This window comes from Eleutherodactylus coqui, chromosome 13 (assembly GCF_035609145.1).
Source record: "Eleutherodactylus coqui strain aEleCoq1 chromosome 13, aEleCoq1.hap1, whole genome shotgun sequence".
NCBI lineage: Eukaryota > Metazoa > Chordata > Amphibia > Anura > Eleutherodactylidae > Eleutherodactylus > Eleutherodactylus coqui.
The window spans coordinates 45,993,611-46,137,789 of record NC_089849.1 but is presented as its reverse complement, the minus strand read 5'-3'; the positions used below and the strand labels follow the sequence as shown (position 1 = coordinate 46,137,789).

Genomic DNA, 144,179 nt, shown 5'->3' with positions numbered 1-144,179 from the left:
GAAGTGAGACCCCTAGTGGCCAGCACTTTAGAGCCTTTTTTTAATGCAGAAATATCATTTGAGGTAAAGTGATTTGCACTTTGAACAAACCTTTGCCTATATGATAACTTTCAAAAGTGCAGTGATCAATTAATGACATGGCTGAATATCTGATATGTTCTACGTACTTGTGAGCGGAGCTGTGATGCCTGTTACTTCTGCATATTCCCCTTTTGCGACTAACTTGTAATTATCTGCCCCCAGGTCTGATAACCTTGGCTGAGCTCCACCAGCAGGTCCGGAAGGGAAGAGGGAAGCTGGCTCAGGATGTCAGTCAGTGAGTAACCTTCACATGCAGCAGAGTCACTGGGAATGGACATTGGTTTCATTGTTGCATAAGAAAAGTTTTCGCCTCCCTATAGATTCCTCCCACTATTGTCTATTTATCACACTGAAGGGTTAATTATCCTTAAATAAAACATGGTATCATAGGGGTTCTCCAGGACTTTACTATTGATGATCTCTCCTCAGGATAGGTCACCAATAGTTGTCTGCCACTCTGCATCCCCAACGATCAGCTGTTTGCTGGGCTGCAGTCAGTGCAGACACGGTGGTAGAAGATAAGGCTGTCCAAATTGCAGTATCCTCGTGTGGTGATGCATTTAATTCAATGGGAGCTGTGCCTGCACAAAAGGCCCCTGTAATACGGACAGCGGTTTCTGCTTCCAGCGCGGTCTGCACCTATGGCATCAGCAGGATCCCGAGCGGACGGACACCTGTAGATAACCTACTACTGGTTGGCCGACCCTGAGAATATATCATAAATGGTAAAGGTCCCGAAAAACTACTTTAATAGTTATTAATACATAAAGCAGTCACCACAAGAGGTTTGTTATTGAAGATGTCTCTATGGCTGGACACACACGGCAGGACTGCATGAGGTTTTACCACAAATTGGCTCAGTTTTGCAATGCGATTTTCTAGCTGTGTGGTTTTTACATGTGAAACGCAACAAGTTCCACCTCTGAAAATGCCACAGACAATAACTTTGGTGCAAAACTGCGCCAGAACCTGTGCACACGGCACGCTACCACTAAGGCCGCCTGCAGACGGCCGGGTCGGATCCCGCTGCGGGAATTCTCGCAGCGGGACCCGACCCGAGGCCCTGCAGGGACCAGCATGGCACTCGCCTGCTTCCACGGCTCCAGCTCTTTGATGTGCCAGCCAGCCGGCGCAGAGCGGAGCCAGCGGCTGGGGAGTGACATTTCTGTGCGGGGCTCTGTGAGCCCCGCACAGAAATAGAGCGTGTCGCGATTTGTTTCCCACACGGACAAATCGCGCCCGTCTGCCTAGGATTGCGTTTCCTATCGCAGCTTCCACGGGCAGAAATTCTGCGGGAATTTCCGCTTGTGTGCAGGGGGCCTAAGTGTGAACCCAGCATTAGTTTGCTTTCTTAGCATGCAACTGATCAGCAGGCGATATGAATTAAAGGGATTTTCCAAGGTAATAAAAAGAGAAAAAAAAGGGCAAAGAAAGGAAATGTGATGAAATAACAAAACTATTCCTCACTTGTTAGATCCCCACTGCTGCTCCTCACCCATCTTTGTTTACTTGGCATTGATGTGCAGGTATATCCACATGTTCGCTGCAGCCAGACACTGGCCTCGGTGGTCTTATGTCAAACAGGCTGAGGTCAGTGATTGGCTGCAGCAGTTACATTCGGTATACAGTCACATCGTCGCTGCAGCCAAGTAAGCGAAGACTAGTGGGGTACGCTGGGGTGGCGGCGGATTTAATAGCTGAAGAATAGTTATTCTGTTATTTCAACACATTTCTCGCTCAGGCCAGTCTTACATAAAATCGATCCATGTACATGCTTTGTGATGGGATCATTCCACCTGTTCTTCTATACTTGGCTTCACAGAGAACATTTCTTGTTTCAGGGACGATATCATCAGAGCAATTAAAAAATTAAAAGTCCTCGGTAGCGGTTTCGGTATCATCCCAGTGGGCGGAAGTTACCTCGTGCAGTCAGTTCCTGCTGAGCTGAACATGGATCACACAGTGGTCTTACAGCTGGCGGAGGTCAGTAAGGTTATGTCATCCTTTACTGGACATGAAAGGCCGCAGTCAGTGGTTTATAGAGATCTCAGACATGTACTATAGTTGATATTTAGGTCCAGACATAAGATAGAGAGAATTATACACTCTGGTATCTCGCTGTCATTTCTAAATACACTCCCTTCATTTCTGAGCTACTCTTCTATCTGTATCACTAGTGTCTGTAAGACATGTAAGATGATTAACTGCACTTTATAAAACCTTTTTAACCTGTCCAAGTGCTAAGACTCCCACTGATTGCTGTAACAAGAGGACTGCAGCACTCGCCCGAGAACTGCGCCCTTCAGCTGCTGCCCTCTCGGCAGCTGAAGAGGAACGCAAAGATGTCTTTCGAAGTCCGTGCATCTGCCTTCAGCTGCAGAAAGGAGCTGACAGGCAGCGAAGACATCCAAAGGGACACAGCGATCAGTTCAATGCTGTGCTCCTTCATTTCAGCGATCAGGTGGGGGTGTTAGCACCCGGGCTTCCATTGATCAAAACTTTTGACCTGTTGCCCTGATACATCAAAAGTTTTGAAATAGTACAGTTACTCTTTTAGGGTTTTCAGTCAAATTATGTATTTAGGAGATGGCTACAAGATGCAGTGCAATAAAAGACATCATCCCTGCACCAAAGATCACCCTGCACTGATGTCTGCAGTTAAAGGGGTCGCTCCACAAATATTAATTCACCCTGTTAGGTCATGCTCCTGTTTGAAGATAGTGCTGCTTACATACGTGTTATAGCATCTCCTGTTGTGTGAGGGCTTCATTCCCATTGAAACTTAATTTGAGCACTTCCACATATGACTCCTGGTGTGGGTGCTGGAAGTGTAATAGGAGGCTCCAGGATTAGTTGATTCCAATTTAAAACTTACGTTTGGCATCATGGGGTGTTGGTTCTACTGACTTACACTACAGCTACGTACTGCAGAATTTCTCCTGGAGGTAGTAAGACTTGCTTCCCACCTGTATCTCATAGGGAGTGTAAAGGAACCCAGAAGCAGGAAGAAGGGAAAGCTTTCCTTTGTCCAATTTCCCAGGGTGACACTGTGCAATAAGGTGCTTTTTCTATGATTAAATGAGTTCATTGCTTTTTTCTTTCTTGCAGAAGAAGGGCTATGTAACAGTCAGTGAAATTAAATCCGGTTTGAACTGGGAGAAAGAAAGAGCTAAACACGTCCTGGTGAGTGTTCTCTCTTCTGGAGGTGTACGGCACAGCTATACCCAGTCCGTGTGCCAGCTACAAGTTGGTGGTAGATGTGTGCTAGAATTTACTCGTATTATATAATTATATTAAATGTTTTGTGCTGCGGGAGTCCTCACCCCCTTTGCTAAGCTCAACCCACTTTTACAAAAGTTTCAAGTGCACCCCAAAAATGGAACTCAGAAATGAGCCGTGCACCTGAATTTGCAAGTTTTTACACAAGAAAATTGGCGTAAGTTTGTAGATAAATTTCACCCATGGTACCTTATCTGCCCTCAGGTCCGTTCCAATCTTTCCTTAAAGGTGGTTTCCAGGACTAAGATATTGATAACCTCAACGTATCAATATCACATTGGTGTGGGTCTGCTGATCAGGTATCTGAAAAGGGCCATGGTGCATCGGTGAGCGTCTTGGCCACTTCATTGCATAGCAGGCACAGCTAGAGTCTCAAGCAAACCCCATCGATTTGATATCGTTGACTGATCTGAAGGATAGGTCTTCAATATCTTAACCCGTTCCAATCCAATTTGTATCCTGTTTTTCCTAAGGGCGGAACTTATTCTTTTTCTGCCGTTATACAACGGCGCTATCTGCTGGCTAAAGCCAGTACTGCATGAGGTGACACATTGGATAGGCTCCGACAGCAGAGAGACTGGCAATATATAGTAAGAGAACCCCGACGGATGTCTTCCAACATCAGGGCTGTACAGCCTTAAATCATAATGTCTTCAGAGGTCAGACAGTGGAATGGAAAGGGTTAATCCTGGAAAACCAAGCTGAAGACCTAAGTAATACGAATTAGACTATTTGCTGGAAATGTGTTGCCCGACGGCCCTATATAAAAATGGTGCAGCTGTTCTAAAACCAATCTATGCCCAGGCATTTAGCTAATGAGGTGGATTGGCACTGTACCAGCAACCAATGGAGGGGGTGTTGCAGTTTGACCGCAGTCATCTTCTGAGAGAGTTGTGAAGGTTCTGTCATGAATCCATTTATACCTTTTTATAAAAGATGATTTGTCACTTTTTACTATTGATGACGCATTTTTTTCATAGGTCATCAATAGCAGATCATCATGTCGCTGTCATCAGTGGTCAGCACTGGAAGTGTAAGAGACTGCTTCACTCCTATTGAAATGAATAGAAGCCCTTTATTACACTTCTTGCCCTGACCATCGATGCAGAGGTGCTGCAGGATCAGTTGATCGGCAGCGATCCCGAGCAGTGGACCCCCCACCAACCTGCTGTTGATCAGCAATCATAGAAGACCAAAAAAAGTGACAAAAAACCCTTTAATGTATATACTCAAAATGTAAAACTACTAAATACATATGAGAGATGCTGAGTAATTTCTCTCCCCCTCCAGGAGCATTTACTAAAGGAAGGCCTGGCTTGGATTGACTCACAAGCAGCGGGGGAGCCCCAATACTGGCTACCAGCACTCTTTTCTGAACTTTATTCTCACCAGATTACCCCTGAAGAGAGCAGCGTGGGGGCTGTCTGACAACTGTCGCTGATCACCGAACTCTACTACCTCAGACTCGCCTGTCTACTAAAAAGATGCCTCTGAGGGAAAGTTGTTTTCTGCTGGGTGTAGCTGACCTGGTTTGCAGAAGGTAGATCATCTCTTACCTATATCTTGGCACTTCTGTCTCCCATTCATATCATGACTATCTGCAGTTTCCTCCCAGACGGTGATTAAGATGTACGGTGGCCAGCTGATTGGCAGAGTTTGTCTAGCTCATCTCTGCAACCAGTATTGTACATATGCAGAGTATTTAATACTCCCTCCTATGTTTTTGAGGCTTCATGAGTACCCAGCAATGTATGCAATCCAACATGGGAGGACGGGACTAAAGCAGACATGATCCTAAAGAGCTTGGATGAAGAGCAATGATGTATCATTGTAATATACTTTATATCAATAAAATCTTGGAATATTTAAAGTATACCTAAGTTTACCAAGTCTTCTAAAATAGACCAGGTTCTCCTTACCCTCTCATTTACTGTCACTTACACCCTGTTTCATGTCTGTAAGTTCTGATTTTCTGGTGGTCTTCCTTTCTCCTGTTTTCAGGCAGGGGAGCAAGCCTAGCATTCTGCCAGTAGTTCACTGTCCTGCACTTCCTTGCCCTGACTTCCCATACTGTACTGCACAGTCTGTGGTCCAAGGGGCGGGGTTGTATTATCTGAATGCCCACCTCTCACCTTTCCCAAGACGATTCGGGCATTCTGGCGAAAGGGTTATCAAAGCTAATATAGAGTGTGTACACCCATACCCTAGCAGAGGTAAGAGATTGTGGAGATAGATAGCAGTGGCTGCAGATCTATCAGCCTGCAGCCTCCTGAGTTCATGGGAGCACTTTTGTGAAGATAGCTCCTCCCCCCCTTGTCAAGGAATATCCCCTGCGTCCTTGTTACTACAGACGCTCTGTAGCTAACTATAAACAGTGGATTGCAGAGAAAGGAGACCTCCTAGTTGCAGCCACTTCAAATATGATTTATAGCAGCAAAGCAACATTTTTAACACAAGTATATTATAGAAATCATGGGACAAGCCTAAGCTCGTAGATGAGTATAAGTTGTCTGAGAGGTGTTAGTGCTCCTTTAAGATGTCGGGTGCGATGTGTACTGTGGGCAGGATGGTGAAAAATATATATATTCCTTAATAGAGCTATTACTTTGTTTTTTAATATTTTACAAATACCGGTCCTGCAGGGGGACAGCCATCTCTATCAGACTCGTGTTAGGATTTGTTACTAGGTCCTGTAAATACTGCAACATTGGAGCAAACTCTACTGACGCCCCTTGGAAAGGGCAGGTGAGGAAATAATCCGACTCCACTCCAGATTCAGACAGGAATTTCTTTATTTGATTTATAGAAGATTCAGGTTTGCCAAATAAATCGTTACTGTACTTAATCCACCTACCTGTAACAGACTCCTCTGACACGACGCAATGAACACACGATAACAGAAGCAAGCAGTGTTCTTGACTAGCATGTGTTTAACGAATGGAGGTGGGAAATTCATTCCTTGACCAATCAGAGCTTGTAAGCACCTCTAGAATAGCATTCTCAATAAGTAAACTTTAATGGATCCTTTTATCAGACACAAATAAGCATTTTAGAACATGCAATGTCAGCAGGACGTAGATGAGGCCCTAGTATTTCCTTATACAACAGTGCGAGATCACTGCTTGCTGTCATTCAATAGGTTGCTTTACTTGTAGGGGGTAAAAACCTAGTCCTAGTCTTGTGCAGGACAGAAGGGCGCAGCTCTAAGACCACCCTCACACAGGCTTTCCACAGTGACCAAGTCCTTACATAAATCATGCAAATTTGGCCACGGTTTTTACAAGATCTGCTGCGGATCTTAACCCTTGTTTTGCAAGAGTTGAAAGCCTCAGTATAAATATACAAGCCGAGGATGCAGTTTGGAATTTTTTTCTGCTCGGTGAAAATTTTAAGAAATAGCGACATGGCTTGTACTGGAAATGCTATATGTGAAGCTGCCCTAAGGCCTCATGTCCACGGGCTTAAAATCTGCAGCACTTCTCCCACACAGTGGATCCGCGCCCCATAGGGATGCATTGGACACCCACCGGTAGTTAAATACCTGTGGATGTCATTTTTCCCGTCAGGCGCGGAGCCGTGTGCGGGGAAAAAAAAAATGGACATGCTCCATTTTCGTGCGGGTCTCCCGCAGGCTTCTATGAAAGACGCCCGGATGCGCGGGAGACCCGTACCAGAATTAAACTCACCTGCTCCGGACGATGCGGTTCTTCCCTTCTTCGCGGGCCGGATCTTTCTTCGGCCCGGCGCGCCGAGCACATCCGCTGGGCCGAAGAAAGGAGCAGGTGAGTTTATTCTGATTTTTAGGCCTCATGTCCGCGGGGCAGCAGGGACCCGCTACGGATTCTACATGAAGAATCTGCAGCAGGCCTGATTGTCCCCCGTCGACATGAGGCCTAAGGGAATGTACAGGTGGTGAATTTATTGCGGACTGTCAGCAGCAACAGAAGCAAATCTTACCACCTTAATTAAAAAAGTGAAATCAACAGCAAGTTTGAAACATTTGTTGGAGGTCTGCCGTGGAAAATCCGCAACCAATCCAGCATATACGCTTACACCCTGAACGTATGTACCTTGGAGGCACAAACTTTGCGCAGCAGCAAAAACCACGCCAAATGGTGCAGATAGAAATGCCACGGATTACATCCTTTACATGGCAGTGAGTTATACAAATGAGTGATGAAATAATCCCCAACAGCAGCACCTCTTAGAAGTTAGATAGCCTCAGTCAATATCTGACCTTATAAAGGCTAGGGATCTAATCCTAACCAGAGGGTGGTGGTTGGCTGGGTGAGAGGCCATCAGTGTTAATGGGGGGTGCTGTGCAGGATTATTCAAATCACTCATTGCATGGCCTATAAGACTCACTCGTGTTCTCCACAAGGAGACAAAGAAATTTACTTCCTGTACTCATACTGCAAATGCTGAACTCTGAACAGATGATCCCCGGCATATATTGATATACTGTAGATTTAAAATTGGCCCCGCTGAAACTTTGCAGTGAAAACTTGCAGCATTTATACCCTCATGGGGTCGCATCCATAGGTATACGAGCTGCAGCTTTTATCCTGTTTATTGCTATTCTAATCTACAGAAAGACTTGACACCCTACAGGTCAGTGTAGGTATGGAAAATAACCACACCATGCAGATGAGGATTTAAAAAGTGATCCTGGAGAAACAAAGATGGCCGCACCGCTTCTCTGTCTACCTGATGCACACTGTACAAGCATCAGTTGGCTAAAGGCACCTTTACACGGGGCGATCATCCAAATAGTCGCTTGAAGCAGTGAATTTTGGCAATAGTTTTCCCTCATACGCACAGCCAGCGACAGGATACAGAGCAAGAAATTGCAGTCGCTTCGTTCAGCTCACTTCAATCTTTAAACGACTGCCTGTTTGCAGTGAATCAAGGCGGCCGACCACAAGAGATCTCCACTGAACGACTATCACTCCTGTGTTAAGGCATAGGAGTGAGTCATTGGGACTTCTTAAGGACCAGATACTTTTTAGTGATTATACCCAGGTGGTGGTTTTACTGTCCTATGTTTTTTCCCCCCACCCACTACAAAAATAATTTTCGCTGCGTTTTTTCCCCCGTGACAGAGGGCTATTAAATTTTTTTCCCCCCCCCAAAAAAAGGCATAAAAAAAATTATAGGTTTATTTTTAAAATTAGTATATTAGAGTACAGGAATGGGTTCCTCATTTTGTTTGATATACAAGTTGAATAATCTCGGGTTACACGGTGCATATGGCTATAGTTTTGGTGGGTGTCAGGAGGGGGTCATTTTCACTGATATATATATTTTAATTTTATGCTGTCATTTTTTTCTTTATTTTTGTAACTTTTTTGTACCATCGATGTCCCCCATGACATTATACAATACCTCTGGGGGTCATTCACATTGGTTTTTTTTTTTCTATTTAATTCACACTTTAAGTGTAGCTGGGGCATCCATAGCCCCCTGTAGTGACATCAGTCATTAACAGAGCTGATCGAGGTCTGCTAGGACCCTGCAGCTCTGCTGTGCCAAGAGGGCACCCTGGCGGTCACAATTGTCAGGTTGCATAGTGGAACGAACACTTCCGCTTACATTTTTTTAGTACATAGCGCTCAGAGTCCTCGACTATGTCTGACAGCCAGGGACCTGAACTGCTCCTGCTGGATTGCAGGAGGAGAGGCTTTAATCCCATGCTGTATATTTTGCTATTTGACAGGATTAAATCCCAGGAGCAAGTGCTGTAAATTTACGGTGCCTAGTCATTAAGGCAATTGCACACTGCTCTAACTGGCCAGCACTGCCGATGTGGGCGCTACTGGCCAAACAAAGCAGCGTTTAGCACCTTATACTAATACACAGAGTACATGTGCGGCCATCTTGGTTTCTCCAGGCGCAGCGAATACATCTCATATGTATTTAGTGTAAATGGAAGCAACGCTCCTGTCCAGCCAGCACACAACTAGAGCGGTCTTGTACTCCCTGAAGCTTCCCGTTGTAGGACAGCAAGCAAAAGTCATGGAAACAGAGGGACCGATGAAATGGAAATGGGGATTCTGTAACTCTTCATTACACCAATGTATTTGCAGAAACACTTTGCTCTCCTTTAGCTTTAAACCAGATAACGGTACTGTTGGCATAATGATTATTATGCTGTGATTAACCAGATTACTCTACAAGGAGAGATCTGATGGTAAATACACCCCGACTGCAGCATTCTAGCCGCTTGTATGGATCTGCTGCTCTAAATGCAGCCTTGCTGGACACTTGGCCACTCTTATAAGGCTGCACAATGTCACATAATGCCAGCACATTAGGCTTCCAACAGCAGCACTTGGGCATGAGTTGTTGTAGTTGCTACTAATGCCAAGATGCAGTAAGGATGTGTTCACACATCGCTGATTTGGTGCAGATCTGCAGCTGATTCCACCCATTCAACTGAATACCAATGGAAGGGGTGAAATCTGCTGCAGAGCTGCAGCAAATCAGTGATGTGCGACGCACCCTAAAGCGCAACCCACGCTGCAGCGGGGTGACAGAATACAGGCCGGGGCTGATACATACAATTTTTTCCCAGTATTTATAAGATGGATTCTGTACACGGGAACTGCACCAATCTATACCTTGCATCGACCACACTGTGAATAAGGCTTACATGGATTACTCATTTGTCCATTTCAATCTGTACACCCCTTTACACAGTTCGGGTCAGTAGACCCACAGTCGGGCCGGGAAACTCATCCGTAACATGGGTACAAAGCTGCGCCCCTTATCACTTTTGCGTGAAAGCGGCCTTACGGCAGAAGGAACTAACCTCGACATCGCCTGTGAGCCCTATAATGCGGTTTATGGGGCTAAAAGGTGATGACGGGTTCCCTTTACTGCTTTATCTCCCCACCTCCTTGGGGAATAGTGACATAGAAGCATTGTTACTAGTGATGAGCGAGCATACTCGCTAAGGGCAATTGCTCAAGCGAGCATTGCCCTTAGCGAGTACCTGCCCGCTCGATAGAAAAGGTTCGGGTGCCGGCGGCGGGCAGGGAGCTGCGGGGGAAGGCGGGAAGGAACGGAGGGGAGATCTCCACTCCCCCGCGCTGGCACCCGAACCTTTTCTCTCGAGCGGGCAGGTACTCGCTAAGGGCAATGCTCGCTCGAGCAATTGCCCTTAGAGAATATGCTCGCTCATCTCTAGTTGTTACCTATGAATGTACTTGTGCAGAACACATTCAGATGATAAGTGTGAAAGCAGGGCAAAAATAGACATGTGCAACTCCTTAAACCACTGTCAAAGTGAATGGGTCGATTTAACGGGATTGTCCAGAGAAGCATCTTTACCCAGATCCAGGGGGGCCGGCTCAAAGTCATGTGATACAGATACTCCTCCCCCTTTCCTGGGATCGGTGACATCTTATGCAGAGATAGAGAAAGTATTCTAGCTCAGTTAGGCCGGCTCCACACAGGCGAGAAAAATCGCATAAGATTCGTGCGTTGCAAGATACACAAATGTCACACGGATATGAACCCCATTCTTTCTGAAAGCCGTAGCAGAGGATCACTACTTTGCCGGATTGATGTAAGGTGCGTTTTGAGAGAAAACCGCCTTGCTTCCACAGGGAAAATGTATGTTGGCGAGCACAAAATTCACAGCTCGATATCACGCTCAATCATGTGAAGTTAGCCTTACTGTCAGAGGTCACCGACCCCATCAAGGTGGAAGAAGATCTATACCCCTCGACCTGTGTCGGAACCGGAGCAGAAGTGGAGTCGCCAGCACCACTGGATTTGGGCAAGTATGGTGATCCGGACAACAATTTTACAGCGGTTTAACTTCTCATATATCTTAACAGTCAGGTTTTATGATCTATACAAAGCCCAGACAGAGCCAAGTAATGAAATGTTGACCACCTATAGTCACCACGAGGCTGTGTAAACTACGGCATACCAGTTTATTATGGAGGTCAATGCACACACGGTATGCAGTAAAACCCTAAGCTCCGCAAGCGATATCAGCAGTTAATATATAGTATATCCTTTAAAAAAGGTTTTCCAGGCTTTTTTTATTGATTATCTATCCTCAGGACAATAATTACTCGTAGATCAGCTAGGGACCACCACTTGGAACGCCGCTGTCACTGGCAAAACACAGGGTACAGAGCCGAAGCAGACAACTCAGACCCCCATGTAGTGGCCAATGCTGGTAACTGCAGGCGCAGCTCTTTCTGGTTTTACCGGGAAGGACGCCTGCAATTACCAGTACTGGCCACTACATGGGGGTCTGAGCTGTCTGCTTCCGCTGCATAGCCTGTGTTTTGCTACTAACAGCAGGCACCTAAACAGACGATTGGCCGGGGTACAGAGCGGCAGACCCCCAACTGCCTGTCCGCAGGATAGGTCATCAATAAAAAAAAATAGCCCAGAAAACCCCTCTTTAATTCTGTAGCTATGGAGGGGTAGTGGAGCTTGGTATTCGAGAAACGGAGTCCCAATTATTAGGAGGAAGTTACTCGGCCTGATTTTCGGTGACTGTTTAGATTTTTATAAGTGTTTACTGGTGGACATTCACTTTAAGGAGGTAGCTATGGTTCTAAATTCCGCATAAACTTTGCTACTTTTAATAGTTCGTTCATTTCTTAAAGGGACTAAATTACTGATGACCCATCCTAAGGATAGCGCATCAATATCAAACCAGTGAGCGCCGCAGCCGCTTCAGTGTATACCAGGCGCAGCTATACAGTGTACAGAGCTGCTCGATCCTATTCAACCTAATGAGGCTGAGCTGCTCGCAGACCATGTGACCAATGAATGTGACATCACAGGCCGGAGAAGTGGCTGCAGCACTCAAACAGCAGACCACTGTTAACCTATTCTCAGGATAAGCCATCAGTATATCCAATCTTCGTGCCAGAAACCCCTATAAGGGAGCGTTCACACGTTGCCGATTTGTTGCAGATCTGCAGCCCATTTCACCCCTTCAATTTGAATTTGATTGCAAGGGTAAAATCTGCAACAAATCATTGACAGGTGATGCACCCTAAAGGTAGATCTGATCCTCCGCAGACAGCCATGTGTAGACCACTCACTAGGCACTTGACTTCTAATGCGATCTGTCACAAGAGTGAGCGTCCACCTTTATAATGGTTTAATCACTGATCCGTTTAACGATCTGCGAGAATGACACTGGAAATGTTTTTCTGTTGTAGAAAGACTTGGCGCTCGATAGAAACCGCGCAGGACCTCATTTCACTCCGGAAACGCGGCAATTACAAAGCTCTGGATTCTCCGACACAAGTCAAAAAAAGTTGACATAAGCTGATTGGGGCGTTGATGTGAGCACCAGCTTCTCTAAGGCTTTTCTAGGTGTCTATGGCTCTATTCACATCTCGGCAGTGCCAGGATTTTGTAATTGACCGTTTAGGTCACACTATTGTTGGTGAATTACGAGTGGTCACAAAGATCTGTGGAAATGAACAGTCTTATCCGTCGCACACAGATGTGAATGGGCCATAATAAATTCTGTAAGGTTTTTGTTTTTTTTTGTAGTAAAGTAACACAATCATTCACATTTCAAACCTGGATTTACAGCAATTACAAAAAAAACATAAAAGTAATAAAATAAAAAAAAGGGTACATAGAACTTTGCTTTACTCTTGTAGGAAACCTACAACAGATAGAAGGACTCAACCCAACAGATAAAAAGACAAGGTGCTGGTTTTGAGGGGATGAAAACGTAAAAGAAGAAGACAATGGTTCATGGCGTCTGTCATGTGGTTAATCCTGTGGCTGGGCAAGGCTTGGCTTGTCTGGAATTGAACTCTTTGGCTTGTCTGGGCGGTAAATGACAATTTCACAAAGAACATACGGATTAGTAAAGGTGCTGCCTTCACGTCTGTTCCAGGCTCCGTTAGTCCAAGCCTTATTCTGCGTTACCTATAAACTGACCGCAGGTTGCCTTTCCTTAACGCTGGCAGAGAGATCGGCTGACTCTGCCCCCAAACAGCCGCCAAAAGCATAAGTGGCTTTGTGCTCAACAAAGTCGTAATATCCAGCATCACAGCTAGAGTCTGATGTGACGACACTCAATCCTCTACGTCTTACATTCCCATACCTTATGGGTTTGAACTTCCTTGTGTGTCCATGTCTGTCTCCGAAGAGCTGGAGTCTGAGTCTATGTCCACAGTCTCACGCCGGTGTTTTTCTCGCACTCTCTGATGGATAAGTTGAAGACGACTGAGAAGAGACTGGTAGTCAAAGTGTCCTCGCTTTTCACCGAATGGGTCCTATAAGCACAGCAAAACCTATGTCAGCTGCCACCAACCCAACCCAAGACATGAGCAATAACAGGTTTTCAGAGTCTCATCCCAAGAATTAAGAATGTTTTCGAATCCCATACAACTTCTTAAGCCATTACTGATGCCAAGACACACTTTTACAGTAACAAGCCTTAAGCTATGCTTAATGCAAGTACTGCATGGGTATCTCAGGGGCTGGGTTACTAACACTTAGTCCTGGAACATCTGGAAATACTTATTAGGAAAAAAAATATATAAATATAAAAAAAAGTTTATTGTTATGGGACGCATTTGCCTATAAACAATATTTTTCACCGGACAACCCCTTAAAATAAAACCAATCCTGTGATCAGGTAGTTCACAGTTGGGTCAAAACTGCCAGAAACGACATCGGGCCACAACACAATGTAATATCATTGTAATCCGGTTATCATTTATTAGTACCATATTTTTTGGACTATATGGCACACTTCTTAGCAAAAAATAATCTTGCTAGAAAGTATGTGCATCTTATAGTCCACATTCAGGAGGGTCCAGCAGTGCTGGACCTCCCTGACAGCTTCCTTCCTGATCGGAAACAGTTGGTAAAGCACAACGCCAGATCACTAAAGACTCTGCAGCTGCAAACTTTTCTCTCACTGATCAGCGCTGGGCATGAGAGGGTCCAAGTCAGCTTCTGGAGGCACCTGTGGGAAGGAAACACTGACCTCCCAGCCTCTGCATCCACCGGAGAAGGCAGAAGGGAGAGAGATGGAAGACATTTGTGGACCTTTATGACATCATAGTCATGATACCAAACAGCAGGAGGATGCAGGCTGGGGGCTCCAGGAGGCAGCAGGGTAAAGGCCCTTTTACATGGGAGGAGTGTCGGGCGCTTCCATCCCAACGATGATTGCTCCTCTGCTTTTAACACAGGTGCAATCACCGCTTGGCAGAGAGGGCTGAGGATTGCTCTGGCCCACACGTCTCCATTCACAGTAAACAGGTAGACGTTCATAGACGAACAACTGCCTGTTTATACAGGACAATGCAGCAGTAGACCAACAATCATTTTATGGTCTGCATGAAAGATCCAATCAGCGATTTATCGCCGATCGTTTTTTTAATGCACAATTGTTTCAGGGCGATTGCTGGTCATTGTGCAGTGGGTTTTTGGCTTGGCTAGTGAGAGGCCTGTGATGTGGGGCAGGAAGGGAATGGTTTCTCCTTAGGGAGAGCATCATTGTTACAAAGCTTGTTAAAATATTTGACATGGGCTTGGTGGCACTGTAGAGGCATTGTTCCACCTCCCATTTGCATATTTCCTAGAGGAGCATGAATGGTCTTACGACTTCTCAGACCTTACAGTGGCTCTCCCTAAGGAGAAATGATACGCTTCCTGACCCAATTGGTAGGAAATATTTTTTCTATTATTTTTGGTCGTGTAAACCAGGAACGAGTCTTATAGTCTAAAAAAGGTTAAAAAACAAAACACATGAAGTATAGCTAGATAGGACGGATATATGCTACTACACACACACAGCAAGTGGCAAAACTGTTGTAATGTGTGGAGTGATTGGGATACATTAGGATTCGATGGGGAACTCTCTCCTCCACCAGATGTTTCTCGGCTTCAGCCTCTCGCATTACCATTATTCACGGACACATGAAGTCACCCACAGACTCACCTGCATGCTCTGTCCCTGTAAGTGAAATCTATCCTTGCAAACCACTTCATAAAAGTCGTAGTACTCCAAGAAGGATTTTTCCATTACACTCCTGCAAAGAAAGATAAAGTCGCTGACATAAGACTGTTCTCTTGCTGTGACATTGCATTAAGCTGCTCATTAAAGGGTTGTGCCAAAAACATCCAAAAATTAGAGGAACCAGCTGACTTTAGTACCCCCTCTTGTCAGACCAAACACTACCATTAAACGGAACAGCCAGCTCCAAGGAGTAGAATAAAACGCAGAATATACTTTATTTAAGCCACATAGGCCCCATTACAGAATCCATTCAGATGACAGGCCGATGTGTTTCAAGCGCCCGCAGCGCACAGATGCCATGGTCAAGAACATTGCGGGTGCTTGAAACGCTTTGATCTTACATCTGAATGGATTCTGTAACACTTTAATGGGGGCCTATGTGGCTTAAATGAAAAGTTTATTCAACATTTTATGCTACTCCTTGGAACTGGACATTTAAGTTTAATGGTTGTGCCAAGAACACAACCCCTTTTAGGTATATGAAGTACTCAGGGTGGCACAAACTGTCTCATGCAGCTACAATGCAAAAAAAAGGGAAATACATCCGAAAACTGCAGCGCAAGCGCGCCCAAAGTTATGAAACCTATTCCAGTAGGATGAAGTTATTCTGCATCTATGGAAAAGATCTAGCCGATTGCTGGAGTCCGACCACTGGGACCCCCACTGATCCTGAGAAGGGCAGTCCGCTTGGTTCCCAAATGAAGAGAGCTGAGGCCGTGCATGCGCACCGCTGTTTTATTCGTTTTCAGCGACGGTACCAGAAATTGCCGAGCTCTAGTACTTGGCATTCCTCCAGTGCAGTCACTGAAAAAACCTGAATGGCAGCGGGCATGCACGACCTCCGCTTTATTCATTTGGTGGATTGACTAAACCTGGTGAACGTGCATATAGCATTCAGGTGTCCTTGCAAAAATGAAAGCAGAGCTATAAACAAACCTCTCCACCATTACAATAAATCTCCCCATTCTCAGAATTGTTGATACTTGGTAGATAAAATAACATTGATATTGCAACGTGGCAGTTATTTATGGGGTAAATGTGTATAGATATGTCCAGTGATGGCCCCCATTAACCTTAAATGACAGCCGGATGATCCATCTTCATCCGACAGCAGTTTTCCCTGGCACTCCTCATATACATATTATATATATATATATATATATATATATATATATATATATATATATATATATATATATATATACATATACATATTTTATATATATATATATATATATATACACACACGTTTGGCTCGGCCGAACGTCCATGTATTTAGGGAGTTAAATTGCAGCCAGACACCTCTAGCGTCCGCTTAAAATCCGCTGAAATTCAATAACGCTAATCCACCCGCCCCAACATCTGTCAGGGAGAAGTTGAGCCCCTCCAAATGTATTATGGCTAATGGACACATCCACAAGCGTAAAACACTCCATGCATTACGCAGCGTTTTAACACCATGTGACCCGGCTATCACTGCATATGGCAGCAATTCTGCACTGCGCATGACAGTTCATCGCACACACACTAATACGCAAGGTGACTAGTTTTGGTTTCGTTTTTTTAATGCCCCGCTCTGTCTCATAGTGGTGTTGCATATTAAACGTTGCACATACACAATGTATTGCGTGTGTACAGCGTTTAATATGCAACCTATTGAGAACAACAGAGCAGTAATGCGCGGTAAAATAGAACAGGCTTCATTATTTTTCACATGCCTATTACACACAATGTATATACTCAAATGTGAATGGATCAATGAAAATCAATGTACTTTCATAGACTCCAGTCACCGCATATTTCATGCATGTAAAAAGTGGTGTATTTATGCTTGTGTGAATGAGCCCTTAGACAGTCGAATAAAGCCTAATGTGTATGGAGGCCTTTAGAACAGACCGCCTCCAATTCACCCGATAGGGGACACTTGGGCTACGGTAACACAACAGAATCCACGTTGGATTTTTCCCCACATGGATTCCACCTCAATAACAGTAGCAGATATCCGCAACTGAGCCACGGATTCTGACACAGCTATGCGCTTCTATGGCAATGGGTTTGCTGGATCACTGACTTCCCGCTGAGTGCAAGCGCTTTGCATAGAATGTGAAGCACTGAGCGAAAAGCCAGCAGTGATCTGCCTATCTCAACACACTGCACGAGCGCCAACAACCCAGCGGTGACACCGGCGCTCGTTCAGCCGTTTAGACAACTGTTGTCTTGTCTAAAAGGGCCAGAACTGTGTCTCCCTACAGGAGGTGCTGCCGATAACATCAGTGAACGTATGTACATTGTCTTCCAGGACCGCCTGTAAGAACTCGTTCATCACCCACCGTAAGGCCTCAGGACACTGGCACTTCCCCTCCAGCATTTCACATACTGCCACCCTTATAGTCTCGTGGCGAATGCACTCATTGTAGTTCTTGCTGTCTCCTGAATGTCTTTCCTAAGGATAAGCACAGGATAAATATTACTAGCAGAGTCCAGAACAGTCACCTAAAGAACTAGATCCAAGGGATAGGAGAAAATCCAATACCTGCTCGAATCCCGGCTCATTGTGATAAGGGTTCTCAGTCATCAGGGACTGGATAGAGATGAGCACTGAAGACAAGCTCTGAGCGGGACTCCATGCAGGTCCTGTCCACGTACTGGCAGAAGAAAACAAATGGTATTGGTAAGTATGACGGGCTAATGATCATTCTGGGACTTCGCTCTCTATCTACAGTATTAGGCACACCCCGGGGAATCGGAGGAAAGCCCCAGCACAGTTATTCACAAAGGTTCCTTACCCAAGAATACTCAGACAGACTTTGCCGTTGCGATAGAAATTGGGGTTAAACCTCACAGTATTGTTGCCTGTCGTCATCAGTTTAACACGAGGGGGGTGAATTGGATAATCTGGAGGACACCGGAATAAGAATAGGAAGAAGCCGCCTTCATAAGGGGTATCAAACGGACCAGTGATTAGTGCGTGGATCTGCAAGACAAGAGTACGGAAACCATTAACGAGGATGAAGCAGAATGTCAGACATCCGACACCTTTATGGCAATAATTACCTCCCCACTAACAAGTATGGGGTGTCCTGACTGTGCCCCAATGCCTGCCTTCAGGGGAAGATGGGGAAGGGCGACAAGTACTTCACTTTCTGATGAGAGTCCGTGAACTAGACCCCAGCCAATCACTAGCATGAAGGGGCATGAACGGACCATCTTAGGCCTTTAGGCACTGTACATATTTGTATTTCGGCTGCAGTTGTATTTACTTCAATGACAATGTGCAACTCTGGGACCCCCACCTATCTGCAGAGTAGGGTCCAATGATTTCCAATTGGCACAACTCAATGGACAAAGCCAAGCAAGTTTTAGCATTTCAAGAAACATTTATGGCACATGTATATTTATATATTTTTTGTATTACAGGAGAATTGGTAAAAATGTGTGAATTTCATGGTTTCTCTTAATTCTGAAACATATTTTGTGGTTTATTTTTTATGATGTTCAATGAAGACCAGAAATGTTATGGTAAAAGGTGCGGCAAACATGTGTATATTAGAAGTAGCCAGAGAAACGATTTCTGACTAAATCTGTTAGCCATTCATTTTTTGCATTTCTATTTTTTCCCTTTTTCTTATCCTTGATTTCTGTAACTGTGGCACGGGGCATTATATCATTACATCAGCCTGGGGTAGGGCACAGTAACCTCCGCCCTGACGTGTAGAACTGACAGGACAGTTTGTGTACTTGGCATTACCACAGACTGTCAGGTCTCAAAGAAATTCTCTTATGTCATCGTAGGGGGAACCCTTTGCTTTTACTGTTAAATGGCAGAAGTCAATTAGACCGAAATCTTGCGTTTCATCCACTAACACCAATCAGACCTTGGATATGAGATTTACATATGTGGAACAAATCACTTATTGGAGAATTAAAGAAAAATCAGAATTTTTCACTGTAAATATCAGTCCTGAGTGCCGTGAATTATTTGTCTGGGACAGTACGGACTTCTAGTCATCCTCCACCTGCATCGTGATCATTTCAGATGGTCTGCAGAACTTAAGATTGCTCAGTCACATGTCAGAGACTAGGGCCTCCTTCACAAGGGCGACAAAGTCGTGTGATTCTGTCACGTTGCTACAATGCTACAAATTGCATGTATGTGAATGAAGGCCATGCTTTCCTATGGGTTTATTCACACAAGCAATATTTTGTAGCATGCAGCAACCAGACACAAAAACCTCGCGACTTGTGAGGTTTTGTAGCCCATGTTTCCCTATGGAGCCTTCCTCTCTGTTGCATCGCATGAAAATGTGATTTTTGTGCGATGTGATGCAACTGACAGTAGGAAATCCCACTGTCAAAGCCAAATCTAAGCCCTAGCTGCAGGGGAAAAATAAAAAAAATCACATCACCTTAGAAGCGCTCTCCGCCGCAGCTTCTCCCCGGGTCCCAACACTGTTTCTCCCCCTCATCTTCTGGAAGGGGATTAAAAAATCCCCACCTCCTGGAAGCGCTGGCTGTGATTGGCTGACGCTTAGCCAATCACAGCCAGTGCTCGATGAATGGCAGTGATTGAACCAATCCTGGCCAGAAGATGAAAAAGAGATACAGTGCCAGGACCCGGGGAGAAGCTGGGGTGGCGCTGCGGACAGCGTGGGAGAGGTGATGTATACTCTTTTTTTATTTTTTTCTTCAGCTACAGCTTATTTTCAGGGTAGGGTCATATTTCAACACCATTTCCCCCTAAAAATCCTTGCATGTGATGCAACAAAGTCACACGACTTTGTAGTGCTACAAAATCACGGTACTGCCGTGAGAAGACGCAGCGATATCGCACAGACCAGCGATGCGATATCGCTGCAATTTTCTCGCGACTATGCCGTGTCGCCCGTGTGAGGGAGGCCTTTCTGTTTCAGCAAGATGCTACAAAACTTTAGAAGGGTTTTCTCACATTAATAGCAATAGCACGTCACTAGGACACGCCATCACTTCCTGATTGTTGGATTAGCAGCACCCTTAAAAGAAAGGTCACCCCACACTTACCTGAATGGGGTTGTATTGCAGTGCCCTGCACAGTAAGTGGTCGTGATCGCCCCAGAGCAGGAACTAGTAAGTATGCTGCGTCATTCTCTAATGATGGCAAGATGAGGATACCCCTTGAAAAAATCCTGTTCATACAGTTTTTAAGCAGTTTTCTGAAAGATAAACGTCTGTTTCTCCAATGTAGCGAGAGAATGCCTACTGCTGAACTATCACCTATAGATGCAAGTGACCCGTATCATGTACAACGGCAACGGTAAGGTACCATACAATGTACATGAAGCCAGAGAACAGACGAGCCAATATACAGAATACCACATAAAACAACTGGTTTAAGCCCTTGTGGCAGAGAAGCCACTGTAACGGCATGTTTGAGACACCGTATTTTAGGAAAAGGGTCAGTAGGGAAGGGGGTTCTCTGCCTTGGAGCTGGCTCATTATGCATCACCTGATAGGGTTTATTAAGAAGAGGTGCGAGTCTCTCAGTGGTGGTTCCCAGCCTGAAGAGAGAAAGGCGACAGTTGTACAGTAGTGATCATCTCGCATAACAGGGTAGCAGACGCACCCTGCGCTGGTTTATTTTTGTGATGTTTTGGGCGCCAGGCCTGATGGTAAAGAGGAATTATATCTTTAGTAAGAGGCCAGCTGGTCAGGATTTGTGTTTGATGTAAAGGGCTGAAGAAATATTTGTTGTGAAGCAATAAAGTTGGCTGAAGCCAGACTGAAAGAACAACTTCAGTGTTGAAGAGAATTTACTCCATGTGCAAACATCTTATGTTGGAAAACGGCAATCCTGAGGAGGGACGCCTCCCCCAGATAACACTCTATACAAGAGGGAGCCGTAAGCCATCTAGATACAGAATGGCCAAGACAGAAGACACCATGTGTACCTTTGTCATGTCATGGGGATCCGGCACCACAAACATCCCAGGAGGAGGCTCTTTGTAAATGGACATAATATCCCTGAGGAGAGAGAAGAAGAAATATCAGAACACTGGAAGAGAGAGGCGCACAGACAATAAACACATATCCATAGCAAGCTTATCAGCCCTTTCCCTGCTCAATATGGCGTCCTCATCTGGTGAAGCAGGAGTCGGAGGTCAGCATTAACCTGATCGAGGAGGAACCCAGAGGTGAGCCCCCCTCACCCCCCCATAAGGCATTTTTGGGATATCCTATGAATGTTGAGAAAAAAACCCTTTAAGGCCAAATGCCCCCGGTCAGATTATCACTGCAAAAATTGCGATCATACACCCACCGCGATTACTGCAGCAATGTTCGTCCATAGACATGCTGTGTAAAACGATTCTCCCCTGTCCACGAGCGGAAATCAGCTGCGATTTGTGCTTGCAAGGAGGAATCGCAGCATGTTCTAATTTGCGTGGAAAAACGCACAGACGGCTTCCATTGCAGTCAATGGAAGCCGTCCGTCCTGCGATACTCTGCACTGTGGGCGCAGCAGAAGTATTACGGGAATCTGCGTCATACCCCAGTGCTGGTGCGTCATGTGCGCCGGCCGACACTCTCGGGACGGATCCGGACAGGTCTCTGGGGGGCCCCAGGTCTGATTCAGCTGCGAGATTTCACAGGCGGAATCCGACCCGGCCGTGGCCCTGACCCTAATGTAACCTGAAAGTAAAGCTGTTCCAATCAGACAACGGGAAGAACAACAAGGTGGAAGGGAAATTCTTCAACATGATTCATCTGGAAATCACCCATGTAGTCATTCCAGCGAGACACTTTATAAAGTAAGCTGGCAGTTTTACAGAGTTGGATGGCGCGGCAACATGGGAAAGGCGAGAGCCCCACTGATCAGACATCAGCTCCAGGGCTAGTACGGCTACTTTTGTTATTTAAACAGATTGGACACCCCTTTAAGCTGGGAGTCATTTACGCTTCTTAAAGGGGTACTTTCAGTTAGCAGAATTTTTTTACCTGTTTCACCTATTGGATAGGTAAAAACTGATCGATCACAGGGACTCTCCCAGATCGCTAGAGCGGTGGTCCTGACGGTCCCTGAATGAAGGAAAGTGGTGGCCACACATGCCTGCTTCTGCTTCATTAGTTTCAATGGGACTGCTAGAGGGGAGGGTCCCGGCAATCTGTCAGTTCCCACCTATCCTAGTGGATGGGTGAAAACTTGATGAAAAAAAACCCCAAACCTTCAACTAAGCGGCTATACCCCTTTAATTAGGGCTGTCTGTCCACGGGCGTTGTGGTATCCCGCGGCGGATCTCCGCCTGGGAGCAGGAGCCGGCAGATTGATTTCTGCCGTTAGTCTATCCGACAAATAGGCTGACCGGGGAGAATCGCGGCAATTCACAGCATGCTGCAATTTGCCGGCCGCGAGCGGAGAATCGCAGTGATTCTCCGCTCGTGGACAGGGGGGCGTCAGTTTCCATAGCAATGCTATGGAAAGCGTGCATTGCAGTCCCCGTGGCCGGATTATTGCCGCAGGGAACGCAATTCAATAACGCCCGTGGACAGGCAGCCTAAGGCTTTCAAAAGAAACTTTTTTCTGCACAGGTCAGATGCGGCTCCGTCAGGCCTTCTATCACATCTTATTCTGGTACGTTATTCAGACCAGGAGGGACAACAGAAAGGAGATGGAAAAAGAGGTCAAAACACAAACAGTTTGGCGCACATCAGGTGTTATAATTTGTTGGGGTATCTGCATTTCTCCCATTAAAGGGATTGTCTGGTTACCGGACAACATCCCTTTAATAAGCCCATCTGTGGTAATATAATAAGGAGGGCTATACTTACCTCTCCTCCTGCCTCCAGCGTTGCAGTCCGGCTGTGGTCTTGGCGCTTGTTGTGACATCGGCAGTCACCGTAAGTCAGGTGACTGCTGCAGCCAATCAGAGGATGCAGAGTCACCGCTCTTTTTCCTGGCATCAGCGCTCACATCCTGAGTGCCAGTACGCCAGGAGTTTGGGATTGTGACGCTGGTGCCTCTCATTGGTTGCAGCAGTCATCTGACTTCTGGTGACGGCCGCTGTCACACGCTGGGACCACAGCCGGGCTGCAGCGCTGGATGTAGGGGGAGGGGTAAGTATGGCACTGTTTACTAATTTACTACAAACAGGCCTATTAAAGGGATGTTGTCCGGTAACCAGAAAATCCCTTTAAGTCACCCCCACTGTGCCAGCTGCTGCCTGCTCCGTGATCACAGAATGACGCCCAACCACAGAGGAAGCTGAAGCTTCTCGCCAGACGACTTTCAGATTCAGTTATGAAATAGAAAGTACGAAACTTGGAAAAGTAAAAGGTATATACAATACAGAGCCGGCGAGTAACACGTGTGTAGTGTCCGAAGTACAGGTATATACAATACAGAGCCGGCGAGTAACACGTGTGTAGCGTCCGAAGTACATGTATATACAATACAGAGCCGGCGAGTAACACGTGTGTAGCGTCCGAAGTACATGTATATACAATACAGAGCCGGCGAGTAACACGTGTGTAGTGCCCGAAGTACATGTAAATACAATACAGAGCCGGCGAGTAACACGTGTGTAGTGTCCGAAGTACAGGTATATCCGCTACGGAGCCGGCGAGTAACACGTGTGTAGTGCCCGAAGTACATGTATATGCGATACGGAGCCGGCGAGTAACACGTGTGTAGTGCCCGAAGTACATGTATATGCGATACGGAGCCGGCGAGTAACACATGTGTAGTGTCCGAAGTACATGTATATGCGATACGGAGCCGGCGAGTAACACGTGTGTAGCGTCCGAAGTACAGGTATATGCGATACAGAGCCGGTGAGTAACACGTGTGTAGTGTCCGAAGACCCGGGACATAGCACAAGTTTCAGCCAGTGAAGTCCAGGGGCCGAGACCCCCACCACTTGTTGTAACACAGGGTGGACGTGTCTCGGGGAGCGCCGCATCCTTCTAGCAGTTTGCCTTCACTCCGCTGATTCTCAAAGCAAACAGAGCGGCGTACAGACTGCTGTGCCATCGTACATCACTGACCCCGCCTCTCCGAGGGTCAGCCACGGGGAAGGGCGCACGGCTACCCCTTCATTTCATCAACAGATGAGTATCTCAGCGCCAGGACCCCCAGCCCAGCGGAGCCCCCAGAAACGTCACCTGAAACTACAGAGGTTGGCATCAGTCTCCATAAGGTCGGTCTCACATGAACAAGTCGAATTCCATATGTGGGAGCCGCAGCAGAATCCGGCTGTGACCGCAGCCGGCGACCCTGCGTACCTTCGCTTCCTGTATTGCGGGTGACCGCAGCCGGCGACCCTGCGTACCTTCGCTTCCTGTATTGCGGGTGACCGCCGCCGGCGACCCTGCGTACCTTCGCTTCCTGTATTGCGGGTGACCGCGGCCGGCGACCCTGCGTACCTTCGCTCCCTGTATTGCGGGTGACCGCGGCCGGCGACCCTGCGTACCTTCGCTCCCTGTATTGCGGGTGACCGCGGCCGGCGACCCTGCGTACCTTCGCTCCCTGTATTGCGGGTGACCGCGGCCGGCGACCCTGCGTACCTTCGCTCCCTGTATTGCGGGTGACCGCGGCCGGCGACCCTGCGTACCTTCGCTCCCTGTATTGCGGGTGACCGCGGCCGGCGACCCTGCGTACCTTCGCTCCCTGTATTGCGGGTGACCGCGGCCGGCGACCCTGCGTACCTTCGCTCCCTGTATTGCGGGTGACCGCGGCCGGCGACCCTGCGTAACTTCGCCTCCTGTATTGCGGGTGACTGCGGCCGGCGACCCTGCGTACCTTCGCTTCCTGCATTGCAGGTGACCTACCTTCGCTTCCTGTATTGGGGGTGACCGCGGCCGGCGACCCTGCGTACCTTCGCTTCCTGTATTGCGGGTGACCGCGGCCGGCGACCCTGCGTACCTTCGCTTCCTGTATTGCGGGTGACCGCGGCCGGCGACCCTGCGTACCTTCGCTTCCTGTATTGCGGGTGACCGCGGCCGGCGACCCTGCGTACCTTCGCTTCCTGTATTGCGGGTGACCGCGGCCGGCGACCCTGCGTACCTTCGCTTCCTGTATTGCGGGTGACCGCGGCCGGCGACCCTGCGTACCTTCGCTTCCTGTATTGCGGGTGACCGCGGCCGGCGACCCTGCGTACCTTCGCTTCCTGTATTGCGGGTGACCGCGGCCGGCGACCCTGCGTACCTTCGCTCCCTGTATTGCGGGTGACCGCCGCCGGCGACCCTGCGTACCTTCGCTTCCTGTATTGCGGGTGACCGCGGCCGGCGACCCTGCGTACCTTCGCTTCCTGTATTGCGGGTGACCGCGGCCGGCGACCCTGCGTACCTTCGCTTCCTGTATTGCGGGTGACCGCGGCCGGCGACCCTGCGTACCTTCGCTTCCTGTATTGCGGGTGACCGCGGTCGGCGACCCTGCGTACCTTCGCTTCCTGTATTGCGGGTGACCGCGGCCGGCGACCCTGCGTACCTTCGCTTCCTGTATTGCGGGTGACCGCGGCCGGCGACCCTGCGTACCTTCGCTTCCTGTATTGCGGGTGACCGCGGCCGGCGACCCTGCGTACCTTCGCTTCCTGTATTGCGGGTGACCGCGGCCGCTCGCCGCTCGCTATGCACGGTACAAATTTTAATGTACTTTTTTTTAAATTTGTTTTTTCCGCGCCGTCACCAAGCGATGCCGCAGGCACCCGCAGCCGGTCTGCACGGTCAGAGAATCGGACATGCAGCAATCTCTCAAACTCGGATTATTGGCGTGAATGAACCCAATGGAATGAAGGGGCTCCTCTCCATCTCGGACTGAACTCGCACGGGAATATCGCCTTACCGCGCTTTTATATGTTGCGCTATCAAAAAAAGCGTGATAGAATTACCGCAGTCATCCCATGTGACGGACGTGCGGGAAGCCGATAGGAAAAAAAAAAAAAACACATTACGAAAAAAAAAAGGAAACTTTTTTCTGACGAACGAAGCTGCAGTTAGAGGTCGGTGCGCCCCAACACTTCCGGTCCGCGTGCCGACAGTGGTGTAATAGTTACATCAGAAGCCCACTGATCCCTATAGCGAGGATCTGCTGCCCCCTATAGGAATGCCTCAGCACGTCCACTAGCGCTCCATTCATCTTGTGATTGGTGGGGTATCGGCAGTTGGACCTGCACTGATCATGTGAGCAGCTCTGGCCAATCACAGAGAAGCAATCATGCACTGGTAGTCTAACGCTGGCAATGCACTGTGGGTAATCGGGTAGTCTAACGATTGTGTCCGCCATGAGAATGGGGCCGTGAACCGGCAGAACGGAGAAGGGAAGCTGCAGGTCATTACACCCCTCCACCTCTCCGGCACAACTCTGCCCCAAAACTTCGGGGCCGCCTTAGAGGGATTTTCAGGGGGATAAAAACATTTTTAATTGCCCAGAGATATTAAAAACAAGCCCCCCCCCCCCCCCTCCTCCTTCCTGTAGGGGCCCTAGTAATCCCAGCACAGCCCCCTCCCTGGCAGGGGCCCCAGTAATCCCACCTCCCAGCACAGCCCCCCTGCCTCTCACCGCTTGATCCGCAGCACACACTGCGCTGACGCCCTCTCGTTGTCCCAGTCAGCACTGGCCGTCGGGTCCCACACGGATGAGGTGGCCAGGTGTGACGTCCCGGGGGGCTGCAGGCCGCTGAGGTGGGGGACCATCCCTCCTCCGACCGCTCCCTGGAGGATGATCGCCTCAGCCGCCGGACTCTCCGCCATTCCTTTTCACTCTGGCTTCCGGGACTCCGGAGCAGCGAGATGAAAGGACAGAGAGACTTTCACTGCCATAGAAACGCCGACCAGACAAATCTGTTTACTTCCGCCGGAAACTGGGCCATAGAGTCTGCGTGCGGCTAGAGTGACGTGTTTACTGTTAGGGAAGGGCAGGCGCTGACTTCCGGCGGAAGTCACAGAGATAGAGTGTGTGTTTTGTGTCGCTTCTTGGACGGTAAGTGGCCATTTTGTTGGTTGTGATAATGTAGGAAAGCCTGGCACAGAGTCATGTGATTATATGTTTAGTAGTTGGCCATTATTCTGCATTAATACAACCTATGAGATGGAGAGAGAGGATCCATGTTTTGTGATTAGTACTATATACAGTATTTAGTATATACCATATTCTTCCCATTAAGTCTGACACAAGAAGCTGCCGGCTGTAACCTGTTTTTATTTTTTTAGAGTCATATGAGGGATTGTTTTTTAAGGAGAATGAGTTGTAGTTACTCATTGGTACCATTTGGGGGTACATATTAATTAAAGAGGTTTGCTAAGGGAATGCTGTTGATGACATATTCTCCGGATAGATAATGAGTAGTTGATCAGCTGGGGTCTTTTGCTCAGTACTCCGGCCAATCAGCTGCTCGTGCGCACACAACACATAGGGTTGGCGCCGACCACCGTGGAGTGGCAGGCGCTGGTAATTACAGGCGCAACTCCCATTGATTGGATTTTTTTATTATTGTATAACCAATTTTTAAAGGGCCACTCCAGTGAAAACACATTTTTCCATCCCTGGCCCCTTCACCTGATTGCCTATCACACTGAAGGTCTGTGTATTGCAGTCACTTCCATGCAGTGCAACATCCTGTCCGATACATATCAGAGACCATTTTCATACTGATATTTCTGCTCTCATTTTCACACCAGCACAGCACAGCATTAGCAATTTATGCCTGCTGGGTGGACAATTTAATTATCAATACCTTCTATAGTTTTCTAAATAAGCTACAGATCATAAGTGTACAGTCAGAATTAGCTGTGATCTCCTCTACTATAGCTGTGTGACAGCAGCTGTGTGATTGTTTCGGTAGAAACATAGAATCGTAGCATTGAAAGGAACCTCCAGGGCCACCCTGTCCAACTCCCTGCTCAATGCAGGACCAACCATACCATCCAAGACAGATGTTTGTCCAGCCTCTGCCTGAAAACTTCCATTGAAGGAGAACTCACCACCTACCGTGGCAACCTGTTCCACTCATTGATCACCTTCACTGTCAGAAAGCCCAGTGTCACCTGGAAGAAGGAACTGAGGGGAAACTGATCAAAGCTGCCAACGACACAAAGCTAAGAGGAATAACTAAGACTACAGAAGAGAGAAAGAAGATTCAAAAAGATCTGGACAAGCGTGAACAGTGGGCGGTGACTAACAGAATGGTATTTAACAAGGAGAAATGCAAAGTCCTACATCTGGGCAAGAAAAATGAAGAAAAGCACATATAGAATGTGAGGAATTCACATGTGAAAAAGACTTGGGTATACTAATAAATCATAGACTGAACATGAGTCAACAATGTGATGCAGCAGCCAAAAAGGCAAACACAATTCTGGGATGTATTAAAGGGGTTGTCCCGCGCCAAAACGGGTTGTTTTTTTTTCAACAGCCCCCCCGTTCGGCGCGAGACAAACCTGATGCAGGGACCTAAAAAAAAATCCACATAGCGCTTACCTGAATCCCCGCGCTCCGGTGACTTCTTACTTACCGGTTGAAGATGGCCGCCGGGATCTTCTCCCTCGGTGGACCGCAGCTCTTCTGTGCGGTCCATTGCCGATTCCAGCCTCCTGATTGGCTGGAATCGGCACGTGACGGGGCGGAGCTACACGGAGCCGCTCTCCGGCACGAGCAGCCCCATTGAGAAAAGAAGAAGACCGGACTGCGCAAGCGCGTCTAATCGGGCGATTAGACGCTGAAAATTAGACGGCACCATGGAGACGAGGACGCTAGCAACGGAACAGGTAAGTGAAAAATTTCTGATAACTTCTGTATGGCTCATAATTAATGCACAATGTACATTACAAAGTGCATTAATATGGCCATACAGAAGTGCTTAACCCCACTTGATTTCGCGAGACAACCCCTTTAAGTGAAGTAAACCATTAGAGGAATTGACTGATTTTCCTCTGATCGGCCAAGCAAGTTAGCTTGGTTCATACCATTCTCTGGCCTCAGCTGAAAGTACTGCAGTGGAAGCTTCTGTGTCCATAATGCTGGGCCTCACGAAGGTTGCCGGTGGAGTTCACCACTCTTCAGGTAAGTCATATTCGGGCTTAATCATAGACTGAGGTTGGAGCATTGTTTCTTGGGAACGAGTATCCTCCTGGAATTGACAGGGCTTCAGCATGTTTTGGTGTAAGATTTAAGGATGTGATTGTTGCCAGCAAGAGAAACCAAGGAATCTTGTAGATCTAATACCTTTTCATGGCTAACAAAAATCCATGATATTAATGCGAGCTTCCAAAGCAACCGAGGGTTCTCCTTCAGGCTTAAATGAAATAAATCCGAAGAAGCATGCATATTTATACCCACATACTTATGACAAGGCACAGATATGGATGTGATTAATTCGCACTTAACAAATACCACAACAGAAATACAAACATACTTAAATAGTCACTGATAAAGATGTGAAGGTTTTATGGTCCCTGAATTAGTGTTAGGGGTCACCAGGCCAGCAGTGTTATCGGTGCTATAGATGTTTTATACTTCCCAATCACACACGAACCCTCTTGAACAATTTAACCCATTGATGAAAGTGTCAAAAGTTGTTTTAAATTTATATTCCCAAATTCTTCTATGGCTTTGTGACTTGAAATAGCCTTTAAAGGGGTTGTCCCGCGCCGAAACGGGTTTTTGTTTTTTTTTAACCCCCCCCCCCCGTTCGGCGCGAGACAACCCCGATGCAGGGGTTAAAAAAACAACCCGCACAGCGCTTACCTGAATCCCGGCGGTCCGGCGTCTTCATACTTACCTGCTGAAGATGGCCGCCGGGATCCTCTGTCTCCGTGGACCGCAGGGCTTCTGTGCGGTCCATTGCCGATTCCAGCCTCCTGATTGGCTGGAATCGGCACGTGACGGGGCGGAGCTACACGGAGCTACACGGAGCCCCATTGAGAAGATAAGAAGACCCGGACTGCGCAAGCGCGGCTAATTTGGCCATCGGAGGGCGAAAATTAGTCGGCTCCATGGGAACGAGGACGCTAGCAACGGAGCAGGTAAGTATAAAACTTTTTATAACTTCTGTATGGCTCATAATTAATGCACAATGTACATTACAAAGTGCATTATTATGGCCATACAGAAGTGTATAGACCCACTTGCTGCCGCGGGACAACCCCTTTAAGTATAATAACTTTCATGTGTTCTATGTTGTGTCTGTGACTAGAAAAGTGCTTGTCCACAGGTAATTCTGTCTTTTTCTGTTTAATTGTGTGGCGATGAGACCTCATCCTGGCTTTAAGTTTCTCCAACATAAAGGGCCCCAACAGGACATTCACATGTTCCATGTCTGATGATATGTATCTTATTCCGTGCAGTGAATGTCCCCAGGATCTAATAGTCCTGCTGTGTGTTGCAGGGATAATTTCCATTTTGTGTGTCCGGGGACAATGGACTCTGTCTGTTGAGTTGGAGCAGATCTAGTTGTATCTGATGGCCTGGCTGTAATTGATCTACTTTTTGATGTGTTTAGGGTGGAAACTGTCCCATCCGAGGTATGTGCGCCAATCAATTGGTTTCCAGTATAGGAGTAGCGGTGACGGCATATATGGTGCAAATAAAAAATTTTCTTTATTCCTCCAAACGTTAAAAGATGCAACGTTTCAACTGCAGAGAGTCTTTCTCAAGTACTTGAGAAAGACTCTCTGCAGTTGAAACATTGCATCTCAAGTACTTGAGAAAGACTCTCTGCCGTCGAAAGTTGCAGCTCTTAATGTTTGGAGGAATAAAGAACATTTTTTATTTGCACCATATATGCTGTCACCGCTACTTCATTACCTGCTTGATGAAGAGGGTCTTTTTGTATCAGACCTCTTTGTCAAAGGAGAAATAATTGTGTGTGAGGATGAATCTCGTGAGTTGTAGCACGGATTCAGGGGCAACTCCATTGGCCTCAAGGTGTGCCTGGCAGGCGGTCAATCCATCTTTGTGTGGAATGTTGGAATATAAAGGATCCCACATCCATGGTGGCCACAATAGCACCATTGAGGAGGGGACCTATGGTTGATAGTTTGTTCAGTAGGCCCGTGGTGTCTTGCAAGTAGCTGGTTGTGTTTCTCTCCAGTGGTTTGAATACACCTTCTATCCATCCTGAGATTTCTTCAGTAAGGATTCCCACACCTGAGACTATTGGCCTCCCTGGGTCGCCAGCTTTGTGTAGTTTTGGAAGCATGTAGAATGTTATAACCCTGGGGTTCTCTGGTATTAAGTCGAAAAGATTTGTGGAACCCACAGTAGGCTTCTGACAATGCTTCTCAATTCCCTCACATATTTTTGAGTCGGGTCTTGATCCATTTTGGTGTAGTATCTGATGTCTGTCAGCTGTCTGTCTGCTTCTTTCTTGTAGTCTGATGTGTTCATGAGGACTATAGCACCACCTTCATCTGCAGGATTCATGGTGATTTCCTTGTTGCTCTTAAGTGCATAGATGGCCCTTCTTTCCTGCATATTGATGTTCAATGCTTCACACAGGTTCATAAAGGAACACACGGTTCAGTACTCTATAAGGCGTTACTTCCCATCTCTCGTTTAAGATTCCCATCTCTTGCTCAAGATTCAGTTCAACAATTTCTCTTCCGTCTCATCCAAAAAGCAGCATGTACGGGGTGTAATCTGTGGTATTCTGGACGTGATTGTTGTAAGCCCACACAAACTCTGGGAGATATTCAGGCTGATCTCATTTTATCATCCTCCATGGTGCAGAGCATTTGTAGCAAAGTTCTGTTAAAGCATTCACACGCTCCATTCCCCTGTTGATGGTATGGGGTAGTCTGGGATGTCTCAATGCCATACAGCTAATACAGCTCTTCTATGACTTTCCCCTGAAAACGGGCCCCTTGGTTTGAGTGGATACATTTTGGACACCCATACACACAGATGAGGTCTTGATAGATCACACGGGCAGCAAATTCAGCGGTCTGGTCATGGGTGGAAGTCATAACCAAACAGTACTGATGTCCACTCACTGACTGCCCAATAAGTATGTAGTTTATCATCAAGATTTTGAGAGGCTCTTTTGTCTGGATGGTTTGCACAAGGGCACACTGTTCCAGACTTTTGGTTACTTTACACTTCTGACAACATCCTCAACAGTCTTTTCAAATTGTGGGCAATACACAAAGCATTGCAGCCACTGAAACGACTTTTTGAACCCAAAGTGAGTTCCCTGCTCATGTGCTTCTCGAGCAGGTGTCCTTCACTAACTTTCCAGGTCCTGGATCTTCACTCTGGACCTTGTTCCACTCAGCATTCATTTTTCCTAATACTGCCATCGATGGTTGGACTTCTACTCTTGACTGGGCCGCTACTGTAGAAGGGAACTTCTGAAATTTGGGTGTCTTTAGCCTCTAATTGGTCATCCACTTCGCCCAGAAGGACTTCAAGCTTAACTCATGACAACGCATCCGCATTTGTGTTCTCTGTCTTCGACCACTATTGGATAGTAAAATTATACTTCACCATCCAGGCCACCCAACACTGTTCCAGTCCTCCCAGTTTAGCTCTGTGCAGATGTGCTAGCGGGTTGTTGTCAGTCTTGACTTGTATCTTGGCCTCAATTAAGTACTCAACAAATTTTTCTGTTATAGCCCAGACTAAGGCAAGCAGCTCTAATTTAAAGGAGATGTAATTATTGGAATTGCGCTCTGAGTCCCATAGGGATCGGCTAGTGTCAGCAATTACTCTTTCATGTCCGTCTTATATGTACACTAGAACTGCTCCTAGACCGTAGAGGCTGCTGGTGGTATACAGTATCAATATCAGCGTATGCCAGGATAGGAACAGTTTTCAGAGCTTCCTTCAACGCTCAGAATGCTTTTACTTGAGCTTTGCCCCATGAGATGGATCAATTTTTCAGGCCACCAGCTGTTCCTCTTAACAGCTCTTTCAGAGGGCCGGCAATTTTTGCAAAGTCTTTAATATATTGTCTGTAATACCCTGCTAGCCCTAGAAATGCTCTCAATTCTTCAAAGTCTTTGGTGTTGGCCATTGTTGCACAGCGACTACTTTATCCTGAGAGGGCAGAACCTCATCTTTGGACACTGTTATGGCCCAGGTATTCAATCTCCCACTTAAACAAGTGGCACTTCTTTAGTTTAAATTTCAGGCTGAGGGCCCGCAGACGTTCCAGTACTTGTCCCAATCTCTGCAGATGTTCATTGAAGGTAGCAGCAAACATGATGATGTCATCCAAATAGATGAAAGTAGCTTCAAAATTTAAGTCCCTAAGCACTTTTTCATCACCCACAGAAAGGTTCCGGTACATTGGTTAACCTGAATAGCAAATGACTGAACTCATAAAGTCCGATAGGCAGGATCAATACTGTCTTGGGTTTGTCCTTTTCAGTGACAGGCACTTGCCAGTAACCGCTGATGAGATCAAGAGTCAAGAAATATTGGCTAAACTCTGGGTAAACTCTTTTGTAAACCACATGCTCGGATTAGTTGCTGGAAGACTTTTTGTATCAGCCAAGTTGTTTGCTTCCAATAACCGGGTCCTTTCTTAGTAAACATTATCTGGTCTGATTCACGTAGAATATTCATACACAGTCTCACAAGGACATCTTCTCGGAAGGTTTCACGGACAATGATTACACCTTTCTTGCCAATATCCTGCCCACAAATTTGTACTCTCATGCAAGCTACTCCTATTACAGGAACAGTCAGATGATTAGTGGCAATCAATTTAATTATGGTTTCTGTTTCGGGCTTAACTACGGCCAGGAAATGTTGATTGAAGAAAGGTATTGTTGTTACTTGTGAACCGGTATACACAAGGCAATTGACTCCCTTTACTTTGAATTCAGCCCACAGCATCAATCACCCAGGAACTAGATGTTCGGAGTAATGGTTAGTGGGTTCTCTCCACACCTCCCCTGCAGTATGCCCCAGTACTGCAGGGGTCTTTAATCTAATGGTTCTTCTGGGCGTCAAGACATCTCACTCCAACATTCCGTAGTAAAATATCCCTTTTCTCCACACCTCCAACATTGCGGGTGGTGGCGTAGGCTGACTTCTCATAAGAGGGGCTGACAGGAGTTGATATCAGGGCTCTTTTTATCTTGGACCCTCAGACAGGGCTGACTCATTCTAGCTTTAACTTTCATTAATTCTTCTTTTACAGACCTCTGAGAACTCTATAATTCATAAACCATTTTCTCCCATCTTTCCTCTCCTTCTGTGGCTTCACAACCCTCCATGATTTGTGACCGTACGTCATGTGGTCCATAGTTTTCATCCGGGCTTCGAGCAACAACTTCGGTGATCAATCAGTGGAAAGTCAGTGAATGATCGACCAGGACCCGCTCATGTAGAAAGTGGCAATGTTTCCCAAGGAGAAAACTGATCTCTCAAGATTTGGAACATTAGGCCCATGGTGTTAATTCCAGATGCATCTTGTTTTTATATGCTGGCTAGGATTTCCTTAAGCGCATTATAGTACTGTGGTATAATTTTTTCTTCTCTTGGACTCTAGTGAAGAACCGAGCCCTCAAATTTCCAGCGCTTGTTGCTTTCCTATGAACATCATTAAGTAACTTGGTAATGTCATCCGCAGTCTGACGCTTAGATTCGGGTTGCAGGAGAACAGTTTTTTGTGCATCCCCTTCCAATGCGTTCAGGGTAAATTCTATCTGTAATTCCGGGGCTTTGTTATACAGGCGGAGAGCACTTCTCGGCCTAGCTACCCATTCAGTGAGCATAATCTTGTGCCCATCAATTTTGTTCTGGTGGCTTAGTATAGCAACAACCGGTAGGACCCTTGTGGGTGCCACTACAAGCTGATAAGCCGGGCTGCTACCTTGTCAGCATTTGCTCTTTGCGGCTCAGTGTCCAATATCATATCCTGATGCTCACTCCGCTAAATTTGTGTCGGTAGGGGCAGGCGAGACAGGAATCAGTGTACGATGCAGACACCAGACTTACAAAAATATATAACTATTTTATTGAATCAACTTGTAGCTGAAGTTCGCAATAGAATCTTCTGATAATAGATAAGTAATATGCAGTTATTCAGAAACCGACAACCTAACTGACTCTTACTAAGGGCATGCTTTACTCTAACGTGAGTGGGGTACGGTGACAATATATATTTTATTTTTTATTTTTTTTATGTTTTTATTAAACAATCGAGATACATATCCCACATTAGATCAGTTAATCAGTCATTCTTGATTTTTCCAGAATCTGGATCAATTTGTACATCTGGAACACATTGTGACTGTCTATCAGCAGATTAATACATAAATATTTTCTCAATATACATTTTGTTTTGTTTTTTTTAACTAATAAATCAAAAATAACCAAAAAGAAAAAACACATGAAAACAAACTTAGACCTGTTATGACCTCAAAGTTGGGTGCCATCTCCCTCTTTTCACTTGTTATTCTTTAAGCATTATATAACTATTTTCAGGGTCTGTTCTCAGTCCGAATGTAATTCCAGTGTTCTCCAATAACTTATCCGCAACTAGTGGATAAATATGCGTTCCTCACATATTTGAACTGGCGGACCTGCTTTTAAGTCACTACCCGTGTGCACATGTATGGACTTTTCCTGAGCACCCACTTCCCTTTAAATATCTCCATGTTTGGTACGAAAATGTAGGTGACGTGTTTTTGGACGTCTGTTGGGGGTACCCCAATTCGCAGAGCTGCAGGATGATGTCGATCCTTTGTAGTAGTCTCTTTAGCTGTAGTCCCTGCAGCTTTGTTCTCTTAGTAACATCTGTTCTGGCGCGTTATGGCTCTACGCTTCTCAAACACCGGCTGCCTCCTTTCTTCTGCAACTGCCCCTCTCTGACAGGCACAGACTCTCCAGGAAACCTCTTGCATGGCTCCCGAAGCTGACTTCTCACTCTTTTGGCAGCTATCTTTTAAGACTTAGTATCATTGGAATTGCCCTCCAACTTGCAGCTCTCTATGATCTCACATCCTCCAGCTCTCCCACATGACCTCTGCAGCCAATAGGAAGTCACATACAACACTCCATAGAGAAATACACAAACTGCAGTAATGTATGACGGCCAGTAGAGGTCGCCCTTATAGTATCCAGATTACATAACTATAGAAACCATAACAGAGATCATTACAGCACAAACACGAACCTGGGCTCCCTCCTTACACGATCATCATTAGTAACTGTGACAGGAGTGTCTGTATCCCGCTCTAGCAGTTTCTGTGGTAGGGTTTATCTAACAGCATCACACATACTGAGAAACTGACTAAAAACTGAACACATAACCCCAAGTAAATCTGAGCTGGACAGAATTGAGATCACATGAGCACCGGAGGAGAAAGAGGCCAGAAGTTTCAGCTTTAAAGGAATAACTAACCAAGGTAATACTAGCTCACTTATATATACTTGGAGAATAGCAACATGATAAATCACCGGAGTGGCCCTTTAAACTTGAAATCATTTTTTTTCTTTTTTTAACTCCTTAAGGATGCAGCTTTTTTAAATTTTTATTTTTTTTCCTCCCACTTTCAAAAAATTCATAACTTTTATTTATCCATCGACGTAGCTTGCTGAGGGCTTGTTTTTGAAGGACAAGTTTCATTTTTCAGTGGTACTATGTAATACACCATATACTGTACTCAAAAACATTAAAAAAATTGTAACTTTACTCTTATACAATCCTTTGTAAAAATGCAGTGTTTTACTGCGTTGTTCTTAAAGGGGTTGTCTCGCGAAAGCAAGTGGGGTTATACACTTCTGTATGGCCATATTAATGCACTTTGTAATATACATCGTGCATTAAATATGAGCCATACAGAAGTTATTCACTTACCTTCCCTGCACTGGCGTCCCCGTCTCCATGGCTCCGTCTAACTTCAGCGTCTAATCGCCCGATTAGACGCGCTTGCGCAGAAGGGTCTTCTGCCTTCGGGTCTGTCCGGCAGCAGCGGCGTTCTGGCTCCGCCCCCTACTACGCGTCATCGCGTAGCTCCGCCCCATCACGTGTGCGGATTCCAGCCAATCAGGAGGCTGGAATCGGCACACGTGACAGGGCGGAGCTACGCGATGACGCGTAGAAGGGGGCAGAGCCAGAACGCTGCTCGTGCCAGTGCAGGGAAGGTAAGTGAATAACTTCTGTATGGCTCATATTTAATGCACGATGTATATTACAAAGTGCATTAATATGACCATACAGAAGTGCTTAACCCCACTTGCTTTCGCGAGACAACCCCTTTAAGGCCCATTTACATGGGACGAATGTCGGGCAAACAATACCCGACACTTGTCCCTGCACATACTAGCTCCCGTGCTGCTACACAAGAGCAAGTATCATTGGCTCACAGCAGGTGGAAGGAGGAGATTTCTCCCCTTGCTGTCCCCCGCCTCTCTCCAGTCACTTAACATAGTGGCTGTTCAGTACTGAACAGCTGCTATTTACACTGAACGCTCATCGTTCAGCTCATCATCCATCGTTTATGCAGCATAAATGATGGACGATGAGCTGATCGCTCAGTGTAAATAGCAGCTGTTCAGTACTGAACAGCCGCTATGTTAAGTGAATGGAGAGGGGCGGGGGAGAGCGAGGAGAGAAATCTCCTCCAGCCGCCCCCGCTGTGAGCAAATGATACTCTCTCTTGTTCAGCAGCATGGGAGCGAGTATGTGCGGGGCCGAGTGTTGGGCATTGTTTGCCCGACATTTGTCCCTTGTAAAAAGGCCTTTAGTGTTTGCTTGCGTTTTTACTGCATATTTTGTGCAGTAACAACGCAGGCAAAGCAAAGCTGATTGCGTCAACATTTTTCCTCCCTCCCAGACGAATAGTGAGCAGCATTAAAAATGCTGTAAAACACTGTACACTGTGTTTTACAGCGTTTTTAATGCTGATTTTTAACGCACCCCATTTATTTCAATGGGAGATGCAGGCTTTTAAAAACACTAAAATAGAACATACAGCGTTCGTTTTAGTTATCAGCGCTGCACGATTTTTTTAAAAACTGTAAAAAAAAACACCAGTGTAAGAGGGGCCTAACTGGAATGAAATGGAGAATAAAATTCAATTCAGTCATCTTTGGGAGGATCTTGCTTCTACAGCATATAGACTGTAGCAAAAATGAGATGAGAACTGTATCCTATAGTTCTATATGATTATAACAATTCCACATTTATAGTTTTTGTTGTTGTTGTACTACTTTCTCAAAAATAAAATATATTTGGATTTTCTGCCGCCATCTTCTGCCTGCCATAAATTTTTATTTTTCTGTCATCATATTTGTATGAGGGCTCATTTTTTGAGGGACATCCTGTAGTTTCTATTTGTATCATTTTGGAGTACATACAACTTTTTGATTTGCTTTTTAATTTTTTTCTTGGAGAAGGGAATTTTGGCCTTGTGTATTTTTTTCCCGATGACATTCACTGAGCAGAATAAATAATACATACATTGATAGCTCAGGCTTTTACAGATGCACCAATACCAAACGTTTTTTTATTTTTATCTTGTTTTTTTATTAAATATGAGAAAAGAGTTTCTTTAAATTTATTATTTTTATTTATTAATAAAACTTTTTTTTACTCACTTTTTACAGATTTTTTTAGCTCCCACGGGGAACTTGAGCTTGCAATCATTTGACGGCACCTGCAGTACAATGTAATACCATACCAACCAGCAATGACAGCCCTGGGTGCCTTTAGAAAGCCCGACTGCCATGGCAGCCGAATGGCAACCCGCAATCTCATTGGACCCCTGCATTCCGGCGTATTTAAGTGCCACTGTCAGTATTGACGTCAGCATTTATTGGGTTGTCAAAGGTGGCGGATACCCACATGGTATAGATTGGGATTGATCCGCGATCCCGTTCCATTCAAACCCTTAACCACCATGACGGTAAGTGTAGGTCATTGAGCATTAAGGCTTAATCTCAGTAGGGGACTTGAGCATGTGTACTGTGATTGTTCATATTGTGCACTGCAATACCTCTGTATAGCATTTTCTTATGTTCTTTTGGCAAGGCCGAGTAGGAATACACTGAAAGACATTGTTATTACTCCAGCTGCAGTAGCGGCCCGTCTGTGCTCTGCGTTGGAGTGATTTGGCTGACTGAGAGATTCTCCTCTCTTTGTCAGACTCCTTAGATGCCATGGTCACTTTTGCCTGCAACATCTAAGGCGTGTAACTCCAATTGTCACTGTCACAGGTGAGTGTTAGCTGTATAATAGTGCCGGCACCCACAAATGATCATGCTGACAAAGCTTCTCTGCCCACAAAATCATTGCACTTTAACCCCTTCCAATTCACTGTCTGACCTGTGAAGACATTATGATTAGAGATGAGCGAACCTACTCGTTTCGAGTAATTACTCGATCGAGCACCGCGATTTTCAAGTACTTCCGTACTCGGGTGAAAAGATTCGGGGGGCGCCGGGGGGAGGCGTGGCGGAGCAGGGGGGTAGCATCGGAGAACAGGGGGGAGCCCTCTCTCTCTCCCTCTCCCCACTGCAACCCCCCACTCACCCACGGCGCCACCCGAATGTTTTTGCCCGAGTACGGAAGTACTCGGAAATCGCGGCGCTCGGGCGAAAAAGGGGCGTGGCCGAGTATGCTCACTCATCTGTAATTATGATTTAAGGCTGTACAGCTCCGATGTTGGAAGACGTCCGTCGGAGTTCTCTTACTGTATATTGCCAGCCTCTCTGCTGTCGGAGCCTATCCAACGTATCCCCTTATGCAGTACTGGCTTTAGCCAGCAGATAGTGCTGTTGTATAACGGCAGAAAAGAGTAAGCTCCCCGAGAAAACCAGGATACAAATTGGATTGGAAAGGGTTAATAGCACATAGTTTCATGGAAACTGTATAATTTCAGTGAAGTGTTCTTATGATGAAGGGATCACATTGCTCTTCCTATTTCCCTCCTTTTCAGATGCCATAAAGGTTGTATTAAAAAGTATATAACATGAGAATGTAACCAGCTGTTGTGATCTGAATCTTTTTTTCAGTGCTCCATCCTATGTATCCCGCAATCTCAGCAAGGACTTGGGAGTGCAGTCTACTTTTTGAAAGATTTTCCTTACCCTTCCAGATTGTTGGCCTCCTAGGCACAGCCCGGATGACGTCTGGAGCCTTCTGCAGCGAAGATGGCCGGCAGTCCTGTGCAGGAAGCCCATCATGAGTCTCAAGCTCAGAGCAAAGACCGCAGACGGGACAATGATAAACCCGATGAGCACATGGATCACACCTACTCCGTGGCCTGCGACATCATCGAATATGATGTCCCTTACTCCGCTCTGAGCCCTGATATCATTGTGCTTAGAAGGAAAATCCGACGCTTACAGCGACAGGCACAAAGACAGAAGAATAGGATTAAATGCATGAAACAACTGATTAAGAAGCTAAAGGCCGCCACTTAAAGGGATACAGATGTATAGATATGTGAGCTATAGTAGAGATCATGAAGGCAGCCATTTATCTGGACTTGATAGAAATCCCATTGAGGGACGCTACAATCAGCCTCTTCATGTGCCAAAAAGAGCATTTACGGAGAAAAACAAATTGCATTGATCTGCAGTGCTAATTAAGATGTAGTGTCCCTTTAAATTGAGCATCATAGATCTGTAGATAGTTGTAACATTAATCTTCACGTAAAATATATGGAAATGTTTATAGATCAATAGTCCGCATTAAGTACAAGGCGAGCATCTCAGAGCACTGCTTATATTGATCACCTATATTTGAGGACGCAGCAGTCTGAAGTCATGGTGACAACCTAGAAGATCTCAGTGGACATTGTTTTTTGCATCCAGTGTTACGAAGTTTGAAGTATCAGGACTGAAGCCTGAGGCTGCACTACTGGATCGTTCTGTTGACGTCAGCTTATGATGTCCAATAAAAGGGTTACCCGGGACCATTACTATTGATGGTGTGTCTTAAGGATAGATCATCAATAGTTGATCGGTGGTTCACTGCTTGGGATCCCCACTGATCAGCTGTTTGCTGGGTTATCTATCAGTGCCAGTAGCGCAGGAAGCAGCTAGCGCTTTGCAGCAGCCCGGTTTGATTTTATGGGTGCAGTAACAGTGAATTAATTGGAAGCTGTGCCTGTAGTACCAACCCCAGCCACTGTAACACAGACAGGGCTATCTGCTTCCTGCACGGTCAAGACTGACAGCGCCACAGCAAACGGCTGATTGGTGGTAATCCCAAGCAGCAGACCCCCCACTGATCAACTACTGATGACCTGTCCTGAGGATACACCATGAATAGTAAAAGTACCGGACAAACCCCTTTAAGTGCAATATTGTCTGTGAGGCTGAGGGTGGATTTGTTTAACCTTGTTCCAGTTATCAATGTGCATTAAACATGGAGATGAAAATAAATATGTAATTACTGTATTTTTTGCACTATAAGATGCACCTGACTACAGAATGCACCCAGATTTTAGGCAACAGGAAAATAGGTCTGCTGGAGATAACTCTGAAAAGTTATGAAAACTCATAACCTACGTAGAATAGTCTTCAGTCCAGACAGACCTCCTAGGTAGACAAGTGTGGGAGGAGCCTGGGCTACCCGTTTATTGCTCCATAGTATGTTATGAGACGATGGATCATTCAACACTGGTTACATGAGAGCCGGAGGCTTAGCCACAGGGCAACTATTTTAACAGCAGCTCCTTGGGTTGTCAGTTCACTTCTGCAGGGCAGGATAGTGTCAGCAGTCACATGGGGCTCAGATGGTACATTGAGGGCTCGCCCAGGAAAAGCAGCGGGAGGCTTCCAGTGGGGTAGGTAACTCCAGGGTATGCTTCTTTACTGGTTGCGGTTTCAGTAAAGGGAGCACCAATAGCGTAAGATGGTAATTCCAGGCAGTCAGGCACAAGTTATGGAGACAGTTCTTGTTTCCTGGGCCGGACAAAGTACTCTATGAACACTCTGCCCAACAATAAGGAAGTGATCAAGAGGGTTTCACACTGTTGCCTCCCCATTGACTCTGTAGTATAAGATGCAGCAACTGTAGGGGGTACTGGGGGTAGAGATGTCACTTCTCACAGTGGCTCTACCAACTCCTCCACTGAGGAGCGTGTGTGACCCTTTGCCAAGGCACTGACAGGCCTCTTCAGGCAAACGCTGATGGTGTGGTTTACCTGTATAGGCAGTTGTCACAGGTGACGCCACCATTCCTTACTCCGCCATGAAATCGAAACGGGAGAAAAAGTCCAGACACACACACGGGTAAATTGTAGGAACACACAGTTGCTGGGAATGAGCAGCAACCAGAACTTTACTTGAAGTTTTCCAACAGGTGAATTTACAGGCAGCTTGTTGGTAAATTACACACCAGTGCAAGAAACAATTGAGGTCAGGAACAACACAGGATAAAACCGGGCCCACAGTCCAAGTTATCTGTACAGCACCACTCCTGGAAAACAGAATACTCCGGAGAAGAGAAAAAGACACTCCACTGCACACTCACACCTTTTCTTCCAGACACTGCACGGCGGACTTCACTTCCTTACATCTTAGTGAGATAAGGTCTTGGGCAGAAACCTCCGATATCTCTCTTCCTCTTCCATTCTTCACCACATGTAGGTTGAAGGTACCCACATGTGACTGGCACTTTCAGAAGAAGAACCAAGAACAAACTCCCAGAAGAACTAGCCTCTTGCACACACCTTGCAAGCACATATATCATTCAATGTCACATGACAAGACAAAATTGTTACATTTCCAGACATTCATAGACATTAACCTCTTACACGCTGCAGCTGTGCAATACACATAACTAGTGACTGGACAATTTGCATAGAGCATCCACAGTGAGAACATGACATGTGAGACAAACACAAGACAGTTTTGGAGGGGCAGATACATAGACTTCGGGCCACTGCCCAACCTTTGAGCAAGATATTTTCTTGCTAAAAAGTGAGTCTTAGGCTAATTTCACCGAGACAAGTGTGATATTGGGCAGTGAAACTTGCCCCAATAATTGCACTCACACGATGTCCTCACGGATGCAGGGTGTTTTTCTGTTAAAACCGCCTTGCATCACTTCAGGGAAGTAGCAATCCTCCGCCGTGGCTTTTAGGATCATGGAGTGTTTCCCATTGTTTTCAATGGGAAACCTTGGATCACGCTGACGTGCACCTTGGAAGCCGTGCTTTGCTTTTCTGGTCCCATTGAAAACAATGGATGAGGCGTTCCGAGGGAATGCCCAAAGATAGGACATGCCACGATTTTTTCCCATTTTGCAATGCGGGGGGAAATTTTTTTTTTTAAATCGCTGGTGTATGAACCCATTCAAAAGAATGGGTTTCATATTCATGCAAAATTTGTACGTCTTGCACGATTTTCTTAGGCCGGGTTCACACGACCATATGTCTACCACGTTGCCTTCTGCAGTTCCGCTCACATTAGCGTGTCGGATTTGCGTAATACGCGAGTGCAAAATAGAACACAACATGTTCTTCTTTGTGGTGTATATACGTGAAATAAAGCCCATTGTTCTATATGGGCACGTATATACTCAGGCCCATACGCTCCATCGATAAGCGATGGCGCAGGAAATGTAAAATACAAACAGATGTACTGCGCATGACAGCGTGCAAGAGTACGCAGGGTCACGGCCAGTTCCACAGCTGTAAGAGCAATGTAAAACGCTGCGGGACTCCCACAGCGTTTTATGCTTACGGCAATTTTAGCCCGGTCTAAGAAGGAATAAAATGCAGGATTTATGGATTGATCTGAAACTGGCCACTCTCCCCCATAAATCTGCATGCTGGCAGGAGCAGGGTGAGCGTATTTCACTGCCTGGTGGAGGAGAAGCTGAAACGCCACTGCCAGAACCGACTGCTAAATCTCTTGCGAAGGAATTTGTCGCATTTGCATGGAGATCCCTCTATGTTATATCTCCGCAAGCAACTGATGAAACATCGCCGGTCTGTGTAAAAGCAGATGAATGACTGCCCTTCCTACACTTAACTGTCTGAACGATAGTTGCTCTGTGGGACCTTTAATTTCTGAGTACAGTTGGGCTGCCCTGCATTACATTCAGAATTGGTGGATTTTGCAGACATCTAATATCTACGGCCATCTTTGGGTAGGTTCACATGGCGTTTTGAGCGAGATGCACCCTGTCCGTCCCTGGCGTCCAGCTACACTATTCGGGCTGGTACAAATATCAGAAAAGAACAGAAACCTGATCAAACAGAGACCAAATCTTGCTACTTTTGGTCTCTGACTAATTAAAACCTATGGCTACATTTAGGTTTCATCTGAACATAATTTTCCGTAATTCAGATGGAACCCTTTAGGATACAAAAGGTGAGCGTAGTGCAAAATGCAGCGTGAACCTACCTTACTTCACAGTATAGGTAAGTAATGAGTGAAATAAGTAAGCAGTATAATAATTTCAAAGGAATCTTCCCAAAAAGCTGTATATCCCAGATGCAACCAGCAGGGGTCGCACACACACAGCAGATGCCTTTTACAGACCTGCACATCTGTGTACTGTGCGCTTATGAACTGTGTCACCCCATATTTCACTACTGGTGACAGGACAATTGAGTTGTCTTCACTTATAGTGTAACTCCGGGCAGAACGTGAATTACGTTACGATGCTCTACATGCCCCCAAAGTTATACCTACCAGCTTTCTAGAGGTCCTCCGTCATCCTTTTTTAGTTCACAGTCTAATCCTGGGGAAGTACATTGCTCCGGCGTGGAGTTCTCAAGACGGATTCTACATATGAATTACTAGCAGTCCAAGCTTCCGGGAGGCGGATTATATGAATCTGTCTTTAGGACGGACTCCTTTACAGAAGTCCTGTCAAATAAAAGCCATACTAAGGAGTATACTTGAATCACCTATAAAGATCCCCCAGGTGTCAAAGGGGGACTAAAAAGAAAACACTTCCTGGCTCTGTAAAGTTGTACTATCACTTTCAGCCCGTCGGCAATTATGGAAAAGGATCATAACAGGGAAAGGGGGCAGTTGATATGAATAAATTTATCACCTAGCCACAATATATATCACGTGTCAAATTCGAGGTGAGTGGGTTGAATCTAGGCCCACCGCATCATTTTATGTGGCCCGCTAGGTCCAAATGCAGAAGAGCCACTTCTAGATCGAAGGGTCCTGAGCTGTGCAGGGAAGACCATCTGGCACACTGTGGACTCATTTAAAGTCTGCTGATGGGTACCGTGATCACAGCTGCCATCTTGGTCCTGCAGCATCCAAGAAGCGGGCCCACAGCTGAGGAGACAGCAGGGTAGATTTGGGCCTTGTCACAGGGCTCTACCATCTCCTCCCCTGGGAGTAGCACGGGACCCGTCCAAGTTACCGCTGGGGGAGTTTCACAGAGGTAACCCAAAACGTAGATTACCTTAAAAGTCCTGTCATTCGTGACGCCAGCGTTCCTTCCTCGGCAGTGAATCCAAATAGCAAAAATAAGTAGTCCACACACAGGGAAATGTTTAAAGGGCAAAGCCAGGAACGGTCGGCAGTGCTCCTTTATTTGAAGAAATAACCATGTACAGCCCAACAATGGTACAAACTCACGCAAGCAGTAAAATGGTGCAGAACACAAAGTGGTGTGACAATCACAGGATAGCAGAAGAATCCACGTTATTTGTGGGGCTCTGTTCCTGGACAATCTCCTTTACTCTCTCTAGCTCTCTACCGGTCAGCACTCACATTGGGAAGACAGGCACTCCACGCTGCATGGCGGTTCCCCTCTTTCTGCCTCACAATGTTTAGGGGTAACAACGGAATCTCCTGGGTGAAGTAGGCCCAGGGCAGGCTGGTGGATACCTCTCAGCCTCTTCCATTCTGGATCACACAGAACAGATGGTGTCTGTGTGGCTCACTTGCAGAACTCCACGCACTCCTTCCTTCTCTCTTGCAAGCCCAGATTAGGACTCTCACGCAGACTGACTTGCAGAAAGATATATACAAAGCACGATCACATGACAAACAACAAGATACATTTTCTAGGCAACTAACATACTAGACAGTTAACCCATTCAATGCTGGAGCTATGTAATACATATCATATTCAAGCAACATAGAAGACACTGACAACACTTAGGCACAGGACAAATGCATGTATACATTATGGAGGGGCCCTGTTAACTCTGGGCCACTACAGCCCTATACTGCATTGTTTGATGCATGCGGACTGAGTTCTGTGGCTTTTACTACAGCCTCCTGAGCCTTTCGTGTGCGCTCCCCTACCTGCTTCTCCTGCTGAGCCTATGTCTGAGTCCTGCCTAGCATAGTACTGCTTAGCGGGGCTCACACCCTCCAGAGGACAGTCTATCCCAGCCTGCCTGCCCATATCCTGTGAGCCTGCTGCACAGATCAGAGAGAATATTGTGTCATACTGCTGCTTAACCCAATGAGTTCGGGCTCTGCTCCAAGAAATTTTTGGGAACCTTTCACCAGGTTCTGCGAGCTCCCATAATTTTTCCTTAACTCTAAACTGCCAGATGGTCAGAGAAAAGTGTCTGTGTTGGGGTATTTGTGCCCTAATTTTTCTGGACTAGAACCTTGCTCTGGTCTGTCTGTTCTCCCCCCCTTTTAAGATATCTTTTAAAATACAGTCTTACAACCTTACCCGTTCTCTATACCCCCCCCCCCTGTTAGTTAGTTATAGTTGGTATAACATTTATGAGTCAAGTATTAATTAATATTGATATATGATGCAGATGAAGACGACCTGATTATTCTAATTATTTTCAATGTGCAAGAGGACGTGAAGCAACGACAAAGGTTAAGATGGGTCAATGTTTATTGTAATGCATCATATTGGTTTAATATGTAAAATCAATAAATTTAATTGAATCTAAAATACAGTCTTACAATTAAAAACAGTTATTTGAAGGCATCCATAATACTGATGTGGCCCACGGTGAAAATGAGTTTGGCTTCCCTGATATAGATGATAAATGTATGAGCACAGGGGAACCCGTGATCATAATAACGGTGGTCCCCAGCTCTTCCACGTGAATGGAGTAGTGGGGTGCACATGTAATCTCCGCTCCATTTACTCTCTAAGTGCTGCTATTGGTCGTCTTCATCAACCCCACAAAAGTGAATAGAATATTGGTCACATGTGTTCACCTCACTTGGAGAACTCATGGACCATCGTTCTAATTATCACTGGGGTCCTTATCCTGTAGATAGGTGATAAATGCATTTAGTGGGAAAACGCCTTTAAAGGGTTTGTACCAGAATTAACTTTTATCACCTATCTACTGGTTTGGTGGTTGCGCATGAGCAGTGCCACCCCATTCATTTTCAGTGAGACTGCTGAAGATAACAGAGTATGAGCACTCGGCTATTTCCATCAGCCCCATTGAAAAGAATGAAGCGGAGGTCATAGCTTCATTCAGTCTGTTGTCAGTGCAGGCGGAAGAAGCATCCTTGCAATGATGAGAAGAGGGGGAATTGGTCCTTTTAGTGTTTGTCACAGAAAACCCATTTAATGATTGGCTGGTTTTGCTCATTTCTGCCTCACAACAACATACGGTGTCATGTAACTTGAATTCTGGAAAAGGGCCACAAACAAGAAAGATGTCCATACTTAGCACAGAGACCAGTTTATTAGGCCCAATGTCTATTGGGGGGATTCCGCGGGAAAGCAGTAGTTAAAAAAAAAAGTACTGCGCATGCGTGCCGCCAGCGCTTCCACATGCATCTGCAGACCAGAAAATAGAAGACCTGGACAGCATGCAGAAGACCCGGACAGGTAACGCAGTATCCTCGGCCACAGACAGGGTCGGATTCCGCTGTGGGCTCCCGCATGCGGAATCTGATCCGCCTGTGGACACGAGGCCTTAGGGATATGGACTAAGTAGCCACTGAGCTTAAAGATAAATACTGTATGAAGGCCGCAAAAAGAATACAGCAGTATTAATGTACACTTATTCTTTATTAACAATCATGCTTTTGGGTTTCCTAGAAGAACACAAATAGTATACATCAGTGATGCAAAACCATATTATTTCTGCTTATTTACAGCTGATTTGTATGTAGTGCAGCTAAACATTTGGAGTGGCATTCGTAAAGCATTTTACATCAGTTTCTGGCATAAAAAGTATTACCTAGCAGGCTTGGTTAACGTCCCTCCTGCTGCTTTCCGTTAAGCTGCAGCATTGATTGGCCAATTCATAAATCCCGCCTCCACAACGCAATGGTTCTGATTGGTACATCCTGTGCTGCATTGATTGGTTCTCGAGTGCTGCTCAGCCAATCAGAGCCATTGTATTGGTTCACCAAACCATTTTCTGTGGGCAGCCAAGGACTGCAGGAAGCCTGTCGGAGCTCCAGAGAGTGGCAGGAGGGACGTGGAACGAACCTGCTAAGTAATGTATTACTTTTTTATGTTATGCAGCTAGGGTTTATTTTCCAGTAGGGCTTATATTTCAAGTTTCTCTGAAAATCAGGGTAGGGCTAATTCTTGGGGAAACATGGTATTGGTGATATATCCTGTGGACAGTTCATCAATAGTGTAGTGCTGGAAAAGCCCTTAAGAATGTACACTTTTTTTTTCTGCCGAATGCCATATGAACTCAAGAATTGCTTGCATTTCAGAATTCGAGAATCCCTCTATGGTGGGATACAGAGTCCCACAGGACTTTGCCATGTGCATGAGGCCTTAGGAAGACTATAACGTTGAAAACAAGCCCAAGGATAGCATGGTCTTAAGGTTGAACTCCAGTTATGAACTCTAACATTATATGGAGATCCATAACTTTGGGTAATTCTACCTGCTGGTAATTTTCCCGCCGCCTCCATAGATCTATGTTCCGTGATTGCAGAGTCTGGAATTCACCTCCTGCCTCATCATTGGCTCAGGCTGTTGCCTTGTCCCGACTTCGCTTGTTCAGATTGGCTGTGGTGTAAGATAAGGCCCACCACAAGCTTACCGGAAAGTCACTACATAGTTGACTTCTTTTACAGATCAGATAATTTCAAGTCTTGCAGATTTCATGCTGTATTAATCCTAGATATACAATTTTTTCCCCTGAAATCTCTTGCAGATTACAACTAAAGCTACTATATATGTAAGTGCATCTATAGAGACGAGAGCACGATTATGGTGTGGCTTCATCCATAACAAGGTGGCACATCACATGATCTTCCATTATTTGGCGTTGATGAGGAAAAAACATTTCAGAACATACAGGACAATTTAAAAGACTTGAAGGCTGTCCGGCTGCAGAGCTTGCGATCGATTCATACTGTAAACGAAGCATGAGAAGACATGAAGATGAAGACTGCCATTTCGGCATCTGTCAAGCTGGTATAAGTCAATAATACCTTTCTTTAGCCATGTGGAATAATACAGTTGACTACGCCATTTCATACAGAGGAGGCCCGTAAGAAAAAAAGTATGCAATGCATGTTATGTTTATTTAACATGGGACCCCATGAGCAGTATATGCCACTATGTGCCTATACAATGCATACATCGGGGTCTTCGGTACCTTGCAAATGTACCTGCTAAAGACACCTTGGCATTGCATGTCTGGGAAGTATAACCTCAACAGTGCCAGAACAGATAACAAGAAACCTATCATTGCATGCAACAAAGTCAGACCCCTTCCCGATCTTAAAATGATGACATATCCTTTAACTCCTCCCCAGGACGTGTATATATACGGGGTTTGCACAAAATGATGCACATTTATGTGATATGGTTGGTACAGGCTTAGAAGATGACCCCACACTATCCGCAGTGGGGGCGGCTGTGACTGATAGCTGGCCTCCTGGTGCAATGGCGAGGATTGCCAAGAACTCAAATTCCTGCCCTTAACCCCTTACATGCCAAAATCAATGTGGCATGTATGGGGTTAATAGAGGGAGGGAGCTCTCTCTGGAATGTCATTTGCACTTCGCCATGGAATTGTAGAGAGCTAATGTGTTGCCATGGCAAAAAAAAGTAACAGTAGCCTCAGGGTCTTCCATGGTTTTCAGTGTTAATTAATAGCAATAATACGCTGCAGTACAGAAGTACTGCGGTGTATTATCTAGGCAATCATAAAATCACAGGTTCAAGTTTCCTAAAAGGGATATAAAGGTAAAAAAATAGCAAACATAGTAAAAAGATATTTACATAAAAAAATAAAATATATATATAGCACTTTTACATTTTTTGTATGTTTGATATCTCCACATGCATAATGCCCTGTGCAAAGAAACAGAGCTAAAATGTTTTTTTGCCGATGAGGAAAAAAGTAAAAAAGAGAAGGGTGGAGCATAAGCCGTACAGTCATGTTGGTAATAAAAGATTAATTTACTAATGTGGTAAAGGAATAGAATGAAGGTTGTAGTGTTGGAGGTGCCGCCTGACCGGATGATGCACCAACTAGGTGGGTGTGGCTGAGCAAGAGAATAGGACTAAAAGACTAGCGGTGATGGCGCAACACTCCAAGTTAGAAAATGCTTTTTTTTGTTGATTTTGCCTCCAAAAAACCCACAAAAGTTATCAAAAAAGTCATATGTACCCCAAAATGGTAAAACTACAGCTCATGACGCAAAAAATAAGTCCTCTGTAAATGAAAAAATAAAAAAGTGATCGTACTTTGACTGCAGTTATGTAAAAATAATTACAATTAAAAAAGGGGGGTTTTGTGTTAAAATGGAAAAACCGAAAAATATGTATAATATTTTTGGAATCGTTGTAATCGTACTGACCCTCAGATAAAATGTATTAATCATACAGCTTAATGACACGACGCTGTACAAAAAATATAAAAAAATAATGACAGAATTGGTGTGTTTTCTCTAAAAAAAAATACATAAATAAAATAATAAAAGTGCTAAAATACATTATATGCACCCAAAAAGGATACCAATAAAAAGTATAGTTTGCAAGGCAAAAAAACAAGCCCTTATACGGCCATGATGCCGGAAAAATAAAAAAGTTATGGCTTTTGAAAGATAGAGATGAAAATCCCCAAAAAAGCGTTGCGCCCTCATGGCCAAAATAGGCCATGTCATTAAGGGGTTAAATGTCATGAAAAGCTAAAATTTATGCGAATCTACGTCAAAGAACTTTTTACCTAAATTTAGTTAAGGGGTTAATGACTTTTTCTCATTATATGAGGGGTATATTGACATCATGGAGTGATGAGTGCCAACTGGCTGTGGCAGCGTCAGCTTACTCTTGCATTACATGTATGTAATAACGTAATAATATGCATGTAATATTAAAATGCGGTCACAAGATTAAATAATTATAATTCCACATCTGCGAAAATGTACTGCCAGCAGCAGCTTACTGACCCACAGCCATAAGCTGAACGTTGGGCCAGACTCAATGAGCGGGAATAGTGGGTTTTATAGAGGAGACACCACCACTAGATTGGATCTTGTATGGCAGTTAATATATACTAGATTGACGCGATGGTCGCTATGTGAACATAAAAAGATTGGAAAGATGGTTGTGAGCATTTTTGCTGTTCGCGAGATTTTTCTTACACAAGCGGAAAAACACAGTCGCTGTTCGCTCGTGAGAGTGAACATGCGGATGCTGCAAGGGTTTAAATTGGTGCGGAATGCCACGGATTGTGCGCGCGGGAGACGATCACGGATTACGCAAATCAAACACAGTTGTGTGCAGCTGGCCTGTCTCTCTATTGCTCTCATCTCTATCTCTCTCTGGCTCGCTGACTGACTGTCTGTCTCTCTGTCTGTCTGTCTGTCTCGCTGTCTATCTGGGCCGCTGTCTATCTGGGCCGCTGTCTATCTGGGCCGCTGTCTATCTGGGCCGCTGTCTATCTGGGCCGCTGTCTATCTGTCTGTCTATCTTTCTTTGTGTTTCTCTGCTGACTGCCTCTATCTCTCCTCACTGTTTGCCATGTGCGCCGCTGTGTCTCCTCTCCCCTCACATTCAGCTGCACTTCTCCTTCTCTCCCCCCTCCTCCTTGTAGCTTTACTGACTGTCTCTCTGTCTCTCCCTCCCATGTGCACCGATTACCATCTCACTGTTTGCCGCAGCGGCTTCCTATCAGCGTTGCTTGCACACTCTCTCGCACTGACACAGCAGCGCTGTCATAGACTTTACATTGTAACTTTACACTCGCCAGACTGCTCATTGAAGCTATAAGGCCATGGTCACACAGGGCGGATTCCCGACGGAAATGTTGCGGTTTGGCCGCAGCGAAAAACCGTGACATTTCCGCCGGGAGAACCGCCGCGGCTAAAGCCACGGCGGCTTTGAAGCGGCTCGGCCGCTCGCTCTTCCATTGCGGCTGGCGCTCCCATAGAGGAGAGCGCGTCCGCAGCGGGAAAAAAAAAAATAGACATGCTGCGGTCGGCAAATCCGCGCCGCAGCAGCGGCTTCTGCCGGCTTAGCCGCAGCGGATTTGCCGTCCCGTGTGGACGAGATTTCTGAGAAATCTCGTCGACTTGGCTGGCTAATGCCGCGGCGAAATTCCGCCCTGTGTGAACCCAGCCTTAAACTCACATTTGATGATTTTACGGCAGTGGTGAGCATGTGTGTCATCTAATGACACCAACATCATCCACCAAGGTAAAAGCAAAGGGGGCAAAGTGCGGGGAAAGAAAAAGCATGTAGGCCTATTTATATTAGATATAGTCATGAAGGTCTGTGAATGAACTAAAACAGTTTGGAAGTCAATTCTGTACTCACCTCCATAGAGTAAGGAACAGCTGGAAAAGGGGAAAAAATAAAGTCAATCGGTAACAGCAAACAATATAGGACAGATCTGGTATCAGACACTAGAAGTCCACTCAACTAAACTCTCTTCACTTCAGATCTCATCAGGTAATGATAGGAAAGCATTGTTGAGGCTCTTATAAGACTATCTAGACAGGAAGAACATGTTGAATCATTGTTTTCTGGAACATAATATTTAGGAAAATTCACAATTAGTAAAAGCTCCCATACACATTAGGGAAAAGTTGGCCAGTCTGGTTTCAGTGGGATTGTGCAACTCTTGTATGTGTATGGGGACCTCCCAACTTGTCTATAACAGTTAAAGCCGGCTAAAGATGGACAGGACACTATGCATTTCATTGTCCGATCCTTTAGTTCCACCACCAGATAGACAGCTCTGGTGACCGTTTTTCTCCCCTTTGCCTTTTGAAAACACAAGAACGCTCAGCAGAACAGAACATTCATGTGTATGGGGACTTGGAGAGGTCAGGACTGATAGTTATTGGCTGAAAAAGCTGTTGAAAGTGTATGGGCAACCTTTAAAGTGTAAGTGGACTTTTTGTAAACTTTTAAGACATGTCAAAAGTTTTGATCAGTGGGGGTCACCCTTGCTGATCGCTGTCCCGAGGGAGCTGCGGGGGTTACCCAAGCTCTGTACCCCTCTGACTGTCTTTGCTTCTTCTCGGCAGCTTCTTCTCTATAGAAGATGTTTATAGACATCTATGCATCCATCTTCAGCTGCCAAGAGGAGCCGGCAAACAACAGAGACAGCCAAAGGGGCACAACACTCATGTAAGCGCTGCAGCCCCTTCATTTCAGCAATCCACGTGGGTCTCAGCAGTGGAACCTCACTGATCAAAACTTTTGACATGTCACTCTGGCATGTCAAAAGTTTTTAGAAAGTGCAGTTTTAATTATCTTGTGTGTCTGGAAACACCACTGATATGGCTGCAAAAGCTGCTCGGAACCAAAACAGAGTGTATTCACAAATGACAGTGAGATACCAGGGGGTATAACCCTCTTCTTCCTCTAGTCTTATCCTATATCCAGACCTAAATATTAACTAGAATAGCAATTACAATGGTAAATGCCAACACATATATTGAGAAGATCCAGTGAAACTTGGGGCTGTAAAAGATCTGGAAAGCCAGGAGCTCAATACCTTCATATGGATTCCCAAACATCAAAGCTGGGTTTGGAGGCCCGGAAGTCGTGGTAGGTGCTCTGTGCATCAAATGACTGTTGAGATCATCTATTTCGATGCGATTTGCCTGGAAATGAATATACATGTTGACTCAAAAGAATTCATGCCAGTTTGTTTATGTTTATGAAATGAAAAATAAATTAATCATTTGATCTGCTTGATTATAAAATATTCTGTTATTATAAGGCAGTCATATACACTGAATGGTCACTTTATTGGAGACATCCATCTAGTAGAGCGTTGGACCTCTAGTAGAGCGTTCTGGGCCTTCAGAACAGCAGTAATTTATTGTGGTGTCCCTCCACAGGTATGAGAGGACCCAGGATGCACCAGGAAGACGTTCACCACACCAAGACACTATTACTCCACCTGCACCAGCCTGAAGTGCTAACCGATAGGAAGGGTTCATTGATTTATGCTGTTAGTGCCAAAGTCTGACCCTCTCATTAGCATAGGGGAAGCTGGATTCACATGACCAGGCGATGTTTTCCATCGTGAGTGATCCAGTTTTTGCATCCTTTTGCCTGTTGGAATCTTTCCTTTCTGTTTCTCTTAGCAATGAGACTTAGACCCAATGTCCACGGGCAAATTTGATGTGTGGAATCCGCGCAGGAGATCTGCAAATCCAGCCGCCCATAGAGATGCATGGATGTCCGCAAATGGATTAAAACACGCAGATTTGATTTGCGGACCTTTTGGTCCAGAAAACAAATCGCAGCATGCTCCATTTTTTAAGTCAATGGAAGCTGTCCGATCCATGACACAGCTGCAGCTGACACTCCGGACATGCCGCGGATCCGCGGGAAAGCAGAAAATTAAAAACAAAAAAACTGTACTGTGCATGGCATGTCCGACGGCGAGCCGTGAGGACCATGTGCAGTACAGCGAACCCGGGAGTGCAGGGATCCACGCGGACGCTACTGCCGGGAAAATGCAGGTAAGCAGGGCTCACTGGCCGCAGCCAGTGCTGGATTCCGGGCAGAACTCCCTGCACGAAATCCGCACATGCTGTAGACATGAGGCCTTAACAGAATAGGGCAAAAACGTAGAGGCTGGATGGCACTACACATAGGAGATCAGCACACCAGTGCACTATGGCAACAAAACTCACTGACCTTATTTACAAACAAATTGACCTAGAAATTATGTTTCGTGCTGCAACGAGGCTCTTCATCAGATTCAACAGTCATGCAGAGAATGTCTGTATTTAAAAGGGTAGAAAGGCACCACTATGTGTGCTTTGCCGTAGAGCAATAAGCATACTATTTTCCTATCAGGAACAGCACCATCCAGTCTCTACCTTTTTGCTCCCATACTATTAAGTCAATTTGCCGATCCCAGTATGGAAATTGGAAGGGCTATGAAGGTTCGGCAGGTCTCCTGTATTTACTTTACAAGCTCTCAGCCGCATTGCTCTTGTGGAAGCACGACCAATGAACGTGAACAATTGACAATCTGGAAATTGGTAATTCATATGTAGCCTTTCTCTTTTCTTCTTTTTTATTGTACAGAGCATTTTGTAGACAACAATGGTGCTGGAACTGGTAGTCTGCTATTATAACCCATCCATACTAAGGAATGACGAGTTATGTCTTCGGACATATAAGTTGAAACAACAGCATTGTATTCAGCTGCGATTTATTTGACTGTGCACCACCCACTCATCAGAACAATCCTTGACGTCCTCCACTGGCCATTGGCAAGTTGTTTATGTCCACAGCATCCCTTTTTTCTCGATCACAGCATTCTCAGTATATGCTCAACACCACTGCATGGGAAAACCCCACAAGGTTGGCAGTATATGAAATCTTGGCCTTGGCTAGTCTAGCACCAGTGATCATGCCATCTCAGATTGTTGGATTTTCCCTTTCTACTGAAACTGATCCAAGAAAAACTTGCTCATTTGATTTTACGCTGCATTCTGGAGTTTCGAGTTGAATTTCCATATAGGAAAGCTCCAATCATGAAAGGGCCAGTGTCTCCAGTAAAGAGTCCATTCAGTGTAAATGTCTACTATCACATGTAGTTCACTGTATATTACCTTCAGCACATCCTTCAAGTCTCGAATTTCTACTTCCCGAAGTTCTATAGTACTTCTTAATGCGAACATTTCCTCTCCCTGTTCTCTATATCTGTCCTGTTAAGAATAAGACAACTGCTGTTAATGTGCTTCTATGATGTTCTGAAAGACATCAAAAAAGCTAAATAAATTCGAATGGTTTGGCTGTTTGGGAAGGGTCAAAGAAAAACCTCTTTATTACAAGTTCTGTATTGATCTGTGTCACTATACCGTTACTATATCGCTATACCAAGTTTCAGTATGAAAGTAGGATATAAAACAGGCATAGTGTATCTATACAATACTGCTATTCTGTGATGTGGCAGAAAAATACAATGAATACATGCAGCAGCCATGTGACAACCACTATGGAGGCCCCACACACTAGCTTTTAAATACACTTGAATGATCACTACATTAGGAACCCAATAACAGGTTGGTAAACCTTTTTGGATGATCATAGGTTTTCAAAAATCAGGGAACAGATTCCACAAGGTGGTGAACATCTTCCATGGTCAATTCGACCCATGCCCACTGTAGCAGCTCCGTTATTTGGTGCACGTTTTGCAGATAAGTGAGAGCAGATCTTACAGCCCTTTCCAGCATATTCCAAATATGTTCAATACAGTTACAGTCCAGTGAGTGATTTTGGGGGCCAAGGCAGTGTGAAGAATTCATTGTCAGGTTCCTCCAACCACTCCCTAGTAATCCAAGTGCAATGACATGTAGTGTCATCCTATTGAAAGATGAAACTGTGGTTGGGGAAGACTTCTTGAAGATATGGGTACAGATGGTCAACTAACAGGCCCCTGTAGTGTTCATCATTGAAAGATTGTGGTATGATGACCAACAGTCCTAGGTCAAGAAATGAAAACACTCCCCAGACTATAACAACCCTATAACTGGTCTGTAGAACCCAAACAGTGCGCCCATGAAATACAATCTCATACTATTTACATCAGATATGGACCCAGCCACCCATATTGTTCAGCAGGAAAGGGACTTATCACTCCAGACAACCTTCTGCCATGTGTCCAAGGTCCATTGACATCTTTCGTGGGCCGATCTGAGGTGTTGATGACGCGGGATCATCGGGGGCACCCTTGTCAGCCTTTGGCTATTAAACCCCAGTTGACATATGTTATGCCATATGGTCATTATGGAAATTTGTCTCTAACTTCCCCAATGTTGTACTGCCGGCTTAGTTAGTCTACTGTGGCACAACGTTGCTGAGACACCAGACGTGCCACCTGACGCTTGCCTGTAGCATCAACCAAATGTGGCCTGCTGCTGTGTGATTTTATGGTTTGACATCTGTCCATGGCTCAACTAGTCTTGATACACTTGATACCATGGCTTGGAAACAGCCAACAAGTGTGACTATTTCGGATACACTGGCACCACACCCCTGGGCACCAACAATCTGCCCCGCGGTCAAAGTCACTCAAGTCACCACGTTTACCCATGACTACCAAATGTTGTCTTCTACTGCGCAGAGGAGAGGTCAGCATGTTATCTGAGAGCAGATCATGATGCGGCCATCATGTAGTATCAGATTGCGAATCACAAGATGTCACATGCCAGCTGTTCATAATGCAGCGATTGTTTAGTAAATATCAGTATATCATGTTGTATGGCTTCGTTCACGTACCTTATACTATAAAAGCACATGTTATGCCCATCATTATAATACATAGATATGAACCCTATAGAATCATAAACATTCACCTGCTGCTGAGCCAGTCGCACTTCCATGCCGTGCATCGCCTCTTCGGTAGATTTGAGTTGTGTTCTCAATTCTCTCACTATTCTTTCTGCTTCCATCTTGCTCTAAATGAATCGGGCAATTAAAAATCATTCCCCACTGAGTATTCATCTATCTCAAGCCCCAACTTTTCTGCTGCACTGGATTCATGTTAACATTAGCTGGCAGCTAAATCTGCCCCTGGGATGCATATAGCACATCAGCTGCACAGGGGTAATCAAACCGGGGGCGGACAAATCCCAGGAACCTAGGTTTTTGGGTTGCTTTCTATTGATGTCTATAAAGTATTTATGAGCACTAGAAGTTGGCTCTTGGAATAAACTAGTCAGCTCACAAATTCCGTAATATTGCCCGTACTTGCCCTCAAAAGTAGCCAGTCTCTGCCTGCATAGTCCTTCAATGTGCTATTTTTTGACACTATATGCCGACTCCAGTTACCTTATTTCACCTAATGCTTTATGTTGCTGAAGCCGGTGGATGAATGATAATAAATTCCACTGAAATGCATTCTGAACCCAGCCTAATAGTCATATTTTAGACCCTCTTCTCCTAACTATTAGGCCTCATGCATGGATGCATTCGTAGAGGCTTCACATCTTCCCCTAGAAAACAATGTGGAGAATACCTTTGCAGTACGGCATGCAACATGCCATATTCTGTATGAACGCATGAAGACTTCGATATAAAATCAGAGGCACATGAGGTTATAGTATGAGGGCAGCAGTCGATCTCCATACAATCTGAACTAGTGTAGAGTAAGGCCATTTGCATAAGGCCTTGCTAAAACGGAGTCACTGCTGGCCATGGTTATGAATAAAAGAGGACATTTCAGACATTAAGTCTAAAGTTTGTATGGCCAAGGGTTATTGATGCTTGTGTATCCAGGCCATATTTCTGGAATGCCACCCCATCTTTCCTTTCAAAAACATCAGCGACATGGCTACATCAAGGCCTGTTTTTTTTGCAGGACAAGTTGCATTTTTCAATGGTACTATTTAATGTACTATACAAAGTATTGGAATATTTTAAGGAATTCCTAAGTGTGACGAAATGAAAAGAAAAAACACAATTGCATCATTTTTAGAAGCATTTTCTTTTTAGGGCGTTCACAAATGCAGTAAAAATGACATGTTCTCTTTAGTCCAAATTTTTATAGTTTTTTTAATATCCAGTACTACTTACAAAAAAGAGAGGCTTTAAAAAAATTGCCTTCTAATTGTCATTATTTGACGAATCACCATAACTTTTTTTTTTATTTTTCCACTGATTGTGTGAGGGCTGATTTTTTTGAAGGATCACCTGTAGTTTTTATTGGTACAATTTTAGGGTACATACAACTTTTTGATCACTTTTTAATCAGTTTTTTCTTAACCGAAAAAAAAAGCGATTCTGGCATTGCAAAATGTTTTGACAGCATTAACCATGTGGGATTAATTATTGGATTTTTACGTATGCAGCAATACCAAATTATTGTCACACGAGATGCAGGGGGATAAAACAAACCCAGAACTAAATATTGCTTGCCTAACACAGGAGGAAGTGCAGAGTCAGTTAAAGAGGATTAAAAATCGATACATCGCTCAGATAAAATACACTCAAGGATTCTAAGGGAACTAAGTGACATGGTAGCTAGACTGCTATTTCTTATATTTATGGATACTATCAAGACCTGGGTTGTACCACTGGATTGGTGTATTGCCAATGTGGTTCCAATAAACAAAAAGAGGTCCAAAAGAGAGCCTGGTAACTACAGACCGGTAAGTCTCACTTCAATAATTGGAAAAATATTCAAGGGGTTTCTGAGAGACGCTATCCTAAAATACCTCAAGGAAAACATAACTCCTCACCAGCATGGGTTCATGAGGCGTCGATCATGTCAGACCAATCTGATCAGCTTCTATGACGAAGTAAGCTCTAGGCTGGACCTGGGAGAGTCTATTGATCTCATATAACTGGATTTCTGTAAAGGATTTGACACCGTGCCACATAATAGGTTAATATATAAAATGAGGCAGCCCAGTCTGGGGGAAAACTTGTGTATCTGGGTAAAGAACTGGCTCAGAGATAGAAAGCAGAGGGTGGTAATGAATGGTTTGTGCTCGGATTGGGCCACTGTTGCTACTGGGGTGCCACAGAGCTCAGTACTAGGCCCCATTCTGTCCAATATATTTATTAACGACCTGATAGAGGGGCTGCAAAGTAAAATATCAATATTTGCAGAAGATACAAAATTATACAAGATAATTAATACAACAGAGGACAATATGCGGCTACAAAAGAACCTAGATAAGCTGGGGGCTTGGGTAGAAAAATGGCAAATGAAGTTCAATGTTGATAAATGTAAGGTTATGCACATGGGCAGGAGAAACGGATGTCACCAATATACACTAAATGGGGTACTGCTAGGGAAAAGTGATATGGAAAAAGACCTGGGTGCACTAGTTGACTGTAGACTTAGCTGGAACAATCAATGCCAGTCAGCTGCTGCAAAAGCTAATAGAGTCTTGGGGTGCATTAAAAGAGGTATAGGGCGAAAACATTATTCTTCCACTATATAAGGCACTTGTCAGGCCTCACATGGAATACAGTGTACAGTTCTGGACACCGGTGCTCAGGAAAGATGTAACAGTGCTTAAGGGGGTTCAAAGAAGGGCAGCTGAATTAATAAACAAAATGAGAGGACTAGAATACCCAGAGAGGCTAACCCTGGAAAAAAGACGGCTAAGGGGTAACCAAATAACTATGTATAAATACATTAGGGGACAATACAAGGATCTCTCCCATGATCTGTTTATACCCAGGACTATGACGGTAACAAGAGGGCATCCGCTACGTCTAGAAGAAAGCAGGTTTCATCACCAACACAGAAGGGGGTTCTGTACTGTAAGAGCAGTGAGATTGTGGAACTCTCTGCCTGGGGAGGTGGTGATGGCAAAATCCATAGAGGAGTTTAAGCAGGGACTAGAGGTCTTTCTAGAGCGCTATGATCTTACAGGATATAGACATTAGGTGACCAGCGGGTTGTTGATCCGGGTCTTTCAGTCAGGCAGTAACTATCAAAGGTTGATCCAGGGATTATTCTGACGCCTACTATGGAGAGTCGGGAAGGAATTTCCCCCCAAATGGCCAAATTGGCTTCTGCCTCATTGGTGTTTTTTTTGCCTTCCTCTGGATCAACAAGGGTGGAGGGGGTTGACACAGGCTGAACTAGATGGACATTGTCATCATTCAGCCTAAGACCCCCTGCACACGGGCGGAAATTCCGCAGCGGGATTTCCTGCAGAATTTCCGCCCATGCCCGCCTGCATAGGATTGCATTACAAAACGCAATCCTATACAGACAGCAGCGATTTGTCCGTGTGAAAACACGCGCGGAAAAGTAATCGCGGTATGTTCTATTTCTGTGCGGGTCTCTTTGAGACCCGCACAGAAATGTCACTACCAACGCACCGGCTCCGCCCCTAGGTGTGCGCCGGCTGGGCAGCAGCCAGCACATCGCAGAGCGGATGTGAAAGCAGGTGAGCTGCACTGGTCACTGCAGGGGTGCAGGTCGGATCTCGCTGCGAGAATTCTCGCAGCAGGATCCAACCCGGCCATCTGCAGGGGGCCTAACATACTATGTGACTATGTAATTTTTACTTTTTTTATGTGACAACTGGGAAAAGGGGGGCTTTTTAAACTTTTTTTCTTTTTTTCTTTCAATCAATAAAAAAAAAAATCTTTATTTTACTTATTTAGACTTTTTTTTCCCCATTAGGTAACTTGAACTTGGTATTGCAATTTACTGTGTATTAACAGAGTGTCTATTTAAGACATGCCACTGGCATGTCTTAATAGGCAAACAATCATAACTGCCCTGGGGGGCTTTAGGCTGCCATGACACCCAGGCGGCACCCTGCAATTTTATTGTGGAAGAGGGCCATTCAGGACATTTAAATCTCAATCAGTCAGGACATTTAAATGCCGCTGTCAGAGTTGACAGTGGCATTTAAAGTGTTAACAGCGTGATCAGAGTTATCTCCAATCACAGCTGTTGAGGGCAGGTGCCTTAGGCGGCCAACATTCGCCGTGTATTGAGCAGGCTCAGCTCCCAAGCCTGTTCCAAAGACAGCATATTCACGGGGCATGTACAGTATATTGGGAAGCGGTTCTGCATTTATTAAATTTATTAATTTGCAGAGAATACGATCAACTGAGATTTTCCAGTCTTAATAAGAACTTGTCAAGCTCTTTATGCGGTCCTCACAGAAGTCAGCATAAACTAGTGACGGATATGCTAACGCTAGCGGTCTGTCACTTATAGGGTAATGTGCAGTAGATTTAAGAACTTACAGTTTGTTCCTGCAGCTCCTGGCAAGAGATGAGCCCCTGCCAGATGTGTTACTGCAACTGTAGCCAACGGGTACAGCAATGATGACACACAGACATTTGGGGTCCTTCATGCAAATGATTCTGTGACTGATTTAGCAGACACTAAATATATTATATATATATATATATATATATATATATATATATATATATATATATATATATATATATATCCCCCTTCTGACAGATTGAATCAAGAATATGCTCTGCTACTGTAGTGATAGAAATGATGGCCACTGTCTTGGGGTTCATCATTCATGGGAAACATTATATTAATCTACTATCTTCTAAATTAGGTGTAATTACCTGGCATTCATCTTTCATCCTTTTAACCTCCCCCTCCAAATGAGCAATAGTCATATGCAGCATCCCCATTTGTTTCATTTTATTTTCATTTTCAGCCTGGAGAAACGAAGAAAAGAACAGCTTTGTCTTATTACTAGTAAATCAGTGGCATAAATGTGTGCAGGTAGCATCCTCAGTGTTCACACTGGAGCAGAAGTCAGACTACAAGACACATTGTTACATAGGGTTTACAACACCTTTATAATATGTCACCCTAATGGACGTATATGTACACATGTACCCAGGCATAGGCGAGATTTGGTGGCATCACTGGTTCTGCATCTGGCATAGCAAACAGTGCTGGTATCAAACAAATCTATTAGAGTACGTCCACAAGTAGAAAAAAAAATGATGCCAATTTGCCACTGTGGAAAATCCACATCAAAATCTATGCCTTCTTTTGAAAGGGTGAAATCGGCTGTGGATCACAACAAGATTTGCACCAATGGTGTGGACTTTGATGTGGAAATAACGTGGATTTTGTGCGGATTTTCCATTGAGGAATATCTATACAATCTCTGCTACAGAAAATCTGCACCATTTCTGCTACATGTGAACGTACCTTTAGGCTCCTTTTACAGTGGCAGATGCTCTGCCTGGAACAAGCCACAATCAAGGTTTTTGCAAACCGATGGGGGCTCATTAATTCCAATTTACGTTGAGCAATTAGGATTGCTATATATGCCTGGGCTGATATATAGGCTATATATGCCTATATATCATTATTAGTTGTTTGGGCTTAAACAGTTCCATTGCTGTCAGCAGCACATCGCTAATTACCCACAGCGTTGGGCAGCTGACAACAGATGAACTTTGGTGCCCATAAAAGGTGTGATCACCTTGCTAACTAGCATCTGATTTTGCTAGGTGATTGGCAACATATTAGTCAGGAATGCTATCTTTTTTCCTTAGGGAGAGCACTTAGAAGGTGAGTGAGGAGACTTATAAGGCCATTCATGCTCCTCTGGGTAATATGCAAACAAGGGAGATGGGACAATACCTCTGTAGCGCCACATATCAGAAGGTAGAATTCCTGCAAGTCAATGTTAGACTCTTTATACAAGCCTTGTAACAATGACTGGGTATTGTTCCATCTTCATTATTTGCATATTAGCCAGAGGAACATGAATGGCCTTATAAGTGTCCTCACTCACTCACCTGCTAGGTGCTCTCCCTAAGGAGAAAAGATAGCATTCCCAACCTACATCACAGGCCTCTCACTGCCAAGCCAGAAAACTTCTGCACAATGATGAGGGGCAAACACCCTGACACAGCTGTCTGTGTATGGATTCTGGCTTGGCTTTCAATTCTCAGTCATTGTTACAAGGCTTGTATAAAGAGTCCAACATTAACTTGCAGGAATGCTACCTTTGAATAGGTGGCACTGCAGAGGTATTGTTCCATCTCCCTTATTGGCAACACATTCACATGGGCAGATGATCAGGTGGACAAACATTTGTTGGCAATCATCTGCTCATGTTAGACTGGGTTCACATCATCCTTGCAGATTCTGTTCTGAGCATTCTTTGTTGAATTCCGTTAAAATCTTGGATGAAATCCGAAGCATGCTGCACTACTACATCTAGGAAAATGCCGGACAGCATGACAGCAGCTGAATAGACGCCATTATAGCCAAAGGAGTCTTTTCGGAGGCATTTGTTTCGTTGATAATTCAGATAGGTTCCAGTAAGGAACTCCATTTTCCTGTTCCCACAATGGAAAACACAAGCCACAATGCTGATGTGAAGTATCCTAAAAGGCCCTTTAGCAATTCTGTCAGCCTCTCTGCTGTTGAGAATTCCCTTTTGTTCTAAGGGACGCTCTGAAAAACAAGCTGATCACAGTGTGTTTCTCTTGCAGTACCTCTACAGGGCAAATGAAGCATTGCATAGTGGCCATTGACACCACTGCACATATGTGCCAAGTCCTCCAGAGGCTCACATGAGCATATATGGCAGTGTGCATACAGCCAGTACACAATGACATTGCCATGAACTATCTTGGCATGTAAGAGTGTGTAATATATGCTATTATAGAGAACGCTGTGATTTTTCTTGTACGTGTATTTTGCGCCAGTCAGGTGAGCAGCAACATGACAAGACCCGTGTGTGGAATACACTATCCCAACACGCTCGTGCGAGTCCGGCTAAAGAGGAGCCCTTTGTAACAACTTTGTACTTGGCTACTTGAATCCTTAAATCCTTGAATCCTTAAAGCTGAAAAAAGTCTGATTGATAGAGGCTCACGGCTGACAAACCACCTGAGAACCTGGCCCCCTTTTCTTGTCACTGTGAGCTTGCAACACCCATCCATGGTGACATGGAGAGAATGGAGTGGTGGCTGAACAAGTGCAGTGCTTCTCCATTTATTTCAATGAGCCTGATGGAAATAGTCAAGTACAAGCGCTCGGCTATCTCCAGTAGTCCCAGTGAAGATGAATGGAGCAGCACGGTATATATACAACCTCTGCTCCATTTAATCTCCTTCTCACTGCAGGGGTTGCAGTGACCCCGCAGTGTAAAGGACAAGGGACCCCATTTTTTAGATCACTGGGGGTTTCAGTGGTGGAGACCTTAGTAATCTTGCCACAGCAACTTTAACCCCTTAGTGACAGCCCTATCGTAAAACTACATCCTGCTGTTGCAGGACGTGTATGGAGGGAGGTAGCGGCGCTATCTCCCTCCATACAGCGCGAGCATCAGCTGTTTATTACAGCTGACACCCGCGGGCAATAGCTGCGCTCGGCCGATCGCGGCTATTAACCCTTTAAATGCCGCTGTCAATTCTGACAGCGGCATTTAAATCCCCCGAACGCCCCCCCCCCCCCCCGCGGTGAGATCGGGGGATCCGTGCAGGTGTCATGGCAGCCGGGGGCCTAATGAATGGCCCCAGGGCTGCCTTAGCAGACTGCCTATCAAGCCATCCACACAGGGTGGCTTGAAAGACTGCATGTAAAAAATCAGTATGACGTAATGCTATAACACAGTGAACATCGTCTGAAAAAAAAAAAAAAAGAACGCCAGAAATACACTTTTTTAGTTACCCTGTCTCCCAGAAAAAACGCAATAAAAAGCGATCAAAAAGTCTGCATGAACTACAATAAGGCCTTAGTCACACGGGCGTTTTTTCACGCGATTTGCGGATCGCATGACGGATGCGCATCCGCAAATCGCGTGACCGGTGCGCGCAAGTCGCTCGCAAATCGCCCGAAAATCTGCTCCTAGCCGCGTTTCATTAGAAACGGGCCGGAGCTGTCCAGCGCATTGCATTCAATGGAGACGGCAATAGAGCCGGCTCCATTTAAAGCAATGCGCTGCGGGCGAGCCCGGGATGAATTGTCGGGAAGGGCTTAATAATAATAATAATAATAATAATCTTTATTTGTATAGCGCCAACTTATTCCGCAGCGCTTAAATATATAAGCCCTTCCCTGCAATTCATCCATAAAAAATATATATTTACTCACCTTCTCCCGGCAGCCGGAACTCCGCGCGGCCGTCCTGCAGTGGGTGTGAAGGGGGTGTGAGTCAGACCTGCCCCCTGATTGGCTCAGCGCTGAGCCAATCAGAGGCATGTCTCACTCACACCCATTCATGAATTCATGAATGGATGTGAGTCAAACCTGCCCCTGATTGGCTCAGCGCTGAGAGGCAGCAGTCACTCACCCATTCATGAATTCATGAATGGGTGTGTGAGTGAAACCTGCCTCTGATTGGTCAGGGCTGTGACCAATCAGAGGCAGATCATTCAGCAGGCGGGGATTTTAAAGCCCCGCCGGCTGAATAGTGCCGAGTAGCAGTTCAGGAGAACTGACAGCGGCCGCAGCTGGACTCCGGCTGCAGCGGAAAGCTGAGTATACAATTTTTTTTTATTTTAACACATTTTAGGATGAATTGCAGGGAAGGGCTTATATATTTAAGCCCTTCCCGACAATTCACCCCGTGCACGCCGGCAGCCTATTGCTTTCAATGGAGCGGCTGTATTGCCGGCTCCATTGAATTCAATGGGCAAACATCGTTCTTCTCTGCCACAGCTGTTACAACTGTGGCAGAGAAGAATGATTTGTCTTCTATATGTTCTCAATGGGGTCGGCGCTGCTGCCGCCGGCCCCATTGAGCGCATATACAGAAAAGAACAGGAATCGCAGATCGCAGATAGGTGCGATCTGCGATTTCTGTTCTATAATTTATCGGACGAGCGCATAAAAAGCGCTCATGTGTCCGATACCATTGCAAAGCAATGGTTTTATAAAATCGCCGGACGCATCCGCATGCGCAAATCGCGGCTAAAAACGCCCGTCTGACTAAGGCCTAAGGGTGTATAATACTGACTATATCCAATACCAATTCCTTTCTTTATTGGGGCAGCTATGCATGACGTTATTTACCTTAAGTAGTTCCACCTGCTTGGACAAATCGGTCTTCGTCTCTTCTGTCGATCTAAGCTTTTCAGTCTTCTGCTTCATATTGCTTTCCAGATCAAGAACCTTCTTTAGCTAGTAAGAGAAGAAAATATCTTAAAGCAAGTACTTTACATGTTAGTTCCTCAGGCAGATCTCCAATAAGTCCTGATTTAGAATGGTCATTTCCAAATATACTTACTTAGAAAGTTGTAATCTGAATGGCATCAATGATTTGATTGACACATCTACTGTAAGTTATTAGGTATATACTGTACTTTGGAATGTCCAACAATGCTAAAAACAGTGGAATTACTAACACATTAGATGGTCAGCCAGTCCCAGCACTAGTCTAATGTGTATGGCCAGCTCAAGTATTGCTCCATTTTAAGAGACTGGATTATGTCATTTCCAAGTCCATTTACTGCTTTGGTGGGGATGGGTTTTCTTAAAAGAGTTGTTTGAGGTTAGAAAAACAGGATCAGCCAATTTTTAAAAATAGCACCTTCCTTGTCCATGGGATGCAACTGGTACTGCACCACAACTCGGGACACTTAAATGGAAGATAAGCTACAACATCAGACATCATAGCGCAAAGACTAAGGGCTGCTCTTTGCAGAAAAAGAACAGACCATTTTTCTAATCTCAAACAAAACTTTTAAGGGTTCCGAACAAGTCTTATATGGATGGATGTGTATATGGACAAGTTATCAAACTATTAACGACCACTTGTCTGTCTGTCTGTCTATGTGTGTCTGTGTGTGTGTGTGTGTGTGTGTGTGTGTGATTCTTATGCTCCACCCCTGGTGATGTCATCACTCAACCCCCTGGTGACGTCGTTGAAGGTCCTAACCAACAGAAGAACAACACAGTTAGGGCTCGGCAGTCCTGACAGAACACACTGACCTACCTCCACCACAGAAATCTGATGGGCTGAAGGACCTGTGGTGATGTCACTACTGTGGGAGGAGCCAAACAGTGTTTACCTTGTGTGGTAATCAAGCTACTGTGTGTGATGGGCCACCAGAAACACTGGTGCTATAATTTCCTAATAATTACTAGTCTATGACATATCTAACTGATCTTCTGTGGTGACATCTAGTCTTCACAGGATGACTACGTATGGACAGTGCTCAGATCCAACTTTACCTCTTTATCCAGTGATTGCTTTAGAGTCTCTTTCTGTTTCTTCTCTCTTTCCAGTGCGCATGCCTGCAACTTGTATGGGAGATCACAGTTAGCACCGATTGAACTAATCTTGAGAGGTTTCTAAAATTGTACTTTTATTTACAAGCCCATCTATGTGATCAGGATTCAGAAAACATTTTGGAAGTGCATCAAGATTCTACATTCTCTGGAGTACTACATAGGGTATAATGTGTAGCAGAAATGAGCAGTGGAGAGGTGAGTTCTGTAGCTAAAAACACAGGGACTCTCTCTCCTCTCTGCTTTCTATAGGTATCAATGAGCATGGTGACTCATCCCTCTCCCCCATTCCTGTTCTAATTTCTACAAATTCAAAGCAGGCAGTGGACAACAAGTTTGGAAGCAGTGAACCCCCTAGTAGCCAACATTTTTAAGTAAACAAAGTAAATTGAACTTTTCCTGCTTATCACACTGGCTATCATATAGGCACAGGTTGTTTAAAAAAATAATAACCATTTAAACATACCTAGAAGGTATGAACAAATTATACCCAATAATATATTGGAAAGTGGATGAAATACAGAATATTTCTGTTGACAAGTCCTTTTGAGACGTCAATGGGAGGTCAGCAACACCCTTGAAGTCCAATTCAGAGGCATGTACAGCACAAAGTTACAGTACCCATACATATTACACAGGTATTGGATGAACACTAGTTCAACTGACAACTATCTCACACGTCCTACCCACACACAGATGCATGCTTGGCTCGGCGGAGTGCACATGTGTCATACGTAGTAAATGGAGAAAACCACTACCAGTTTTGGGGGGTATTTTCCTCTCATCAGTGTGCAATAGGTTGCTGGCTTAGCTTGGTGCAAAGCCTATAGGCATGCGTCAGGAAGGGTATGGTTCTTCCTATAGAGAGCAACTAGAAGGTGAGAGAAGACTTATAAGGTCGTGCATGCTTCTCTGGAAAATATGCAAATGGAAAGCACCACCTATTAGAAGGTAACTACTACTTACGCTTTTGCCATTTTGAAATTCGCTTTCCAAGATGCCAAGCTTGCCAATAATACAGACACACTCTATTAGATATGTACCATGTACTATATCCACAAATTTATATGCCACCCACCTCATACATACTATATAACAAACCCATGAATAATGCTTACTTCAAGTTCTGCTTTCAGCTTAACAGTCTCTTCTTTACACTGATTAGCAGTAGAAGTCAAGTTCTCCATCACCTTCTGCTTGGCCAGGTCTTCACTCTGTCAGATGAAAAAATACGCCCATATAAACTCCAAACTAAAAAAGGAGTGCAGATTTGAGGGCATAGCATGAAATTGGCTGCAAAGTCCATATCATTATTTGCAGCATTTTGCCTTGATTTCAGTCTCTAACCTGTGCACATGGTCTAATAAGTAAGAGATCTGAACATCCCCACACAAATCATGTTCGTACATAGCTACTTGTGTGACTGCTGGGCCTGGTAATCTGGGCTGTGGGGTTAAACAGGTTCCTGTGGCTAAGTCATCCTTGTTGATTGTCAAGTAATTGTTGATTGGCTGGGGTGTGCCACTGGGTGGGGAGCTGAAGCAAGTAGCTCCGACTTCGCTGTAGTGGCCACTGCTGGTAATTGTAGGCATGATTTATTGATTTTCATGGGAGCCGCAACCGCAATTATCAGCATTGTCTACTACAAAGAGGCCAGAGACGACTTCTTCTGTTCCATCCCCCGTGTTTTGGCACTGACAGCAGGCACCTGAAGAGCTGATCGGCTATGGTTCACAGCCGACTCTTACCTACCAAATGTCATGCAGTTGTCATGGGGTTCTTCATCATAGGATTTCAAAGGGAAGTTTGTTTGGGTGGTCTCTGCAGTTATAATCGTATCTGACACCCACCTGAAATTGATTCTTTTCAGCCACTGACTTCTCCAGGGATTTTTCCAACTCTTCCCTCTCTGACAAAAACCGCAGCTCTTTTTCTCTGTACCTACAAGGGATAGAAGGATAGTGAAAATATCTGATCAGACTTAGGTCCAATGTCAACGGACAGATTTTATTTGCGGAATCCGCATGGAAGATCCGAAATTCAAAGTGCCCATAGGGAAGCATTGGCTCCTACAACGGAAGCATGCGGATTTGATTTGTGGACCATTTGGTGCGGAAAACAAATCGCAGCATGCTCCATTTAATTGCGGATTCCATGCGGATGAGCTTAATAGAAGTAAATCCGCGTACAGAATCCGTGGGTGCTGTGGACATGATGGCTTTACATGTTAGATAGCTGTAGGCCATCGTGTCCGAAACCCTTATACACATACACACTTAATTCACATGAGCGTACATGTACGATAAATGTAAAGAGGGGAGAAAGCCACTGCCACCTCAGGCAGGGGCTTATCTCCCGAGAACGAAAGGGTCGGCATGTTAAAATCCAACAGCTGCACCATTATCTCCCCGACATTTGCAGTCAGAGGAGAGTTGGGGAGCCCCATACACATTTGATGATCAGCTGGACCTGCCAAAATTAATGGTTTGGCCGATATACATCTAAGGTCTATAGTCACTTTTAGGCTCTGTTCATATTGTATTTTGTCTATAAGCCGTCCTCATGATTTACCTCTGTTATATACCAGTGTCATACATCAGGCATTGGCCACAATGCAAAAACGTATACTGCACATTTTAACTTATTATTTTCTTTACAGTGACTAAGCATAAAAGAAAGCACAGTAAAAAAACAAAAAAAAACCCTATATGTTATGGTATACGACCCCAATGGAGGCCAAAAGGATAATTGTTTGAGCTCCTTTTCTCAACTGGAGACCTATGACTATGTTCATCACATGTGCAGGATACTTTCCCAGATCCATTCACTAAATGCGGTGTGAACCTAGCCGAACAAGGACATATATACATGAACTACACTCAAATTTGGTAAAAATAAAAATAGTTTGGTACCGTGTTAGCCAGTAGAACAAAATGTGATTGTTCTCAGTAAGAGAAACCAAGTAATCTTGTAGATGTGATACTTTTTAATGGTTAACAAAAAGAATCTCCATTGGAGGGGTGTATATATACCAATATGTCTTTTTGGTACTCGTGGGTTATTATCGGTCACTGCTTTTTTAAGGTTCTATCGACGCTATCTTGTAGGCTATTGACGCGTTTACGTCACCTGAATAATATTAGAAAATATTCATGTTTTGGAGAAATAAAGAGTTTAAGAAATAAATAGTGTTTTTTCACGCATATGTATTGGCGAAACATTTGTGAAATTAATATAAAAAGTGCTGCCCGATAACCCACAAGTACTGATTATTTTTACTGTCCTTTCCTTTGCTAATGAACAGTAAGAAACCCCTCCAACATCCAACAGTTGGGAAAATTCTAACTAGGGGTGAGGTCTCCCAGTCGATGTCAGAGATTGGTAGACAGTTCTACGAAATGTTTGCTGGAAGTCACTTCCTCCAAAGAAGGGAAGGAATACCCGGTATTAGATGGCATATCTGTATATATTTTATTTACCATTTGAAATTGAAATTCAATTTATATCTTTTTTTTGTGTAATTCCATCATCTTCAGAGCGGGCTCACATGAGCAAAATTTTACCGCGTATTACGCTGAATGGAGTCTATAAAAGTACATTGATCACACTAGCGTTTTTATATTGCATACAATAAGTGCATAAAAATGAACCCAGCATGTCCCATTTTACCGTCTATTACATGCGTACTGCCATATTGTTCTCTATTGGCGTGTAATAAACACTGTACATATGCAATTACGTTGCGTATGTGCAGCCTTTATACACAACGCCACTGAGAGACAGAGCGGGGGGGGGAAACAAATGGTTCAGACTGCGCTTGACAGCATGCGTGAGATACGCTGCCATGTGCAGTGATAGCCTGCCTGCTCATCGCCGGCTCCCACAGGGGTAAAACGCTGCAGTATACACACCGCGTTTAACGCATACACTTGTGTGAGCCTATCTTTATCTTTAGATACTGTGTGAAGAGCACATATGGATGTGTTAAAAATGCTAGAAATGTAGAGCTCTAAGGCCGGTTGCTCCAAGGTTTTGATCTGAGAGCAACAAGAATTGATCAAAGATCAAATAGCAAAACTTTGCAGCAACGCGGTTTAGTCCGTGACCTTCAAACCTAAGTTCAATTTTGTTCCACCGATTCTGTCAGATCAAACTAGTTGAACTTGGGTTCCATTTAGACCTGCCGATTTATCGTTTGAACGAACAAACGACTTCAGAGTTGGCTTGAGCAGGCTGTTTATACAGCAGATACATGGTTGTCTCGTTCAAAACAATAAATCATTCAGTCGTTCTCAATGTGAACAACTGAACAATGGTTATTTAAACCAATATTATTGAACGAGCCAACGATCATTTTTCTGCCGGCACAGGATGAACGATGTACGAAAAGCAAACGATTTATGGTTGACTGCGTTTACACTGAATGATTGGTTCATTTTTGCTCGTTTGAACTATTTTTTTGAACAATACCCTGTAAAAAGAACTTTAGTTTAGCAGCTGAAATTTAAGATGGTGGGCCTGGTTGATCGTCTGATAGGCTTTTCCTGGGTGGTGAAATTGCACCCAGATTTGATTTTGGTAGCAGTCATGTTTTTACTATCGCTATGAATGCTGGGAAAATCACAATGAATGCTGGGAATATCATCTGACTACACTTACCAATCACTGTGCATGATACATTAATTCTAGGTTCAACTTTTGATCGCAGATCAAGTGAACTTGGTTTTGAAAATCTTAGATCAAAAAGTGTTGGTGCAAGTTCAACAGCCGATGGCAGTTTAGCTAAGTCTGGATCAACAAACACTGCTGGTGCAACCCCTAATGTTCTAGTGATGAATGCATGGGTGATTAAGAGCCAAGTTTTGTCATGGCTATTCCTGGCTAACTGAAATACTATTAAGGACCTTTCACGAGAGCATAATATTTCTGCCAGGACGCTGCGGAATTCTGCATCAAAATACACAAGCTGATTTAAGCCACTTTCATTGCGCACTGAGCCATGTGGATTTTAGTGTAGAATTTACTGCGACTTGCAGTGCGGAATATTCCACCCATGAGAAAGGTCACTAGGGAGACGATTACAAAGCAGCATTTCTCATCTGCAGAAAGTAGACGGAGAAAATGCATTTGTCGTAGGGCGGGTTGAGCCAACCGTGCTGTTGATCCATGTTTAGTTCAACTGCAATCAGCTGTTGAACTTGGTTTAAGGAAAATGTGTTGATTAGCAAAATCAAGTTTATTTGATCTGAGATCAAAGGTTCCACCTGGAAGAAATATATTACACATGGTGATTGGTAACTGAAGTCAACTGATCTTCCCAGCATTCATAGCAATAGTAAAAACAAGGCTGCTAAAAGCAGCCAATGTGGGTGTAATTTCAAGGAGGTTCTAATAGAAATATTACCAGCTGAATCCACCATCTTGGATTTCGCTAGTTGAACTTAGATCAACGAATTGGAACTCCCAAAATCAGGAGATCAAACCGAACCTAGATTTGAACCAAGATCACAGGCTAACCCTGTTGGTGCAACATTTTTCTACTTTATCTAAGATCAACTCTTGTTGAGCTCAGATTAAAACTTTGGTGCAATGGGCCCACAGTGATTGAACTGTGAAATCCAGGTGTTGGCTGCAATCAGTAGGTTTTCCTGTGTTTTGCAAGGGAGAAAAGTTGCTGTAATAGCACCATAAAATGGAAGTGGACTCAAATATGCTTATGGAAGCGACCTAATGCTCCATAAGGTTGGAAATTAAAGAATCTTCCCAAAACTTTATAGTAGTATAAGAGTAGTACAGAATAATACAGGCTATATTGGCTATTATAGTATTGGTACAAATGAGGAACATTAAAGAAAAAACTATATCAGTTATACACATACAGTCTCAGCTCTGACTCCAGTTTCTCTGTTTGCTCTTCAAGGATCTTCATGTGGATCTGCAGTTTCTGTAAATATAACATATAAATGTGTAGTAACTAGGTCATCAATATCAGAAGGGGAGAGGCGCGACTTGAGGCAACCCTGCTAATCAGCTGAGTGAATGCGACTAAGCTGTAGTACCAGATACAGCCACTACAGAACATATGGAGCTGTGCCTGGTAAACAATGAAAAGATATTCTGTGTTCGGTGGAGTTCTGCGGCACCCTTCAATCACTGATCAGCAGGGGTGCTATAAGTTGTACCTCTACTCTTCTGATATGATCTATACCAGTGTTTCTCAACTCCAGTCCTCAGGACCCCCCAACAGGTCATGTTTTCAGGATCTCCTATAGTAAGAACACCTGTGGCAATGTCTGAGGCGCTGACAATAATTACATCACCTGTGCAATACTGAGGAAATCCTGAAAACATGACCTGTTGGGGGGTCCCGAGGACTGGAGTTGAGAAACACTGAACAAAGATAGGCCAATATTTTAGTCATGGAAAATCCCATTAACCAGTCATGCACCTGTGTGATCATCATGAGATGATCTTGAAGTCATCTACTTAAAGCTGCCATTTACTAACAGCAAGCAGAGATTTTGAAAAGCATGACGAATATATACATAATACACATTGAAACACTGCATGATCGAAAAAATGATGACTATTATAGAATGAAACTGGAGTACCACTTTAATCTAGAGTGCCAGCTTGACATAAAGCCACACATCGCACAAGTGTCTCCATTATGTCAAAACTGCTGCCATTAGGAGCACTCCAAGACGGGGGTGTCAAACTCATTTCTACAGGGACACAGAACTATAGTTGCCTTCAAAAGGGACGATTTGTAATTGTAAGACAGTATAATAAGGTTCATATTCACACGAGCGTATCTGCGCAGCATATTACATGTACAATACGCAGTGAATAGAATCCATTGATTTCAATGGGTTTGTTCACATGAGCACATTTTTTTACTCGATGTACGATTACGTGAAAAAATACCCAACATGGTCAATTTTGGTGCGTATAATGCAAAAGGCTAATGAAATAAATCGACCAGGGCAAATATACAGGAAACTTGCCTATTTACTGCGCATTTGTGTACAATTTCAATAGGCCTATCTGCATTCCTTACTGTTTGTGCACATACGCAGTGTAGTTTTGCACACAAACACATGTTGGGGCAGCTGAAAACATGGGCATAAGTGATTTTCAGTCATGCAAAGTGACCAAAATGCGTTTACACCAGTGTGAACAAGCCCTAATAGTAGCCGCAGTAGTAATGGTTTCCCCCATATTGGGCTCACTAGTGATTGTGCCCCCATAGTGGCTCCAGTATTAATAGTGATCCTCATAGTGACCCCAGTAATAATAGTGGTCCCAAGAATTATAGGGTCCCCAATAGTGGCCCTAGCAGTAAATGTGACTTATATAGTTGGCCCTAGTAGTAATAGTGCTTCCCATAGTGATCCTCATAGTAGTTCTAGTAGTAATAGTGACCTCTCTATTGGCCAGGCAGCATAGGTCAATGATCACAGACTGTGTAGTGGCCCAATACATACTTTCCTGGACTCCTCCATAATGTCATACATGTATGTCTTATGTAGATGCTCTGTGCAAAACTGTCTCGTCATTCTGTTTTGTGTATTACACAGCTGCAGCAAATGATGGGTTAATGTCTGCAAAGTGTGAGCTGACTGTCTGTAAATGTATCAATTCTATCCTGTCACATGGTATGAGAAAGTCTATAAATGTGAGTGGTTGAGAGCTGGAAAGAGTTCCATGTCTTCTGGAGTTGGGAGGTCCTGCTATGTGGGGGCATCTTCAGCCCTCATGTAGTGAAGCATGGAAGAGGAGGAGAGATTTCCCGGGTGCCTGCTATTTATGAAGAAGGAGTGAGCCCCCCACAGAGAGAGCAAGAGCGAGTGAACGAGCGAACGAACGAGTGAGCGTTTAATTCCAAGGCCTAGTATAGAGGCACTCCGTCCTAACTGTTTCACACCCGCGCGTCCTGAAGTCTGGGACCGCCAGGTGGAGGTACTGTACTTCCATTGGTCACACTCCAGCGTCCTGAAGTCTAAGTTCTGCTGTACGGAGGTACGAGTCTTTATTTAGTCACACACAGGCGGCCTGAAGTCTGGATCTGCCATGAGGAGGTACTTTGTCTTATCTAATTCCTACACTTTCCAAGCCTGTCATTTGTGCCTTGTATTGCTGAAGTTTCAAGTAAAGTGATTTCCAGGCCCTGAACATTCCCGGGGACCTGAGGTACTATACTACTGTCTGTGGCCTAGTTATTTCCCCGCCGATGTTCATGCCGGTAGGTGCTGGAATAGTGGCATCACCCGTGACAACTCCTTCACTTGTCCTACTGTTTTTTGGGCATCCCCATGCCGGGGGGTGTCCAGAAGAGGCCCAGCGCTGCCCTGGCCTTGGCTGTGTGCGTCCCTCCGGGAGGGAGCGTGGTAAGTGCTGTCGTAACAAGCCAGCTTCTTGCCCTCCCAGCTCCTCAGTGTAAGCCCTGTGTATGGGGTCACCCTATGGGGCACTGTAACTGCACTGCAGATCACACAAAAAAGACATCTCATGTTTTTGATGTGGATTCCACATCAAATAGAAAACATGTGTGGAATCTACCTAAGGAAAGTATAGCTAAACACACAGATTTCTGATGTGGATTTCGGAAGTGCAAATGTACTCTAATTCTTACACGCTTCAAACCTTCATCATGAGGAGCGACTATATAAACGTTGTACAAATGTGAAATACTTTGGATCTTTAGTTTGTTTGCTCTGACCTCAAAGTGATTCTTTTCTACCAGCAGGTTATCCTTTGATCGCTCCATCTCCTTCATTTCTGAGAGCAATTTTTCCTCTTGACTCCTTTGCCTGTAAGGATTGAGAAGATTGTGAACTGAGAAAAGGGGAAGGGATTTGTTATTTGTATAGCACCAACTTATTCCGCAGCACTTTCAGGTAATTTATTTATTACCTCCCAGCAAGCTGGGTACTCATTTTATCAACCTCGGAAAGATTGGAAGGCTGAGTCAACCTTGAGCCAGCTACCTGAACCAGGCGGGGATTGAACTCGCAACCTTCAGGTTGTGAGTGAGAGCTTAGGACTGCATACTGCTGCCATAACACTCTGCGCCAATACAAGTCTGTCTCGTGTAAAGGTGGCCATACTAGATAGAAGTAGGGTGATGGTTGATCAACTGTTGAAGGAACAATCATCCACTCACAGCTATAAATGTCAGTCTATATAGGCTGTTAGGGGTATTCAAATTGGCCAGACATGTTGAATGACACCAGGTAATAGATGAATGATTTTTTTTAGGAACATCTTTCAAAGAAAGATCATTCGTGATCGAAAGAACTTTTGTCCAACACTTCAACAAAAATTCCATAAGTGGCCAACTTTTGTCTAGATGATGACAGTCTGTCATTGGTTGGCTAAAATGATTGTACATTGTTACATTTCAGCTGACGAACAATCATTTTGGTTTAATTGTCCATTTTCATCAACTTTAGTCTAATGTGTATGAGCACCTTGACATGTGTTTCTAGCCTGGCATATCCTTATATGGGTCTCCAACCTTGAGGAGCTATGTGCATCTATACATTACATTTCCTAGTGCCATCCAGTATATGAGGCAGGCCCAGGGTTGAACGAACCCACTCTCGTTGTAGGCATAGGCTAAAGGGAGACCCATTCAGTTCAACTTGCTTATTAACGGAAATAACAGCATCTCTTCGAACCGTTCACATGGAAGATGCAAGTAGTGGGTGGCCCGGATGAACTGATCGGAAGGTTTATCCGGACAATCTTCTCCGTACCGCTTTCTCTATCAATGCCAAACTTTACTTCAATGCATCTCTGTAGCAGTTTGTAAAAGCAAAGTCGTTGCTCCCCCTTCTACGTAGTATAGGCAGAGTTAAATCGTACAGCGCCATCATTATGCCGCTTCTGCTACTTCCTTTCTCCAGTACTCTGGGTCACCCACTAATACTCTTAAAGTTCCATTGCACACAAAATTACTTTTCCAAAACCATATAAACGAGCGTCTCCATTATATTGACACTTACATTTGCAGGTCAACGTTCAATGACTGAATGGTACTTTTCACCCTTTCGATTTCATCCTCCTGATTCTTGGTTTGGACTGTCAGCTCCTTCAGTATGTAAAGAATAATTAATTACATTATTTTATTTGTTGAGGAGGTAAAATCAATGTTGTACTCATGAACATCATTAAATCTGTTAGGAAAAGGGATTTTCTAATTAGTTGTCTGCAAACTAATAATTTCCAAAAAAGCAATGTTCTAGAGAATACTGGGTCACCCTCCACTATCACCGAGCTGCCCCCTTCACAAAAAGAGGATGACAGGTGTAATTGTAAAGGCTACATCTAGTTAATTGTTTAATAATCCAACAGTAGAATGGTCTTGGGTTTCCTGACATGTGATGCTTGTAAATGAAGATCAGTGGTAACTCAGCTCAGTAGGAGTTGATTTACAGGTAAATCTATGAATTATATACTCCACTTACATAATCCAGTCTCTGTTTTCCCCTACTTGTTATACTAACTTAATCCAGTTATGTTACAGTAACAAATTAGTGTAGTCTCTGGAAGACTTGACATGCATTACACGGATAACTTATTGATTGCAATGGAAACTGTGCAATGCTTTTTTTCACCTGTGGAGGTGCTGCCAGGTTGCTTCACAGAATCCAGATGATCACTAGGAGTTCCAGCGGCAGGACTGTGTATGATTGGCTTCTAATGAAAAGGCTTCTTATTACCATATTTTTCGCTCTATAAGACACACTTTTTTCCCCTTCAAAGTGTGGTGGGTGGTGGGGAGGGAGTCAGTGTGTCTTATATAACAAACATGCCAAAATTCAGACCCGGATGGCAGATGTGTGCTAACACAGCTCCTGCCCGGTCTGCTCTATAGCAGGGGGGGTGGGGGGGGGAGAGCCGCCCGTATTTATAGCTGATTGGTGGAGGCGGGGGAGCAGCAGCAGTTCCCACCAGCGCTCACCAATCAGCTGTACATACGGGCAACTCTCCTTCCATCCTTATTACACAGCTGCCGGATGGGTCCTATCCATAGCAGGGAAGGAGAGCCGCCCATACGTACAGCTGATTGGTGAGCACTGGTGGGAACTGCTGCCGCTCCCCTGCCTCCACCAAACAGCTGTATGTATGGGCAGCTCTCCTCACCTACTATGGAGTGGACAAGGATGGCAGCTGTATGGCGAGGAGAACCAGTGAGCTTCACTGACTTGTGGCGCAGTAGTCAGTCTACTGCTCCACCAATCAAATGTACAATGCTGTGCTCCTGTCACAACACAAATCCGAAGAGAAATGATACATATTGTGCTGCAATGCCGCCCCACTAATTTCTGGATTCAATTGTCTTCAGGAGGCTGCAATCAGACCAACAGAATTGTAAAGGGCCATTTACATGCAACGATTATTGCTGAAAATTTGCTCAAAAGCCATCGTTTGAACGATAATTGTTGTGTGTAAATGCTTCATCTTTCACTTTTCAGCTAAATGATAATTTTTAGGTGAGCATAAAATAAATTGCTCAGCAGAAGAGAAGATAACACAGACTGCATGAGGAGTTTGCTGTCCATGGTGCTGTATTCTTCACAGGAGCGCTGATTACATTGTATTCAGCTTGCAGCCCTGTGGCAGAACAAAGGAGCTGAATGCATTTATATGCAAATGAAGATCATAAGCTGCTAATGGACATTAGTGTCCATTAGGAGTTTATGCAAAATGATTGAACGATTGTCTTTGCTTGTAAATAGGCCTTTAGGTATGTATATAGTTGTGAGTGTGTGTGACTATATCTATGGTATATAAAATGTATGTAAATGTAAAACTCTTCAATGCATGCAAGTATAAAGCTATGTATGTATTTATGCATGTGTAAGGGAGCGTTCATAGAGTGATTTTTCACCATGCTGTGGGGTTCTGTCTTGAGTTTCTGTCCCATGTGCAGAAAATATCATTGTGATGGAACCCCCGAACAGAACCATTCATTTGTATTGGTGAAACAAGCATAACTTTAGTGTCCGTTCAACAAGAGTTCCATTGTAAGAAGTACATCAAAGTGGTGCTCATTTCACTAACAACAGTGAATAGTTTCAATTGGAATCAATGATCTGTCCATGTAATGAATGGACATACTGGGTCCTTATTATATGAGATCTTCATTCCGAGGCGGTACTACCGCTTTTTATCCCTCCTGTAATACCTCCCTCACTGCCTGGCCTAGGGGAGTTCAAAATATATATTTCTTCTTTTTTCCCTCCTCTAAAACCTGGGTGCGTCTTATCATCAGATGCGTCCAATGGAGCGAAAAATATGGTAATTCTCAGTTGGATGAACCGATATTGTTGGCATTGGCACATGAAAAATTACCATATTTTCTGTTTCCAGCCTTTGCATCTTCTCTGTAGCGTTCAGCAACTCATCCTGGAGACTTTGGATCCTCCCAGAATGGGTCTGGTTTTCATTTTGCAGAGAGGACACTTTTTCTTGCAGTACTGAATTCTCCTCCGTCACCTTCTCCAATGCTTTCTACAAGGGACATTGCAAAGTAGTTCTAAAGTTATTTAAGAGGATGTACAATGGAAAGAACAATGCTTCTGATTAGAATATAATGAAATTGTACCTGAGGCACCCTGTACTTGTCCTGTTGCACCTTTAATTAAAGCTTCTGTCTGTTATAATGTTAGCTAGTGGAGGAGGTCACCTCTACCACCAGCATCACCCACAAAGCACAGCTCCCTTGCAATGACACAGGAGTGTTCGACTCACTGATGAAACAACCAGCATCACCCACAAAGACCTGCCCCATTGGTGATGTGACCACAGCGTCATCAGTAACATCAAAGCAATGCAGGGGCCACAATGTAAAGAGCTTGGTGAGTGTCATTTTGCACAGTGCATGGCATTTGCCACATGGTGAGCACTCATCCCCTGTTGTGGGCGAGTGCTGAAGTAGGGCCAGGAGGGTTAGATTAAGAGCCCAATGGCTAGAGGCCTAGGAGACCAGGGTCCAAATGTAAAAGCCTGCTGCTGCAGGTGAAGGTGACAGTGGCTTGTGGGATGGCTGGTACCATATGAAAAGTGTCGGGGTTTCCAGTGCAAGAGGAAGAAAGCACTATTTTTCTTACAACAGAAGTCAATAGCACAGGATCCAATTCTATAGGCATTCGACTGCATCCTGTTTTAGCAAACTAAGTTTTTTCTGCAGAGAGCAATACAAAACTTATGCCTTCGCTGTACATCAAGACATCCTAAAGTCAAACAACAGTGATAATATGATACATACTACTTACAAAAGTAATATTTTTACCTTAAGTTCAGCATTCTCTTCATTTGTCCTCATCATCTCCACCTGATAAAATTGAAGAAAAGTGAAATAGCAAATAAATACATATTACACTAATATCAAATCCTAGGGCTATGAAAATGAACTCTCTCTCAACAAAGAAAGATAGATTTACTAAATGTTTCTGGATAAAGGGGTTGTCAAGTTGTAAACTATTGATGATCAGCGGGACTTTGTCACCGGGGATTCCCACAAATCAGCTCTTTGCTCATGCATTGAGCTTATATCTCCTGGAAGTAGACAGATCAGTTCCCACTACACTGGCCGGGCTTGGTATTGCAGGTCATTCACTTCAATGAGAAGTTTGCCTGTAATACCAAACTTGGCCACTGCAGTAAGAATGGAGCAGTTTGTTTCCTGCAGAAATTAGCTAAGTGCACAAGCGCACCTGCCCAGCGAACAACTGATCAGCATACTTCCCAGGTGACAGACCCACATAGCTCTATTATTGATGACCTGTTCTGAGAATAGGCCATCAATAGTTTAGGACTGGATAACCCATTTAAAAATTTGCTCTTCTCAAGGAGCTGTAAAGTCATCAGCCATAAAGAAGCTTGGTTTAGTTCAGCACTTGCAGTCTAGTAGCCAGTCAGCCAATCAAAAAAGGCTCAATATCGAACTGACTTCCATAATCCTAGAGAATACTCTGGTGGATCCAGGCCCTGCCACAGTATTGAGCCCCTAAGACAACCAGATTTGGAGCTGTCATTGGAACCAATCACTTGGCTCTATGGACTATGTCTTATAGATAGCTTCAGAAGTATGTACATCGCTGTGAGGAATATTATAGTGAAGGGCCATTATTGCCGTTCATTCAGCTGATGGTGATATTCATTCATATATACTGTTTATAATGAAACAACCAAAATCAGACCTCAGTCGTCACCATCAAGATATCATCTTCATCTTCTGCGATGCTGGGACAAAACTGGAAAGGAATGCTGGCTCCTCGCACCTCTCCATTGTGGCTCACATAGCAGAACTGGAAGTAGTCATCTTCGCCCTTGGGCAGATAGTATGCTGAACAAAGAGAAGTCAGAAGATTAGAATTTTATTTGGCAAGTTCTCACTTTAACCCTTTCCAATCCACTGTCTGACGTCTTCCTACGTTCGGATTGAAGCTTGTACAGCTCCAACGTCAGAAGACGTCCGACAGGGTATTCTTACCATCTATTGCCACTAAATTGTAATAATCAGTAAATGTCCTATGGGTCAGTGCTTAGAAACTACAGTCAATTGTACATAAGCATGGAAAGGTTACTTCATAGAACTGGATCTGGCTACATTTATTAGACATCACTAATGTTAAGCACATACTACTGCAATCCCCATTTTCACCATCTGTTACTCTAGTGCCCTAAAATCTTCGGGAGCGTCCCCACAGTACGGTAACTGCAGTGTCGCCAACCCACCCCGTCGTCCAATAGTTACAGATTTTGCAGTCAATGGAAGCCGTTCGGCCCACAATACAATCACAGTGAGCACTGCGGAAATACTGCGAGAATCTGCGTCACAGCCCAGCACCGGCACGTCATGTGCTGCATTGCGCATGTGCGCCCCGGCTCGCCGAGGGCGAGAGGTGAGTATAGGGTCTCTGGGGGGGCGCTGGATCTGATTCCGCTGAGGCCTAATACTATGGTGAAATGTAACCGATTAGTCTGTCTTTAGATAAGGAAGCAATGTCTTAGTGTGAATTGTATAAGATAGTATGTATCCTTTAGTCTGGACTCTTAGGAAATTATTCCACTGGGCTGATGTGTATCGATATAGATTACCCCTTAAGGACAGGGCCTATTTTGGCATTGAGGACACAACGATTTTGGGGGAATTTTCAGCTCCACTTTTCAACAGCCATAACTTTATTTTTCCGTTGATACGGCCGTACAAGGGCTTGTGGTTTGCCACCTACACCTGAAGAAAAATCGCAAGAATCCGCCCTGTTCTCACAGTGGTCACACTAAAAATGCCCACTGTTGCCCTCTTCTACTCTCGGCTCGATTATTGCAACTCACTGCTGATCGGCCTCCCCCGCACCAGACTCTCTCCCCTCCTATCCATCCTGAATGCGGCAGACAGGTTCATCTTCCTGCCCAGCCGCTACTCGGACGCCTTTGCCCTTTGCCAGTTAGTGCACTGGCTGCCCGTCAAATACAGCATTCAATTTAAACTCCCCACCTTTATCCACAAAGCTCTCCATAGCGCAGTGCCCCCCTACATTGCTTCTATCATCTTAATCCACCACCCAGTCCGAGCCCTCCGCTCCGCTAACAAAATCAGACTAAGCGCCCCTTTAATGCAAACCGCTCATTCCCATTTCCAAGACTTCTCCAGAGCAGCACCAGTCCTCTGGGACAGGGTACCAAAAACTATCTGGGCAATCCCCGACACGCAAAACTTCAGGCGTGTTTTAAAAACGCACCTCCATAGGACCCCTTCACAGCTAGCCATGATGTATCCTCAGATCCGAGACACCTGCTGGAGATGTTCTCAGAGGAGAGGTCGTTTCCACGAAGCTTTGTCAATGAGCAAGTATTAGCAATATGTTTATGGTATAATGCAATGTTACTGTACCTCGAAACCTCAATAAAAACATTCTAAACACTAAAAACACACCTCTTCAGGGAGGCATACTGCATCCCCTAAACCAAACCCCTCTGTACTCCGCCTGATAACATGCTCCCTGTCCTACTGACTGCAATTCCTGCTAACCGTAATCAACCACCCCTTGCAGTCATACCGGTTCAGCCACTATACGGCTCAAGTCTGACCAGGATAAATTCTGTGCTCAAATATACGGTAGTACTGGTCATTACAGACACAATGATTCCAAATACGTGGGGCGTTTCTCAAATTTTTAAATTTTTTTATACAAATAGGGGAAAATGAGCAAGAAAGGGACTTGGGGTTTTTTTTGCATGTTTTTTTAACACTATTTTGTTTGTTTTCTTATACTGCTTATGTCCCTGTAGGGAACCTGAACCATAGCAGCTGTGATCAGTATGGTAAGGCATTGGAGGACTTCTGTTCTGCAATGACTTATCCCTTATAATAGCGATCATAGGAAATTAGAAGCCGGGACGCCAGTATCTGGCATCCTGTTGCCATGGCAGTCTGTCGGCCCTCCACGATTACATTGCAAAGGTCCAATGATGTCACAGAGGGAGCGCCCTCCTTCTGTGAACCCTTTACATGCCGTGATCTACATAGATGTAGGGCAGTGGTGGCAAACCTGTGGCACGCAGAGCCCTCCCTACTGGCACGCGCCGCCATCGGCCGCTTACCACTTGTGAATGCCGGCAGGGGCTGCAGCTCCCCTGCCGGCATTCACTCAGCTGCGCTGCTAGCAGCGCCGATCTCGGTGCACACTGACATCAGTGTGCAGCCGGGATCCTCCTGCCCCGACGTCTCCTCGGTACTGGTGTATTATGTTGCCACCAGAAGTGAGGGGTAGCAACATAATACACCTGTCAGCCAACTGATTGACGCCCCTAGCTTCTGATTGGCTGAGGGCGGAGGACTGCGGTGCGGTTGGGAGTGCCGGCCGGCGAGGCTGAGAGCGGCGGCAAAGGTACCGCAGAGCCTGCCCAGTGGCCCTGACATACAGGACAGCGGCGAGGCTGGGAGCGCCGGGACAGAGGACAGCGCTGACCCTGGGGGCTGCAGAGGCTGTGGCGCAAGATGACAGCACAGAGTGCACCACAACTGTGAGTGAGTGAGGGAGGGGGGACCGCTGTGGGATGTTACTGTTACACTGGAAGCCGCTGTGGGATGTCACTATTACACTTGGGGCCGCTGTGGGATGTCACTATTACACTTGGGGCCACTGTGGGATGTCACTATTACACTGGGGGCCACTGTGGGATGTCACTATTACACTGGGGGCCACTGTGGGATGTCACTATTACACTGGGGGCCACTGTGGGATGTCACTATTACACTGGGGGCCACTGTGGGATGTCACTATTACACTGGGGGCCACTGTGGGATGTCACTATTACTACTGGAGGCCACTGTGGGATGTCACTATTACTACTGGAGGCCGCTATGGAATGTCACTATTACTACAGGGGATCACTGTGGGGTGTCACTATTACTACTGGGGCCGCTGTGGGGTGTCACTATTACTACTGGGGGCCGCTACTGGATGTCATTATTACTGCTTGGGCCACTATAGGATGCTGGGGCCGCTATGGAATGTTGCTATTACTACTGGGGCTGCTATGGGATGTCACTATTACTACTGGGGCAACTGTGGGATGTTGCTATTACACTGGGGGCCGCTGTGGGATGCAGCCAGGATGTAAACTTACGTCCTGTGGTGTTAAGGGGTTAAAGAAGCTCTAATTCTTGAAGAATCTGCCTCGGCGTCTTTGGATTCTACATCATTCCTGCACAGTGAATCCTATTGAAGTGAATTGGACTCAGCCTGCAATACCAATCCAGGCCACTGCGCAGTGTATGTAGCTGTCTGCTTCCTGCAGAAGAACAGCTGAGTACATAAAGACACTAACCCAAGGGAACTACTGATCGCCAGGGGGTCCCATAGAGTTGACATCCGCCAATCTCCCATTAATAACCACTCATCAAAAGGTAGAGGTGGAACAACCCCTGTAACCACCCAATAGCATCATAAACTATGTTATGGTGCTGTTAGAAGAGCTGACAGAGAGCCAGGTGATGTATTTTTTATACAATGATAAAAAGCAGAGGATGGGTATTAGTGGTACATACTCTGATTGGGTCACCGCTACTGGTAGGGTACGATAAGGGGCAGTACTGGGCAATATTTTAAATAAAATTTATTAATGACCTAGTAGAAGGATTGCACAGTAAAACATGCATATCTGCAGAGGATACAAAACTATGAAAAGCTTAACTGGAGCAACCAGTGTCAGGCAGCTGCTGCTAAGGCAAATAGGATCGTGGGGTGCATCAAAAGAGGTCTAGGGGCACATGACGAGAACATTGTTCTTCCTTTTTACAAGTCACTGGTCAGACCACACATGGAATATTGTGGACAGTTTTGGGCACAGATACTCAAGAAGTACATATCAGAGCTTGAACAGGTTCAAAGGTCAACCTGCTCAAGCAACTAAAGTAATTAACAGAATGGATGGACTACAATACCCAGAGAGGTTATCAAAAGTGGGATTATTTAGTTTGGGGGAAAAAAAGGACAGCTGAGGGGCGACCTAATGACTGTATATAAATATATCAGGGGACAATACAGAGATCTCTCCCATCATCTATTTATACCCAGGACTGGACGTCTTTCTTGAGTGTTAGAAGATTACATGTTATAGTTACTGATTGTTTTGGAAGAGTGGTTGATTCAGGAATTATTCTGATTACCAGAGTCGGGAATTAATTTTTTTCGCTTAAATGAGGAAAACTGGCTTCTACCTCACTGAAGTTCTGTCTCCCTCCTCTAGATCAACGTGGTGGGGTGATAGGTTAAACTAGATAGACATGTCTTTTTTCAGCCTAACATACTATGTTACTTTGACCATCAGATCCCATTTATGGAACCACTTTTCTCTTATGTGTCTCCACAATGCGAATACTAAAAGTAATGCTTTCTACAAAGACGAGAGAGACAGAGAGACAGAGAGAGACCACTGACGTTTGAATTCAACCGTGTCGTCCTTGTTATCCCGTGTTGAGACCCAGGTCCAATAGTCTCTCGTAGTTTTCCATCCAACCTATAGAGTGAAACAAATGCAAATCAGACTTTACACGCAGAGACTAGATTGGCAGATTTAGGGGTAATTCACGGAGCAGCATGTTTCTTATGTGTTCCATTGTATGTTATTGGGAGTTCCATTTAAGCAATGGGGTGATTGATCCAAAAAACAGAATTAGGCAGGAATAAAAGTAAACCAAGTGTTGGATACTTCCCTAACTGAAACTTTGAGTAATGGCTCCTTGTACACAGGGTTGGACTGGTCCACCAAAATACCAAAAGGATCCTCTGATGAGCTCAGACTGTTCCCGCAAATGACAACCCCACTTGGAGGTGACCCTGCAGTCATTCACTTGTCACTAACCTTCATTTCTTATAGAATAATTCTCAAATTACCTATTAAATCGTATTGATATGCTTTTGTGTTCAGGGTAACAAAAAAAACTTGTAATGCAATTAAAAGGGGTGGGCACATGTTCTGTATAGATAAAGAATGGGTCTTCAGAATTATTTGGTGGGACAAGGAACCATGGTCTAAGGCCTCATGTCCACGGCAAAAATGGAATTAGAAAATCTGTGTGGGTCCGCCGCGCGTGCGATCCGCGCCCATAGGGAATCATTGAGCACCTGCAGGAAATTAAATACCTGCAGATGTTATTTTCCCCCAGCACAGATTGCACGCGTTGGAAAACACCCGCAGCATGTTCCCTTTTCTGCGGTTTTCCCGCACTGACGGCTTCCACCGAAACCAATGGAAGCTGTGTGTTTCACGACACGGCTGCGGATGACACTGTGGCTGTGTCGCGGATCCGCGGAAAAGCAGTAGTTTAAAAAAATAAAAGAAGGCATGGCGCATGCGGGCAGCACACCGCCGACATCACAAGCGCATCCGCCATGCAGAAGAGAAGAAGATCCGGGCATGACGAAGGAGACCCGTGTCGCGTCTGGACAGGTGAGTAATGTAATTTTTGGCCTCATGTCTGCGGGTACAGCTGGAAACAGCTGCAGGATTCTGCACTGGGAAATTGTGCGTGCCAGTGGACATGAGGCCTAACATTACTTGCATACTAGGGATGGGAGATCTGTTCTACTGTACATCTGCTTGATAAAAAAGACAAATGAAGCACGACACGAGGTAGAGGGTAAACGTTTCCTAATCATCCCTTGTACAAGGTTTAGGTGCAATCACATTAGTAAATCTGCACCAAAATGTTACAAAGTCGTGTTTGCATTTTGCATTTAACATGTGGCCAAACACGTACCCCATGCTCCCACACAGAGTAGATACATGTAGTGCACCATGCAAACAAGCAACCTATTAATGACGCCATAATAGTTTGGCAGGCTGCCATGCATCTTAAAACGTGAACCACATTGGTACTGCCACCCTGGGCTTCCCCAGCGTTTAAAGCCACACTGCATGTGAATAATACATAATAAATGTGAGGCATTAGTTGGATTTTGGCCAAAATACTTGAGCTCACAAGCCAATCGTCAAGGCTCCTCACGTTTTGAGTGTCCCTACACTAAGGCCTCCTTCCCACGAACGGATTTCCGCCGCGTAATTCGCGGCGAAAATCCGCTGCGTTGCCCGCAGCTATTAGGTTCTATTGAACCTAATAGCACAATGCTCACGATGCGTAATTCCACCGCGGAATTACGCACCGCGATTTCTCCCGTCCTCACCCGCAGCATGCTCTATTTTCTGCGGGTGAGGACGGGCTGTACGCACTGACGGCTTCCATTGCAGTCAATGGAAGCCGTCCGTTCACGCTATCTCCCGCTGTAACCAGCGGGAGATAGCGTGAAAAAACGCTTTCCCGCCCACCGCCGCGCGTCATATGACGCCGTATGACGCGGCCGGCCGCGTCACGTGACACGGCCGGCCGCGCACGTGACACGGCCGGTGACGCGGCGGCGGTGGGCGGGGAAGCGTTTTCACGCTATCTCCCGCAGGTAAGTATAGGGGCTCTGGGGGGCGCCGTGACGGGCTTCACTGCGTAATATTACGCGGCGGAGCCCGTCACGCTCGTGGGAAGGAGGCCTAATATAAATGTATCACAGAAAGGGAAATATAAAAACATAAAAACAAACAATCACTGAAAACAGCCATATATTTACTGGCCTGTGGTGGTGATACTTTGTATCTATTCTGCGCAGGAGTATACACCAAGCAGCCACCCCCTCTATATACCCTGTTTCCCCAATAATCAGACCTACCCTGAAATTAAGCCCTATCTTTATTTTTCGGGGAGGTTTGAAATATAAGCCCTACCCTGAAAATAAGCCCTAGCTGTATTACATAAAAAAAGGAATACTTACCTAGCAGGCTCAGTCCAGATCCTCCTGCTGCTGTCCGGAGCTCCACCGTGCGTCCTGCAGTCCTCCTTCGCCCACTGACTATTAATAAATCCCACCTCCAGAAAGCGATGGCTCTGAGTGGTTCTCAAGCGCGGCTCAGCCAATCAATGCAGTGCTCGATGAACCAATGCCATGGCTGTGATTGGTTCATCGAATGCTGCATTGATTGGCTGAGCAGCGGTCGAAGAACAAATCACAGCCATCGCGTTGTGGAGGCAGGATTTATGAACTGGCCAATCAATGCCGCTTCTCAGCACGTCGGAGCTCCGGAGAGCAGCTGGAGGGACTTGGAGCGAGCCTGCTAGATAAGTATAATAAAACATCCCCAAAAAATAAGACCTAGCGCCTCTTTTGGGACAAAAATTAATGTACGACAGGGCCTTATTTTTGGGGAAACACGGTAGGAGATTGTGTGAGTGGCTGTCTCATCGGTGCGCTCAACAGGTTTAACTTGGCTCCCTCATTTGGCAGTATGGCTTCCTGCATGCTGAGGTGGTGCACATGTTTGCCCTCCTGTGCCAGTAAGTATATGGCCGTTTTCAGTGATTGTTTTGTTTTTATATTTGCCTTTCTGTTATACATTTACCCAACAGTGCACACTCAATTTCTTTATTTGATGACTGGATTTCTTCTTTTCATGATTTTTATTGTTTGCTATGCATTATATAAAAACTAGTATATTAGTAAATGGTAGACCTTTCTGCTATAACCTCTGTATGCTATCTAAATGTGCATTCACTTCCGTAACATTACAATCTTCCATTGTAAAGCACTTTGTTAAAACCCTGAAAAAATGAAAGTATATATAAGATCTTTTTGGTAGATGGTATTTAGTAGCAGTTTTTTCTGTATATGTATACTTAAGTTTGTACATAACATATATATAATTTTTGAACCCGACTGTAGGTTAGAAGACACACTGTGCAGAATTTGTTTTGCACCCCCCAAAAAAAAACAAAAAAAACTATGTATTGCACTAACAACCTGCCTGCATTCTACATGTAGCTAAGGCCGGCCAAGACCAAAATTGTGCAACAAAAGGGTGTGGAGCCCTGAGGTTTGCAGCTACCTTCATAAATTCAATCAGCTATATTTCATTAGAGTAAGGGCGCCCACCCACTGGCGATTTTTTTCCCTGCGAAATTCGCAGCATTTTTTTCTCTGCAGGGGTCTATGGGACTTGTAATGTTACGCGATCGCGCAAAATCGCGATTTCGCGGTAAATTGCGATTTTGCGCGATCGCGATTTTAACATTACAAGTCCCATAGACCCCTGCAGAGAAAAAAATGCTGCGAATTTCGCAGGGAAAAAAAAATCGCCAGTGGGTGGGCGCCCTAAGGGTGAATACCCACGGATGGGTGTGCACTGCGTTTCGCGTAGCAGAAATCCGCGTGTAAATTCCGCAGTGGTAAGGTTCTATTAAAGCTAATAGCTTTCTGCCTGCCAACGCATACATGCGGATTTCTACAGTGGATTTTCGCGAGCGGGAGGGCTCCATTAAGATTGAGGAATGGAGACCGCGCAAATCCGCACGGAAAAACACAATCACTCGCTGGCACTTTTTTGTTTTGAATAGCGGTACTCCCGTGGCATAATGCCGCAGGTGTATTCCACATTGCTCGTGGGCATGAGCCCTTAGTCTAAATGAGAAGAGGGGTTGCAATACAATGAGGGATTGCCAGGGAGAACTGACAATGTAGAAAGAACAGAGGAGTAACAGACAGATACAGATGTATAGGCTTTTTATGCTGCGGAGACATTAGCTCTATAAACAGTTTAATGCGTAAAAAGTCCATAAATAATGCATGTGAGCACACATTGAATAATATATCTGCTAACACTGATAGGTCCCCAGTGAACTGCCCAGCAGCTAGGCATACTGGGCTATGTAGTTCAGTAATGTCCTGACAGACTGAATAAATAACTGCTTGATGGACATTTAGACTTCTTTCACATTCATCAATAAAGTATGCAGGTTGTGTGCATTACAACAATTGCCCACCTTTGAGAACCATTTTTTAGCTTAAATATTGATAAACTCATAAAAAACAAGTAAAATTGTACATTAATTAAGTTGCTGAGTTATACCCAACATTCACAATTCCCCTGGTTTCTTTGTCTTTGCAAATAATCAGCAAGCTTGTCATCAGACAGACAACACACATACTTAATGGGGTTTTGTCATTAAAGAAAAAAAAAAAATTCTATACTCAACTATTCCTCCACGGGCAGACTCCTTACCAGATCTTCTTCACGCTGATCTTCTGCAGTGCCCCGAGTCAGCTCACCGCAAGCCGGCCGGCTTGGCATAAAGCCGGCATTCCTCGCATTCTTCTTCCAGCAGGTCAGTGAAGGTCATGTCCCTGTGGTGTAGTGTTCACTGGCTAGGAAGGAATGCTGATCTACTGCAGAGACAGCGGACATAAGCAGTCTTTGCAATCGTTCGGCACGCCCTCCTAGGCTGTGAACTAGTGACGTAGCGTACATTGCAGGGCAGGAAGAAGACTGCCTGTGAATGTACGTAAAATCACAGGAAGCAGGAGAATCAGCCAGCTGGAGGTGAGGTGACACCCCCCCCTTCCCTTCCGGGACTGTAGGAGACAGGAGAAGATGCGGTAAGTAGATTGACGGAGGAGGAATAGGCAAGCATAGTTTTTCTTAGTTTTTTAATAACAGAACTCCGTTAAAGGAACACTAAGGTATGCTCCAACAAAGTAAATGCTGCAGATTTTCAGTGCGGAAGTTCCACAGCATTTACAGCAGCAGCATAGTGGATGAAATCAGTTCCATGTTCCCCTTCCTCCTCCTCACTGTCATGTGTTTGTCTGTAGAACAATTGGCCTCCTCATCCTTGTCTGTAGTAGGATAAAAAGACTATTAAGCCCCCCACCACCACTACTATCTACTGTTCCCCAGCTGAAAACTGAACAGATCAGCAGGAAATTAAAGCGTCCCTGCACTTCTATACAGAATTCTGTCCTGGGACTGGATAGGGAAGGGGTAGATTACTTGCGGTTCTTCATCTCCGGCACCCTCTCATCCGCTGGCCCTAGATTCCGTTTTTGAAATTGAAAATGGCTTACAACCCCGCCTACAATTCTGCATCAAAATCCACAGTTAGACCTGCAGATTTGGGGTGGAATTCCACAGTTGGATTCCATCCTGCGTGAAAGATCCCTAATGGGTCAGAGTTCAGTCAATTTTAAATTCAGACAAAACTTGGACACTAAATTTTCCCGTGCTAATAAAACCCTTTTTGCATGTTATTTTTATAGGATATTTTCCCACCAAGAAATCTATCAACCATATGTCAAATACCCTTCTTTGCATAATGATCCCAATTCACCAATATGTGCCCTACCCAGGAATCAGTATCCATAAATCATCATGCAACCTAGGTAAAAAAAAAATACGGAACTTATCGGTCTATTGTACAAGATTCACACCTGATCATTACTATAGGAATCGTACTATAAAATTATTATATTATTGTCGTTTCCCTATAAATATTTTAATGCCTTTTTATATTCCGATGGTCCTTTATGAATCAGCTAGTTAGTGACTATTTTTAGTAAGGCGAATGAATAGAATAAACCCTTTCAGGCAGATGATAAAAAAAATACGGTCATTAACAGACATGTCAGGCGCCGCAGTTCCTCCCCGTCGTGGCAGCTGACTGTGCGGTATCACATTTCATTGTAAAGGTCTGGCTTAAAGCAGGGATTGTAACAAGGGAGTTTGCAGTCTGCAGTGTTTAGTCTTAAAGTGGTTGTCCCATGAACAAAGTTATCCTATATACACAGAATAGGGGATAACTATTAGGTGGGGGTTTGACGACTGGAACATCAACCGATCACAAGAAGGGGCTTCTTGAAGAGCTTTGAATGGAGTAGTGGTTAAACATTTGTACAAATGTATCATTCATTTGAATGAGAATGCAAGATATAGCCAAGTTCAAGTACTCGGCTATCTCCAGCAGTACCATTGAAATTAGTGGAGCAGCGGTGCGCATGCTGTACTGCCGCTCCATGCTTTTGGGGACATTTGGGATCCCCTAACAAGCAGTTGGAGCCTGAGGAAATAAGTAGCTATCCCACAATCCGTGGATAGGGGACGTTCGTTTAATGGCAAAGTCCCTCTAACCCCTTAAGGACCAAGCACGGTAAATTTATGGTCCTGATCTTGGGCTGTAATCCCATCCAATAGCAAAAGTATGAAATGGTATTAAAGCTCCAGCAATCAAGCAGGAGCAAGTCAGGTCTCTGCTGCCTTTACCTTTCCAGGTTGGCATAACGCTAAATGAGTATTGAGAAAGCGTAAGTGTTACGTCCGCTAATTGACTCGACAGTCACTTGACCGCCGGGTACCCCCTGGAGTGTTGCAGGGTCCTAGCAGACCTAGATCAGCTCTGCCAGTGACTATTTTCACTACAGGGGGATGTTTTTCCCTGTAACTGGGGCTCCTATGGATGCAGCTACGCCCCAGCTACAGTGGAAAACTGTGAAATGAAAAAAAACTTGACAATTAAAAAAAAACAAAAAAAAAACATATATATTATACATATTATATATACATACACACACTCCTGTTTGATATAATTATATATATAATATATTACACACACATATACACACACACACACATATAAATAAAATAAATTGAACCACAGTTAACGTCAACCAAAACCGTCACCACATGCGCCCTGTAATCCAGAACTGTACAAATTATATATCAAAACGCCTGAAACAAAATGAGGAACTCATTCCCATAAGGTTTTTTTAAAATTAGTATGTGTAAAAAAAAATGCAACAAAATTTAATTTTGGTAGCTGAAAAATAGAAAAAGGGCCATAAAACCACCACATGGGAAAAATCCCTAAAAAGTGTCTGGTCCTTAATGGGTTAATATATTCTGGCTACTCTATATGCAAGTCAATAAGTAAATATATAAAAGGACATCTTATAAAGGTTTTTAAAATTCGGACACATCATGCATGTCATACATGAGCATCTCTTCCCCCATGCAGCATGTGTTACATTCATCAGCACACCCCGTCCAAGAACCTGCCAAGGGCTAAAAGCAATGCCTAAGCAAACATGGAATCCTATTACTACAAATATCTGAACAGTAGTGTGCCATTTTAGTTACATTTGTTGTAAAGACAATAACTGCAACCAGTGTTCACATTGACATACTTCGCTAGTTAGAAAAAAGCCTCCTAAACTGCTCCATCAGGGTGAATTCGCAGGGACTGTTGTATAAGAGCTGTAGTGCCAGATGGAGGGGAGAGCCATTATGCAGCAATAGCCCTAGGAGCGCTGAACAGAGGACACTTGAAGTGGTGGAAGCCGCTTTCCACAGGTCAGCACTGTCCACATGCTGGGGAGCAGCATAGAAGCCAAGAGACTAGAGGGCCCTAATAGTGCCATGCCTAAGAGCCCTGATGACCATTGAGCTGAAGTAGCTGATGGCGCCATGTACGCAGATGTGTAAGTGTACTTACAGGACTGTGTAAAATCCCTGGTCAGGGTAGGAGATATGGACTGGGGGAGTTTCACCCCAATGAGATGGTGAATTCGGCACTATGGGTTACATAGTATGTTAGGCTGAATGAAGACAATGTCCATCTAGTTCAGCCTGTTTCAACAGCTAGTTGATCCAGAGGAAGGCAAAAGCCCCCAAGAGGCAGAAGCCAATTAGCCCATTGGGTGAAAATTCCTTCCCGACTCCGTAATGGCAATCAGAATAATCCCTGGATCAATCTTTGATAGTTCCTACCTAAATATAAGACCCTGAACTACAAACCCGCTGGTCACCTAATGTCTATATCCTGTAATATCCTTCCGCTCGAGAAAGACATCTAGTCCTCTCTTAAACTCCTCAATGGATTTTGCCATAACCACATCCTCAGGCAGAGAGTTCCATAGTCTCACTGCTCTTACCGTAAAGAACCCCCTTCTATGTTAGTGATGAAATCTGCTTTCCTCTAGACGTAGTGGATGCCTTCTTGTTACCGACGCAGTCCTTGGTATAAACAGATCATGGAAGAGATCCTTTTATTGTCCCCCAATGTAGTTATACATAGTTATTTGATCGCCCCTTAGCCATCTTTTTTCCAGGGTTAGCCTCTCTGGGTATTCTAGCCCTCTCATTCCGTTTATTAATTTAGTTGCCCTTCTTTGAACCCCCTCCAATACTGTAACATCTTTCCTGAGCACCGGTGACCAGAACTGTACGCAGTATTCCATGTGGGGCCTGAAAAGTGGCTTATATAGTGGAAGAATAATGTCCTTGTCCCTCGCCCCTATACCTCTTTTAATGCACCCTTAGACTCTATTTGCTTTTGTAGCAGCTGACTGGTATTGGTTGCTCCAGTTAAATTTACAATCCACTAGTACCCCCAGGTCCTTTTCCATATCACTTTTCCCTAGCAGTACCCTATTTAGGGCTCCTACCCACTAGTTATCGCTGCGTTTTTGTTTAACCCAATTGTCAATGGGACTTTCTAATGTTAAAAACGCAACTCACAAAAAAAAACCCGCAAAAAGCAGAAACTTTGCGATTTTTAACATTAGAAAGTCCCATAGACCATTGCATTTTAAAAAAACGCAGCGATATTGCAGCGTTAAAAAACGCAAGTGGGTGTAAGCCCTTAGTGTTTATTGGTGACATCCATTTCTCCTGCCCATGTACATAACTTTACATTTATCCACGTTGAATGTCATTTGCCATTTTTCTGCCCAAACCCCCAGCTTGTCCAGGTCCTTTTGTAGCCATACATTGTCCTCCGTTGTATTAATTGTCTTATATAATTTTGTATCATCTGCAAATATTGATATTTTGCTGTGCAGCCCCTCTATCAGGTCATTGATAAATATATTGAACAGAATTGGGATCAATACTGAACCCTGCGGCACCCCACTAGCGACAGTGGCCCAAATCAAAGTACCAACCATTTATTACCACCCTCTGTTTCCTATCTCTGAGGCAGTTCTTTACCCAGATACACACGTTTTCACCCAATCCGAGCTGTCTCATTTTATATATCAGCCTATTATGCGGCACGGTGTCAAATGCTTTAGAGAAATCCAGATATACAAGATCAATAGACTCTCCCAGGTCCAGCTTAGAACTTCATCGTAGAAGCTGATCAGATTGGTCTGACTTGATCGATCCCTCATGAACCCATGCTGGTGAGGAGTTATTCCGTTGATCTCCTTGAGGTATTCTAGGATGGCGTCTCTCAGAAACCCCTAGAATATTTTTCCAGTTATAGAAGTGAGACTTACTGGCCTGTAGTTACCAGACTCTCTTATGGACCCCTTTTTTGTAAATTGGAACCATATTGGCAATGCGCCAATCCAATGGTACAACCCTGGTCTTGATAGTGTCCATAAATATAAGAAATTGTGGTCTAGCTATCACATCACTTAATACCCTTAGAACCCTTGGGTGTATTCCATCTGGGCCCTGTGATTTATCGATTTTAATCTTCTTTAACCGGCTCTGCACTTCCTCCTGTGTTAGGTATGAAATACTGTGTTTCCCCGAAAATAGGTCCTACCCCGATAGTAAGACCTATCGGGTTTTCGGGGGAGGCTTGAAATATAAGGCCTTCCCCGAAAATAATACCTATCTTGGGTGCACCACTAAAAAAAAAAACCTCACATGGTCCACGGCGGCGGTGTCACAGCGGTGTCAGCAGTGTCCCGACGAAGGCGGCGGCGGCGGTGTCCCGGCGGTGTCTCTGGCAGCGTCAGCGGCGGCGTTGTCCCTAGCGGTGTCCCAGCGGCAATGTCCCTGGCGGTGTCCCAGCGGCAATGTCCCTGGCGGTGTCCCAGTGGCGGCGGCAATGTCCCTGGCGGTGTCCCAGCGGCGGCGGCAATGTCCCTGGCGGTGTCCCGGCGGCGGCGGCAATGTCCCTGGCGGTGTCCCGGCGGCGGCGGCAATGTCCCCGGCGGTGTCCCGGCGGTGGCGGCAATGTCCCCGGCGGTGTCCCGGCGGAGGCGGCAATGCCCCCGGCGGTGTCCCGGCGGCGGCGGCAATGCCCCTGGCGGTGTCCCGGCGGCAGCAATGCCCCTGGCGGTGTCCCGGCGGCGGCGGCAATGCCCCTGGCGGTGTCCCGGCGGCGGCGGCAATGCCCCTGGCGGTGTCCCGGCGGCGGCGGCAATGCCCCTGGCGGTGTCCTCCTCCGTCTCACAGCTGCCTTCTGCTGGCGACGGGGCTTTGAATACCCCACCTCTAGCAAAGCAAGTGCTGTGATTGGTAAATCGAGCGCCGGCAGCTAATCACAGCCGGCGCCCGATAAGCCAATCACAGCCATTCAGTGAATAACATCATTGAGCGCCGGCTGTGATTGGCTGCCAGCGCTCGATTAGCCAATCACAGCGCTCGCTTTGCTGGAGGCGGGGTATTCAAAGCCCTGTCGCCAGCAGAAGGCATCTGTAAGACCAGGACGACGATGCGCCGCCACCGGAAACCATCAGGAGGAATCGGGACACCGCGGACCAGGTAAGTAAAAGGCCTCCCGCGAAAATAAGACACTGTGCCCTTTTTGGGGCCAAAAAAAGTAAGACAGTCTCTTATTTTTGGGTAAACACGGTATATACGAGCAGGGGGTTCGTTTTATTCCCCTGCATCTCATGTGACATTTCCTTTTCATTCATGAATACACTTGAAAAGAAACCATTTAATAGATTTGCCTTCCCCCCATTGGGTTAATGCAAGGCCTTGCATTAGTGTTGTGCTACGTAATTTGCTTATAGAATTTATAGCATAAGCATTTAATGCGTATGATGTCATGTGAATTGTTCATGATGATGGTTGTAATGGGGCAGAAAAACACCTGAAATAGGGCAGCAGTGTGAATTTATAGGCATGTGTGTTGACTGCAGTGGAAATAGCAGCCATGATATCAGGTGCGCTGTGGATGTAGCCTCCATGGGGTGGTAGAGGTTGGGGCTATGGATGAGGAAGCTTAATGTAATGGTTGCTCTGCATTCAAGTGGAGCATAGTTGGGAGAGACCCATAAAGTCATGTGCCTTGCTGCCGCCAAATGGGGAAAATATACAAGGCTATGTATGTGCCAGTGTGAGATGCCGAGGAATGAAGACAACATTTTGAGTTTATATCAAGCAATTAGTTACTGTCACTTTAAGAATGTACTGACAGGAGTTATCATGCAACCTAGAAGAATACAAACCCTCCTATGGAGTGAAATAATGTGTATACTGTTGATATTCAGTAAAGTTGAATTTTGATTTAAAAAATGTGTTGCCTCCACCTCTGTCTGTCACCGCTGTGCCATATCAATAGTGTGATCAATGAGTGGAACAGGTTACCACTAGAGATGAGCGAGTATACTCGTTTCGAGTAATTACTCGATCGAGCACCGCGATTTTCGAGTGCTTCTGTACTCGGGTGAAAAGATTCGGGGGGCGGGAGAAGGCGTGGCGGATCGGGGGGTAGCAGCGGGGAACAGGGGGGAGCCCTCTCTCTCTCCCTCTCCCCCCCACTCCCCGCTGCAACCCCCCACTCACCCACGGCGCCCCCCGAATCTTTTCACTCGAGTACGGAAGTACTCGAAAATCGCGGCACTCGGGCGAAAAAGGGGCGTGGCCGAGTAGGCTCGCTTATCTCTAGTTACCACAGAAGGTGGCGAGTTCTCCTTCAATGTAAGTGTTCAAACAAAGGCTGGAAAAATATCTGTCTGGGATGATTTAGTGAATCCTGCACTGAGCAGGGGGTTGGACCTGATGACCCTGGAGGTCCCTTCCAGCTCTACCATTCTATGATTCTATATTGCACCACCCACCTGCTTCATATGTTTACCACTGTGGCATTTGATCTTAGGCAACAGAGAACCTGTACTCCTCCCAGAGTAGACATTAGTATTGTTGAGCAATTATTGAAATATTCTCAACCTGATTTTTAAGAATAATCATCAATCTCATTCTCTGTCTCTCCTACCCCCCCACCCCCCGCCCTCCCCCCTCCGGCCCACTACACAAGACAAGTACTAAATAAAGCAAGAGCCCTTCACAAGTCAGATGAGTTTTTGTTGCTCTTTTACAATATTTCTAGAACAATACGTTTTTGCTTAGCAGGTATCACAGCAGTCACACTGGCATACCTATTAATATCTGGTAACAAAGTTCACAAGATAAGAGGATGGCTTTACCATCCCAGTTACCTAGAAGTACAAAGTTCACTAAAATACAGAGATCATGAAGAGCTTGTTCCCTATGCACATGATTCGCAACACAATGATGAAATAGTCATAAATCCACTTGTACATAGTAACCGGGAAATAAGCAGTCAACACAAGAGCCGAGGAGTCTGGCCAATATTATAAAGACTATATAATATCTACAGTTACTATCCCTTGAAAAGCCAATGTAATCCAACTAAGAAATGGAAAGATCACCCTGAAAAGAGCAGCCCCACACTGTAACCTACCCCTTTATGACACTAAAGGTCCTTTCCAATAGGGATGTAATAAAAACCCCATCAAAAATTACATGGATAAAACAATGTTCAAGGGGGGAGGGTCAAAGCATTGTGAGAATTTGGTATGCTGTATCTTTAAGAGGGGGTGGAAAGGGAGGAGAAGGAGCAGAGTGGGAAAAGGCGATAGAAAATGAGAAGACGCAGTAGGGTTCTGGGAGAAGACGAAGGAGAAAGGGAGTCTTTCCTTGTTTTGTGCTGCAGTGTACCAGACGCCATTCTACAGTCAGTGCTCTACAGGAAAGGACCAAGTGGAACGGGAAAAGCAAGGAGGCTTGAAAAGGCAAAAAGCGAGTGTTCGTACATTCCTGCCACTGCGACTATTGTGAACTTGTGCCAACGGGCCGTAAGCGAGATAGCTCCCGATTAACTAGGTACAAGACTGTTATTGATATCCCATTCAGACAGGTTCTCAGACTAGATTACCAAGTGAAATGATTTTTATATTCTGCTTCATAGTTAATAAAACCCATTAGACCATGCAGTAATGACAATGCCTGTGGATTATGTTAGTTATCTTCTACGGCCTCCAATGAGGCCTACTTCAAAACCCGGCCCTTTTAGTTCCTTTTCGGAATGGGTGGTACGATAGGAGACCGTACTCATTTTATCATTCATTATCTTGATAATTTTCTTTTCGTTGGTTCAAAAGGACAGTGTGTTGTGTAGATTCCATGTGAACAGTTTTCGGGCTTGAGGTAGCAATTTTGGGTTCTGTCGCAGAAGACAAGACGGAGGGTCCCACAACTGTCTTGTCGTTTCTAGGTATTGAGATTGACTCTCAGGCAATGGTTTTTCGATTGCTCAAGCCAGGCTTGAAAAATTGCTGAATTAGGTTGAGGGTTTTTGTTCTCTTTCCAAGGTTACCATTAGACAGATGCAGTCATTGCTATGTCTCTTGGTCTTCGCCTGTCGGTTTTTTTTCCCCCCATCGCCTTTCCTTGGCGCGCTGCTGCACGGGAGCTAGTATCGTTAGCTCTTAGCAGGGAGGCTGGAGGAGATTTTTCTCCTCGTGCTTCCCTGGCCTCTCCATTGACTTAACATATCAGGCGTTCAATACTTAAAGGGGTTGTGTCACGAAAGCAAGTGGGGTTATACACCTCTGTATGGCCATATTAATGCACTTTGTAATATACATCGTGCATTAAATATGAGCCATACAGAAGTTATTCACTTACCTGCTCCGTTGCTAGCGTCCCCGTCTCCATGGCTCCGTCTAATTCTGATGTCTTCTGGCGTTTTTAGACGCGCTTGTGCTGTGCGGTATTCTGCTTCTGGTCGGTACGGGCACGAGCGGCGTTCTGGCTCCGCCCCCTTCTACGAGTCATCGCGTAGCTCCGCCCCGTCACGTGTGCCGATTCCAGCCAATCAGGAGGCTGGAATCGGCAATGGAACGCACAGAGCCTATGGTGCACCATGGAAGAAGACCGCAGTGCATCCCTGGGAAAGGACCGGCGGACATCTTGGGAGAAGAATTTTATAAGTTCATCTTTCATCACATCGGTGAGTAGCAAGCGGTTTAAAAACCGCTTTAAAATGCTATTTTATGCCAGGGGGTGACTGGGGGAATGGGCTAATGTAAAATTTTGATGTTTGCCACGAGACAACCCCTTTAACGGCCGCTATTTACACTGAACGATGAGTGATCAGCTGATCGTTCATAGTTTATGCAGCATAAACGATGGACAGTGAGCTGATCGTTCAGTGTAAATAGCGGCCGTTCAGTAACGAACGGCCTCTATGTTAAGTCAATGGAGAGTGGCGGAGGAGCGAGAGGAGAGAAATCTCCAGCAGCCTCCCTGCCCCCCTGCTGGCCATTCTGTGAGGGAGCCAGCACTACTAGCTCCCGTGCAGGAGCATCCCGGACATCGTTTTTCCGACATTTGTCCCGTCTAAATGGACCCCTAGTCTCCTAGTTCCTTTTTAAAGATTAGGAACGTTGTCTTTTCTCCTAGAAGGTGAGTGAGGAGACTTAGAAGGCCATTCATGCTTCTCTGGGTAATCTGCAAATAAGGGAGATGGGACAATACCTCTGTAGCACCACCTATTAGAAGGCTTTAATTTTTAAGAATTAACACTCCAGTACTAGCAACATGGTGTTTTGGAAATATCGCATACAGAACCCACTTGAAATATCTATGGTGTTTAACCCCTTAAGGACGCAACAATTTGGGGGGGATTTTCATTTCCACTTTTCAAGAGCCATAACTATCGCTTGTAGTAGCGATCATAGGCAATGGCAAAGCAGGACGCCTGTATCTGGCGTCCTGTTGCCATGGCAACCCATCGGCCCCCCCGTGATTACATCTTGGAGGTCTGATGACGTCACATAGGGAGCACCCTACCTCTGTCAACGCTTTAGATGCCGCAATTTACATATCAGTAGCAGCTGGCTCTCGCTGCCTTATGGCGTGGGCTCACTTCTGACCCGCACCATCCACATGATGTAAGGTTACGTCATATTGCCATGTCATATGGCGGTAAGGGGTAAAAAAAAATTTTTTAAATAAAATCGCAATCTTTTGCACTTGCATGTCAAAATCCTGGTGCGAGCTTCTGAAAGGATTGGAGGTGTGGCAATGCCTAGGGTGCACTGAGCTTAACAAAAGAGTACCAAGATGGCTGCTCCAAACTAAGCTGAGCATGTTCACTGGACACCTACCGATTGGCTGATGCTCTGACTATAAAAAAGGACATTTTTTGCTGCATGAGCAGAGCAGGACAGAGCACAGCTGAGCTGAATTGTGCTGATGCAGGAAGAATGGCTGAGAAGGCTGGAGATGGTTCTGCCTGGTACAGAGAGGAGTAGTCACTCCACAGGCCCGAGTGAGTGCAGCAGCTACAATAAGGCCCATACAGAGAGAGGAGTGGACAGTAAAGCTCCCAACCCCAGATAACGCTACAGATGAGATTGGTTCTGTAGAAACTGCGACTCGCGTGCATCAAACTGTTAGTGAGGCCGGCCTCTGAAGAAATTAGGTATGCACACTAATGGGGTCAAAATAGTTAGCAAGCAGGTCTGCTGAAGGAAGAGACAGAGACTCCACTGGGAAATTAGACTGTTGATAAATTTCTGTAGGTTGTGTCCCGTTCATTGGCTGAGATATTTGTTTAGAAGGGGGGAAAGTAAAACTGTGCCTGTCATCACAAGTGTATTCCGTCACCTGTATTTCTAGTAGACTGTATTGATAGCAGTGGAGTGTTAACCCCAAAGAGAAGCTGTTCATTATATTCTGTTATCTGTATTTATGTGAAACGGTACCAGTGTTAGTGAAGAGTTATTGAAGTTGTTCACTAGGTATTACTGTTAATGCGGATTGCTCACCCAGCTTTACCAATCCTATATTTTAGTTACCATAGATGGCGCCCAAGTATTTAAAAGGTAAAGGTTCAATCGCTTAATTGTTATTAAATTGTTCATCTTTGTTTCTTTATTCTTAAATAAATATTGTATATTTTGGTTACTCCATCTGCTGCATTGTATCCTGAATGCTGCGTCTCTATACCTGCATTTATAACATGAGTGGGATTCTTCTTTTAGGTCAGTGTACGCACACTCCTATGGAGAACAGTGTGCCTGAAAAGTCACTCTGACAGACCAAGTGCTCACTTTCAGGGGTGACAGTGAGGAAATGAGTAGCTGAGTAAGTATAAGACGTACACCCCCGGAATCCACTTCCTTGTCCTATAAGCACCATAACTTAGTTTATGGTGTTTATACGAGAAGGCGTGACAGGTGCTTTTTAATACAGTAAAGAGTATCCCGACCTGCCCGTGGGTCTACCAACCTGAACTCTACTGACCAAGCCTATGATACTTTGAGTTTAGGTCAGTAGACCCACGATGTGGCCAAGACACTCGCCCATAGTATGCTTGTTTAAAACTGGCCTAATGGTGAAACTACAAATGTGCGTATCTGGACATTTTCAGTTTCTGTAATAAATTGTACAATGCCGGATGAAGTTTCAAATAGTACATGATATATTCAGACTTACTTTAAAGAGTCCAATCCAGTCTTTAGGGTTACTGGTAAAGTATTCTTGCCTATGGAATGCGCAGTGCAGTTCAGTTTTATTAGAGTAAGATGTCCGCACATTTGTGAAGATGACCTGTGAAAACTTGCTTTTTTGGGGGGGTGTAATAGAAGTCGGTGGGTCCTCTGTTTCAGGATCCATGATCAGAAGAACTTCAAAGCTTGGATTATGTCACCAAGGTCCTGTGTCCGAAGAAATACGACAACAGGTGGATATAAACAAGTTGTAATGGTTTATATACAGACAGTTCACACAGACTGAGCCTGGTTACATGCACACAAGCAGAGCTACTGTTAAAGAGTTCAATTTCTATCTGTTCTCCCAAAAACTTACAGAAAGGAGCGGAGAAGCAGGATACGTGTTCAGATCTGCGTAAGAGGCTGAAATGAAAGTGAAAGATGCTGTATTATGGCTCTTACAGGAAATCCTGATTCTCCCTGCATGCAGCACTCAGAAGGTCTCACCCCCCTCCACTCCTTCTCCCCGCTATGACACAGCATGAGTCACTAGCTTATTAAAGCTGCAGAGTGCAACATACTCCATGCAGAAAATAGCTGATTTGTCAGCCTGAACGCTGATACATAATGGCAGAAGGTACACTAAATGACAAAGCATGATGGAAGCTATTAATATCCAGACTATTAATGACTTAAATCAGATCTAACCAATCAAAGTGCCTTAGCTCAAACCAATCTCTAGCTGTGAGACAACCTGTTTTGACAGGAGCCCTACACCACTGTTCTGTTTTCAATGGGAGACCAAGCAAAATGAAACCATGCCTGCAGCACCAGACTCTAGACATAATGAAAGGGGTTTGAAGGAAATGGACACCGAAGATTAATTTTGCAGATTTTGTAAAATATCTTGCAGATTTAGGCTAGCGCTATACAACAATGAGTTGTGTGGCATCAAGTCTCATAAAAGTTGCACAACTAAAAGATTTGTGCAACTTGTTCTCATGCAAGTGTTTCAGAGCCTCAGCTTGGCTGGCTAAAAACAGCCAAATCACAAACAAGTCACAGGCAGGTGACAAAAAAAAAACTTACATTAATGTCTATGGTATAAAGATCACATGCAACTTGCGACCAACAACAAAAATCCAACAGATTTGGATTTTTGTGACTGTTGTGTTGCAAGTTGCAACACAACTCCATTGACAATCATTAGATGCAAGGTCAGATGTGACACGTCACCTTGTAGCTCTAGCCTTACAAATACTGTAGGTAAGGTCCTTTTTAAACTGGCAAATTCTCTGTCCATTATGTAAGGGGTTTTAACCCTTTCCAATCCAATTTGCATTCTGGTTTTCCTAGGGGGCTTGCTCTTTTTCTGCTGTTATACAATGGCGCTATATGCTGGCTAAAGCCAGTACTGCATGAGGTGACACATTGGATAGACTCCGACAGCAGAGAGGCTGGCAATATACAGTAAGAGAACCCCGACGGATGTCTTCCAACATCAGAGCTGTACAGCCTTAAAGGGGTTGTCCCGCGCCGAAACAGGTTGTTTTTTTTTTCAATAGCCCCCCCGTTCGGTGCGAGACAAACCCGATGCAGGTTTTTTTTTTAAAAAACGGATAGTACTTACCCGAATCCCCGCGCTCCGGTGACTTCTTACTTACCTTGCGAAGATGGCCGCCGGGATCTTCACCCACGGTGGACCGAAGGTCTTCTCCCATGGTGCACCGTAGGCTCTGTGCGTTCCATTGCCGATTCCAGCCTCCTGATTGGCTGGAATCGGCACACGTGACGGGGCGGAGCTACGAGGAGCAGCTCTCTGGCACGAGCGACCCCATTCAGAAGGGAGAAGACCGGACTGCGCAAGCGCGTCTAATCGGGCGATTAGACGCTGAAATTAGATGGCTCCATGGAGACGAGGACGCCAGCAACGGAACAGGTAAGTGAATAACTTCTGTATGGCTCATATTTAATGCACGATGTACATTACAAAGTGCATTAATATGGCCATACAGAAGTGCTGAACCCCACTTGCTTTCGCGGGACAACCCCTTTAAATCATAATGTCTTTAGACGTCAGACAGTGTATTGGAAAGGGTTAATAGGCCTTGTAACATAATGGACGCTTTGCACCATCTCAACTTGATGTGTGTCTTGGTACATGAAGCACTGTCTAAGAATATGTTGAGCGTGTGCTTTGAGGTTCTCCAAAATTGGATTGGATTCCAGGCTGATCATAGTATGCCGTGTTCTTTAATAAGGTCTTGAACCTATTGTTATTGGGGTCACCCACTAGGCTCCTTCAAGAGTTTTTTGAGATGGATATTTTCAAGAAGAGGCTGATTTATATATGTTGGTTCAAAGAGTTATATTAAGTTATGTCTTTTATTATATATGTTTTATAGGTCCTGCAAGACCTTTTTGAAATTGGTATGTTTTGTAACCTATCTTATTAAAAATTTTCAATAAAAACAGATTGAACAATAAGGTCTTGAGCTCCTGTGTTTCTAACTGTAGTATTGGCATATCTATATCAATTATAGATTATATGATGTAAAGAAAAGGAGTGGGCTACCACAATGGAGATCAGGTGCAGTGGTGGTGAGTAGGTCCTTGTCCTAATTAGATAGGCATGAGGTGCCGATGCAGCCAACCCAGTGAAACGTTCAATTCGTAGGTAAACGTATGTAGAATGAAATGCTTTGGACCAAAACGATGGGAATAAGGCTCAACCCTTTAATAGACATGCATAAGTTTTGCCAATAGCATTTCTCAGTTTTTATTTAGTAGAACTAGCTTAAAAACACATTTCAAAGCAACGCAATGCTTCTTTTTTAATATTGTTGGGATACACGCTGGTTAACAGCGGGACTACCAAGCTGGGTACTCATTTTACCGACCTCAGAAGGATGGAAGGCTGAGTAAACCTTGAGCCGCCTAACTGAACCATGCGGGGATTGAATCCGCAACCTTCAGGTTGTAAGCGAGAGCTTAGGACTGCATTTCTGCACCTTATCACTGAGTAAAATGCCCTTTAGTGCATCTATGTAGATTTGATAAACTGCTTTTCCTTTTCTTTCAAACTCTTTATTAATTTTTATCAAAACTAAAACAATGTCCCATTTTCTGTAAATGAAGAATAAACGAGACATAGAATCTCAGTGAGGGGAGAAAAGCTGTAACTTCCCCCTGAGTTTGTTATAAACCGAGCTTTTATCTAGTTCCTGCTCCACCCCTTCGTGTTAACCCTAGCACCAGAAGTCCTGTCTGGATCCCTCTACAGGCACTTCTGTGTAATGCACTACTACAATAAGATAGATAGATAGATAGATAGATAGATAGATAGATAGATAGATAGATAGATAGATAGATAGATAGATAGATAGATAGATAGATAGATAGATAGATAGATAGATAGATAGATAGATAGATAGATAGATAGATAGATAGATAGATAGATAGATAGATAGATAGATAGATAGATAGATAGATAGATAGATAGATAGATAGATAGATAGATAGATAGATAGATAGATAGATAGATAGATAGATAGATAGATAGATAGATAGATAGATAGATAGATAGATAGATAGATAGATAGATAGATAGATAGACTTCAGTTATGTGTATTGCACAGCTGCAGCATGCAAGAGATTAATGTCTGGGAGTGGCTGGGATATGTCTGTAAAATGTATCAAACTGTCTAGTGACATGGTATTGTATGATATAAATATGAGTAATTGAGAGATTTCAAAGAGTCAAGTCCATCTTTTGCAACAGTTGAGTGAGAGTGCCGGCCATATGGAGGTACCTTCAACCCTCATGCGGTGAATGATGGAAGCTGAGGAGAGGTATCCCAAGATCCCCAATTCCAGGAACCCCATTTAAGGAGTGAGAGAAGAAATGGAGTCAGCCATGTAGCACCTAAGCTACTAATTGCAAGTGAGTGTCTGCGGAGTGTTGTGTCCCCCTCTGGTGTTAGGTACTATTGTATTATATCGCCACTGGAAGTGGTAGGTGTCGACAAGTCTTAGGCTGCTTGACAGCCAGGTGACGCCCCCACTTCCTGATTGGCTGCACTCACCCCTTCGGCTCTGTGCCTCTGCTGCTGGCGTGTTGTACTTGTTCCTGGCCGCTGCTGCTGTGAGTGACTCTGCCGAGGCAGCCTGCCATCATGTTGTACCATCGGTAGCTGCTGTGAGTGACCCCGCCAAGGCAGCAGCCTAGCATCATGTGGTGCCACAGCTGTAGGCCTGGCTGCAATGAGAAGTGCGCGTGGTTGTGCATGGCGGGGAGAGGGGAGAGGAGCGTGGAGCATTAGGAGAAATTACAGTCCGCCCGTGGGGGAGAGAGGAGCGGGGACCCCAGTGACACCGCAGCCGCCTGGAGTGCCTACAGGGGGAACAAGACCACAGATGACAGAGAGAAACGTGGACCAAATGTACAGCGCTCCCCACTGGCAGCAGGTGACCAGCGAAAATGCCAATGGAGGTGGCAGTCCACCGGGGAGAGCTGTGGGGAGCTGAGTGACAGTGGTTCTGCCTGCAGCTGCTAAAGCCTGGATGGGAACGGAGGTGGCAGTGGCAGTACAGCAGTGGGGAGAGGTAGGAGTTGTTCGGCATTGAGGAAAACAAGCTGGCCCCGCTGTCAATGTCCTCCCTGCCACACTAATAGCCAATCGGAAGCTAGGGGTCGGCGGGGAGATGGTGGGGAGTCGGCAAGGAGCAGGTGACCAGGTGACTGCCGGCGGGGAGCAGGTGAATAGGGGGAAATGCCAGTGGAGATGGCAGTCCGCTGGGGAGAGCTGCGGGGAGTTGAGTGACAGTGGTCCCGCCTGCATTGGCCGTAGCCTGGATGGGAGTGGAGATGGCAGTGGCAGTACAGCGGCGAGGAGAAGTATGAGTTGCTCAGCATCTGGGGGAAACAAGCTGGCCCCGCTGTCAATGTCCTCCCTGCTGCACTGGATTCCAATGCATCAGATCACACAGGCGCATTCCTGCGGCGTAAAAGCGCTGGGCTGGCAAATATAGCGCCAGGCGCTTTTATTCCAGGCAGCCAAGATAGTCCTGGAACTATCTTTGTGTCCAGGAATACATCGGCCGCTGCAGAGGCTCCTATGGGAGCCAATGACAGCGGCCAGAGAAGGGAGGTAGAAGGGAGTTTAGCAGCATGACTGCTAAACTCCCTCACCATCCTCTCCTAGTCTCTCCTCCCTCCTCCCCTTCGGCTGTTTGCAATGGAAGGGGGCGAGACGGGGGTGGATGGTTAACTCCGCCCCGCCCCCTCCAATTGCAAACAGCCGGAGGGAAGGAGAGAGGAGGTGAGCTGGCAAGGGGGAAGCAAGGAGAGGCAACGGCATTGCAGCCTCGACGTATATGCACCAGACCCATGCCGTCTGAACGGGCGCACAGACGTTTGATTTGTGTGCCTGTTCATGCGTTTTTACGGCACCAGCGGATGCACGTAAAAACGTTTACGCTCGTGGGAAAAGAGCCCTAAAGCTGTATCTTGCAAACAAGAAATAAAGTTTTCCAGTCACTAACCATTCCTAGTGATTGAGTTCTCCAAAGTTAACTGTGTGTGGACTCTTATTTTTACCGCTGGAGAATCAACGGTATAAAGGAACGATGGCGTCACGAGTGACAACTTCTTCAGTCCATTACACATATACAGGTAATGACTGTCCCAGTGTTGCCTAGAAGAGGCCTAGAGGTGCCTTGGCCAAAGTTGCATGCATCCCTCCAGGGAGGAGTCTGGTGGAGTCACCGTAACAAGTACCATCTCTTCCCCGCCAGCTCCTCAGCGTGGGCCTTGTATCTCAGTCACTGCATTTGAGGTGGGTTCCTGAGGACTGGAGTTGAGAAACACTTCACTAGGGGACTTGATCATCAGCATCTTTATCATTCTTCCTCATCGGCCACCATAACTGGCAGACCAGGAGGCTACATTCAAGTCTCCTGGTGCCATAGCAACCTATCGGGACTCCTCCATCACATTGCATGGGTCAGATGGGTGACAGGAGGAGTCCCCTCCCTCTGCCAGCCATTTAAATGCTGTGGTCGCACTGACTGTGGCGTGTAAAGGGTTAAACGCCGCTGAAGTGGTGTTAGAGCAATTGCCAGGCTGTTGTCCGACAGTGGAGCAACCGCTCTCCTTCGCTTTCGTTAAAGAAAATTATATTCAAAATGCAACATTTACCATGAACTAGTATATAAAATAGCTAGACTTTATATAACATATATAATAATGAGGCTATGTCCACATGGGATGGATGTACTGCAGATTTTGCATACAGACAGTCTGCAGGGAAAATCCACAGCATTTACAATAGCAGCAATGTGATTGAGATCAAAATTTTGTTATCACACTACAGAGAAAATCTGCCCCCAAACCATGCAGAAATTGACATGTGGTCCAAAATTTAAATCCACAGCATGTTAATTAGCTGCAGAGAATTTGTGTTGCAGATTCCTTCACTTTAAATGAAAGGGTAAACTGCACCAAATGGTGCAGATCTTGCACTGTGGAGCTGCTGCAGAATGTCCACTGTAGACACTCCAAAGCAAATTCCACCCTGTGTGGACATAAAATCACTGCCAGGAGCCATACTTACTAATATATAAGGACAGGTGTAGAACCACATCCTTCAGCATGCAGAGTCAAATTAGAGTATGGAGGAGCATGCACAGGTGCAAAATACTGATGAACAACCACTCACCTACCTACTGCATATTGAGGGAAGTGGCTGTTTAGTATTATGCGTGCACACAGATAGGGCATACAAAGGGTGCCAGAGATACGGCATACAAAGGGTGCCAGATATACAATGTGCAATTTTTTTTTAATCTCCCATGTTTCCCTATGGAGGCTCCTTTTATTGCATCGCAACAAACTTGCGTTGCAATGCGATTTAAGTATTATAAAGTCCTATTGCCGTTCGCACAAAAAAAAATTGACCGTTTTTCATGGACGGCAGCAATTCCATGTGAGATTCTTTAAAAAAAAAAAAAAGCAGTGCTGATGTCCAAAAATTGCGGGCACAAAGACATGATTTTGCTGCGGTTTTTTTCGCAGCAAAATCACTAATGCCCATGTGAAACTAGACTAAGGGTATAAAATAAAAATAAATCTTGTTATTTGTACAGCACCAACTTATTACACAGTGCTTTCAGGTAATTTATTTATTATCCCCCACCAAGCTGGATACTCATAATACTCAACTCAGAAGGATGGAAGGCTGAGTCAACTGGCTACCTGAACAATGGGGGGAATGAACTTACAACCTTCAGGTTGTGAGCAAGAGCTTAAGGGCTTTTTCACACATCCAGCCTACATACGGTGTCCCTTTCTGCGTGGGGAGGAGGCGGGCCTGGAGCAGTGCACTGAGCTCCTGCCCCCTCTCTGCCCTTCACCACTATTTGCAATGGGAGGGGGGCTTAGCTCCGCCCTCCCCTCCCATTGCAAACAGTGGTGAGGGGGCGGTAGCTCAGTGCACTGCTACGTGCCCGGCCCGCCTCCTCCCCCTGCAGAAAGGGATACCGTATATTGGCCGGGCGTGAAAACCCGGCCGATATACGGACGTGTGAATAAGCCCTAAGACTGCATTTCTGCTGCCTTATAGGGTGGTATGAATGTAGTAAAAACCGTCTGTTTTTGCTTTCTTTGTATAAAAAAACACGTGACAAAAATGCACATTGTTTCACCACATCTAAACAGCATATTTTTTTGCTGCACAAAATATTGCAGTGATGGTCAACTCAGAGGCAGATGGATACAGCATACCCAGCTTACTTGTGTTTGCTTACCAGTTGCCGCCGGTGCCGTAAAAACGCTGAACGGCAAAGGGCCCACTGCATATAAGCTGAGGCCGCAATGCCGTGGGGCCTGGCGAGACATTCCCTCTTCCCTCCCCCTCGACGGCTCACCTCCTCTCCCCTCCCCTCCGGGCATTTGCATTGGGAAGGGGGGGAGCTAAGCTCCTGCCCCCTTCCCGCCCCTTGTCCGCAGCTAGCAGTGGGAGGGGGTGTAGCGGGAGGAGAGGAGAAGAGAAGAGGGAGAGAGTTTAGCAGTAGAGATGAGCGAACACCAAAATGTTCGGGTGTTCGTTATTCGTAACGAACTTCCCGTGATGCTCGAGGGTTCGTTTCGAACAACGAACCCCATTGAAGTCAATGGGCGACCAGAACATTTTTGTATTTCGCCGATGCTCGCTAAGGTTTTCATGTGTGAAAATCTGGGCAATTCAGGAAAGTGATGGGAATAACACAGTGACGGATAGGGCAGGCGAGGGGCTACATGTTGGGCTGCATCTCAAGTTCACAGGTCCCACTATTAAGCCACAATAGCGGCAAGAGTGCCCCCCCCCCCCCCCCCCAACAACTTTTACTTCTGAAAAGCCCTCATTAGCATGGCATACCTTTGCTAAGCACCACACTACCTCCAACAAAGCACAATCACTGCCTGCATGACACTCCACTGACACTTCTCCTGTGTTACATGCTGCCCAACCGCACCCCCTCCCCCCCACAGCGCACACCAAACTGTCCCTGCGCAGCCTTCAGCTGCCCTCATGCCACACCACCCTCATGTCTATTTAGAAGTGCGTCTGCCACGACGAGGGACCGCAGGCACACACTGCACAGGGTTGGCACGGCTAGGTAGCGACCCTCTTTAATAGGGGCGGGGCGATAGCCCACAATGCTGTACAGAAGCAATGAGAAATATAATCCTGTGCCACCGCCATCAGGAGCTGCACACGTGGGCATAGCAATGGGGAACCTATGTGCCACACACTATTCATTCTGTCAAGGTGTCTGCATGCCCCAGTCAGACTGGTTATATGCACCTTAACAGTAACCGCGTTGGTGGTAATGTGGTGGTGACTGCGGACCTAGTACCACGGTTGTATTTTGTTGGTTTTCGGAATGTGGCCAGGATTAAGTGGGCCGTGGCGGGGGGATGGTGGGGGGGCTCTCTTGTAGTGTCGGTAAAGGTGAAATTCTTGGACTGCCACCAGACGAACCAATGCAAAGGCATTTGCCAACAATGTTTTCCCTGTTGGAGGAGGAGGGGGATGTTTTTGAGGCACTACGTGTCCTCTCCACGTGTCCGTGGTTATATGCACCTTAACAGTAACCGCGTTGGTGGTAATGTGGTGGTGACTGCGGACCTAGTACCACGGTTGTATTTTGTTGGTTTTCGGAATGTGGCCAGGATTAAGTGGGCCGTGGCGGGGGGATGGTGGGGGGGCTCTCTTGTAGTGTCGGTAAAGGTGAAATTCTTGGACTGCCACCAGACGAACCAATGCAAAGGCATTTGCCAACAATGTTTTCCCTGTTGGAGGAGGAGGGGGATGTTTTTGAGGCACTACGTGTCCTCTCCACGTGTCCGTTCCATGTAAGCAATAGTAGCACTCAAGACAGGCCCCAGTAACAATTCTGAAGCAGCAGTATAGCGGGAGCGCAGTCTTCGTTCCATGTAAGCAATAGTAGCACTCAAGACAGGCCCCAGTAACAATTCTGAAGCAGCAGTATAGCGGGAGCGCAGTCTTCGTTCCATGTAAGCAATAGTAGCACTCAAGACAGGCCCCAGTAACAATTCTGAAGCAGCAGTATAGTGGGAGCGCAGTCTTCGTTCCATGTAAGCAATAGTAGCACTCAAGACAGGCCCCAGTAACAATTCTGAAGCAGCAGTATAGCGGGAGCGCAGTCTTCGTTCCATGTAAGCAATAGTAGCACTCAAGACAGGCCCCAGTAACAATTCTGAAGCAGCAGTATAGCGGGAGCGCAGTCTTCGTTCCATGTAAGCAATGGTTAATGTGGCTTAAGTGGTAACTAGGCCTGTAGGCAGCCCAGTGTAACGAAAAATTGGTTCAAGTTAAAGTTCCAACGCTTTTAAGCGCATTGAAACTTATAAAAATTGTTAAGAAAAATTATTTGAGTGAGCCTTGTGGCCCTAAGAAAAATTGCCCGTTCAGCGTGATTACGTGAGGTTTCAGGAGGAGGAGCAGGAGGAGGAGGAGGAGGAATATTAGACACAGATTGATGAAGCAGAAATGTCCCCGTTTTGGATGGTGAGAGAGAACGTAGCTTCCATCCGCGGGTGCAGCCTACGTATTGCTTACGTATCGCTGCTGTCCGCTGGTGGAGAAGAGAAGTCTGGGGAAATCCAGCCTTTGCTCATCTTGATGAGTGTTAGCCTGTCGGCACTGTCGGTTGACAAGCGGCTACGCTTATCTGTGATGATTCCCCCAGCCGCACTAAACACCCTTTCCGACAAGACGCTAGCCGCAGGACAAGCAAGCACCTCCAGGGCATACAGCGCGAGTTCAGGCCACGTGTCCAGCTTCGACACCCAGTAGTTGTAGGGGGCAGAGGCGTCACCAAGGATGGTCGTGCGATCCGCTACGTACTCCCTCACCATCCTTTTACAGTGCTCCCGCCGACTCAGCCGTGACTGGGGAGCGGTGACACAGTCTTGGTGGGGAGCCATAAAGCTGGCCAGGCCCTTAAAGACTGTTGCACTGCCTGGGATGTACATGCTGCTCGATCTACGCACATCCCCTGCTACCTTGCCCTCGGTACTGCGCCTTCTGCCACTAGCGCTGTCGGCTGGGAATTTTACCATCAGCTTGTCCGCAAGGGTCCTGTGGTATAGCAACACTCTCGAACCCCTTTCCTCTTCGGGAATCAGAGTGGGCAGGTTCTCCTTATACCGTGGATCGAGCAGTGTGTACACCCAGTAATCCGTCGTGGCCAGAATGCGTGCAACGCGAGGGTCACGAGAAAGGCATCCTAACATGAAGTCAGCCATGTGTGCCAGGGTACCAGTACGCAACACATGGCTGTCCTCACTAGGAAGATCACTTTCAGGATCCTCCTCCTCCTCCTCCTCCTCCTCCTCAGGCCATACACGCTGAAAGGATGACAGGCAATCAGCCGCTGTACCGTCAGCAGCGGCCCAAGCTGTCTCTTCCCCCTCCTCCTCATCCTCCTCATGCTCCTCCTCCTCCTCCTGTACGCGCTGAGAAATAGACAGGAGGGTGCCCTGACTATCCAGCGGCATACTGTCTTCCCCCGCCCCCGTTTCCGAGCGCAAAGCAGCTGCCTTTATGGTTTGCAGGGAATTTCTCAAGATGCATAGCAGAGGAATGGTGACGCTAATGATTGTAGCATCGCCGCTCACCACCTGGGTAGACTCCTCAAAATTACCAAGGACATGGCAGATGTCTGCCAACCAGGCCCACTCTTCTGAAAGGAATTGAGGAGGCTGACTCCCACTGCGCCGCCCATGTTGGAGTTGGTATTCGACTATAGCTCTCCGTTGTTCATAGAGCCTGGCCAACATGTGGAGCGTAGAGTTCCACCGTGTGGGCACGTCGCACAGCAGTCGGTGCACTGGCAGCTTAAAGTGATGTTGCAGGGTGCGCAGGGTGGCAGCGTCCGTGTGGGACTTGCGGAAATGTGCGCAGAGCCGGCGCGCCTTTACGAGCAGGTCTGACAAGCGTGGGTAGCTTTTCAGAAAGCGCTGAACCACCAAATTAAAGACGTGGGCCAGGCATGGCACGTGCGTGAGGCTGCCGAGCTGCAGAGCCGCCACCAGGTTACGGCCGTTGTCACACACGACCATGCCCGGTTGGAGGCTCAGCGGCGCAAGCCAGCGGTCGGTCTGCTGTGTCAGACCCTGCAGCAGTTCGTGGGCCGTGTGCCTCTTATCGCCTAAGCTGAGTAGTTTCAGCACGGCCTGCTGACGCTTGCCCACCGCTGTGCTGCCACACCGCGCGACACCGACTGCTGGCGACATGCTGCTGCTAACACATCTTGATTGCGAGACAGAGGAGGAGGAGGAGGAGGGTGCTTTAGTGGAGGAAGCATACACCTCCGCAGATACCAGCACCGAGCTGGGGCCCGCAATTCTGGGGGTGGGTAGGACGTGAGCGGTCCCAGGCTCTGACTCTGTCCCAGCCTCCACTAAATTCACCCAATGTGCCGTCAGGGAGATGTAGTGGCCCTGCCCGCCTGTGCTTGTCCACGTGTCCGTAGTTAAGTGGACCGTGGCAGTAACCGCGTTGGTGAGGGCGCGTACAATGTTGCGGGAGACGTGGTCGTGCAGGGCTGGGACGGCACATCGGGAAAAGTAGTGGCGACTGGGAACTGAGTAGCGCGGGGCCGCCGCCTCCATGATACTTTTGAAGGACTCCGTTTCCACAACCCTATACGGCAGCATCTCAAGGCTGATGAATTTTGCGATGCGGACGGTTAACGTTTGAGCGTGCGGGTGCGTGGCGGCGTACTTGCGCTTGCGCTCGAACACTTGCGCAAGCGACGGCTGGACGGTGCGCTGAACTACACTGCTGGATGGGGCCGAGGACAGCGGAGATGAGGGTGTGGGTGCAGGCCATGAGGCGGTAGTGCCTGTGTCCTGAGAGGGGGGTTGCATCTCAGTGGCAGGTTGGGGCACAGGGGGAGAGGCAGGGGTGCAAACCGGAGGCGCTGAACGGCCTTCGTCCCACCTTGTGGGGTGCTTGGCCATCATATGCCTGCGCATGGTGGTGGTGGTGAGGCTGTTGGTGTTGGCTCCCCGGCTGAGCTTTGCGTAACAAAGGTTGCACACCACTGTTCGTCGGTCGTCAGGCGTCTCTGTGAAAAACTGCCAGACCTTAGAGCACCTCGGCCTCTGCAGGGTGGCATGGCGCGAGGGGGCGCTTTGGGAAACACTTGGTGGATTATTCGGTCTGGCCCTGCCTCTACCCCTGGCCCTGGCCACCGCACTGCCTCTTGCAACCTGCCCTGCTGATGCCCTTGACTCCCCCTCTGAAGACCTGTCCTCCTGAGTAAGCGTTGCACACCAGGTGGGGTCAGTCACCTCATCGTCCTGCTGCTCTTCCTCCGAATCCTCTGTGCGCTGCTCCCTCGGACTTACTGCCCTTACTACTACCTCACTGCAAGACAACTGTGTCTGATCGTCATCGTCCTCCTCACCCACAGAAAGTTGTTGAGACAGTTGGCGGAAGTCCCCAGCCTCATCCCCCGGACCCCGGGAACTTTCGAATGGTTGGGCATCAGTGACTATAAACTCCTCTGGTGGGAGAGGAACCGCTGCTGCCCAATCTGAGCAGGGGCCCGAGAACAGTTCCTGGGAGTGTTCCCGCTCCTGAGCAGGTGTCATTGTAGTGGAGTGAGGAGGCTGGGAGGAAGGAGGAGCAGCAGACAGAGGATTCGGATTTGCAGCAGTGGACGACGCAGAACTGCGTGTTGACGATAGGTTGCTCGAAGCACTTTCTGCCATCCAGGACAGGACCTGCTCACACTGCTCATTTTCTAATAACCGTCTCCCGCGTGGACCCATTAATTGGGCGATGAATGTGGGGACGCCAGAAACGTGCCTCTCTCCTAATCGCGCAGCAGTCGGCTGCGACACACCGGGATCAGGAGCTCGGCCTGTGCCCACACCCTGACTTGGCCCTCCGCGTCCTCGGCCGCGTCCACGTCCTCTAGGCCTACCCCTACCCCTCAGCATGCTGTATTACCAGTGATTTGATTTCACAGGCAGGAAATAAATTGGCGCAAGACTGCAGGCCAAATATAATTTTTGCACTTTTTGGAAAACGAACGGCCCCACTGCCTTTAGTGAATGAATAATCTAAGTTTAATAACTGTGCTGTGTCCCTGCTAATGTGTCACTGAACGTGAGGGTAGCAGAGTTATTATAACTCTGGCAGAGCAGGTATTTTTTTTCCCAATTAAGGAAAGCAAATGGCGAAGCCAGCAGTAAAGCGTAGCTGGGTGCGTATGATTTAGCACTGTTCTTCACGCAGCTCACACGTCTCCACCGCCCGTAAGGACGGACAGAGGCTGGACAAATAGATTTGTTTTCAGTTTTTTCCCACCAAAAGGCAGCACTGCGTATATTCAATGAACATGAGAAGTTTAATAACTGTGCTGTGTCCCTGCTAATGTGTCACTGAACGTGAGGGTAGCAGAGTTATTATAACTCTGGCAGAGCAGGTATTTTTTTTCCCAATTAAGGAAAGCAAATGGCGAAGCCAGCAGTAAAGCGTAGCTGGGTGCGTATGATTTAGCACTGTTCTTCACGCAGCTCACACGTCTCCACCGCCCGTAAGGACGGACAGAGGCTGGACAAATAGATTTGTTTTCAGTTTTTTCCCACCAAAAGGCAGCACTGCGTATATTCAATGAACATGAGAAGTTTAATAACTGTGCTGTGTCCCTGCTAATGTGTCACTGAACGTGAGGGTAGCAGAGTTATTATAACTCTGGCAGAGCAGGTATTTTTTTTCCCAATTAAGGAAAGCAAATGGCGAAGCCAGCAGTAAAGCGTAGCTGGGTGCGTATGATTTAGCACTGTTCTTCACGCAGCTCACACGTCTCCACCGCCCGTAAGGACGGACAGAGGCTGGACAAATAGATTTGTTTTCAGTTTTTTCCCACCAAAAGGCAGCACTGCGTATATTCAATGAACATGAGAAGTTTAATAACTGTGCTGTGTCCCTGCTAATGTGTCACTGAACGTGAGGGTAGCAGAGTTATTATAACTCTGGCAGAGCAGGTATTTTTTTTCCCAATTAAGGAAAGCAAATGGCGAAGCCAGCAGTAAAGCGTAGCTGGGTGCGTATGATTTAGCACTGTTCTTCACGCAGCTCACACGTCTCCACCGCCCGTAAGGACGGACAGAGGCTGGACAAATAGATTTGTTTTCAGTTTTTTCCCACCAAAAGGCAGCACTGCGTATATTCAATGAACATGAGAAGTTTAATAACTGTGCTGTGTCCCTGCTAATGTGTCACTGAACGTGAGGGTAGCAGAGTTATTATAACTCTGGCAGAGCAGGTATTTTTTTTCCCAATTAAGGAAAGCAAATGGCGAAGCCAGCAGTAAAGCGTAGCTGGGTGCGTATGATTTAGCACTGTTCTTCACGCAGCTCACACGTCTCCACCGCCCGTAAGGACGGACAGAGGCTGGACAAATAGATTTGTTTTCAGTTTTTTCCCACCAAAAGGCAGCACTGCGTATATTCAATGAACATGAGAAGTTTAATAACTGTGCTGTGTCCCTGCTAATGTGTCACTGAACGTGAGGGTAGCAGAGTTATTATAACTCTGGCAGAGCAGGTATTTTTTTTCCCAATTAAGGAAAGCAAATGGCGAAGCCAGCAGTAAAGCGTAGCTGGGTGCGTATGATTTAGCACTGTTCTTCACGCAGCTCACACGTCTCCACCGCCCGTAAGGACGGACAGAGGCTGGACAAATAGATTTGTTTTCAGTTTTTTCCCACCAAAAGGCAGCACTGCGTATATTCTATGAATAATAACTGTGTTGTGGCCCTGCCTATACAATTCTTTCCCTGCAGTATCAATGGAGGGTGGAATGCTCTGCAGAGGCGATTTTGAGAAGCCCAAAAAAAATGCAGCACAGCCAACAGCAGCCTGGACAGTACTGCACACGGATAAATATGGCCCTAGAAAGGACCGTTGAGGTTCTTGAAGGCTACACTCACTCCTAACACTCTCCCTGCCTATGCAGCACTTCTGTCCCTAATGCCAGGTGCAACGGTCTGCAGAGGCGATTTTGAGAAAAAAAAATATCCCACTGCTAACAGCAGCCAACACACAGCTATCAGTGGCCCTAATAAGGACCTTTGGGGGGTCTTGAAGCCTACACTAACTACCAATTCTTTCCCTACAGCAGCTCCGGTACAAACAGCACTGTCCCTCATCTAACTCACCAGGCATCTGAAGCGAGCCGCGGGAGGGGCCGACTTTTATATTAGGCGAACACCTGATCTTCCCAGCCACTCACAGCAGGGGGGTGGTATAGGGCTTAAACGTTGCAGGGGGAAGTTGTAATGCCTTCCCTGTCTTTCAATTGGCCAGAAAAGCGCGCAAACGTCTCAGGGAAGTAAGTTAAAGTAACCAGAACACCGCATGGTGTTCGTTACGAATAACGAACATCCCGAACACCCTAATATTCGCACGAATATCAAGCTCGGACGAACGCGTTCGCTCATCTCTATTTAGCAGTCACGCTGCTAAACTCCCTCCCACCTCCCTTCTCCGGCAGCTAGCATAGGCTCCCACAGGGGTCTATGCAGCTGCCGCCGCAGGCGTAGGGAGGTGCCCAGTCGGGCGCTTTTACACTGCAGAAATATGCCCCTGTGGACTGATGCATTGTAAGCCAATGCATCAGAGGGGCCGATGTGCGCCCGTATGAATAAGCCCTAAGGCTTACATTCACCTGAGCATTTTTACGTGGTTATTTTGCTGCGATAAAATGTTGGCTGAAGATCGAAACCCTGTGAAGCTTTGGATTCCAATGCATTCATTCACATTAGCAAATTTTTGGGCGTGTGAAAAAATCTCACCGTTAAAATGTCAAATCGACGACCGTTTTCAGTCACCCATTTTTCACGCTGCATCAAAAGATAGGTCTTGACCAATCTTTTGACAAAAAACGCTGGAAGCTCCCATAGACTCCTATGGGAGCTGAAAAAAGGGGAGGGTGAGGGAGTTTACCTGCATCAGGAAAGAAGATAGCTGGCTCTATTTAAGAATTAGAAGTCATTACGAGGATTTCTGCCGACCGACGGAATTCCACGCTACAGCGTTTTTTTCACGTGATACGCCTGTGTGAATGAATGAGAATATGCTAATTAATCTCCGGACTTGATCACAGCTATTCTTCAGTGACGTGATTTTTGTACTCGATGCAGCCAGCCTAAAGTCGCAACACTTGTGTGAATGAGGCTTAAGTGTTAGCTTGTGCTCCTGGAACCTGTAGTTCTATAGTTTTCCAGGAGTATACTGCCACAGGTGTGAGATGTTTGAGCTGTCTAAGGGTGACTACCCACTACAGCTTTTTTTCACTGCGAAATTCACCGTGTTTTTTTTTCTGCAGGGGTCTATGGGATTTACCGCGAAATCGTGATTGTGCGCGATCGCGATTTTAACATTACAAGTCCCATAGACCCCTGCAGAAAAAAAACGCTGAGAATTTTGCAGTGAAAAAAAACTGTAGTGGGTTCTCACCCTAGTGTGAAGTTCTCTAGCCAGCCAATCACCACCGGTCTGCTGCATATAAATACCAGCCCCTCCGGCTAGAGGGTGCTGGTTTCCTCATTTCCCTCCCAATACCCTTGTGTTTACATTCATACATGTTGTTCGGCAGGTGTATCTCTGCAGGTGGCGGATGTGAGGTGAACTGTCCTGTTTAGTTTGTATTGGTGTGAACAGCGATGTGTTCTGCATGACTGTGCGGGTGGCCGAACATAAGGTGAACAGTCCTGTTCTGGGTGTTTTGGTATTAACAGTGACGTGTCTGTATGTCGGTGCAGGTGGCTGGACTTGAGGTGAACAGTCCTGTTCTGGGTGTTTTGGTGTGAACAGTGACGTGTCTGTATGTCGGTGCAGGTGGCTGGACTTGAGGTGAATAGTCCTGTTCAGGGTGTATTGATGTGAACAGGGATGCCTGTGCAAGTGGCCATGCATTAGACAACAAGGACCCTTGTCGTGGGCTCATGGGCTTAAGTATATTAGTGAACATAGGAACCAATACCTCGTATGTATTGTAGCGATTTCTTCTGTTTATGCATGCAGGTATGCTAGTTGAGTGTTTTGAATGTTTGTCAGTCATTGGGTTATGTCTGTTCGCGAGTCCTGTCCTAGTTCTCTACTTTAGGTAAGAACTAGACGTAACAGACACATACATGTCAAATAGTACTTGAAAGCAGAAACTAGGGCAGCAGTATATGGTGCAAATAGTAAAAAATTCATCAAGAAGGATCTTCCTGCTAAACAGCAAAATCTATTCCAACTCTGCAACTTGTTTTATTGAAACTTAACTATCTTTATCCATACTCGTCAACCAGCTTAAAAAAAAAAAAAAAAAATAGCTTTACTTTGTTAAACCATTGAAGAAAGGTTTATAAACCAACATTATCTAAGGGGAAAGATCACCTGTGGGCTATCTCTAAATAGGGGCAGGAATGGAAAGGTGACAGGGATGGATAAAAGAAAGAGAGAAAAGAGGGGGTGGGGAGAAAGAAAAAAAAGAGGTGAAATAGGGGAAGGAAAAGGAAACGAAGATAGTGCCTCAGAACAGAATCCCCATTCGGGCCCCCAACAGTCAATTAAGTGGGTAAAACCCCAGTCTGGATCCATAGATCAAATTCAGTAGAACTACGGAACGTCATCCAAACCTCCCATGCGCCAGCCATTTGTTGTCATCCCTGGCTCTTAACCTCTCCATATGCCTAATTTTGTCTAAGGCAACTGCCCAGTTCAGGCGCGTCGGCAGCACCTGAGATTTCCAGAGCCGAGGGATCACTATTTTCATAACTAGAAGGAAGAACCTAAGAATATCTCTTTTACTAGCGGCAATAGAACCCAGTAGAATCGATAGTAGAGCAATCTCAGGGGTGACTACTAGTATGCTTTGTTTCAGGGTATTGTATAGGGCTGAAATTTCCAACCATAGGCCAGAAATCCCAGGACAAAACCACCAGATGTGTGTGAATGTGCCAGTCCCACTCAAGCACCTCCAACAAGCGGCTGAGGATCCAGGATATACCCTGGCCAGGCGGGCTGGTGTGCGGTACCATCTAGTAAGAAGCTTATAATTCAGCTTGTGGTGTCTACCCAAGACCAACATCTTGTGAGTCAGATTTAAAGCCTTAGCCCAATCCTCATCTGACAGGAACCAGTTTAGCTCTTTTTCCAACGCTTTGCGAAATCCCCACTCTACGTCCCGAGCCTGCCCGGCTACCAGAATGCCATAGACTGCAGATTTACCCCATAGAATCTTGGGGGTTTGCACACAGCTCCTCAAAAGGCATGAAGGGTGTGGACAACTCTGAGATTAGACCCTGGGCTCTAATGAAGTGGCATATCTGTAGGTCTTGGAACCACGGACTCGCCACAGGTCCTCTGTCTCCTATAAGCGAGCTCAATGGTTTAATTCCATCCTCCTGCAACAGATCGTGCACTTTAGGAATGTAAGTACCCAAACTATCCAGAAGTGGCAATCCCCTATCTCCCAAAGGAAAGTCTGGATTCCCAACCAGGGGGTCCACAGGCCCAGAATGGTTATCAGTCCACCTCTAAGCACGAAGCTGTCCCATATCCTTAAAATTGAGATCAGAAAGGGTGAAACCTTAATGCCCCATCTGCCTAGCCCTCTCCTAATCCAGAAGAGAGCCTGGTCCTGATTCGGGGCAGAGTTCCTTTTCTAGTTGGACTCATAATTTGGATTGCCCCCTATGCAGAAGGTCCTGGACAGTCTTACATATTGAAGATCTACAGTAGAGAAGCATATCCGGTGGTCACACTCCCCCTCTCTCCTTTTTCTGCGTAAGGAGTTTATAACTCAGACGAGATCTAGCTCCTCCCCACACAAAACATGTTACGGCTCTTCACAGTTTAATAACGTAATTATGTGGGATCTGTATAGGTGAGGTCTGGAAGAGGTATAGAAACTTTGGGAGGAAGTTCTTCTTGATAGTGTTAATTCTACCGAACCAAGATAGTGTTAATGGGCGCCATCTTTCTAAGTCTTTCACTAAGGAGGAATGTATGGGTTCTTAATTTAAGTTATATAGCTGATCAGGGTCGGATGATAGTTTGACTCCTAGATAGTTAAAGGGGTTGTCCCGCGCCGAAACGGGTTTTTTTTTTTTTCAACCCCCCCCCCCCGGTCGGCGCGAGACAACCCCGATGCAGGGACTGAAAAAAAGAACAGCACAGCGCTTACCTGAATCCCCGCGCTCCGGTGACTTCAATACTTACCGGTTCAAGATGGCCGCCGGGATCCTCTACCTCCGTGGACCGCAGGGCTTCTGTGCGGTCCATTGCCGATTCCAGCCTCCTGATTGGCTGGAATCGGCACGTGACGGGGCGGAGCTACACGGAGCTACACGGAGCCCCATTGAGAACAGAAGAAGACCTGGACTGCGCAAGCGCGTCTAATTTGGCCATTAGGCCATTTTAGACAGCGAAAATTAGACGGCAACCATGGAGACGAGGACGCCAGCAGCGGAGCAGGTAAGTGAAAAACTTTTTATAACTTCTGTATGGCTCATAATTAATGCACAATGTACATTACAAAGTGCATTAATATGGCCATACAGAAGTGTATAGACCCACTTGCTGCCGCGGGACAACCCCTTTAATGTGATCATTGCACCACGACAGTGGGAATAGAGGCTTAAGCTGTGTTATTTCCAAGGGTGGGAGTGTTATATTTAGAATTTCGAACTTGTGCAGATTAATTTTGAAGTTGCTGACCCTGCTATAATCAGCAAATTCTTGTAGGATAGTGGGTAGAGCCTGTCTAGGATTTGTAATGTAAACCAGGAGATCATCGGTGAAGGAGGCCACCTTGTGTTTGGTTTGTGCTGCTCTGTAACCCTGCACGCCCGGGTTCATTCTAATTCGTTGGCAAGTGACTCCATGACTAACACGTATAGAGTCGGAGTGTTGCAACAAAAAAAACTTTTTCTGCGCTTCTTAGAGATTGCCTTGTTGCCAAAGAACTCAGAAAAAACCTCAGTCCAAAAAATGGAGGTTTATTCAAATGAAAACCACAGGTGATTTACCTCTCTTTTAAAAACACAAAACTATATAGGGCATCCAATACAAGTGCAACGTGTTTCGGCATTCACAAACGCCTTTATCAAGCAAAATAATCCCAAATATTAGTCACTATATATAATAAAAATTACATACCATGTGGGTCTGGGGGAGGAGCAGACTCCATGTGTTCCGATGTGCGGCGCCATCTTGGGCATTGATTGATGACGTTCCCCTAACGGCTACATCATCCTTGTGTGGTGGGACGCACGATGCGCTCCACGGGGCGCGTCACGTGACCGCTTGACGCCGCGACGTAACCACTCCCTGTAGAGCCGGTCTAGGATTTGTAATTTAAACCAGGAGATCATCGGTGAACGAGGCCACCTTGTGTTTGGTTTGTGCTGCTCTGTAACCCTGCACGCCCGGGTTCATTCTAATTGCGTTGGCAAGTGACTCCATGACTAACACGTATAAAGTCGGAGAAATTGGGCATCCCTGTCGCGTTCCATTTTTAATGCTATTTGGGTGGGAGAGCTTTTCATTTACTCGTATCTGAACAATGGGCTTATCATATAAGGCCATGATCCAGTTTCTCAATCTGTCCCCAAGCCTATCTTCCACAGGGTAGCCTCCAGAAATATCTAGCTGACTCGGCCAAATGCTTTCTTGGCATCCACTGATAAGAGGCATAAAGGGCTCTTTGCATCACGTGCCTCTCGACCAAGGACAAAACCACCTGGTCTCTGTGAATGAGTCTAGGGATAAGCGGTCCAAGGCGCGTGGCCAAGATTCTCGCAAAGATTTTTGTATCCACGTTTAATAAAGAGATTGGCCTATAGTTCCCGCAAGAGAAGGGGTCCCTCCCAGGTTTCGGAATCACTGTATTGATAGCCTGTAACACTTGACGAGGAAACGGACAGTTCAGAGATACCGCATTGAAGGCCCTGCAGAGTATGAGATTCCCACAGCCTTTATAAAAGCAGGGGGTAAAGCTGTCAGGACCAGGGCTCTTACTCATTTTCAGTTTCCGTATCTCTTCCAGGACCTCATGCTCCACAAGATCATGCTCGAGGGCCTCAGAGTCCTCCGAAGGAATAGGCTTCGGGGCAAAGTCGCACAGATATGATTCTACATTGGCAGGGCTACTGTCCGGGTCCATCACCTTGGGGTTAGCGATATTGTAAAGCTCTCCATAGTATTTCCTGAAACATTCAAGGATATCATCCATTGCATGGACCTTCCCTTTGTCTGGGGAGTTTAATGCAAATACATAAGATGGGTTTGGGGCTTTTGCTAAGCAGCTACTACATTTGTTACCGTATTCGTAAAACCCTCCCTTTATCCTATCCCTCATGCACAGGTGGGCTTGGTCCAAAACTGCTAAGATCTGTTAACGGAGGGATGTAATCTCTGCGTTTAAGAGGGAGGAAGCACTGCCCTTATTGGCCTGCTCTGCTCTATCTAGTCGGGCAGTCAGGTCTTTCAATTTACCTATCCTATCCTTTTTGAGTCTCGCCCCATGGGATATGAAAATACCTCGTAGAACGCATTTAAGAGCTTCCCACTGTATGGGAAAGGCACGTCATGTCGCTATGGTGGGTTTTGGCGAAGGTCTCAATGGTCTTACAGACCTCCTCAATGGAAGTGATCATGCGTAAAATGCACCTAGACCCAATTGGTGAAAATAGGTGGAAGAAACATCAACAATCTCCGCTATGCGGATGACACAACTCTGCTTGCAAAAACAGAAGCAGGTCTGAAGCAGCTGATATCTAAGAATAAAACTGAAAGTGAAAAAATGGGCCTCTACCTGAATTTAAAGAGAACTAAAATTATGACAACTGCAAAAAATGGCCAAATTCAAATGCAACAATGAGGTCATAGAATGCGTGCGAGACTTCCTCTTCCTTGACTCAAAAATTGACCAGGGTGGAGAATCTATGCCAGAGATTAAATGTAGGATAGCATTTGGGCGAAGCGCAATGCTAAACATGGACAAAATTTGGATAAGTAGGGATTTCGGTATAGCAACTAAACGCAGGAAAGTGCAAATCCCCATTTTCCACATAGCCATGTCTGGATGTGAAAGCTGGACTGCCAAAAAAGCTTATATAAGGAAGATTGATGTGTTTGAGCTGTGATGCTGGCGAAAGCTGCTGCGTTTGCCCTGGACAGCAAGACTAACAAACAGAGAAGTCCTGAATCGTATAAGACCTGATATATCACTGGAGGGGAAGATGACCAGACTCAGACTCACGGATTTTGGCCATGTAATGCGAGCAGAGTTGCTAGAAAAATCTATAATGCTTGGACAGATCAGTGGCAAAAGAAGACCCGGCTGCCAAAGAACACGATGGCTGATACTGTCCAAGTGGATACTGGCATGGATATCATAGAACCTAAAGAAACAGTGCAAAACCAAAAAACATGGTGGAAGCTCACCTTTAAGGTCGACAAGGGTTGTGAACGACTAAACATCTAACAACAACAACATGGATATAAGGCCCTGTGGACCTTGGTAGCATAATATACCTGTCAGGGGGTAGTGTGATATAGAGGGTCCAGGAGATGGGAATTGTGTCTGTAGTGCATGTCTGATTTGTAGAAATCTGAAGAAATGGGTATGAGGCAGTTCGTATTTAGCTTGTAGTTGTTCGAAGGAGGAGAAAGTATTAAAAGTGTACAGATCATCCAGAGTTTGTATTCCATAGTTTTCCCACCCAGAGGCATCCTGCAGGGGAAGCAGTTCCGTTAGAGCAGTGTTATGCCATTAGGGAGTGTCAGTCACAATATCATAAATGTATTGATTGATTTAGAATGTCTACATACTCCTTCATTCTCTGCCCCCATGTGCACCTATCGACTGACAACCCATGCAATATAGGATGCCACGGACAGTGAGAGGACGAAAAGAAAAGGTGCACGCAGAAAGCAAGGAATGTTTGCCGGGGATACCACTTCTGTTGGCTCCCTGATACTTAACGCGAAAGACAATATAAAAAAGTTTTTTTCAGATTACATTATCTTTCACAGACCTCAAGATGGTTAATACAAGAAAGACCTTGGGGAAGGAGGAGGGTGGGTAGTTTGGGAGGTTTATATGTGTTGAATGTTTTTATATGCCAAAACTCAATAAAAACATCTAATTTAAAAAAAAATGTCTTCATACATTGAAGCCCAGTTTATGTATTGGGAGCATTTTACAAGTTAGTAAAGAGGAAAACTCCAACGCCAGCCACAAATGAGGGATTTTTAGGAAATTAGCTAATTGAGACTCCGAATTAGGGAGTGGGTCATCTCTCACCAAGCATCTTAAGTGGACCAACTGGCTAGCAATGTAATATAGGAGTAAGTCTGGGAGAGCAGCCCCAGCTTCCTGCCTCGGTCTCTGAAGAGTGGAAATTTTTAGTTTCGGATGGGAACTTCCCCATATGAAAGTTGTCATGAGTGAGTTCATTAACCTGAAAAATTGGAAAGGTATTACTATTGAGGTATGTTACAGGATATAGAGGCATTTCGGCAAAACTATCATCTTTATCAAGTTGATACGTCCAGCCACCGAAATCGGCAAGGATCCCCAGGTTTTGAAATTAATTTTAAATAAGTCTATCAGAGGGTATGCATTCAAATCTAAGGACCATCCTGAGTTATTCAAGATCTGTACTCCCAGATATTCAAAGGCATCAGTAATCTGGAGACCACAATGTGAGTCAGTTCTACACAACGGGCTTGTTCTAGAGAGAGGCATGAAGGCAGATTTTGTTCAGTTAATATGTAGAACCAAAAAGCCTCCATATTGATTCATATATTATATATTGATTATGGCATGCTTAAGAGAGGTTTCTGAGTTCGACATGAATAACATGAAGTCGTCCGCGTATAATGTCATTCGATCCTTGTGCTTTCCTATGGCCACAACCTCAAAAAATGGACTTTATGGCCAGAGGTTCTATAGCCAGGGCAAAAAGGATGGGGAATAGAGGACAGCCCTGTCTTGTTCCCCTATGTTTTACCAAGAAAATCCACTGATTTTGTGCATTTGGCGACAACAGAAAACTGTTAGTGTAAAATACTTTTAATAAATGTTCGCCATTGTTTTCATTTTGTTTTCTATATTTCTTTCTGTGTTCATTTTAAACAGACCTCAATGAACCCTCTTTACTGCATCATCTCTGCATGTATTCCTTTGAGAGTCCAGGATGACAACTACTCTTCTGCCATTGTAGAGTAATATCTTTATGCCAAACTCTAAAAGAAACTTAATAACAGTGTATTTTTTTTTACTTTGCCGCCTTTGATATATCTATTGCTCTATTTTGAAATGCAGACTGGTTAAGGTTGATATTAGCAATATTCCTCACAGCAGGCGTTAGGCTGGATAGAGATTAGTTACTTAGGACAGGGCTGGGACTTCTGCTCACAGTATCCCATGGGAAATTACCGTGGTTTAACAAATTATATTAATTAAATGAAGCGTGGCAAGGAAGTTGCAGTGACGTGCCAGTGGACTACAGAGACAGTATTTTCTTGTATACGAGTTATGTCAACCAATTGGCGAACGAGTACAAAATGTGAATTATTCCCATTTCATAGCGATCAGGAGATTAGTGCTTTTTTGATCAGTTGGGTTTCTGGATGGTACAACTGGATATTTAGACATTGGTATACCTGGAGTAGCACATTCTGCCCGTGCAAAGCTCAGATGTTACATGGAAGTGAAGAGGAGTTAATGTACAGTGCTGTACAGTTTTGAGGACCTATTGCTTTTTTGTTCTTTGTGGCACATTGAATTTACTGGAGAAAATGCACAAGCTCAACAATGTGCACTTTCTTTGTACTGTAGTACCACAACTCAGTCTTTCAATATATCACAGTTTTAGGATGCGTAGTACCCCAGAGTTGGGTATTACAGAACTTCTGCTATGATTTCAGTGGTAAATTAAGTCTACATGATAAATGTGAAGTGTTATGCTGTTCATATTCCTCACTGTGTTGTATGCATTGGTAATGTTTTGCCTCCCCATAGAGAGGACAGGTCCCCTAGCAACAGTCTGAGAACAGAGTCAGAGACAGCCTGGGATTGGGTAATAGGTCCCCCTTCAGATTGGGTTAGTGTGACACTATCATAGGAGAAGTAGGCAGAGTTAAGTTAGTCTATTCCTTGAGTTAGTCTGGTCAAGACATCTCAGAGATAGAGACTGGGGAGAAACCAGGAGAACACCAGTAACAGCCAGTGCAGTGAGAAGGAGATAACAACTACAAGTGTGAGTACACAAAGAGCAAGAGCTGTTTTACACAAGAGAGAGAAAGAGAGAAGAGAGCTTAAAGGGGTTTTGTCATTAAAAACATTCTATACTCACCTATTCCTTCACAGATGTTACATCCGCTCAGCGCACTTAAGCGCCATGCCTCAATACAGACACAGGATTGTGTCCCTTTAAAACTGCAAACACTCACAAATTGCTCCTCTCCAGGCTTCCAATGATGGAAGGATGAGCTGTTTCTTTTTATCCTTTTAAGTTGCACATATAGGATATTTAATTTCCACTGTTTATAATGGCAGCTATGAAAGTCCAAATAGCTATTTTTGTGTCAACCTTTTTGAAATAAGTCTTGGTTCTGATGGTGTTCAAGGATGCTGATAGCTCTAGGTCTAGGAATATTGTCTTACTACTGTCAATGTTTTCCGTAAAGTGTAAATTGCATGTGTTGTTGTTTAGGTATTGAATAAAATCCTCTAGATCCCCCTCATCCCCATCCTAAATCAATAAAATATCATCCATAAACCTCTTGTAAAAAATAATACGTGAATCCTTAAAATATTCATGTTCAAAAGCCCCCCAAAAAAGATTCGCAAAACTCGGTGCACACTTCGTCCCCATCGCCGTCCCCTGTATTTGTTTAAAAAATCTGTTACCATATGAAAAGTAATTATTGGTTAAAATAAAATGTATAGATTGTAAAATAAATTCCCTTCGGTTGGACGGCATTCAAGGGTCTTGGATTTAAAACTATTCAATGGCCTGTATCCCTAGTTTGCATGGTATATTTGAATACAGTGCTTCTATGTCTAATGTGCACCATTTGTAGGTATTCTTCCATTTCATGTCTTTGAGAATGCACATTGCGTTCCTTTGTAGAACGTACTACGTCATCCACTAGGGACCGCCCCACAGATGCCCATCCCACGGGTGACGTAATGTCTGCAGACACCGGCATCAGAAGCAGAATGGGAGAACACTTACAAGTAAGTTTATCCAATTACTGTGTACTTATGTGTATATATATTGCAGAGATTTTGCACCCTGTTAAGCTTGAGAAGGCGCCGCATAGCGCTGAAATGCGTTGCTTGTTACTTTATGTACTTAATAAAACTGATGAAGATTCACCAAGTCTGAATGAGCTGATAACATCCCGATCCACAGAGCACTGAGATTTTTTGTTTCTTCACGGTGGAATTTATACATGCATGCCCTCTTAACCCCTTGAGTGGCGGGTTTCCTACCACCCTGTCGTGCCCACCAGGGCAGGTTTTTTAAAATGGTCTAATCATTGAATTTCAACTAATTTTGCAGTTGCGTCTCAAGAGCCATAACATTTGCATTTTTCCATTGACATGGCCATATAAGGGCTTGTTTTTTGCGGGACAAGTTGTGATTTTTTTAAACAGTGGGGAGGAAAAAAAGAAATGGGGAAAAAAGAAAAAAAGGGGCCATGTCATTAAGGGGTTAAATAACGTATTAACTTCCTTCTCTGGGTCATTACGATGCATGGATACCACATGTGTGATTGTATTTTTGATTTTTTACAAAGTAAAGGGAGACAAGTGTTTTTATAATTTTTTTAATAATTTTTTAACTTCTTTTTTTTTTAATTTTTATTTATTTATTTTTTTTGTCCCTTTAGCGGACTTCCACAGGGACCCATCAGGACCCCCTGATCACATTCCGGGGGTCCGATGGTGACAGCCCTTTACATGCTGCAGTGACAGCCCTTTACATGCTGCAGTGACAGCCCTTTACATACTGCAGTCACATAGACTGCCGCATGTAAAGGGTTAACACAGCAGAGATCAGAGGTTTTCTCTGATTTCTGCTGTAAGAGCAGGTACCTAGCTGTCCTCTCACAGCCAAGCACCAAGCTCTCCTTGCCACAGAGACCATCGGCTTGCTTCTGACAAGCCGATGGTCTCTATGGCAACCTGTAAACAAAGCAGGAGATTGCCGACATATCGGCAATATCTTCTGCTGGTTTTTCAAAGCCCTTGCTTTGTTCTCTCTGGGTCTGTGCAGGCAGAGCACACTGTCACAGCTTGTGGCATTTTGCTCTGCAGCTCCCATAGTGATACATAGCCCGGAAATCTTCCGGGCTATGTTGCTATGAGCAGTGGAGCTCGTCCCGGAAAATTTCTGGGCGTGCCACTCAAGGGGTTAAACCAAGTGGGCTGATTTCTCCTGGACAACTCTCCAGACCTAGATTAGATTGGGACCGGACCAGAATTAGGACCTATTGTACAACGTAAACTGGAATTAAGAGGTGCTGGCGGGTGGCCCCTGATAACCTTGGGGACCGCCGTCGGGCACCATGTGAGTCCCATTCATTTATAATCTTATGAATGATAAAGTTATCAGATGTTACCTTGGATATAGGTGCTGTTCATTTGTTGTTTTAATTTCAGGAGAGGAGAGAGGGACACTACAGACAAGCATGCACACACCAGCTCTGAGTGGGATTAACAGTGATACATAAAGCACTAAAATGACGAGCAATCTCTCACAAGAGTTTGCTGGTATTTATCTGCCGCAGACTAGGGCGATTGGCTGGTGGAGAATACCACACCCAGCCAGCTCAATTAATCCCTACCTGTGAAGGTGTGCACAAGGAAACCCTTACAACCACAGGTCCCAGAGGCAAAACCTTAATAATAGGTAGTCTACTTATGGCATCTTCTCCTATCTGAGCTTCACTGGCTAGGAAGGAATGCTGATCTATTGCCGAGACAGCATGCATGAGCAGTCTCTGCAATAGCTCAGCACTCCTCCTGCTGGACTGTGAAATGTAACATAATGAACATTGCCGACAGGAAGAAGACTGACTGTGAATGTACGTAACCACAGGAAGCAGAGGAATCGCCCAACTAGAGGGGAAGTGAACCCCCTTTCCCCCCGGACTGCTGAAGATAGGAGAAGATAGTTGAGGTGAATATCTGGTAAGTAGACTGACGAGGGAGGAATAGGTAAGTATAGAATTTTTTCTTTTTAGTGACAGAACTCCTATAAGTTAGCCATTCATAGGCACAAAAAGAACAGAAATCAAATTGGCCAGACATAGGCACAGCAAGGGACACAAGCTGGAAGGAAAAGTAAAATATACCAGTCTAGATACTGAGAATAATCCCCTGAGTATTAATGCAGAAGAAAGCAATGCAAATGTAACTGTTGGAACTAACGTCATCTAATGTGAACAGTTCCAAGCAAGATTACTGGAACTCTTCTCTGCTCGTGTAAAATAAATTGGCTTTGTTTTACTTTTTAACCCGACTCCTGGAATCTCTTCTCACCAACTCTCCAACAGCACTGAGGTACCATACTACGTGCACCAGGGAAAGAGGGGCTACCCCCCTTTTTGTTTTGTTCTCCACTTTTTGTATTTATTGTTTTGCTCAGAACAGGTCCCTATCTGTACACGAGCTGGCGTCACAATAAAACAATACCTTCCACTACCCAACTCCATAGGTCTTGGGTATCACCATCTTACCCTGCTGGACCCCACGGGCAGCAGCAGGCCATAACAACTTCCAATTTACCACTGTGTACATAACCGTGCCAGGCCATGTTCTACCTTCCAGGAGGAGCCGCAGAGCCACGGTGATTACTGTCTTGTCTCCCCGCTGCTTCCCCTTCCTGGGTCTGCACCCAGTCACCACAAATTATTGTCCAAGAATACTGTTAAAGCAGTTATGGCGGTACTTTTTTTCCCATCTGCGCTTGCAAAAACCAAAACTTTTTTATTTTTCGGTTGACAGTCATATCAGGGCTTGTTTTTTGGGACACAAGTTGTACTTTTAATAGCACTATTTAATGTACCATAAATAATGTATTGAAAAACTTTCAAGATTATTTTTGTGAGGAGGAATTGGAAACGGACAGCAATTCTGCACTTTTAGGGATTGTTTTGGGGTTTCATTTTTATGGCATTCACTGTATTTTGTATAGCATTTGTACAGTAAAAAATGACACCTTAAGGCCGCCTTCACACGGGTGAGAAAATGTCGCATGAATATGAACCAATATCTGCAGGAAAATTGCATGTTGACGAGAGTGGTGTTAGCCTAAAGGGGTTGTACTAGAATTTCACATTATTCCCTGTCCGCAGTACAGGATAGAGGATCTTGAGAATGGACTCTCCTGTCACAAGGGTCACTTCTAGAGATGAGCGAGCACCAAAATGCTCGGGTGCTCGTTACTCGAGTCGAACTTCCCGCAATGCTTGAGGGTTCGTTTCCCATTGAAGTCAATGGGCGACCAGAGCATTTTTGTATGGGACCTATGCTCTGCTAAGGTTTTCATTTGTGAAAATCTGGGAAATTCAAGAAAGTGATGGGAACGACACAGAAACGGATAGGGCAGGCGAGGGGCTACGTGTTGGGCTGCATCTCAAGTTCCCAGGTCCCACTATTAAGTCACAATAGCGGCAAGAGTGCCCCTCCCCTCAACAATTTTTACTTCTGAAAAACCCTCATTAGCAAGGCATACCTTAGCTAAGCACCACACTGCCTCCAACAAAGCACAATCACTGCCTGCATGACACTCCGCTGCCACTTCTCCTGGGTAACATGCTGCCCAACCGCCCATTTCAGTAATAGTAGCAGTCAAGACAGGCCCCAGTAACAATTCCAAAGCAGCAGTATAGGGGGAGCACAGTATTAGTTCCATTTCAGTAATAGTAGCAGTCTAGACAGGCCCCAGTAACATATCACTAGCAGCAGTATAGGGGGAGCACAGTATTAGTTCCATTTCAGTAATAGTAGCAGTCTAGACAGGCCCCAGTAACATATCACTAGCAGCAGTATAGGGGGAGCACAGTATTAGTTCCATTTCAGTAGTAGTAGCAGTCTGGACAGGCCCCAGTAACATATCACTAGCAGCAGTATAGGGGGAGCACAGTATTAGTTCCATTTCAGTAATAGTAGCAGTCAAGACAGGCCTCAGTAACAAATCACTAGCAGCAGTATAGGGGGAGCACAGTATTAGTTCCATTTCAGTAGTAGTAGCAGTCTAGACAGGCCCCAGTAACATATCACTAGCAGCAGCAGTATAGGGGGAGCACAGTATTAGTTCCATTTCAGTAATAGTAGCAGTCAAGACAGGCCCCAGTAACAATTCCAAAGCAGCAATATAGGAGGAGCACAGTATTAGTTCCATTTCAGTAGTAGTAGCAGTCTAGACAGGCCCCAGTAACATATCACTAGCAGCAGTATAGGGGGAGCACAGTATTAGTTCCATTTCAGTAGTAGTAGCAGTCTAGACAGGCCTCAGTAACATATCACTAGCAGCAGTATAGGGGGAGCACAGTCTTAGTTCCATTTCAGTAATAGTAGCAGTCAAGACAGGCCCCAGTAACAATTCCGAAGCAGCAGTATAGGGGGAGCACAGTATTAGTTCCATTTCAGTAGTAGTAGCAGTCAAGATAGGCCACAGTAACATTCCCATTGCAGCAGTTTAGGGAGATAACAGTCTCTTTCACATTTCAGTAGTTGCAGTATAGACAAGGCCCCAGTTACATTTATGTAGCAAAAGTGTAGGCCAACCCCACACACCTTGCTGTAACTTGAGTGCAGGCGAAGACCATAAAAATTACTAGGATTACACTGTAGGCGAGGGCCCAAAAAAATTGGTGTACCAACAGTACTAATGTACCTCAGAAAAATTGCCCATGCCTAACCAAGAGGGCAGGTGAAACCCATTAATCACTTTGGTTACTGTGGCTTAATTTGTAACTAGGCCTGGAGGCAGCCCAGTTAAAATAAAAATTGGTTCTGGTGCAAGTTTCAACGCTTTAATGAGAATTGAAACCTATAAACATTGTTTACAAAAGTAATATGACTGAGCCTTGTGGGCCTAAGAAAAATTGCCCGTTCGGCGTGATTACGTGAGGTTTCAGGAGGAGGAGCAGGAGGAGGAGGATGAATAGAATACACAGATTGATGAAGCTAAAAGGTCCCCGTTTTTTATGGTGATAGAGAATGATGCTTCCATCCGCGGGTGCAGCCTACGTATTGTTTAGGTACCGCTGCTGTCCGCTGGTGGAGAAGAGAAGTCTGGGGGAATCCAGGCTTTGTTCATCTTTATGAGTGTAAGCCTGTCGGCACTGTCAGTTGACAGGCGGGTACGCTTATCCGTGATGATTCCCCCAGCCGCACTAAACACCCTCTCTGACAAGACGCTAGCCGCAGGGCAAGCAAGCACCTCCAGGGCATACAGCGCGAGTTCAGGCCACGTGTCCAGCTTCGACACCCAGTAGTTGTACGGAGCAGAGGCGTCACAGAGGACGGTTGTGCGATCGGCTACGTACTCCCTCACCATCCTTTTACAGTGCTCCCGCCGACTCAGCCTTGACTGGGGAGTGGTGACACAGTCTTGCTGGGGAGCCATAAAGCTGGCAAAGGCCTTGGAGAGTGTTCCCCTGCCTGCGCTGTAATGCTGCCTGATCTCCGCGCCTCCCCTGCTACCTGGCCCTCGGAACTGTGCCTTCTGCCACTAGCGCTGTCGGATGGAAATTTTACCATCAGTTTGTCCACCAGGGTCCTGTGGTATAGCATCACTCTCGAACCCCTTTCCTCTCCGGGTATAAGAGTGGAAAGGTTTTCCTTATACCGTGGGTCGAGCAGTGTGTACACCCAGTAATCCGTAGTGGCCAGAATGCGTCTAACGCGAGGGTCACAAGAAAGGCATCCTAACATGAAGTCAGCCATGTGTGCCAGGGTACCTGTACGCAACACATGGCTGTCCTCACTAGGAAGATCACTTTCAGGATCCTCCTCCTCCTCCTTCTCAGGCCATACACGCTGAAAGGATGACAGGCAAGCAGCATGGGTACCCTCAGCAGTGGGCCCAGCTGTCTCTTCCCCCTGCTCCTCCTCAGGCTCCTCCCCCTCCACCTCCTCTTCCTCCTCCTCAACGCGCTGAGATATAGACATGAGGGTGCCCTGACTATCCAGCGACATACTGTCTTCCCTTGCCTCCATTTCCGAGCGCAAAGCGTCTGCCTTTATGCTTTGCAGGGAACTTCTCAAAAGGCATAGCAGAGGAATGGTGACGCTAATGATTGCAGCATCGCCGCTCACCATCTGGGTAGACTCCTCAAAGTTTCCAAGGACCTGGCAGATGTCTGCCAACCAGGCCCACTCTTCTGTAAAGAATTGAGGAGGCTGACTCCCACTACGCCGCCCATGTTGGAGTTGGTATTCCACTATAGCTCTACGCTGCTCATAGAGCCTGGCCAACATGTGGAGCGTAGAGTTCCACCGTGTGGGCACGTCGCACAGCAGTCGGTGCACTGGCAGATTAAACCGATGTTGCTGGGTCCGCAGGGTGGCAGCATCCGTGTCGGACTTGCGGAAATGTGCGCTGACCCGGCGCACCTTTCCGAGCAGGTCTGACAAGTGTGGGTAGCTTTTCAGAAACCGCTGAACCACCAAATTAAAGAGGTGGGCCAGGCATGGCACGTGCGTGAGGCTGCCGAGCTGCAGAGCCACCACCAGGTTACGGCCGTTGTCACACACGACCATGCCCGGTTGGAGGCTCAGCGGCGCAAGCCAGCGGTCGGTCTGCTCTGTCAGACCCTGCAGCAGTTCGTGGGCCGTGTGCCTCTTATCTCCTAAGCTGAGTAGTTTCAGCACGGCCTGCTGATGCTTGCCCACTGCTGTGCTGCCACGCCGCGCGACACCGACTGCTGGCGACGTGCTGCGGCTGACACATCTTGATTGCGAGACAGAGGTTGCGTAGGAGGAGGAGGAGGGTGGTTTAGTGGAGGAAGCATACACCGCCGCAGATACCAGCACCGAGCTGGGGCCCGCAATTCTGGGGGTGGGTAGGACGTGAGCGGTCCCAGGCTCTGACTCGGTCCCAGCCTCCACTAAATTCACCCAATGTGCCGTCAGGGAGATATAGTGGCCCTGCCCGCCTGTGCTTGTCCACGTGTCCGTTATTAAGTGGACCTTGTCAGTAACCGCGTTGGTTAAGGCGTGTACAGTGTTGCGGGAGACGTGGTCGTGCAGGGCTGGGACGGCACATCGGGAAAAGTAGTGGCGACTGGGAACCGAGTAGCGCGGGGCCGCCGCCACCATCATGTTTTTGAAAGCCTCCGTTTCCACAAGCCTATACGGCAGTATCTCCAGGCTGATCAATTTGGCTATGTGCACGTTTAACGCTTGAGCGTGCAGGTGCGTGGCGGCATACTTGCGCTTGCGCTCAAACAGTTGTGCTAGTGACGGCTGGACGCTGTGCTGAGAGACATTGCTGGGTGGGGCCGAGGACAGCGGAGGTGAGGGTGTGGGTGCAGGCCGGGAGACGGTCGTGCCTGTGTCCTGAGAGGGGGGTTGGATCTCAGTGGCAGGTTGGCACACAGGGGGAGAGGCAGTGGTGCAAACCGGAGGCGGTGAATGGCCTTTGTCCCACCTTGTGGGGTGCTTGGCCATCATATGCCTGCGCATGCTGGTGGTGGTGAGGCTGGTGGTTGTGGCTCCCCGGCTGATCTTGGCGTGACAAACCTTGCACACCACAGTTCGTCGGTCGTCTGCACTCTCAGTGAAAAACTGCCACACCTTTGAGCACCTCGGCCTCTGCAGGGTGGCATGGCGCAAGGGGGCGCTTTGGGAAACAGTTGGTGGATTATTCGGTCTGGCCCTGCCTTTACCCCTGGCCACCGCACTGCCTCTTCCAACCTGCCCTGCTGCTGCACTTGCCTCCCACTCTGAAGACCTGTCCTCAGTAGGCTCAGCAAACCAGGTGGGGTCAGTCACCTCATCGTCCAGCTGCTCTTCCTCCGAATCCTCTGTGCGCTCCTCCCTCGGACTTACTGCCCTTACTACTACCTCACTGATAGACAACTGTGTCTCATCGTCATCGTCCTCCTCACCCACTGAAAGCTCTTGAGACAGTTGCCGGAAGTCCGCAGTCTCCTCACCCGGATCCCGGGAACTTTCCAAAGGTTGGGCATCGGTCATGAGAAACTCCTCAGGTAATAGAGGATCCATTTTTTTCGCACTCAAGGCCGGGACCCGAGAACAGTTCCTGGGAGCCTGCCTGCTCTTCTGAATGTGTCATTTGCTGGGAGGGAGGAGGCTGGGAGAAGGGAGGAGCAGCAGCGAGAGGATTCAGGGATGCAGCAGTGGACTGCGTAGAAGACTGGGTGGTGACGGTGGATAGTTTGCTGGATGCACTTTCTGCCATCCACGACAGGACCTGCTCACACTGCTCAGTTTCTAATAAAGGTCTACCGCGTGGACCCATTAATTGTGAGATGAATCTGGGGACCCCAGAAACTTGCCTCTCTCCTAATCCCGCAGCAGTCGGCTGCGATACACCTGGACCAGGAGCTCGGCCTGTGCCCACACCCTGACTTGGGCCTCCGCGTCCTCGCCCGCGTCCACGTCCTCTAGGCCTACCCCTACCCCTCAGCATGGTGTATTACGAGTAGAGCAGAAACAGAACGCTGTAATTAAATGTGCCGCTTATTGGCCTGTGGTTGGAGGCTGACTTCGCTTACGGAATGCACAGCAGAGCCAGGAAACAATTATGCGCAAGCCTGTAGTGAGACCTAGGTGCGTATGACTGAGCTACTGGAATTCACAGCGAAGAACCAGTCAAGTGGCCAAAGGCCAGTGGTAGGCCTTAAGTATTTTGCTTCAATTTTTTTAAATGGTGAGGTGAAAAACCATACAGACACCGTATGCAGCGTATATATGTATACTCTTTCGCTCTGGCGGGATGACGGCGATCATGTAACGGACACAGCAGAGCCAGGAAACAATTATGCGCAAGCCTGCTGTAACGCTTAGCTGGGTAATAATGAGCGACTACTACCCCCAGCAGACACGCAGTAAACTGTACACGGTCACAGGCTTGGATGGGTAATAATGAGCAACTACTACCCCCAGCAGACACACAGTAAACTGAAGACGGTCACAGGCAGCCCAAATATAGTATTTTTTTCCAATTTTGGGGGAAAAAGCCCACTGCCTATATAGCCTGTATATGGATTTTCCTGTGGGAGGATGACTGTGGTTATTGAAAGCACAGTGCAGCCAGAAAAAATTATGCGCAAGGCTGGGTATTAATGAGCGACTACTACCCCCAGCAGACACGCAGTAAACTGTAGACGGTCACAGGCTTAGCTGGGTAATAATGAGCGACTACTACCCCCAGCACACACGCAGTAAACTGAAGACGGTCACAGGCAGCCCAAATATAGTATTGTTTTCCAATTTTTGGGTAAAAGCCCACTGCCTATATAGCCTGTATATGGATTTCCCTGTTGGAGGATGACTGTGATTATTGAAAGCACAGTGCAGGCAGAAAAAAATTATGCACAAGGCTGGGTATTAATGAGCGACTACTACCCCCAGCAGACACGCAGTAAACTGTAGACAGTCACAGGCTTAGCTGGGTAATATTAAGCGACTACTACCCCCAGCACACATGCAGTAAACTGAAGACGGTCACAGGCAGCCCAAATATAGTATTTTTTTCCAATTTTTGGGAAAAAGCCCACTGCCTATATAGCCTGTATATGGATTTCCCTGTTGGAGGATGACTGTGGTTATTGAAAGCACAGTGCAGCCAGAAATAATTATGCGCAAGGCTGCAGTAACACCTAGCTGGGTAATAGTGAGCGACTACTACCCCCAGCAGACACGCAGTAAACTGAACACGGTCACAGGCAGCCCAAAGATTTTTTTTTCCAATTTTTTTGAAAAAGCCTACTGCCTATATAGCTAGTATATCTCTTTCCCTGTACCACTGTCCCTGCCTCACCAGTACTGCCCCTATACTCAGTAAAATGACTGCAGACTGAGGACACTATGGTCTGCACACCCGATATACAAAAAAAAAATGTGCAAAACTGCTAAAAGCAGCCTCAACAGTACTGCACACGGTCAGCTGTGGCCCTAAGAAGGACCGTTGGGGTTCTTGAAGACGAAGATAACAGCCTAACACTCTCCCTATAGCAACTACAGCAGGACGGCACTTTCCCTAATGTCTCTCAGCGTGCATCTGTGGTGAGCCGCGGCCGGCCCCAGTTTATATACTCGGGTGTCACCTGATCTCCCCAGCCACTCACTGTAGGGGGGTGGGATAGGGCTGGAACTTCACAGGAGGAAGTTGTAATGCCTTCCCTGTGTTTCTATTGGCCAGAAAACGGCGCAAACTTTTCTGGGAAGAAAATGGAAGTGACCTGAACACCGCGTGGTACTCGTCTCGAGTAACGAGCATCTCGAGTACCCTAATGCTCAAACGAGCATCAAGCTCGGACGAGTACGCTTGTTTATCTCTAGTCACTTCCCCTCTTTCTCCCTGCAGTGACATCCCTCTGCTGGTTGCATATGGATAGTCAGTGCTCCATTCATTCATTTGGGTTGACGAAAATACCCGAAAAAGTGAAGCCCAACTATCTCCGCAGTCCCATTGCACTTGCATGACCAGCTATTCACTCAGTCTCCTCCTCACTGCAGGGGGTGCAGTTGTCCCACAGGGAGGAGGACAGGGAATACATTGTTGAGATCTCTGGTGGCTCCAGCAGAGACCCCACCAATCAGCAAGTTAACCCCTAACTTGGAGCTGTATGAGGACTTTTGTGACGTAAACATTAGTTTTTATTAGTACAGTTTTAGGGTACATATTACTTTTTGATCACTTTATACTCCATTTTTTGGGAGGTGAGGTGACCAAAAATGGCAATTCTGGCATTTTTCATTAATTTTACACTGTCCACTATACGAGATAAATGGAATCATATTTTAATAGTTTGGTTTGTTGTACGTGCCTCAAAACTAATTATGGTTATTTTTTGTTGAGATCTTTTGCGCAATGGGAGAAGGAAGGTTTGAGCGTTAAATATTGGGATTTTATATGTTTTTCAACATTTTATTTCACTGTTTTAACATTTTTCTCTGTCACAATAGGAAACTTTACCATGCAATCACTTGATCGCTTATGTAATTCACTGCAATACATTTGTATTCCAGTGTATTGGGTCTTTTAGAATTATCCTATTACATCCTACTTCTAGCAGGACCTAACAGAGTAATAAGGCAGCAGACCTGGAGGCCTTCGTAACGCCCCTGGCTACCATGACAATCCATCAGCACCCAGCAATATCATAGACTGTATTTACACATGTTAGTGTGATATCAGTCCAAAACACTCGGACCAATATCTCACTCATAACCTGTGATTCTACACACAACTGCGATGTGTTTTGTGAGGAAAGCGCATCATTGTTGTTCCAATAGTGAAAATAGAAAAAAACGCATCGCACTCAAAATAGGATGTGGTACGATTTTATTTTTATCTCGCACAAAAAAATTGCTCTTGTAAATGAATCCATTGAAATTAATGGGTTATTTTCCATTAATTTCGTTCTGTCCATATCGCAATCAGATGGAACTCGCACGGGAAAATCGTTAAATACACCCTTAGATGATGCCTTGTTTAAGAGATGAAATGTCCAGGATCTATAGAATCTCAGCTATAGACAGCTAACACCCACTATGAAGGTCTGTTTACATGGATTTATAACCGTATGTTCACATAGCCGAATTTTGCTGCGGATTTGATGTGGAATCCATACCGATTCTGCTGCAAATCCACATGCCATAACTTTCAAATATGCATGTGCAATTTTCAAGTGTGGATTTGTCCATTGAAAAGACCTAAATGTGCAGCTCTGCATATTTTAGAGGCAGGATACACATGGAAAAATCTGCATCAGAATCTGCCATGTGAACATACCCTTAGGTGGGACCCTCCGCACGGAAAATATCCACCGTGTTTACAGTAGCAGCAAAGTGGATGAGATTTTGAAAATCTCATCCACAAGCTGTGGAAATAACCAGCACAAAACCCGTGCAGAAATTGACTTGTGGTGCGGAATTCAACTCTGCAGCATGTCAATTTTATTGCCGGCTCTGATGCGCAATGCACCCCCTCGCAATAAGAGGGTGAAGTCTGCACAAGAATTTTTGATGAAACGCTTCAAAACCTGCACCAAATGCTGCGGGTTTGGAAGCAGGCTTTCTGCAGCATAATGTGCGCTGCGGTCATTCCACTGGAAATCAGCCCCGTGTGGATCCAGCTAGTTATATCGTAAACTATGATGAGTTCAAGTACGCAAGAGTTATAAAAATATATAATATTTTGAAATGCAACACAATTTTACTGGAAACTAAACTATTGATCTCATAACAGTCTTAGCAAATTTGGGTGAAAATACCACCATCCAGTATACCGTGGATATAAAGTCTGCACACCCCTGTTAAAATTGCATGTTTTTGTCATGTTATAAAATCTGCCAAAGATTAATCAGGTTTATTTCCTTCCATGTGACCCGTTATCTGTACAATTCCATCGAAAAACAAACTGCAATTATTTAGGGTGGATGAATAAAAATAAAAACACTAAAATAATGTGGCTGCATAAGAGTGAACACCCCCTTATATTTGGGGACGTGGTTGTCTTTAGAATTAGCCAATGACATATAAGCTCATGTTATATAGTAGCCAGCACTCCGCTGCCGTTATTAACAGTGAGTCTGATTTCCCTTATATAAAGTTCAGCTCTTCCAGGAGGATTTCCCTGACATTTTCCTAGTTAGTCTGTAAAGACCTTACAGCATATGAAAGGGATCTGATTGTTGGAAGGTATCAGTCAGGAGAAGGGAACCAAAAATGTCCAAGGCATTACATATACCATGGAGCAGAGAAGGCGGTCAGCAAGAAGTGGATTATATTAGGCACAACAGTGACATTACCAAGAACTGGACGTTACTCAAAAAAATGATAAAAAGACCAGTAGGCCGCTAAAAGGGCCAAAGCAGCATCTTCCCTATTATTGATATATCTTTCCTGAATCAGTGCCGTAGGTATAGGGGTTGCAGAAGTTGCAATTGCAACCAGGTCCCTAAATTAGAGGGATGTGCAAGCCCCCTCACCACACGAATATTGATTGTCATTTTACTTCCTGAGGGCGTGCAGCATACTGCAGTATGTGTGTCCTCAATCATCTCGTCTTTTCCTCTGTGGTTCTTTTATGGGCACCAGAGAAGTGGAGACAAGTGAGGCAGACTTGGAGAAGTA

At 45.6% G+C, this 144,179-nt stretch overlaps 3 protein-coding genes across 4 annotated transcripts in view; 1 reads left to right on the top strand and 2 right to left on the bottom strand.

Moving 5' to 3' along the window:
- SNF8 (SNF8 subunit of ESCRT-II) overlaps positions 1-5,235 on the top strand; it is an 11,792-nt gene extending 6,557 nt beyond the window's left edge. Inside the window, exons 5-8 of the mRNA XM_066588012.1 lie at positions 244-316; positions 1,923-2,064; positions 3,190-3,264; positions 4,651-5,235. Of these exons, the coding sequence (XP_066444109.1) occupies positions 244-316; positions 1,923-2,064; positions 3,190-3,264; positions 4,651-4,788 (428 nt within the window). The 3' untranslated portion in view covers positions 4,789-5,235. The remainder of the gene's footprint in view (positions 1-243; positions 317-1,922; positions 2,065-3,189; positions 3,265-4,650) is intronic.
- A 7,633-nt stretch (positions 5,236-12,868) lies between these two features.
- Positions 12,869-27,215, bottom strand: UBE2Z (ubiquitin conjugating enzyme E2 Z). Its single transcript, XM_066587207.1, has 7 exons — positions 26,919-27,215; positions 21,316-21,388; positions 18,178-18,365; positions 17,925-18,036; positions 17,722-17,834; positions 15,314-15,404; positions 12,869-13,634 (listed from the first exon to the last, which is right to left on the bottom strand). Exons 1-7 carry the CDS (start codon positions 27,107-27,109, stop codon positions 13,464-13,466), a joined length of 939 nt encoding a protein of 312 aa, XP_066443304.1. The 5' UTR covers positions 27,110-27,215; the 3' UTR covers positions 12,869-13,463.
- A 20,999-nt stretch (positions 27,216-48,214) lies between these two features.
- On the bottom strand, positions 48,215-104,740 carry CALCOCO2 (calcium binding and coiled-coil domain 2). 2 transcript variants are annotated; one of them, XM_066588036.1, is made up of 19 exons: positions 104,615-104,740; positions 104,243-104,463; positions 87,319-87,397; positions 82,570-82,715; positions 81,660-81,701; positions 80,720-80,878; positions 78,367-78,452; positions 77,079-77,169; positions 74,236-74,300; positions 70,207-70,297; positions 69,475-69,570; positions 68,300-68,368; positions 67,139-67,246; positions 62,713-62,808; positions 57,999-58,100; positions 56,253-56,348; positions 54,170-54,278; positions 52,981-53,000; positions 48,215-49,564 (listed from the first exon to the last, which is right to left on the bottom strand). In XM_066588036.1, the coding sequence occupies exons 2-19, from the start codon at positions 104,420-104,422 to the stop codon at positions 49,418-49,420; spliced, it is 1,782 nt and encodes a 593-aa protein (XP_066444133.1). In that variant the 5' UTR covers positions 104,423-104,463; positions 104,615-104,740; the 3' UTR covers positions 48,215-49,417. The 2 variants fall into 2 exon arrangements, with proteins under 2 accessions (XP_066444133.1, XP_066444134.1); XM_066588037.1 differs by lacking the exon at positions 57,999-58,100.
- Positions 104,741-144,179: the final 39,439 nt, after the last annotated feature.

Coding starts and splice junctions, on each gene's coding strand:
- UBE2Z (XM_066587207.1), bottom strand. CDS start 27,109: ATGGCGGAGAGTCCGGCGGCTGAGGCGATCATCCTCCAGGGAGCGGTC. Junction 21,389..26,918: donor TGTGTGCTGCGGATCAAGCG/GTGAGAGGCAGG, acceptor CTCTCTCCTCAG/GGATATTATGTCCATTTACA. Junction 18,037..18,177: donor GTCTGTCTGAGTATTCTTGG/GTAAGGAACCTT, acceptor TTCTTCTGCCAG/TACGTGGACAGGACCTGCAT.
- CALCOCO2 (XM_066588036.1), bottom strand. CDS start 104,422: ATGGATCCTGAAACAGAGGACCCACCGACTTCTATTACACCCCCCCAA. Junction 87,398..104,242: donor ACTGGATTGGACTCTTTAAA/GTAAGTCTGAAT, acceptor TTCACTCTATAG/GTTGGATGGAAAACTACGAG. Junction 68,369..69,474: donor AGCTGAAAGCAGAACTTGAA/GTAAGCATTATT, acceptor CTCCCATACAAG/TTGCAGGCATGCGCACTGGA.